The following is a 127,099-nucleotide window of genomic DNA, read 5'->3' as shown; positions in this document are numbered from 1 at the left end:
TGGAGGTCTGTGGTGTAGTGTGGAGGTCTGTGGTGTAGTGTGGAGGTCTGTGGTGTAGTGTGGAGGTCTGTGGTGTCAGTCTGGGAGGTCTGTGGTGTAGTGTGGAGGTCTGTGGTGTAGTGTGGAGGTCTGTGGTGTAGTGTGAAGGTCTGTGGTGGACTGTGGAGGTCTGTGGTGTAGTGTGGAGGTCTGTGGTGTAGTGTGGAGGTCTGTGGTGTAGTGTGGAGGTCTGTGGTGGACTGTGGAGGTCTGTGGATGGAGACACGATGAGGAGAGAGGGGGAGAGAGAAGGAAGAGGAGGAGAGAGGAGAGAGAAGTGACAGAAGGGTCTGTCCTTATGATATAGGTGAGGGGAGGAGAAGAGGAGGGAGTCCAGAGGAGAGGAGGAGGGAGGAGATTAGGTCTGTCTGGGGACTGGCGGGTCTGGCCCCGTGGGGGAGGAGGTTCAAATGAGGTCTGCTCTCTTTCTCCTTGTGATTTGGGTTTCCTTGTGGCCGGTTGGAGAATTGCAAAACCATGCAGCATAAAATCCTGTGTTATTTCCACGTTAGACGTACAGTAATCTAGCTACAGCAGTGGATCCTGCATTCCCTGCCTCTCCGCAAAATATCTATCTTCCCATCCGAGTGGTCTTACGCGGCAAGCACCCCCCCCCCCCCCCCCACCTCCTTAACAGTGTTATAGTGACTTAAACATCATCATGTTTGTAGTTAAAACTGCTTAAAACCATATTGGCTGTTGTATGTGAATCCAGCTTTACATAGGCTACTTGTAATATTTTCCTTTTTTTTCTTCAATAAATTCAGACTATTAATTAAAGCAAATTAAATATGCATGTTTGGTGAAGGGAATGTGTATTCTTTCTGCATAATGTCGCATGAGGACCTGCTTATAGTGTTCATTTTGTAAACATTGCGGTCTGGCCAGGAGAACTCACAGGATCACAACATATGCAGTAGGCTAATGTTCGGACATGCATTCACTTCACCAGCCACACTGATTTAATCTGGATAGATTGCTAATAGAAATATGAAGAAAAAAATATATTGTAGCATTTATTACATGAAGCTTACTGATAATCAGTACTGATGATCCATAACAATTCACTAATACAGTGCGTCGAGCCAAAGGAAATCCTTAGTTTGACAGGCCTTGTCCACTAGGTGGTATCAGAGGACAGAAGTTCCCCTGAAGTATAACAAACATGACAAAACCAAACCAATCCCATCGCTCCATGGATCTTGTATTGTTCTTTTCTAATGCTCCACTGAAGCCAATTCCATTAGATGCATACGGATCAGGTCAACGCGTTTCCCATTCATTCCCAATCATTTGATTCACTTACTTTCTTTGAATTCTTCCTTTCTTGGTTGGTGATTCCAGCTTGCTTCCGCGTGTCTGAGTGTGTGTTTGTGCCATGGATGTATCAATAGAACAGATAAGAGGTTTGCGCATGGGTTTGGTTGTGTGATGCGTGTGCGTGTTTGCGTCCAACCAAACATTACAAATTCAAATTATAACTTTCTAACTCCAAAACAAAAGAGTAAATAAATCAAAGCTCGGATAGTATAGGATACTGGTGACTAATAGTTCCCCGATGGCATCTACCATGACCAGCACACCTGTCTCAATGAGCCTACCTGGGGGGAAGCATGGGGGGGGGGCAGCCATGTGTCCATGCGGGGACTATATTTCCTGTCCTTGCTTTCACAGATGCCCACCGGGTGGCGTCATCAATAATAGTCTAAACAAATTATTTTATTTCCAAAATTGGCTCCAATAGATCTCACGATGTTCTACTCACCAGAACTCACAAGTGCATCACCTTTATAAACAAGTGACTAAGAGAGTAATCTAGTGCTGAAGCAAAGTGGAAGAGTGTGGAAGAGTAGCGAGGGTTTTAACTTTACTAGGCTAGGGTCTCAGACAGGGTAGGAATTTCATCATTTTAGGGACCATTTTGGTCTTCGGTGTCACTCAATTTTTAGGGCACAAAGGCCACATGCCAAGGCACAAAGGCCATTGAGTGAAATAGGAGGATTTGAAGCCTACAGTACGAATAAATGACTTTAACCCTAACCCTGCCATTATACTGTGGAAGTGACTGATGCAAGCTTCGGTTGTCTATACTCCCACACGGAATACACAGGGCATGTAGGCTAATCAAGGCTTTATAATCAGTTTGAGGACACAAAGCTGCATTTGTAACATGCTTTGAGAGCCTCTTTAGCCTATGTTAACTATTTTTTTGTCTGGCATATTCTATCACACTGATCACCAATATGTGTTTGAAAATGTGTGAAAGTGGCATAGTATTTCCGATTGCATGTGTGGCGTGGTGGCCAAGTGGCAAGGCGTCGGTCTCGTAAACCGAAGATCATGGGTTCAATTCCCATCCATGCCTTTAGACCTGACACGGATGCAGGAACAACATTCAGTTTAAATGACACAACTTGATATCTCATGTTCTGATTGTGTTTGCTCTTTCTGTTCTGGCGCTTTCTATGACATTGAGGACCGATATTACTATCATACTGTGCCAATCAGCAGACATGTCTGGCTTATTCATATCACACTGACCACCAAATGTGTTACGTGTTGAAAGAGTGTGTGCTAACCACTATTAATTATTAATTAATTATTAATTATATTAATACATCCATGGTGCTAACGCCCACTCTGAGGCGACAGCGTCACCAATTCTTTACTAAAAACGTAAATGTACAAAACCAGATATTTTTGGGTAATAACACTGTAGATTAATGTGTAACTGAAAATGTCCTCTAAACAATTCCGGTATTCAAATCCAACGGCGTTATGTTTTTTTGAACGCCCGCAGCTGCCCACTGAGCAAAGACACGTCTAAAGGACGTATTTTAGACGTCCCTTTTGTCTTTTTTTTTTACTTTCAGATATTGGATCCGTTTTGCACGTCCACAGACGTCTTAGAGGGGTCCAAGCCAGACGTGTGAATATTGACGGGTCCAGCAGACGAACACACGGGGTTCAGGACCCACGGACGTTATTAAGACATGATCTGAACGTCTCCCTGACGTTGCGTGTTTGCTGGGTAGCCTACCCCACTCAGAATAACGCTGGTTCAGTAATATGGAATTCTCTTACAAGCAATATTTTCAGGGCGACACTTCACAGAATTCCTAGTGATGATTTTGTGGTCGTTTTTATAGAACTAAACAACAACACGACAAGCTGAAAATATGAAGGTAGACTCTCTATGATGTGTTATTGTAGGCAGGGGCAGACTGGGGAAATAGCCTAATTCAGGGGCCGGGAAATGTAGCCTCAGTCAGGCCACTTTTTAAGCCGGATTAGACCAGTGATGTTTTGATATAGGCTACTGTACAGTATACAGTATATCTACATTATAGCCACCACGGTCCTTTCTCCACCAGTGCTTTTTTCAGCTATAGTATTGATTGAGATCGAGAGTATGCTGTAAGCAGACATTTACAAGCTGCTGTGTTGTGACCATGACAAGTAGGCTACAGTAGACATCAGCCTCGTTGTCCCACACCCGAGGAAATTGTACCAGAGCTCACCACCTGGGGGCACTCGCCACAATTCACTTTTCTTATTGCCAAAAGAAAGGTTTGGTGTCTCAGTAACAGTATAGTGTCACGTCCTTATTTGGGGGTGGTCCGGGATTCAGCCAGACGATGCAGCTGAAGCTGAGTGTGTCTAGGGACCAGACCCAGGAGCCTGAAACACACCCTACATGTGGCCTTGTGAGGAGAGGGACCAGACCCTACATGTGACCTTGTGAGGAGAAGGACCAGACCCTACATGTGACCTTGTGAGGAGAGGGACCAGACCCTACATGTGACCTTGTGAGGAGAGGGACCAGACCCTACATGTGACCTTGTGAGGAGAGGGCTCAGACCCTACATGTGACCTTGTGAGGAGAGGGCTCAGACCCTACATGTGACCTTGTGAGGAGAGGGACCCGACCCTACATGTGACCTTGTGAGGAGAGGGCTCAGACCCTACATGTGACCTTGTGAGGAGAGGGACCAGACCCTACATGTGACCTTGTGAGGAGAGGGACCAGACCCTACATGTGGCCTTGTGAGGAGAGGGCTCAGACCCTACATGTGACCTTGTGAGGAGAGGGACCCGACCCTACATGTGACCTTGTGAGGAGAGGGCTCAGACCCTACATGTGACCTTGTGAGGAGAGGGCTCAGACCCTACATGTGACCTTGTGAGGAGAGGGACCAGACCCTACATGTGACCTTGTGAGGAGAGGGACCAGACCCTACATGTGACCTTGTGAGGAGAGGGCTCATACCCTACATGTGACCTTGTGAGGAGAGGGACCAGACCCTACATGTGACCTTGTGAGGAGAGGGACCAGACCCTATGCAAAACCCTTTTGTAATTCACCACCTCCCTCAACCGTTCACATAGACGGGATGGCCTCCTGGAGGTCCACACACCTAGAAATGTCTACTCCAGAATAACCATCCTTTGTCCCTTTGTCTCCAAGAAATTGCCGCCTTTTCTCATGTAACATGTCTGTATTCTCGGCCACGCCTGCCATTTAATATGACGTCCAATGGGTTAGCCAATCACATCCTGGAAGCGCCTTACCTGTGTTTTGCTTGAATATAAGGCAGCGCAAGATCAGGAGGCTTCATTTCTTTCTGATGAACCACTCTGTGTTTTATCCTGAGGTCCTTTTGCAATCGTATTGTTTTCATAATAAATCTGACTGAACCTTTTTGTGCGAACCTTGGCAAATCCTTTTTTGTTACTTAAGATCAGAACTTCTTCAACAGGTATGCCAGTGGCTTTACATAGTACAGTTTCTGATTAGTTTAAAGGTTTAGTACTTACAGTGTTTTGATTATATTGATTGAATTATACAGTCCTTTAGTCAAATTGAAATTTAGTCATTGTAGCGTGAGCTGTTACACTCTCTCTCTCTCTCGTTATATACTGTAACTGAACTATTTTATTTGGAATGATTTCCAACAACACAAAGGTAACAAAGGCTAATCCAATACCGTTTTACACCAGCAAGTCTGTTTTACAATCAATAATGTATTCATGATGATTTGAGTGATATCTCTCTTAATATAATTGATTTATTCAAAGAAGTACAGTACATGGGAAGACAAGTGAAGATTTTGAAGGACAGGTTAATAAAACAGGACTGTTGTAAGTCATGTGGGTTAGTAGGATATCAGACATCTGTGCTTTGGGAACACTCACCATGAACGAACAGTTCGGCTGGGCCGGGTTTCCCGATAAAGAACCTTCTTAAGGAACCCTTCTTAAGCAACCATTTGTATGGGAGTTTAGAAGTACTTTGGAGTTAAGTGCTTCTTAACTCGTTCGGGAAACCCAGCCCAGGCCAGGAGAAGGTGCCAATGGACAACGAGGACCCTAACTCGGCACTAATGAACATACTGCTAAGACTCCCCCCCAAGAAGAGACATGTCACACTTTGTAGAGTAAAAACAGCAAAAGAAACACATTGAAATAGACAATAATCAAGAGTAACCAAAGGTAGCTTACTGTATGTAGAAAAAAAATACAGAGTATCATGGAGTGTTCATGGATTGTGTCACCCAGGGCCGGCGTCTCCTATAGGTGGAGGAGGGGAATGCCTCGGGCCTCACAAAACTTTTTTTACTCTCTTAAACATGTTAACGTTCTCATTGGATACAGGATGTGATACTCAGGTCATGTTCAAGTTGCTACTGCTGATAGCCATTACATGACGATGGGCTAACGTGCCTTAGTCTTTATTGCTTGATGGTGGGTGGGACTTCTCAAAAGGCCTTTGCCTAGGGCCTCCAAAAGTCTAGAGCCGGCCCTGGTGTCACCCATCTTGATGTCCATCACGTCAATCCAAAATATCAGGGTCACTAGCAAAACATTTTTCATGGACAGCAAAAGCCAAAACACAAAATGAACAGATGCATAGATACATGGAAACAAAATGGAGGTTACAGAAAGAAATAGTTCCAGTAACATACCTGAATAGAATACAAATAATATGGCAGCCATTATACCGTGTCTGGCTGGTCATACACAGACCTAAAAGAAAGGGCGACTGAGCAGGAACAAGACCAGCACAGAGCTAACGTTACTTCCACTGTGCTAGCTATCATACTAAGGACTTCCTGTAATCCACAAATTACTCCATTCACATAATAAAGAAAAATACTCTAAATCAGAAGATTGATTAGACGTATGAATGCCATTTTGACATTCGTCATTTACCAAAATGAGGCATCAAGCTATTTTCAACGATGCTTTATTTAGGGCCTACATCAATTCCACACTTTGATGAACTCTAACAACTTTTGCTCATGCTTACTTACGCTTTTTCTACTATGTAGGCCTAGCCGTCCAAAGTATCAATATATGCATAGGCCATGACAAGTTATTTACACCTTCTCAACAATAAAGCATTTCCATGACCTGTTCTTGCGTAGGCCGACTGATCTAGTGATTTTCACCATTTAAGGACTGTGATTAAAGCCTATGATTCACAGGATTAATTCACCTCATCCACGCACACATTGCTGGCATAGCCTGGTTTTGCACACAATTTCATAGTTTTACTATGAACAAAAACGTAAATTGAACTAATTTCAGGAGGTCTACATGAAAAAGATCCCACCTGTGTTCGAGAAAAGTAAATGACACCTGAAAATATGAAAACAGGGCGTCTCCCAGAGATAATTGGAGGATAGGAAAGTATGGCTATATAATACAATGCAATTATATATCTATGCAATTAAATGTGTTCACACAATGCATTACAATTTAAAATAACACAAGCATGCATTATAACTGAACAAGTAAGTGTACACTACAATATAATCCAAATTAATTAAAACATTTGTATTCCTCTGTGATGTCGTTGATGATACAGTCTGGGTGCTGGAGGGACCAAAGTTCCAGAGATGTTGTGATGTCAGGGAGTCGTTTCAGAGCTGGTTCTGAGGTCAGGGAGTCGTTTCAGACCTGGTTCTGAGGTCAGGGAGTCGTTTCAGAGCTGGTTCTGAGGTCAGGGAGTCGTTTCAGAGCTGGTTCTGAGGTCAGGGAGTCGTTTCAGACCTGGTTCTGAGGTCAGGGAGTCGTTTCAGAGCTGGTTCTGAGGTCAGGGAGTCGTTTCAGAGCTGGTTGTGAGGTCAGGGAGTCGTTTCAGACCTGGTTCTGAGGTCAGGGAGTCGTTTCAGAGCTGGTTCTGAGGTCAGGGAGTCGTTTCAGAGCTGGTTGTGAGGTCAGGGAGTCGTTTCAGACCTGGTTCTGAGGTCAGGGAGTCGTTTCAGAGCTGGTTCTGAGGTCAGGGAGTCGTTTCAGAGTTGGTTCTGAGGTCAGGGAGTCGTTTCAGACCTGGTTCTGAGGTCAGGGAGTCGTTTCAGAGCTGGTTCTGAGGTCAGGGAGTCGTTTCAGAGCTGGTTCTGAGGTCAGGGAGTCGTTTCAGAGTTGGTTCTGAGGTCAGGGAGTCGTATCAGAGCTGGTTCTGAGGTCAGGGAGTCGTTTCAGAGCTGGTTCTGAGGTCAGGGAGTCGTTTCAGAGTTGGTTCTGAGGTGAGGGAGTCGTATCAGAGCTGGTGTCTCCACTCACTGAGGAGACAAAAAAATCATCTCTTTAAGAAATCCATTACTTCAGCACAATAATTGCACAAAATTCAGTTGCCTAAATGTTAATTTGAGCAAACTTTTTAAATTGTAGATACTGTATCGCTGAATAACTGGTGAGGGAAGACTTTTCTCCCTGACTCGCCATCAGCCATGTACAGTATTCTCCATTCACTCAACAACAATAGCACCAACAGGAAAGTGGGGCTCTTATAGCCGCCAACAACAGTTCCCACCCAATAGTTCTGTCCACCACAATACAATGTGTTGTCCACCGCTTTGAGGGATAGAAACATTATGAGGTTATGAATGTATTGTTTTGATCAGGTGGGAGCTACATATTGGGAGGAAATCCATAATGAAAGATTTTCTAAGTCAGGATGACAGGGATGGTCTGTGTTACTTACTGGTTGGAGGTAACAACTTCATGCTCCCTGCGTGTTTCACTGGTGTCATCATCTTCATCATCTTCATCCTGTCTCTGACCTCTCTGGTTCCTGAGCTGCTCTCAGACTCAGCTATGGAACCCAGAGAACCGTATGCAGAACTCTGGGCTGAGGTTGTGGTTCTCTGAGATGCAGTGGATGTAAGTGACCGGCGGTCAAATCTGTCGTCTTCACTCACTGTAGTGAACAAACACAAACACAAGAAGATCGGATTCATAAATAATGCAGTGTTGAGGTTTACAACACTTCAACATCAGAGGTCACTTGGTGAAAAAGTTCACATGTCTGCTATAATCACACCTTATTACCAAATAAATAAAGGATGATCCATTATACAGATGAATACATACCAGTGAATTGCTTGCCATAATTATTTCACTCATTATAAGTTGTCTAAACATTTGAATTTGATCTGATGGAATCATTTTGTCCACCATTTTAAATGACAGAACCGTGTGGTAATCATTAATATCTTGTTTTTTAATGTCAAGGAGGGAGCTACATATTTTTTTCATCTTCATCCGCTTATCCAGGGTCGGGTCGCGGAGGCAGCAGCTCCAGCAGGGGGCCCCAGACATCCCTTTCTCTAGCAGCATCAACCAGCTCTGCCTGGGGAATCTTTAGCCGCTCACAGGCCAGTGCGGAGATGTAGTCCCGCCACCTAGTCCTGGGTCTACCCCGCGGCCTCCTCCCAGCTGGACACGCCTGGAACACCTCCCTAGGGAGGCGCCCAGGAGGCATCCTCACTAGATGCCCGAACCACCTCAACTGGCACCTTTCGACGCAAAGGAGCAGCGGCTCTACTCCGAGTCTCTCCCGGATGACTGAACTTCTCACCCGATCTCTCAGGGAGACCCCAGCCACCCTCCGGAGAAAACTCATTTCGGCCGCTTGTATCCGTGATCTCGTTCTTTCGGTCATGACCCATCCTTCATGACCATAGGTGAGGGTGGGGACGAAGATAGACCGGTAGATCGAGAGCTTTGCCTTTTGGCTCAGCTCTCTTTTCGTCACAACAGTGCGGTAAAGCGACTGCAGAACCGCACCAGCTGCTCCGATTCTCCGGCCAAACTCCCTCTCCATGGTTCCCTCACTCGTGAACAAGACCCCCAGATACTTGAACTCCTTCACTTGGGGTAAGGACTCATTTCCTACTCGGAGCGGACAGGCCACCGGTTTCCTGCTGAGAACCATGGCCTCAGATTTAGAAGTGCTTATTCTCATCCCAGCCGCTTCACACTCGGTTGCGAACCTATCCAGAGAGTGCTGGAGGTCGCAGGCAGCTGATGCCATCAGGACCACGTCATCTGCAAAAAGCAGTGACGTGATCCCCAGCTCACCGAACTGCAAACCCACCTCCCCCCGGCTACGCCTCGATATCCTGTCCATGAAAATCACAAACAGGATTGGTGACAAAGCGCAGCCCTGGCGGAGGCCAACACCCACCGGAAAGGAAGACGACTTACTGCCGAGGACCCGGACACAGCTCTCGCTCTGGGTGTACAGGGATTGGATGGCCCTAAGTAGGGACCCCCTCACCCCATACTCCCGCATAACCCTCCACAAGACCTCTCGGGGGACCCGGTCGTAAGCCTTCTCCAAGTCCACAAAACACATGTAGACAGGTTGGGCAAACTCCCAAGCCCCCTCCAAGATCCTTGCGAGAGTGAAGAGCTGGTCGGTAGTTCCACGACCAGGACGAAATCCGCATTGTTCCTCTTCGATCTGAGGTTCGACTATCGGCCGGACCCTCCTTTCCAGCACCTTGGAGTAAACTTTCCCTGGGAGGCTGAGTAATGTGATGCCTCTATAATTCGCACACACCCTCTGGTCCCCTTTTTTGAATATTGGGACCACCACCCCAGTCTGCCACTCCTTCGGCACTGACCCAGACTTCCACGCAATGTTACAGAGGCGTGTCAACCAAGACAGCCCCTCTACACCCAGCGCCTTCAGCATTTCTGGACGGATCTCATCAGTCCCTGGGGGCTACATATTGGTACTGGATAATGTAAGTCTGTTCCTCCCATCCCACGTCATCATTGTAATGTGAAAACTTTGAACATCTGGAAAAGCCTTATGATCCCCAAATTATAGACTGGGTTCTGAGTCAGGATGACAGGGATGGTCTGTGTTACTTACTGTATGGAGGTAACAACTCATAGCTCCCTGCGTGTTTCACTGGTGTCATCATCTTCATCATCTTCATCCTGTCTCTGTCATCTCTGGTTCCTGAGCTGCTCTCAGACTCAGCTATGGAACCCAGAGAACCGTATCCAGAACTCTGGGCTGAGGTTGTGGTTCTCTGAGATGCAGTGGATGTAAGTGACCAGCGGTCAGATCTGTCGTCTTCACTCACTGTAGTGAACAAACACAAACACAAGAATATGCACTGACAGTAATACAGTGTTGAGACTGACAACAAGGTTTATTGGCAGTAGCCTAATATTAAAGATAGATTAAGCAACGTGACGTCACTCCCAAGAACCGCAGGGTGACACTCGTCAATGATAATCAAACAATAAGCGCCTCAACCTCCTGTCGGAGGCTGCAGGTATAATGTGAGGGTTGATCTCCCTCCAGACACTGAGGCTGCGTTCCGAATCGCATACTTCTACTTCTTACTAACAGTACCTACTACAGCTGCCCTTAGAAAGTATGTACTTTGCAAGCAGTAGGCATCCAATTGGGACATACTACCTTGTCATAACATTGCGCCTTGAAATTTGCCCACATCCGTCGCTGTCCATAACGCGACATTCGTCTACAGCTGTCACGACTCGCACATGTGATGCACATTTCCGCTGCGCACAGGATTGTGGGTCAGAATAGCCAGAAAAGCCTGCTGGCTTGCATACTGCAAAATACGACCGGATGTAGTAGGACATCCTGGTATTTTTGACATACTGCATGTGGCATACTATGTATTGGGACATACTACATCCTGTTTTGGCATACTATATAGTAGGGTAGTATGTGATTCCGAACGCAGACTGAGAGGATGTCCTCCATATCTTCATCAGAGATCCAGTTCTGTCAGACTCAGCTATGGAACCCAGAGAACCGGATGCAGAACTCTGGGTAGCTCTGGAGGGACGGAATATATGATCTCACTATAATGAAACATAATTAAAGCCAGGGAGCCTAAATGTTATATTGGTAGATGGATTCTAATATAAGCCCAAGAATATATATTGGACATTGACTAACATCTATAGTTGGTCAGAAAATGTCTTACTGGTTGGAGGGAGGTAAGGATTGCTCTCTGCTCTCCTTACTGGTGGTGATTGTCCTCTTATTTTCTCCATGAGACCTGATAGCCAACCCTTTTTGTGATGCAGGATCTTCTCTGGAAACAAATGTCCTCTGTTTCCTGCCACCATCTCCTCCATCTTGTCCAGCAGCTCTGTGACCTGAGTGACATCACCCCTGTTCTTGTTGTTGAGGACATGATACCTGTTCCCACATTTCTCAACAAGCCACTGGAGGGCCGTCCCTTCTGTCTCAATGTGCTGCTCAATGCTTGTGTCTCCCAGACGGTCCCCACGGGTGAACAGCACTAGAGTGTGACTCCAGACTCTCTTACTGAGAAGCTGCAGGTGTCCCTCTACTGATCTTCTGTACTCCTCAGAGAATGATGAATCCCCCCTTATGACCAGGAGGAGAGTGTGGGGTCCTGGGGGACACAGAGACACACTGTGGACAATCTCCTGTTTAACCAGCTCAGGAGTGTTCTCTACAGAGAGATTCCTCCACCATCCTGGAGTGTCGACCACAGTGACCTGCCTCCCTGCTACTTCTCCCTGTCTCTTCACACACTGAGCAGCTGTCCTCAGGTCAAACTCCTCTCTGCCCAGGATGGTGTTTCCTGATGAACTCTTCCCTCCTACTCTCCCCCCCAACATCACAATCCTCAGCTCTGAGAGATGGAGGGAGTCACCTGTCAGAGAGAGAGAAACAGAAAGAAAGAAAGAAAGAAAGAAAGAAAGAAAGAAAGAAAGAGAGGGACAGTGGTAGAGAGACATGTTATAAACCTTAACCTTCCAAAGGAGTAATATAATTTGCTGTGTTCTAATTTAAAAACAGTGTTGCGTGTGTGTGTGTGTGTCTGTGTGTGCGTGTTTCTGTCTGTGTATGTGTTAGAGTTCGGTTTTGGGACCCAGGCGCAACGGGAAAGGAGGAGGCAAGGAACGGTGAAGCCCGGAGGGGCGATTTAATAAGATCACAAAGGGGGATGTGGTAGTCGTACAGCCGATGGTCAGGCAGGAGTGTGGTAGTCGTACAGGCGATGGTCAGGCAGGAGCGGGGTTGTCGTACAGGCGATGGTCAGGCAGGAGCGTGGTTGTCGTACAGGCGATGTTCAGGCAGGAGCGGGGTTGTCGTACAGGCGATGGTCAGGCAGGAGCGTTGTCGTACAGGCGATGGTCAGGCAGGAGCGGGGTTGTTGTACAGGCGATGGTCAGGCAGGAGCGTTGTCGTACAGGCGATGGTCAGGCAGGAGCGGGGTAATCGTACAGGCGTGGGTCAGGCAGGAACTGGAGAGATGAGGAGGGGAGGCAGGGTGAGTGAGAGTAATCACAAACGGGGAACGGGAAAAAACACTACAAAATACGGGTAAGGAGATTGTAGGCTAGGCTATACTTTACCACAAGAGTTTATGGTAAGATCTGGCGATGAGTGGAGTGTAGACCAGGTTCTTGTAGAGGTTGAAGGTGATTGCAGAACGAGGGACAGGTGTGGTGATGATAATTGGAAACCGGTGAGTAGAGCCGCGCCCGCGTCATCGTCGGAGACGAGCGCGCCGTTCTTGTCTTTGCGCACGGGCCGATGTGCTGGGCATGTCGGGATCCGACTCTTCGTCACCGGAGAGGGAGGAGACTGCCGAGTCCGCGGAGCTGGCCGGAGACGGGGAACGCCCGGCAGTGGGGGGAAACTCCGGAGAGTCAGAGCGTTGTATGCCCGGGCTGATGCGACGTGCGGTAGAGCGCGTAGGACGCCCCGAGCGCGCAGCGGGCCCAGAGGGGAGAGAGGGAGGCGGTTGTGGAGGCGAGGGCATGCGAGCCGTAACAGGACCCCCCCCCCGAGGGGAGCCACCTGGCGACCGACCGGGGGCATCAGGATGGGCCCGGTAGAAGTCCCGGAGGAGAGACGGGTCCATAATGAGCTGCCTGGAGATCCAGCTGCACTCCTCGGGGCCGTACCCCTCCCAATCCGCCAGGTATTGGAAACCCCGACCCCGGCGGCGTACCTTCAGCAGCCGCCGAACCGTCCACTGGGGATGCCCGTCGACCATCTGGGGAGGCGGAGGAGCCGGGGCAGAAGGCATGAGGGGACTCGAGGAGACAGGCTTGACCTTGGACACGTGGAACACAGGGTGTACCCGCATGGAAGCAGGGAGCTTAAGGCGTACCGCAGCCGGGTTCAGGACACGGTCGATCTCGAAGGGACCAACGAAGCGCGGAGCCAGCTTCCTGGAGGGGACCTGGAGCGGAAGATCAGCAGTGGAGAGGTAGACACGTTGACCGGGCCGATACGCCGGAGCAGGAGTGCGGCGGCGGTTGGCCCCGCGGCAGGAGCGCTCGTTGGAGCGGAGCAGGGCCCTGCGGACACGGCGACAGCGGCTGAGGTGGGCCTGGACAGAGGGGACGGAGGCCTCCGACTCCTGGAGAGAGAACAGCGGGGGCTGGTACCCGAGGGATGACTCGAAAGGAGACCTGCCAGTGGCAGCGCTGGTCAGGGCATTGAGGGAGTATTCGACCCAGGGTAGGTCCTTGCTCCAGGAGGTGGGGTGGAGAGCCGACACACAGCGGAGAGCGGACTCCAGGCTCTGGTTGGCCCGTTCGGCCTGGCCGTTGGTCTGCGGGTGGTAGCCAGAGGAGAGGCTGATGGTGGCGCCGATCTCCTTGCAGAAGGCCCTCCAGACCTGGGAGGTGAATTGAGGCCCACGGTCCGAGACAATGTCTCCGGGGAGACCGTGGAGCCGGTAGACATGCTGGACGAGGAGCTCAGCTGTCTCCGCAGAGGACGGGAGCTTGGGGAGCGCCACCAGATGGACCGCCTTGGAGAATCGGTCCACCACGGTGAGGATGACCGTGTTGCCCCTGGAGGGGGGAAGACCGGTGATGAAGTCCAGGGCGATGTGGGACCAGGGGCGGCTGGGGACCGGGAGAGGACGCAGGAGGCCAGCCGGGGGCTGGTGGGACGCCTTGCTGCGGGAGCAGACGGGACAGGCGACCACAAACTCCCGGACGTCGGACCTCATGGAGGGCCACCAGAACCGTCGGCTCAGGAAGGAGAAGGTGCGGTGAACCCCGGGATGGCACGCAAACCGGCTGGCATGGCCCCACTGGAGCACCCGGGACCGGACCGAGTCAGGCACGAAGAGCCGGCGAGGAGGAACGTTGGCCGGACTGGGTTGGACGCATTGGGCCTGCCTCACCACTGCCTCGATGTTCATGGTGACCACCCCGATGACACGCGAGACCGGCAGGATGGCCTCAGGCTCCGCGGGGGGCGCCTCGGGCGCGTGGAGGCGGGACAGCGCGTCGGCCTTGGCGTTGCGGGAGCCGGGCCGGAAGGTGAGGGTAAAATCAAACCTCCCGAGGAACTGGGACCACTGCGCCTGGCGGGAGTTGAGGCGCTTGGCCGCCCGGATGAAGGTCAGGTTCTTGTGGTCTGACCAGACGAGGGTGGTGTGTTCGGCGCCCTCAAGCCAGTGGCGCCACTCCTCCAAGGCCCCCACCACCGCCAACAACTCCCTGTTCCCGATGTCGTAATTCACCTCAGCTGGGGAGAACCGGCGGGAGAGGAAGGCACAGGGGTGCAACTTCTGGTCCTCCCCTGACCGCTGGGACAGAACAGCACCGATGCCTGTGTCTGATGCGTCCACCTCGACCACGAACTGCCTGGAGGGGTCAGGATGGAGAAGGACCGGGGCGGTGGTGAAGCACTTCTTGAGCGCGGAGAAGGCAGCGCTGGCAGCCGGTGTCCAGACGAACGGACGCAGGGATGAGGTGAGGTGGGTGAAGGGAGCTGCTACCCGGCTGTAGTCCCGTATGAAACGGCGGTAAAAGTTGGCGAAGCCAAGGAAGCTCTGAAGTTGCCTCCGGGTCGTGGGTTGAGGCCATTCGACCACGGTCTTGATCTTGCGGGGGTCGGGTCGCGTCAGGCCTCCCTCCACAATGAGCCCCAGGAACTCCACTGACGAGGAGTGAAAAGTGCACTTCTCCGCCTTGATATATAGGCGATTCTCCCGGAGACGCTGGATGACCATGCGGACATGCTGGACGTGCTCCTCAGCGCTCCTGGAGAATACCAGGATGTCGTCCAGGTAAAGGACCACAAAGACGTCCAGCATGTCCCTGAGCACGTCGTTCATCAGCGCCTGGAAGACGGCGGGGGCGTTGGTGAGGCCGAAGGGCATGACGAGGTACTCGTAGTGGCCACGGGAGGTCTTGAAGGCGGTCTTCCATTCGTCCCCCTCACGGATACGCACCAGGTGATAAGCGTTCCTGAGATCCAACTTGGTGAAGATGGTGGCACCGATGAGGGGTTCGAAGTTGGAGCTCATGAGGGGGAGTGGATATTTATTCTTAACCGTGATGTTATTGAGCAGCCTGTAGTCGATGCACGGCCTCAGATCTCCTCCCTTCTTCTTGACGAAGAAGAACCCCGCTGCCACCTGGGATCGAGATGGTCGGATGAGACCCTCGGCCAAGCACTCGGAGATGTAGGTGTCCATGGCTGCTTTCTCCGGGAGGGAGAGGTTGTAGAGACGACTGGCTGGGAGAGGAGCGTCAGGGTGGAGCTCGATGGCGCAGTCGTAGGGTCGATGAGGGGGGAGTGTGCGGGCGCGCTCCTTACTGAAGGCCTCTCCGAGGTCGTGGTACATCGAAGGGACCGTGGAGAGGTCCGGAGGAGCGGGACGGGGCCGGTCAACCCGAGTGGAGGTCTGAGCAGCTCGGAGGCAGCGGGCGTGGCAGGCGGTGCTCCAGCTGAGGATGTGCCCCGAGCTCCAGCAGACATGAGGGGTATGGAGTTCCAGCCAGGGCCTTCCTAGGATGAACGGAGCGTCGGGAGAGTGGATGACGAAGGGGCGGATGTCCTCCACGTGGTTTCCCGAGGCTGTGAGGGTGAGGGGCAGGGTCCGGTGAGTAATGGGACCCATGGGATGGCCATCCAGAGCGAAGGCCGAGAGGGGCCTCTCCAGAGGGGAGATGGGGAGCGCCGCTTTGTGGGCGAACTGGACGTCCACGAAGCTCTCGTCAGCACCGGAGTCGATGAGAGCAGGGACGGAGAGCGTGTGCCCCTGCCAGGCGAGGGTGACAGTGAACCTGGCGGCACTGGTCCGGGATTGGGGATGGATGAGCCGGCTTACTCGGTACCCCCTGGCGAGTGAGCCTACTCTTTTTGCCGCCCTGGGAGGTGCAGAGGAAAAGGAGTCGACGGCGTGCGCTGGGCTAGCGCAGTATATGCACAGTCCGTTCTGTTCCCGGTGCTCACGCTCTGCAGGGGTCAGTCGGGCCCAACCCAGTTGCATGGGTTCCTCTCCAGCGGTGTTTGGGGGGGCGAGGGAGGCCGGGGCAGGCCGAGAGAGTCCGGCAGAGGGAGGCGGAGACGGTCTGGGTGCGCTGTGATGTTGGTGCGCCCGCTCGCGCCTGCGTTCCCGGTGGCGCTCGTCTATGGCTATGGAGAGGGAGACGAGTTGGTTCAGGGTCGCTGGTCTGTCTCCTCCAGCCAGGCTGTCCTTCATGGCGTCCCCCAGGCCCCGTCGGAAGGCGCTGTACAGGGCAGACTCGTTCCAGGAGCAACGGGCAGCGAGGATGCGGAACTCCGTGGCGTAGTCCGCTACTGAGCTGGAACCCTGGGTGAGGGCGGAGAGAGCAGCGTCCGCGTCCTGTCCGTGGACGTCGTGGTCGAACACAGTCCTGAATTCTGCCACGAAGGCTGTGTAGTCCTGCATGTAGGCAGCTGCGCCTTCGCGACCCGCCATGACCCAGCGGCGAGCCCGTCCCGTGGTTAGGTTAGCGATGTAGGCTATGCGAGCTGACGCAGTGGAGTACATGCTTGGCTGGAGATCAAACACGTACTCACACTGCATGAGGAACTCCCGGCAGAGGGTGAATGTCCCGTCGTAGGGGGCCGGGGAGGCGAGATGGGGCTCCCGGTTTGGTGGAGCGGTGGGGTTCAGGAACGGAGCCAGGCGGGCACTGAGCGCGGTGACCTGGTCGGACAGGGTGCTGACCAGAGTAGCGAGTCCCCTCAGTCGCTCGTCCTGGGCTTGCTGTTGGCCGGATACCTGCGGCAGTTGCTCAGCTTGGGTCTGTTGGAGGGCTTGGAGTGGTCCGGGAGGTGCAGGTCTCTCCTCCATGTTGGCTGGGTCAAAACTGGCCAGATCTTACTGTTAGAGTTCGGTTTTGGGACCCAGGCGCAACGGGAAAGGAGGAGGCAAGGAACGGTAAAGCCCGGAGGGGCGATTTAATAAGATCACAAAGGGGGATGTGGTAGTCGTACAGCCGATGGTCAGGCAGGAGCGTGGTAGTCGTACAGGCGATGGTCAGGCAGGAGCGGGGTTGTCGTACAGGCGATGGTCAGGCAGGAGCGTGGTTGTCGTACAGGCGATGTTCAGGCAGGAGCGGGGTTGTCGTACAGGCGATGGTCAGGCAGGAGCGTTGTCGTACAGGCGATGGTCAGGCAGGAGCGGGGTTGTCGTACAGGCGATGGTCAGGCAGGAGCGTTGTCGTACAGGCGATGGTCAGGCAGGAGCGGGGTAATCGTACAGGCGTGGGTCAGGCAGGAACTGGAGAGATGAGGAGGGGAGGCAGGGTGAGTGAGAGTAATCACAAACGGGGAACGGGAAAAAACACTACAAAATACGGGTAAGGAGATTGTAGGCTAGGCTATACTTTACCACAAGAGTTTATGGTAAGATCTGGCGATGAGTGGAGTGTAGACCAGGTTCTTGTAGAGGTTGAAGGTGATTGCAGAACGAGGGACAGGTGTGGTGATGATAATTGGAAACCGGTGAGTAGAGCCGCGCCCGCGTCATCGTCGGAGACGAGCGCGCCGTTCTTGTCTTTGCGCACGGGCCGATGTGCTGGGCATGTCGGGATCCGACTCTTCGTCACCGGAGAGGGAGGAGACTGCCGAGTCCGCGGAGCTGGCCGGAGACGGGGAACGCCCGGCAGTGGGGGGAAACTCCGGAGAGTCAGAGCGTTGTATGCCCGGGCTGATGCGACGTGCGGTAGAGCGCGTAGGACGCCCCGAGCGCGCAGCGGGCCCAGAGGGGAGAGAGGGAGGAGGTTGTGGAGGCGAGGGCATGCGAGCCGTAACAGTATGTGTGCGTCTGTGCTGTGTGTGTATATACAGTATACAGTATGTGTGTGTGTGTACAGTACTGTATGCGTGTGTGTGTGTGTGTGTGTGTGTGTGTGTGTGTGTTTGTTTGTATCTGTGCCATATAATTAATGTCAAACTTTATTCAAGGTTTAAATGAACCTTAAAGATGTAACAAAACACAAAAGATCTATTTAGACCTTTGTCATGAACAGTGTCAACCATCATTAAAACCCTCTGATTGGTGAACAAATTAGCTACTGTAGCTGAAGTGACTGAACAGCACAAACTTGTCCACTGTAACTAGTGGAAGTAGAGACTGTATTAAACTCACCCATTAGTGATCTGAGGGTCTCTCTCTGTTCCTGCACCTTCACCAGTCTCTGTTTCCCTCTCTCTTCCTGCTGCCTCTTGTTCTCTTCTATCTTCTCTAGAATCTCTCTCTTCATCTCATAGTGGTCTCCTCTGTTTCCTGCCACCATCTCCTCCATCTTGTCCAGCAGCTCTGTGACCTGAGTGACATCACCCCTGTTCTTGTTGTTGAGGACATGATACCTGTTCCCACATTTCTCAACAAGCCACTGGAGGGCCGTCCCTTCTGTCTCAATGTGCTGCTCAATGCTTGTGTCTCCCAGACGGTCCCCCCAGGTGAACAGCACTAGAGTGTGACTCCAGACTCTCTTACTGAGAAGCTGCAGGTGTCCCTCTACTGATCTTCTGTACTCCTCAGAGAATGATGAATCCCCATCTATGACCAGGAGGAGAGTGTGGGGTCCTGGGGGACACAGAGACACACTGTGGACAATCTTCTGTTTAACCAGCTCAGGAGTGTCCTCTACAGAGAGATTCCTCCACCATCCTGGAGTGTCGACCACAGTGACCTGCCTCCCTGCTACTTCTCCCTGTCTCTTCACACACTGAGCAGCTGTCCTCAGGTCAAACTCCTCTCTGCCCAGGATGGTGTTTCCTGATGAACTCTTCCCTCCTACTCTCCACCCCAACATCACAATCCTCAGCTCTGAGAGATGGAGGGAGTCACCTGTCAGAGAGAGAGAAACAGAAAGAAAGAAAGAAAGAAAGAAAGAAAGAAAGAAAGAAAGAAAGAAAGAAAGAAAGAAAGAAAGAAAGAAAGAAAGAAAGAAAGAAAGAAAGAAAGAAAGAAAGAAAGAAAGAAAGAAAGAGGGACAGTGGTAGAGAGACATGTTATAAACCTTAACCTTCCAAAGGAGTAATATAATTTGCTGTGTTCTAATTTAAAAACAGTGTTGCGTGTGTGTGTGTCTGTGTGTGCGTGTTTCTGTCTGTGTATGTGTGCGTCTGTGCTGTGTGTGTATATACAGTATACAGTATGTGTGTGTGTGTGTGTGTGTTTGTATCTGTGCCATATAATTAATGTCAAACTTTATTCAAGATTTAAATGAACCTTAAAGATGTAACAAAACACAAAAGATCTATTTAGACCTTTGTCATGAACAGTGTCAACCATCATTAAAACCCTCTGATTGGTGAACAAATTAGCTACTGTAGCTGAAGTGACTGAACAGCACAAACTTGTCCACTGTAACTAGTGGAAGTAGAGACTGTATTAAACTCACCCATTAGTGATCTGAGGGTCTCTCTCTGTTCCTGCACCTTCACCAGTCTCTGTTTCCCTCTCTCTTCCTGCTGCCTCTTGTTCTCTTCTATCTTCTCTAGAATCTCTCTCTTCATCTCATAGTGGTCTCCTCTGTTTCCTGCCACCATCTCCTCCATCTTGTCCAGCAGCTCTGTGACCTGAGTGACATCACCCCTGTTCTTGTTGTTGAGGACATGATACCTGTTCCCACATTTCTCAACAAGCCACTGGAGGGCCGTCCCTTCTGTCTCAATGTGCTGCTCAATGCTTGTGTCTCCCAGACGGTCCCCACGGGTGAACAGCACTAGAGTGTGACTCCAGACTCTCTCACTGAGAAGCTGCAGGTGTCCCTCTACTGATCTTCTGTACTCCTCAGAGAATGATGAATCCCCCCTTATGACCAGGAGGAGAGTGTGGGGTCCTGGGGGACACAGAGACACACTGTGGACAATCTCCTGTTTAACCAGCTCAGGAGTGTTCTCTACAGAGAAATCCCTCCACCATCCTGGAGTGTCGACCACAGTGACCTGCCTCCCTGCTACTTCTCCCTGTCTCTTCACACACTGAGCAGCTGTCCTCAGGTCAAACTCCTCTCTGCCCAGGATGGTGTTTCCTGATGAACTCTTCCCTGCATCTCTCCACCCCAACATCACAATCCTCAGCTCTGAGAGATGGAGGGAGTCACCTGTCAGAGAGAGAGAAACAGAAAGAAAGAAAGAAAGAAAGAAAGAAAGAAAGAAAGAAAGAAAGAAAGAAAGAAAGAAAGAAAGAAAGAAAGAAAGAGGGACAGTGGTAGAGAGACATGTTATAAACCTTAACCTTCCAAAGGAGTAATATCATTTGCTGTGTTCTGTTGCGTGTGTGTGTCTCTGTGTGTGTGTCTCTGTGTGTGTGTCTCTGTGTGTGCGTGTGTCTGTCTGTGTGTGCGTGTGTCTGTCTGTGTGTGTATTAGGGCTGCACAAATAAGCGTGAATTAATCGAAATCGCGATTATGACCTCCACGATTAACTAATCGCAAAAGGCCGCAATTAATGTGATTAATAATTTTGCTTTTAATTGAGTGTGCTAGGGCTACACGGACGAATCACAGGCGCTTATGCTGTCTGACCAATCACATGCGTTCCCGCTGAGTGCGCTGTGCGCAGCAATTTCAGTACCCGCAGCTGTGAGTAGTGAAAAAATGAGTGAAAACGAGGTCAGTGAGTGAGTAGCAAGAAAGGGATCAACGTCTGTGATTTGGGAGCATTTTGGTTATTATATATTAATATTATATATTAAATATTAATCACAATTATTAATCGCAATTAGCATTTTGAAGCAAATAATCGCAATTATTATCTTTTGTCATAATCGTGCAGCCCTAGTGTGAGTGTGTGCTTGTATTATTATTGCAAGATAATTAATGTCAAACTTTATTCAAGGTTTAAATGTACCTTAAAGATGTAACAAAACACAAAAGATCTATTTAGACCTTTGTCATGAACAGTGTCAACCATCATTAAAACCCTCTGATTGGTGAACAAATTAGCTACTGTAGCTGAAGTGACTGAACAGCACAAACTTGTCCACTGTAACTAGTGGAAGTAGAGACTGTATTAAACTCACCCATTAGTGATCTGATGGTCTCTCTCTGTTCCTGCACCTTCACCAGTCTCTGTTTCCCTCTCTCTTCCTGCTGCCTCTTGTTCTCTTCTATCTTCTCTAGAATCTCTCTCTTCATCTCATAGTGGTCTCCTCTGTTTCCTGCCACCATCTCCTCCATCTTGTCCAGCAGCTCTGTGACCTGAGTGACATCACCCCTGTTCTCGTTGTTGAGGACATGATACCTGTTCCCACATTTCTCAACAAGCCACTGGAGGGCCGTCCCTTCTGTCTCAATGTGCTGCTCAATGCTTGTGTCTCCCAGACGGTCCCCCCAGGTGAACAGCACTAGAGTGTGACTCCAGACTCTCTCACTGAGAAGCTGCAGGTGTTCCTCTACTGATCTTCTGTACTCCTCAGAGAATGATGAATCCCCCCTTATGACCAGGAGGAGAGTGTGGGGTCCTGGGGGACACAGAGACACACTGTGGACAATCTCCTGTTTAACCAGCTCAGGAGTGTTCTCTACAGAGAAATCCCTCCACCATCCTGGAGTGTCGACCACAGTGACCTGCCTCCCTGCTACTTCTCCCTGTCTCTTCACACACTGAGCAGCTGTCCTCAGGTCAAACTCCTCTCTGCCCAGGATGGTGTTTCCTGATGAACTCTTCCCTGCATCTCTCCACCCCAACATCACAATTCTCAGCTCTGAGAGATGGAGGGAGTCACCTGTCAGAGTGAGAGAAACAGTAAGAAAGAAAGAAAGAAAGAAAGAAAGAAAGAAAGAAAGAAAGAAAGAAAGAGGGACAGTGGTAGAGAGACATGTTATAAACCTTAACCTTCCAAAGGAGTAATATAATTTGCTGTGTTCTGTTGCGTGTGTGTGTCTCTGTGTGTGCGTGTGTCTGTCTGTGTGTGCGTGTGTGTCTGTCTGTGTGTGTATTAGGGCTGCACAATTAATCGTGAATTAATCGAAATCGCGATTATGACCTCCGCGATTAACTAATCGCAAAAGGCCGCAATTAAAGTGATTAATAATTTTGCTTTGAATTGAGTGTGCTAGGACTACACGGACGAATCACAGGCGCTTATGCTGTCTGACCAATCACATGCGTTCCCGCTGAGTGCGCTGTGCGCAGCAATTTCAGTACCCGCAGCTGTGAGTAGTGAAAAAATGAGCGAAAACGAGGTCAGTGAGTTAGTACAGTAGCAAGAAAGGGATCAACGTCTGTGATTTGGGAGCATTTTGGTTATTATATATTAATATTATATATTAAATATTAATCGCAATTAGCATTTTGAAGCAAATAATCGCAATTATTATCTTTTGTCATAATCGTGCAGCCCTAGTGTGTATGTGTGTGTGTGCTGTGTGTGTGCATGTGTGTGTGTATATGTACAGTATGTGTGCCAATGATAACAATCATTCATTTATATACAGTTGGTTAAACACAGGGACTAACTGCTGTAATCAATCCAGCCTGCATTACATAAACACTAAAGTAATGTACATATCCACCCTATAGCATCTGAATAACGTTGTCCAGGAGTTGGACATGAGTTTACCTGTACTTGACTGTTCTCCTGTTGTGGCCATTCTTACTGATCTATGATCAGTTTCTTCCTCTCTTTGTCTTCCTGTTGCAGTAATGGGTGTCTCATGAACTCCTGCAGCAGATTGGAGAAAGATTCTCATTTTAGAAACGCTGTTCTGAGATCAGGTATGGAGACAGTTCCTTTTGTGTGTGTGTGTGTGTGTGTGTGTGTGTGTGTGTGTGTTTGTGTGTGTGTATATACAGTATACAGTATGTGTGTGTGTGTACAGTACTGTATGTGTGTGTGTGTTTGTTTGTATCTGTGCCATATAATTAATGTAAAACTTTATTCAAGGTTTAAATGAACCTTAAAGATGTAACAAAACACAAAAGATCTATTTAGACCTTTGTCATGAACAGTGTCAACCATCATTAAAACCCTTTGATTGGTGAACAAATTAGCTACTGTAGCTGAAGTGACTGAACAGCACAAACTTGTCCACTGTAACTAGTGGAAGTAGAGACTGTATTAAACTCACCCATCAGTGATCTTTTATAAAGAAAGAAAGAAAGAAAGAAAGAAAGAAAGAAAGAAAGAAAGAAAGAAAGAAAGAAAGAAAGAAAGAAAGAAAGAAAGAAAGAAAGAAAGAAAGAAAGAAAGAGGGACAGTGGTAGAGAGACATGTTATAAACCTTAACCTTCCAAAGGAGTAATATAATTTGCTGTGTTCTGTTGTGTGTGTGTCTCTGTGTGTGTGTCTCTGTGTGCGTGTCTCTGTGTGTGCGTGTGTCTGTCTGTGTGTGCGTGTGTGTCTGTCAACAACAATCCTCCCACCTAAGCACTTATTGTATTATATTATATTGCACTGTACTTTAGATTGTGATTCTTGCACTTTGCCTTCAGCACTAGATTATGCTCTTAGTCACTTGTTTTAGAAAGAAGATGCACTTGTGAGTTCTGGCAAGTAGTAGTACATTGGCTCTTCCTACGTTAAATGCAATTATTGTTAGTCGCTTTGGATAAAAGTGTCTGCTTAATGACTGTAATGTAAATGTAATGTCTGTGTGTGTATTAGGGCTGCACAATTAATCGTGAATTAATCGAAATCGCGATTATGACCTCCGCGATTAACTAATCGCAAAAGGCCGCAATTAATGTGATTAATAATTTTGCTTTGAATTGAGTGTGCTAGGACTACACAGACGAATCACAGGCGCTTATGCTGTCTGACCAATCACATGCGTTCCCGCTGAGTGCGCTGTGCGCAGCAATTTCAGTACCTGCAGCCGTGAGTAGTGAAAAAATGAGCGAAAACGAGGTCAATGAGTTAGTAGCAAGAAAGGGATCAACATCTGTGATTTGGGAGCATTTTGGTTATTATATATTAATATTATATATTAAATATTAATCGCAATTATTAATCGCAATTAGCATTTTGAAGCAAATAATCGCAATTATTATCTTTTGTCATAATCGTGCAGCCCTAGTGTGTATGTGTGTGTGTGCTGTGTGTGTGCATGTGTGTGTGTACATGTACAGTATGTGTGCCAATGATAACAATCATTCATTTATATACAGTTGGTTAAACACAGGGACTAACTGCTGTAATCAATCCAGCCTGCATTACATAAACACTAACGTAATGTACATATCCACCCTATAGCATCTGAATAACGTTGTCCAGGAGTTAGACATGAGTTTACCTGTACTTGACTGTTCTCCTGTTGTGGCCATTCTTACTGATCTATGATCAGTTTCTTCCTCTCTTTGTCTTCCTGTTGCAGTAATGGGTGTCTCACGAACTCCTGCAGCAGATTGGAGAAAGATTCTCATTTTAGAAACGCTGTTCTGAGATCAGGTATGGAGACAGTTCCTTTTGTGTGTGTGTGTGTGTGTGTGTGTGTGTGTGTGTGTGTGTGTGTGTGTGTGTGTTTTGCGTGCGTGTGTAAGTGTGTGCATGTTCAAGTTCAATTTCAATGTCAGTGTCCATGTTCTGAGGGATTGGGAGTCGTCCACTCAACCATATGTTATCCACAGAGCTACCCACATCTTTTAGATGATGCATGCTATAGCCTGCTATCAACACACAACTTTCTCTGCTGGCTCATATTTGACCCCAATTAACACCTTCGGAATTGACTAACATGGTGACAATTGGTTTTGTGTTAGCTGTTTTTGAGGATAGGCCAATCGTGAAGCATTGTTCCAATAATAATAATAATAATAATAATTAAAGCTGCTGCGCAGCGATGAGGCGGGGCCAGGCAATTTCCGACAAGTTTAGGAGCAATAAGCGAGCGAATAGGAGGACAACAAGAAAGTTGACATTCCAATGTTAATTTTGTACATTCGTATCGTATCGTAAAACATTTGTAAAACATTTTGATGCATTGTAAGCTCGATTTTGATAATTCAACAATCTGGTCAATGAGTTTGTGAATTACAGTCTGAACATCCAGTGGAGCAAGTTGTGTGGTGTTAATTGATTGAAAAATGTGGGATGAGATATGTTTATTAATTTTTACAGGTTTTGTTTGCTTTTCTTCATAATTGAACATTAACTTCAGCAGCTGTGTACTCAGTCAGTTGCCAATCAATCGTTTCAGTCATTGTAATCCTCGGCGGGGGCTGGGTAGGGTTGCAAAACAGCGATGTCTCCGGAGCTTGCGTTGGATTGTGGGTAACGTAGTTTTCTCTGTATGAAGTGTTGGTTTCAGAGGACAGAATTAAACATATTTTTAAATATTCAATTTTTTAGATAAAATTCTGAAATAAATCACACTACATCTTGGATATGTGGCCAATGTTGTCACTTTTTATGAGGATGATCAGACATTGATTTGGCGAGAATTAATAGGAACTGTATACAGACCTGTTAACAGTAAAACCTTTTGATGTGCTGTGGGCTCAATTTTTCATATTTCAAAAATCTGTGCGGATCATTTGGTAAGGACAGTCTGAAGATACAGTAGATCAATTTTGGTGTCAATTGACCAAAAAATGTGGGAGGAGATAGGTTTGATAGGTTTTACAGTTTATGAAAAAATCAGAGTGATGGACTTCAAAATTCCTGCAAGGTCAGAGTGTATAAAAGTTTTGTCTCACTTGGGACTACATTCACGTTGTGGTTTTACTGTGATGGCACCTATGGCTGATTTGTTATGATCTTTTAAAGTTTTAAACTTTAGACTGTTGCTGTAGCGCCACCTTCAGCTTTATTGACCTACAATACAGGTTGAGGACTTTGGGTATAGTACTGGAGCTATGTGCAAATTTTGGTGATTTTTTGTCCACAGGAAGTTAGACTTCAGTGGAAGATGGAGAATAATAATAATGAGTAAAACATTTTGATGCATTGTAAGATCAATTTTGATAATTCAATAATCTGGTCAATGAGTTTGTGAATGACAGTTTGAAGATCCAGTGTAGCAACTTTAGTGTTAATTGATTGAAAAATGTGGGTTACAGGTTTTGTTAGCTTTTTTTTCATAATTGAACATTAACTTCAGCAGCTGTGTACTCAGTCAGTTGCCAATCAATCGATTTAGTCATTGTAATCCTCGGCGGGGGTGGGGTAGGGTTGCCAACAGCGATGTCTCAGATTCGTGGAGCTTGCGTTGGATTGTGGGTAACGTAGTTTTCTCTGTATGAAGTGTTGGTTTCAGAGGACAGAATTAAACATATTTTAAAAAATTCAATTTTTGAGATAAAATTCTGAAAAAAGTCATACTACATCTTGGATATGTGGCCAATGTTGTCACTTTTTATGAGGATGATCAGACATTGATTTGGCGAGAATTAATAGGAACTGTATACAGAACTGTTAACAGTAAAACTTTTTGAAATGCTGTGGGCTCTATTTTTCATATTTCAAAAATCTGTGAGGATCCTTTGGTAAGGACAGTCTGAAGATACAGTAGATCAATTTTGGTGTCAATTGAACAAAAAATGTGGGAGGAGATAGGTTTGATAGGTTTTACAGTTTATGAAGAAATCAGAGTGATGGACTTCAAAATTCCTGCAAGGTCAAAGTGTATGAAAGTTTTGTCTCACTTGGGACTACATTCACGTGGTGGTTTTACAGTGATAGCACCTATGGCTGATTTGTTATGAGTTTTTTTTAAAGTTTTAAACTTTAGACTGTTGCTGTAGCGCCACCTTCAGCTTTATTGACCTACAATACAGGTTGAGGACTTTGGGTATAGTACTGGAGCTATGTGCACATTTTGGTGATTTTTTGTCCACAGGAAGTTAGACTTCAGTGGAAGATGGAGAATAATAATAATAAGTAAAACATTTTGATGCATTGTAAGATCAATTTTGATAATTCAATAATCTGGTCAATGAGTTTGTGAATGACAGTTTGAAGATCCAGTGTAGCAACTTTAGTGTTAATTGATTGAAAAATGTGGGTTACAGGTTTTGTTAGCTTTTTCTTCATAATTGAACATTAACTTCAGCAGCTGTGTACTCAGTCAGTTGCCAATCAATCGATTTAGTCATTGTAATCCTCGGTGGGGGTGGGGTAGGGTTGCCAACAGCGATGTCTCAGATTCGCGGAGCTTGCGTTGGATTGTGGGTAACGTAGTTTTCTCTGTATGAAGTGTTGGTTTCAGAGGACAGAATTAAACATATTTTTTAAAATTCAATTTTTGAGATAAAATTCTGAAAAAAATCATACTACATCTTGGATATGTGGCCAATGTTGTCACTTTTTATGAGGATGATCAGACATTGAATTGGCGAGAATTAATAGGAACTGTATACAGAACTGTTAACAGTGAAACTTTTTGATGTGCTGTGGGCTCAATTTTTCATATTTCAAAAATCTGTGAGGATCCTTTGGTAAGGACAGTCTGAAGATACAGTATATCAATGTTGGTGTCAATTGACCAAAAAATGTGGGAGGAGATAGGTTTGATAGGTTTTACAGTTTATGAAGAAATCAGAGTGATGGACTTCAAAATTCCTGCAAGGTCAAAGCGTATGAAAGTTTTGGCTCACTTGGGACTACATTCACGTGGTGGTTTTACAGTGATAGCACCTATGGCTGATTTGTTATGATTTTTTTAAGTTTTAAACTTTAGACTGTTGCTGTAGCGCCACCTTCAGCTTTATTGACCTACAATGCAGGTTGAGGACTTTGGGTATAGTACTGGAGCTATGTGCAAATTTTGGTGATTTTTTGTCCACGGGAAGTTAGACTTCAGTGGAAGATGGAGAATAATAATAATAATATAGGCAAATACAATAGGGTTCCGGCAGCTACGCTGCCTGGCCCCTAATAATAAACTAGATGGTATGTATAATTAAAATGGCCAGGCTGTGAGGGAGCAGACCAGTATGTTAAATGCCTACAGCATCAAAACCTGTATGGTCGGTTCTAGTGTAGCAACAACAAGCCAAGCAAACATACCACTCTCTGTTTAATTGAGATTGTATGTGAGATGTAAAAAACGTGTTGAGATATGTACAGTAATAGAGAAATTAAAATCTTGTGCCCTGGTGGCTCATGCTACGTGAAAATGCAAATGTAAATCACATGATTGCATTTGATTTTGAATATTGACTGAAATAATGCATGCCAAAGTGGAAAATGAAAATGCAGTCCCAATTTGCATTAACATTTGAATGAAGTCAACCATATGCTTCCATACCCTTCGAAGGGTAGAGCCCTACCATTACAGCCACTGGATTCATGTTCATTAAATCAGAACAAACTGAAAACTTCAGCAGTCACTTCTGAAAAGGCTGTTTGTAAATTATATTCTTTGAGCCAAACAACTTACCTGTCACGCAACCGAGATGACTGATGCCTTGAAACAGTCAAGGAAGTCAAAACGAAAGTTCATAGCTTGTGGCGCAGTTTATATAGAATAATCTGACTTCTCAATCTTCCTGGTGTGACGTGGTGTGGTGGTTCAGTAGCCACCCCCATCTCTCTCTCTCTCTCTCTCTCTCTCTCTCCACTCCGAGCCCATCTCTCTCTCTCTCTCTCTCTCTCTCTCCACTCCGAGCCCATCTCTCTCTCTCTCTCTCTCTCTCCACTCCGAGCCCATCTCTCTCTCTCTCTCTCTCTCCACTCCGAGCCCATCTCTCTCTCTCTCTCTCTCTCCACTCCGAGCCCATCCCTCTCTCTCTCTCTCTCTCTCTCTCCACTCCGAGCCCATCTCTCTCTCTCTCTCTCTCTCCACTCCAAGCCCATCTCTCTCTCTCTCTCTCTCTCTCTCTCTCCACTCCGAGCCCATCTCTCTCTCTCTCTCTCTCTCTCTCTCCACTCCAAGCCCATCTCTCTCTCTCTCTCTCTCTCTCTCTCTCCACTCCGAGCCCATCTCTCTCTCTCTCTCTCTCTCCACTCCGAGCCCATCTCTCTCTCTCTCTCTCTCTCTCTCTCTCTCTCTCTCCACTCCGAGCCCATCTCTCTCTCTCTCTCTCTCTCTCCACTCCGAGCCCATCTCTCTCTCTCTCTCTCGCTCACACACACAACTTATCAGTTGTCAAAAGGAAAAGCCAACATACTGGTTGTTATGCTGGCCAGCTAACGTGTTCCCAAATAAATGCTTATTTGACTGCCTGTAGCCACCCAGTCACGAAGGTCCCAGTGTTTTATAGCGTCAGATGAAGGAACCAGTTCACTCCCTGTTCTGGCAGCTTCTGGCCTAAACTGAGACAGATCGGGCCCAATAATAGCTGCTAGATTTGGCTAGGTTTTGGGTGTGTGGACGTGTGGAAAATTGGCACATTTTGCTTTTTAAATTAAATGTATTTATTGTTGGCTACTTTAAGTATCGTACAATCCGAATCTGGCGTTTCCCAGACACTGACGGGTTTACTGAGGGACCCACAATAACGCCATTGATCAGGAAGATGCTGATTTAGGTTCGGCAGATATGGGCCAGTGTATTTTTTGAACAAAAACTGAGGTCCACGCAGTTATTAAAAGTAGTGAGCTTTACTTAAGCAATAAACCACTCGAGGCCGTGTGTTATAGTGATTTTATAACAGCTAGGGGGCGTTGTTAGGCACGACGCGAAGTCTACGCTGTTCCTGTTTATAAGAGAGTAGCTGAGTGCTGTTCCTGTTTATAAGAGTAGCTGAGTGCTGTTCCTGTTTATAAGAGTAGCTGATTGCTGTTCCTGTTTATAAGAGTAGCTGAGTGCTGTTCCTGTTTATAAGAGTAGCTTAGTGCTGTTCCTGTTTATAAGAGAGTAGCTGAGTGCTGTTCCTGTTTATAAGAGAGTAGCTGAGTGTTGTTCCTGTTTATAAGAGAGTAGCTGAGTGCTGTTCCTGTTTATAAGAGAGTAGCTTAGTGCTGTTCCTGTTTATAAGAGTAGCTGAGTGCTGTTCCTGTTTATAAGAGAGTAGCTTAGTGCTGTTCCTTTTTATAAGAGAGTAGCTGAGTGCTGTTCCTGTTTATAAGAGAGTAGCTTAGTGCTGTTCCTGTTTATAAGAGAGTAGCTGAGTGCTGTTCCTGTTTATAAGAGAGTAGCTGAGTGCTGTTCCTGTTTATAAGAGAGTAGCTTAGTGCTGTTCCTTTTTATAAGAGAGTAGCTGAGTGCTGTTCCTGTTTATAAGAGAGTAGCTTAGTGCTGTTCCTGTTTATAAGAGTAGCTGAGTGCTGTTCCTGTTTATAAGAGAGAAGCTGAATGCTGTTCCTGTTTATAAGAGAGTAGCTTAGTGCTGTTCCTGTTCATAAGAGAGTAGCTGAGTGCTGTTCCTGTTTATAAGAGAGTAGCTGAGTGCTGTTCCTGTTCATAAGAGAGTAGCTGAGTGCTGTTCCTGTTTATAAGAGAGTAGCTGAGTGCTGTTCCTGTTTATAAGAGAGTAGCTTAGTGCTGTTCCTTGATGGTCCAGAGAAGTGAACTGACTAATTTATTGTATTTTAAGATCACACCAATGCAGACATGCTGTACTGTTTTGAAAAGATTAAAATTGAATACATCTCATCACTTGTATTGCATTATTTACATATTATGTTTGGTTATTCAAGAGGAAAATGTACAGTTCACATATATACCAGATTTTGTATATAATATGGGGAATGGACATGTCATTCACAAAAAAATCAGAAAAAGTTGTCAATCACGAATCACAAAAAGTTCATTCACTTCAAGATGGCATTATACACTCAGTCAGCAATATTATCAAGATGGCATTATGCCCTCAGTCAGGAACATTAACATCATCATTCATTCAAACTAATTAATTACTGACATAATGAGCCATAAGGGCTGTGTCTATATAAGAGTCAGTGGCTGTATGCAAGGACAATGGCTCTCCGATGACATTCCCTCCCTGTTGAGGTCAGGTGTCTTGTTTGTCCAATCACAATGTGAAGAGGAGAATTCGCAAAACCATTAGCAAACTGGGTAAAAGGGAAATAAGTGACATGATCAGCTCAACATTCATAATGGTTTAAGATTCAAAATATCTTGTAAACCCGAAGGGGTCAAATCTCTCAAATACAAAAACAAAACAAACAAAAACATAATTATGAAAACTGATTATCACCTTAAACCAGCCATGATGCCAGATGGCATTAACTTGCCAGATTTCTTATATCTCATTCCCATCACGAGTGCCAGAGATCCTGAGGCCACTGAAAGAATTAACACATGTTCAACAACACATCATACATGACGTGTCTCAACATGAGCGATAACACTTGGCTCATGTTTATGTTCATTGGCACACTGCTGTGCGACCCATGTTCCATACGGGACTGGGGGGGCGTTAGGCTATAAATGAACAGGCGCTATCGAGATATTGTCTATTGTATGTTTTGTGGATTGTCTGTTGTATTTAATGTTCATATGAACCCGCTGGTGAGTCTGAAATAAAGATTGAATTGAATTGATCTGTAGCCCACAAATATGATCTTGTTTTCTCGTGTTGTTTTTTATTAACAAGTAAGCTAATGTGAGTATTTCACTTTGGCCTTTGACTCTGTTCATTACGATACTTACATACATACTTACAGAGTACCACCATAGCCTACTTACGGAGGGAAACCTTTATGTCGCTTGGATCGTTTGATATTCGTAAGGCTCCATAGGCTGATAAGCTGCCAAAGACCAGCCCTGCGATCAGTGACATCAGGCTACCTGCACACACACAACAAATAGTGTAAATTGACACATGGATATACTAAGATCCAACTCAGGGGTAAATAGATCAAAAATAAACAAACACAAGAATGAGCAAATCAAGGTTGTTGGATTAACAGGGGTGGATAGCTAAGGGTGGGTCATGGTCGGATGTAAGTGCCACTAGTCTACAGGACAGCTGGTCTCATCATACCTCTTCTCTTGTAGCCCATGTAGCCTCCCAGAGCTATGGCTGCAGCATAGCCAAATCCAAGCCAGTCAATTGCCATTGCAGCACTGTGGGGCAGAGAGAAATGTTGCTCTAAAGAATGTGACAGCAAAGGATCAGCATGGATGGATCCATAGCTGGCAGGCAGATCGGACGCATGACGTCATGGCGCAGCGACAGCGTCACGGGCATGACAGGCACAGTGACGTCACCCATCATTCAATTATAATCATACGTATGTCAGCAGTTTTTTGTGACACCTATCGATAAGAAGACAGTCTATATGTAGCCAGGCGAATGTGAGCTAGGCTTTATTTTATAGTCTGTCTTCAGCTTCATTTATTTCAATGAGATGAACCTACGTACATGTTGACTCATTCGATGTCAGAACCCTAATAGGCTGTCCCCTTTCTGGAGCTGAAGGTGGTTGAACCAGGCTGAACCGTGGATTTATACTATAATAACTGGCTAAACGATAACAATCCGATCATAGATGCATTAATAGAACGAATCCGATCTAAATTCATTTCCGTGCTTGCGCAGAAAAGGCTTTGCGCAGAATAATTGCGCACCACCTGCAGGGACGGTGGCCGGGTAGTATTGGTCATTCGCGGTGCCAGACTTTCGTGATAGTTATTCATTAAATAAAACTCATCTGATGCGTACAAAACACAACCAAGGTAATTCTTAATTTAGTGCCGAGCACAGGATTAGGGAGATGTTTAATTTTTGTCTCATTATTTCTATTTTCACATTCTGTTGTGTTCTCTTTTGCTTCCTTGCCTTGCTGATTGTATTTAAAAGTGGTTCAAATGTGATCCATCTTAAGTCAAGGTCAAAGCAGAGGAACAGGTTAGACGCTGAGCATGATCTGAGAGTAGATGTCTATCATCATCCCAGACTTTGAAACTCTTATCAGGAGCAAAGCACATCCCCACCTATCTCATACCTCCCCCAAGTGCCTGTTAAGTGAAAACTGAGTTAAATAGGGCTATTCAGAGAGATTATTATGTGTAAACACAGGTAGGCCATTTAAATTCAAAGTACTTTATTTTCTGCTAGGAACCTCTTTTGTGGAGTGGAAGACATGCTATAACACAGACACAGAACAAACACAGAATATACATATCTAATTACATTTACAGATTAAAATATAACGCTCATAAATAAATAATTGTGCATACAGTGCGTAGTGCTTGTGTGTGTATGCAGTTAGATGTTCATTTTATTCATATTCATTTTATTCATATTCACTAGAACGCAGTTGTGTTCATACTCATCTATCAACCATTAGGATCAGGGTTGTTGTTTTAAAGATATGTTTTAATGGGACAGGACAGTTTGAGAGAGACAGGAAACGTGGGAGAGAGAGAGAGGGGAGGACATGGGGCACAGGACCCGAGCCGGGAATCGAACCCGGGTCCGCCGCGCGAAGGACTAGCCTTCATATGGGGGGTCTTACCCGGTGAGCTTTGATAGGGTCGTGGTCTCAACACCAGCAGAAGCGAGCATGCAAACATGATAGTTGATTTTCAGCTCGTGTAAACGGGTGTAATACATTTGTGTCCAAAGCAATTAAGGTTTCATTAACTAAGTGTAGGGGCGTTAACATTATGGGCCATCTACCACAGCGGCTATTACCGTAAGACATTAATAGACAGTAAACCTGTATTGGATATCAATATCAGCTTCAACAATACTTACTTCATCTCGGCTAACATGCAACAGCTGAATTGAAATACCCCAATAATGTGAATAAATGATGAGATCACATTCAAGAATCATGTCTGGATTTTGAATGGCATGTTTTTTTTTTTTTATTCTCAAAAAGCAAAACAAGTCATTGTACATTACAGGGTTTCCGATCAGGTTTGATGAAGACTACATTCAGACCAAGTCCAATTCTGTGCTTCACACCAGGTATGCTGGAGGAGTAGCCTACTGTATGGCTCTTTGGTTGCGCGGTAATGACAAGTATCCAAGGATGGGCATAAGTAGCACTCTATAATTAGCTTTCTTTGCAGTGCAATTTGTAGCCTAATGGTGAAGTGGTTTTTTGGTCTACCAGCACAACAATCAGTATGAAAACTTATGATTACTTGATATCCCTTGTCGAGTAAAATAGGTAGATATATTTAAGGCCATCTTTCAGTAAGGAGTTTGCTTTTGAAGTAAGTTGGGTTTATTCAGTATTATGACAAATAAACTGGACAGGGACATTGCATGTCATCAAATCAAGGATTCAAATTACTTTATTAATTTAATGGGGGGAAAACTAAAAACATATTACTTGCAAAAGGCTCATCTGCAATGAAAATCATTCATACAGTCTAGACGCAACCTTTTACACAAAATATGCCACCATAAATTCATGAGTTGTCAACGTTTGACCAAAATGCCGCGGTGCTGCAGTTCCAGTTCTGTCCACTAGAGGGGATGCCAGTACTATCAGAATATACAGTCCTCTGAATGAAGGTTGAGGATAGGCTCCCCCATTAAAAGGCACACACTTCTAGGAACAATTGGCACTTGAAAATTGTGTCTTCTTGATTATCTACAATCTGCTCTTGAAATCTATACAAGATATAACAAATATATGGATTAAAGTTAATATTGTCCATCAACATTATGGAGGAAGGATATGCAAGCCTATTTGAATGATGTAAAACAAACAGACAAACATCCCTATGGGCTAATCCATTCATATGGGGATGACTCCTTAAATAATTCAATAAGCTAAAGAGAATACGTAAAGTGACAGTAGAACAGTGGTAGTCATGTTTTCATTGTAAAAAATAAGAATGGACATACAGTGCATTTTTACAATAGAATAATGCATAATATACAATTGGCTGCCTTGGTATATAAACGAACAGGAATCCTATAATATTGTGAGACATACTCCAAGATGGCTTTGTCAGTATAGATACAGTAGCTAAATATCCCTTCTGTAATCTGTAACATGACGTTAAAAGCAGCATATACGTACAAAAATTTCTCTGGATAAAAAGCTCCCCCAACAACAGCATTAAGAGAAGAGAACCAGTTGTTCATGTATCATACTGGTGGTAACTGAGGTCCGTGACGAGATAACAGCGAACACGCCGCTGTTAACGTATTTAAACATCATGTATTGCTCCTCCTGAACATAACCTGAACAAACTCTCAGGACACCTGCAGTTACAGTTCAGAAAGTTTTGGCAACAATTTGCAAAACTTTTGCAGCAACTCAAGAAAGCAAAGTGCACAAACGCATAGCACAAACATCATGGGACTTGGCATCAAAAGAGATAATTTACTGTATAGCTTGTATATCACTGAGACCTAAACCCTTGGTTACCCATATGAACACAAACTGTTTGAGTAGTAGACATGGGATCTGTCCAATACTGTTTTAGACAGCCTTACTAACCCCTAGACCTCACCAACTAGTGTCAAACTAGGCTACATCATGTTGAAAACAGATGCTGAACATTCGGCATGCAAAAACAGACGGGATTTCATACAATTAATAATTTGGGGAAGTGTTGTGGTGCGGTTGCTCTTAATATATTGTTGAGGTAAAGGTAAAAAGTCCATGAAAAAAAGAGCCAACCACACTGTGAATGTTTTCTCTTGTACCTTTTGAGGCTGCAAGTTCGAACATTTACACAGAGCAGGGTACAAGAAGCGCCAGGAACAAAACATCTCTCTTCTCAAAGCATCAACTAACAGGTAGACAATCGGCCATACAGGTGAACACAAACTCTTTCAAGCTCCAATTCTTACCAGCTAGAACTGGTGTTTCAAAACCAGCCCTGTCTCACCTGGAGGGTGAGGAATAAGGTGTTTCCATGGCGTTAGAGGACGTCATGGTGGGACTCATCCTCCATCTCTCCTTAGGGACTAACATTGACCCACAGCCAGCCCAGCAGGGTCCCATACATCCAGGTGCGCATGTAGAGCTTCCTGCCAGACTCATTCGACAGCATGGACAGCGTTAGTCCTCCCAGAAACAGCAGAGATGGTAATGTTTTCGTAATGCTCAAGGGAGAAATCTTACTTTCCCCAGGGAACCTGCATTTAGCGTTTTGGTCTTCTGACTGGTAGAAAGTGGTCAGCAGCCTATGAGGGGTGAGACAGGTGACTCTCTTTAGTTTTACATAAACACAAATCCCTCATTAGGTCTTATCACAGATCCAGGGCAATATTATAGTCAATTCACTGTCTTCAACTGTGGGGATAGTCCTCATTCATTGATGTGCATCAAGACAATACAGATACAGTCTACAATACAGATACAGTCTACAATACAGATACAGTCTACAATACAGATACAGTCTGCAATACAGACCCGACATGCAGACTATTATACATGTTTTGGTCTGAATGGGGCAAACGGGTCTTTCAACTGATCCTTCTTGACCTAAATGGACTTGAGATTTGTTCATAGCAGGTGGTTATGGATGTAGGTATAAACAGACATGAACTAAATTGTTGGTACCCTTCCGTTTCAGCGACTGTATTGTGAACCACAATTCAAAAGCAATGGCAGATTTTCATTAGTTAATTTTCAGTATTTCTTTTTAATTTTTATTATTACTTTTGTCAGCTTCAAGTTATTACAGTGACCATTGTGGGTTTTTCTTCAACGGAAGGGTACCAACAATATTGTCCACGTCTGTATGTGTATGAGACAGAGAAAGATGATGCTTACTGGTCCTTGAGCTCAAATCTCTCATGCAGCCACCTGCGGAAAAACACTGGCTCTGGAGGAATTTCCTTCATGTCCACACGCTCAAAGTGGATGTGGACTCGGGGGCATTCCTTGCACAGGAACTCTGTCAAACAGAAAAAACATGAATGAGAGACTAAACAACGTGAGGAAAAGCCTATGAGCCAAAGGACACGCACTGTAGACTGAGCATGAGCAATTAAAGCCAAATGGGGGCGAAAACGTTCCCATGGCAGAGAAAGATATCAAACCCACAAACCGCTTGATCAGGTGATGAAAAGATATTAGCTTTTACGTCAGAAACCAAACTAGGCTAACAGAGGGACCCTGGACTTCAGCCAAGGAGAGTCAAAGACTCAAGAGGTCACTTGATAACCGGTTGCCTGTGAGTTCCCTACAGTCCAAAGCCAAACATTCCCAAAGTTTAATATTTGGCTTCACAATGTAGCTTAGCCAATGACAGCATGATGAAAAACAAGTCTTGTCAAAAAAGGTTAAAGTATGAATCCAAGATTGTATGCTGCTTTCTAACAATAATAACTGGCTGTTAGGAAAGTATGTTTGTTCGGTTCGGGGACATTATTTTTTGGGATGCACCAATTTATCAGCCATACAACTGTATCAGCTGATATTCGTCTTGCTGACTGCCATCGGCCTATCGGCAAAAAAATAGTATCATTGAATTTGTGCTCATTTAACGATAGTGTGATTAAGAGCTTAAAGACTTTGAAACAGTTCAGTTATTTTTTATAATGAAGATTTATTTGTTTTCCTGGCACAAAGGTGGGAATTAACATCAACAATAACAACCACAGCAACAACCACAACAACAAATAAACAGTATCAGCCACATTTTAAACACTGGTATCATCCCAGAATTTCATAATTGGTGCAACCCTAATTATTTTGGGATTTCAAACCCTTAGTCTAATCCTCCTTTAAAGGAGTAGTAAATGGAAATGCATGTTTAGCCCTGTTTTAAGGTTACTTGTGATCATATACAATGGTTCAGATCAAAACGTTGACAAAACTAGCACTTTTGAGAAAGTCTGAGAATTGCTCTACCACCGTTTTGGTCATACAATGGATGTGGGTGGGCACCTTGAAAAATCATTAAACATGTTAAACTCTCGATTTCAAAGACAAGAAGCTCACCGAGGGGGTAATTGGTGTCCGTTGGTGTTCTGACATGAAATTCGCCGCAAAGTATGAATCCTGTAGGGTTTTATTGATCATTTTATGAAATCCATTGACTTGTATTGACGCGACCGTTGTAGATGTGTAGATCAATCCGCAGAGGGGATTCAGGAAGCGGAACTACTTACGGTAGCTATTGTTATTGTTTATGTTGCTAGGCTAACTAGTTTGCGGAAGTTTACACACGTATGTGCTGCGACTAAATAGTTATATGCTAAATATTTAAAAAAGCCTTTCCAGATGAACTAGAATCTTACTCTATGGCGAATTATATGTCAGAACGCCAACTAACACCTCGGTGAGTTTCTTGTCTTTGAAATTGAGAGTATAACATGTTTTTTGAATGATTTTTCAAGGTGCCCACCCACATCCATTGTATGACCAAAACGGTGGTAGAGCAATTATCAGACTTTCTCAAAAGTGCTAGTTTTGTCAACGTTTTGATCTGAACCATTGTATATGATCATAAGTAACCTTAAAACAGGGCTAAACATGCATTTTCCCTTTACTACTCCTTTAAATAAATACAGTCGTCTCCATAACGTCAGGGTCTGGAAAATGTAGGGAGACGTTCAATGAATGAACAAATGAACAAGCACAAATTCTCAATAGTTGCGATCACGTACGCACGTCTGGACATTTTTGTGGACTGAGAAGCCGACAGAGTGAGCTATAGAGCTTCTGGTGGTTAAAAACATGCTTCCTTGTTTTGCCCCATTCTTTCAACTGGTGACACGCGAGTGTTTATTCCTGAAAGAAACAGGATGTTTTCAGGTTGCAATTGTGCTTTTTGAAATGGGTCTGGGAACAAGGGAGGAATTGAAGAATACAGCAAGCTGTTTACAGGAAACTGACACTTCCATCCGTTATTTTCCTCCGTTTTAATTAAGAGTATCACGTCATATCGTTGATATCTGATGACTAAACAACAACAGCATGACTTGTCACTTTATGGTTGGACGACACTACTGTCAGGATTTATGGTGTGTGTCCACCGAGAAGCTGTATGTAGCTGAACAGGCCAAGCTCACAGCTACTTAGAGCCCGCTAGGCCTGTGGCCTTGAACCCCTGTCTCAAGGGTGGGAGTCCAATGCTTTCACCGCTACTCTACTTGTGCAGTGAAGAATGGCAGGTTGATTTTGGTGTCCTTCTTCCAGTCCCTAGTGTGGGTTGGGGTTAGAATAAGGGTTGGGGTTGGGACAGGATCTGACCTATAAGGGAAGGAGTGTGGGTTGGGGTTAGAATAAGGGGGTTTGGACATGATCTGACCTATAAGGCAAGGGGTAAAGGTCGGAGTGAAAGGATGAACATGTGGAGGTTTGGGGTATAGTCCCATAAAATCCACCCCACCGGGGCCTTGAACCCCGATCTCCTGCGTGGGAGTCCATTGCTTTCACCACTACTCTACTTGTGCAGTGGAGATTGGCGTGTTGATTTTGGTGTCCTTTAATTTGGTGTGCTGGGACTACTGCCGCTTGTGGTGCCAACAGAAAAATGGAGGTCAACATTCAATGGAAGGAGGGAGTGATAACTGGACAAACGTTATCCTAGGTGCGCTGGCTTACAGCCACACACAAAAAGCCTAGCGCTCATGGCGCCGTAGCGCTAAAAAGCGCTTGGAAAACGTCTCTCGTCTCTATAGCGCCCTAGAGCTCATTACCCAGGAAACAATGAGAAAGTGCCAGCTCTAAAACACAGCTCACCGGTGGACACGCACCCTTACTTCCTGTATGGTAATATCCCACCTAAACCCGTCTGTTGTGAGACTCATTTCCTCCACTGCACAGACAACAGGAGAAAGCTGGAGTCACTATAGAGCTTGACATATGAATGAACGTCTATGAGGTGGACGTATTCAAACTACCTGGCATCGTTGGGGCTGGTCGTCTTTCGCCGTTGTGCCCCAGCGTTCCCTCGTACACGACTGTGACATCATACACAGCATCCAGGTGCTTCTTCATGGTTTCCACAGCGATGTGCGAGGCCTTCATTCTGGGGGTCAGGGTGTGCCTCAAAATAGCCAGTCCTGTAGGGGACAAAACAGCCATGTTTTAGACATCTGGACACAGAGCAGTGACCACCAGAAAACTGACCCTATACAGATAACGATGTAAGGTTGTTGTAATTAGAAAGATAATGAGATGGGCAATGATCTAAACCTCTATGTACATGCAGATACATAATTGTATGGGCCAACAACTGCTGCATACCCTATTTGTTATTGTCCTGTTGTTGATGAAAGAGAGGGTGGCACCATTCCTCCTCCTCTACTGCCCCAGCCTTACTGAGAGCAGATAATCTCTTTAGGAGAATTTGTAGGGGCAAGTGAAACTCATTGTTCTGTTTCAGAGATGCACCAGTTGCAGCTTGTTAAGTAGACAGGTTATTATAGGAACTTCCTGTGGACAAAATAATGTGCATAATACTGTATTGCATCACAGAGAGAGTTTATATGAATTATGATTTCTATCTAAAGTATAAGCTAATTTTCCTGTCAATTATCATCTGAAAATGTACACTACTGTGAACCATAAGTACTAAATCAGTCTGCTAGCATATTAGTCCCATATCTACGCTGTTTCATAAGTACCAGCTCTCCAACCATTCAAATTTGCTGTTGTGAATTAGGATTGGCGACATTATAAATCACTTATCAACCAGCGGTAACATACTTTGGTAATCACAAGAAAATCTTTTGGCTGATTTATAAGCTACAGTCTCTGGGAGATTGGATTCAAGCCGCTACCTAGCAGTGGCTGACAAGCTCTTGGCACTTTACCAACAAACAATCCACTGACGATGAGAGAAAATAGAAATCAGTCAAGCAGGTTTTCATTTTTTCTAAGGTTCCCCTATAATTCTGTCAACAAACATTTGGGTCATGAGATCTTAAACAGGGACAAGTTTGTTGGGGGTAAAATATCTTCCTTGTCGTTCTCATTCTGTGAATTAATTTCTCCTCAGACTCCCTGCCGAGGCAGCTACATTCCAAGCTATGCTTTGTGTCTATTGACACCCAAATACCAACAGATTAGAATAATGTAATAAGATTGCTACCATACTAGCATTTAATAACATAGCTACCGTATCTCCTCCCTGCAAGGGAGAATTGTTTTGGATAAATGAGGTTAAATGTGCCGTGATCAGCACCTTGCTTGGAGGCGAAATCCTGACTGTCACTGATCACATTCTTGAGCTCAGGGTTATACCGGGTTCCCTCAGGAAAGATGACAAGATACATCTGAAAAGAGACAAATAAAGCCTGTTATGACAAACTATTACAGCACATAGTTGTGATATCAAAATATGTTAGTGGTCAAACTCGGGGCTATGAGCCGATAGAGTACAGTCTACAATAGAGAGAGAGAGAGAAGTCCCCTGGCAGACAGATGTGAAGCTTTTCCATGGGAAACGTTTATTTGGCAAATGGCAATATTCTCTGGAGAGAAAAGTAAAGAAACCAATAAGTCATGTTGAAGTTTTGGGTGAACTGTCCCTTTAACTACTCACTGGTGTTCCCAATTCAGTCTGTGCAAGAAGTTTTTTTCTCATTGCCTCCTCATCAAACTTGGCACTTCTCTTCACGTAGACACCTCCGTGCTATAAAAAGATCAATAACAAAAAGCACAGTCAGATCTAGTCTTGTCAAACAAGAGACTGCTGAGCGTTCTTTCTCAACAAGATTCAATTAAAAACAAATAATAGGCCATCAGTCCAGTATAAAGTATTACAGTACACACTGACATCTCCCTTATTTAAGCAGTAAACCACGAGAGGCCGTGTGTTATAGTGATTTTATAACAGCTATGGGGCATCGTTAGGCACGACGCGAAGCGGAGTAAAACCCCCCTAGCTGTTATAAAATCACTATAACCCACGGCCTCGAGTGGTTTATTGCTTTTATACAACGGTTACTACAGCTATTAGTGTAAAATAGACACACAGCAATGTAAAATATTAACATTTATTCAAAACGAAGCATCATTCCCTCAATTCCGCCGAGCAAAATAGTTCCCCTAACAAAAGGGTTGCCAAGCAACAACAACTACAATGCATTGGATCAAATGGGAGGCGCGTTAATACTGAAAATGGAATGATATGCGGTTCCAGGTGTGTGTTACAAAGTATTTTAACACGGCTTCCAGCCAATCAGAATCAAGAACCAGAACTAACCGTTGTATAAATTCAAATACGCCGTTACCTGAGAGAAGTACCATCCATACAGCGGGAGCCACTTCAGGCCATCTTTAAGGACATATCGTATATGTCCAATAGCATTCTGCCTGATGGCCAACATATCAGCAATGATCCAGTCCACTGGGTGACAAGAAAAAATGTTTTCAGTCCAATTTTGGAATAGTATAATTTATTAAACAAAATTTGGAATACTAGATTTAGTCTGTCTCTCTTTCAACAACTGAATTAATGAATGTGGTTAGAATGAGTGTTCACAAGTGAATTTGTCCCACTTACCTGTGCATTGATGGTTGGAAAGGTAGACCACATTCTCTTTCTTCTTTGGTATATCCCCATAAATAACAATCTAAAGATAAAATGATGCAGGCAAGAGCACGTTTATATGAACCGAATAATGTTAGCCTAAATCTTACATAGGAGTTAAACAGAAACATGACTTACTTACAAATGTAGCTACGGATGCTATCGTAACACAAATATGACATACACAAAAATATAAAGAAATACTACAATTATACTTGGAATATGATAAGATACAGTACAGTATACAGCATTGTAACACCCCTACTACTACTACTAATAATAATAATAATAATAATGTATATAATTAATATTTATACTTGCACTTAGTTCTCTAGTAATCGTTGATGTCCCTTGAATGCCATGTCCCCTTGGGGACTCAAAGCCTAACCCTACCCATGTCCTCAATATGGTCAGCATATACAGTCCATCCAGAACGGATTCACACCCCATTCACACTTTTTATGTTATAGCCTTATTCCAAAATGGATTCACATTTTTTCCCCCTCACCAATCTACAGACAATACCCCATAATAAGAAAATGTAAAAAAATAATCATAATAATAATAAAAAATAAAAAAATATTTTTTTTAAAGAATTTTTTGCAAATGTATTAAATAAAATATTATAATATCACTTGTACATAAGTATTCACTCCCTTTGCTATGACACTCAAAATTGAGCTCAGGTGCATCCCGTTTCCTGAGATGATCCTTGAGATGTCTCTACAACTAGACTGGAATCCACCTGTAGTAAATTCAATTGATTGCACATGATTTTGAAAGGCACACTATATAAGGTATAAGGTCTTTATAAGGTCCCACAGTTGACAGTGCATTTCAGAGCACAAACCAAGACATGAAGTCAAAGGAACTATCTGTAGACCTCAGAGACAGGACTGTATCAAGGCACAGATCCGGGGAAGGGTACAAAAACATTTATGCAGCATGAAGGTCAGGAAGAGCACAGTGGTCTCCATCATTCATAAATGGAAGAAGTTTGGCACCACCTTTCTAGAGCTGGCCGCCCGGCCAAACTGAGCAATCAGGGGAGAAGGGCCTTGGTTCCTCGGTGGAGATGGGAGAACCTTCCAGAAGGACAGTCACCTCTGCAGCACTCCACCAATCAGGCCTTTATGGTAGAGTTGCCACGGAAGCCACTCCTCAGTAAAAGGCACATGACGGCCTGCTTGGATTTTGACAAAAGGCACCTAAAGGACTCTGACCATGAGAAAATAAATTCTCTGGTCTGATGAAACCAAGATGAACTCTGGCCTGAATTCCAAGCGTCACAGCTGGAGGAAACCAGGCACCATTCATCACCTGGCTAATACCATCCCTGCAGGGAAGCATGGTGGTATCATCACCTGGCCAGTACCATCCCCACAGTGAAGCATGGAGGTATCATCACCTGGCCAGTACCATCCCCACAGTGAAGCATGGAGGCATCATCACCTGGCCAGTACCATCCCTACAGTGAAGCATGGTGGTATCATCACCTGACTAATACCATCCCTACAGTGAAGCATGGTGGTATCATCACCAGGTTAATACCATCCCTACAGGGAAGCATGGTGGTATCATCACCTGGTTAATACCATCCCTACAGTGAAGCATGGTGGTATCATCACCAGGTTAATACCATCCCTACAGTGAAGCATGGTGGTATCATCACCAGGTTAATACCATCCCTACAGTGAAGCATGGTGGTATCATCACCTGACTAATACCATCCCTACAGTGAAGCATGGTGGTATCATCACCAGGTTAATACCATCCCTACAGTGAAGCATGGTGGTATCATCACCAGGTTAATACCATCCCTACAGTGAAGCATGGTGGTATCATCACCAGGTTAATACCATCCCTACAGTGAAGCATGGTGGTATCATCACCAGGTTAATACCATCCCTACAGTGAAGCATGGTGGTATCATCACCTGACTAATACCATCCCTACAGTGAAGCATGGTGGTATCATCACCAGGTTAATACCATCCCTACAGTGAAGCATGGTGGTATCATCACCAGGTTAATACCATCCCTACAGTGAAGCATGGTGGTATCATCACCAGGTTAATACCATCCCTACAGTGAAGCATGGTGGTATCATCACCAGGTTAATACCATCCCTACAGTGAAGCATGGTGGTATCATCACCAGGTTAATACCATCCCTACAGGGAAGCATGGTGGTATCATCACCTGGTTAATACCATCCCTACAGTGAAGCATGGTGGTGACAGCATCATGTTGTTGGGATGTTTTTCAGCAGCAGGAACTGGGCGACTAGTCCAGATAAAGATGAATGCAGTAGGGCTGGGTTAAAAAAAAATTGATTAAGCGAATGAATGATTCAGAATCGATTCATGAATCCCCAAATCTCTCTTTTATTTAATGAATGAATGAATAAATGAAGGAATTAATAGTTCATTTTTGGTAATCAGTATCGATACCCAGCCCTAGTATTGATGTGTTGCATAACTTGGCAGTCATGTAATTAAGGTCACAGCAAAAAAAACAGGTTTTAGTAACACTAACCGAATCGATATTGAGTCGTGATAATCGATTCTGAACCTGTGAATCGAATCGATTCTTGAAATGCGAATCGATACCCAGCCCTAGAATGCAGTAATGTACAGAGATCCTTGATGAAAACCTGCTCCAGAGCGCTCTGGAACTTAGACTGGGGCAAAGGTTTACCTCCCAACAGGACAACCACCTGAAGCACACAGCCAAGATAACAAAGGAGTGGCTTCGGGACAAGTCTGTGAATGTCCTTGAGTGGCCCAGCCAGAGCTCAATTGAACACGATTGAACATCTCTGGAAAGACCTGAAAATACCTGAGCAGTGACACTCCCAATCTAACCTGACAGAACTTGAGGATTTGCATAGAACAATGTGAAAAATACCCCAAATTCAGTTGTGCCAAGCTTGTAGCATCACACCCTAGAAGAATTAAATCAATCAATCAAAGCATTTGTATAGCGCATTTCATACCCAGAGGCAACACAATGCGCTTTACAGAGAACAAGGGAGGTGGGCATACGACCCACTCTCTACATATTCCAGAGGGAAGCAAAAAAACTGTAATCACCCGGGGGCATTGAGGGAATTGAGACTGTAATCGCTGCCAAAGGTGCCTCAACAAAGTACTGAATAATTGTGTGTGTTATGTTTCTTTCTGTCTTTTTAAATGTTTAATACATTTGCAAAAAATCCTTAAAAGGTTTGTTCACTTTGTCAATATGGGCTATCGTGTGTAGATCGATGAGGATAATATGAACTTAATCCATTTTGGAATAAGGTTGTAACATAAAATGTGGACAAAGTGAAGGGGTGTGAATATTTTCCGGATGCACTGTGAAACCGAAAGCCTAAATTAGAGAAATGTGTGGTTCTCAAAAATGACACGACATCCTCTACCAAAGATGGAAATGAGCCTTTAACCTGCATACTGATGGAGACATCCGTGTTCTTCATGGGCGGTAGGGGGGACAAAGCCCACCTTTTGATGCACTGGCATGAGATAAAGTGACACACATGGGAAACATCCCAACTCACCTCCACACCCGTATAGTTCTCAAAGAAAAAGAGGACCATGCTTTGGTAGATGGTGTAGATGTGGTCGTCCATCGTGTGGTAGAGCCTCGCTGGTAGGACGGTGGACAGCAGGCGCCAGACCCCCCATGACAGCACGTATGCAGGAGCTGTGCCCAGCATCACAGTGGCAGGAAACCAATACCTCAACGAGTATGTGTGCACAACCAATGACAGCAGCATTTCTCACTTCTTTATGTTAATATTTATGTTCTTTATGACAAACTAGAAGTTCACCGACTCGTAGTACAGCTCAAAAACACAGTCAACTCTACAGTTTGTTAGTTATGTCGTTGAATGTCTCGTCTACTCTGAAAAAAGCACAGATCTGAGGAGTTGCTCAACTGTGAAGTATTAGAACAAGGAAGCCAATCCAACTGGCAAGTCTCGCGAGACTAACGTGAATGAACGTGATAGCTAGCCTAGCCGAGCTGAAGTAGCAATATGCACTCCTCGTACGAAGAGATTTGGAAATATAAAGAGAGAATAACATTAAAAAAGTATACGTTATGCATCCATGTCACCTTAATATGACGACATGGCTTGCTGAAGATAAGCTAAGTAAGCAAAGGCAACTATGACAACCGCTAACGCTAGCTAGCTTAGTTAGCTAGCTACTATTACAAGATGAATATAGACTGCCTCTAACAAAACAATGACTACAAATAAAATAGTGAATCATAATCCATTATCCGTATGTAATATCTAAAGCCCTCTTGGTTGCCAGGTACGGGTTAGTTATTCCGAACTGCCAAAGTCACACACGCCTCCTCATGACTTCCGTATTGGAAATAGACGTCAACGCGTGACGTAAACGCGTGACGTAAACGCGTTCGGCGACGTCGTGAAACCTGATTGGTAGAATGAAAAGTAGAGGGGGAGAAGCTGTAGCCCATGGATGTATTCATTGAAGCTGGAGCCCATGGATGTATTCATTGAAGCTGGAGCCCATGGATGTATTCATTGAAGCTGTAGGCTGACAGAAACACGGCGTGGGCAATGAGTTCAACCCCCACGGTTCAATCATTAACTCTCATGATCAAACATTGATGATAAACAGTAAATAATAAAATATACGTAGTGACATGACCTCTCATAAATTGCTACAGAAATTATTTCAACTGTTCTAGTCTCTCTTCTAGTCTAAATATATCCGTTATAACATATCAAACGTCTTAAGGAATCCAAGTGGTGGAAAGTATTGAAAAGTACTGAAATCGGTGGTGCCACAATCTTGTTAAAAAAGTTGATGTATGCACATCTTGTTTTTATTATTTCACATTCCATGTATTTCTCAAAAAGCATTTAAATTTAAAATTTTAATTTACCTTTTATACTTTTCAAGAAATTGTAGTGTTTTACTACCCCCGAGTCAAAAATAACCTGCATGCATCATAGGAACCATCTAGAACCAAACTAGAAATGGTGCTTAGAGAATAGACATCCGCCCATGAATGCATGTCATGGCTCTGTGCACGCGCATGTGCGTGCAAGCAGGACTTGTTTGGTATTGCTGCATTCGTTAGGTCAAGAACTTTATGCCAGTCCAAACCATGTGTCTCTGTGACCTTCCTGCCAGTCCAAACCATGTGTCTCTGTGACCTTCCTGCCAGTCCAAACCATGTGTCTCTGTGACCTTCCTGCCAGTCCAAACCATGTGTCTCTGTGACCTTCCTGCCAGTCCAAACCATGTGTCTCTGTGACCTTCCTGCCAGTCCAAACCATGTGTCTCTGTGACCTTCCTGCCAGTCCAAACCATGTGTCTCTGTGACCTTCCTGCCAGTCCAAACCATGTGTCTCTGTGACCTTCCTGCCAGTCCAAACCATGTGTCTCTGTGACCTTCCTGCCAGTCCAAACCATGTGTCTCTGTGACCTTCCTGCCAGTCCAAACCATGTGTCTCTGTGACCTTCCTGCCAGTCCAAACCATGTGTCTCTGTGACCTTCCTGCCAGTCCAAACCATGTGTCTCTGTGACCTTCCTGCCAGTCCAAACCATGTGTCTCTGTGACCTTCCTGCCAGTCCAAACCATGTGTCTCTGTGACCTTACCATGTTGCAATATGGCCGTTTCATGATATTGATCTTTGACCACCAAAATCTAATCAGTTCATCCATGAGTGCAACTGGACACTCTGGACAAATGTGAACAAATTCCATCGAGCCGTTCTTGAGATATTGCGTTCACAAGAATGGGACGGACGGACAACCCGGGAACATAATGTCGTCTGGCCACGCCTGCACTAGGCGGACGCAGCGCAAACTGGATAGACATCACCAAGGCCTTCTATAGAAAAGCACTGAGCAGACTGGACAGACAACACCAAGGCCTTCTATAGAAAAGCACTGAACAGACTGGACAGACAACACCAAGGCCTTCTATAGAAAAGCACTGAGCAGACTGGACAGACAACACCAAGGCCTTCTATAGAAAAGCACTGAGCAGACTGGACAGACAACACCAAGGCCTTCTATAGAAAAGCACAGAGCAGACTGGACAGACAACACCAAGGCCTTCTATAGAAAAGCACTGAGCAGACTGGACAGACAACACCAAGGCCTTCTATAGAAAAGCACCGAGCAGACTGGACAGACAACACCAAGGCCTTCTATAGAAAAGCACCGAGCAGATTGGTCAGACAACACCAAGGCCTTCTATAGAAAAGCACTGAGCAGACTGGACAGACATCACCAAGGCCTTCTATAGAAAAGCACTGAGCAGACTGGACAGACATCACCAAGGCCTTCTATAGAAAAGCACTGAGCAGACTGGACAGACAACACCAAGGCCTTCTATAGAAAAGCACCGAGCAGACTGGACAGACAACACCAAGGCCTTCTATAGAAAAGCAACGAGCAGACTGGACAGACAACACCAAGGCCTTCTATAGAAAAGCACTGAGCAGACTGGTCTTTGTTAGGAAGCTCGGGTCCTGACTCCTGTGACGTACATAGTAGCAGGCTGCTGCGGACGTTCTAGCAGTTTGTTTGTGGTAGCCAGCACACGGTTCTTTGCCATGGCTAGCTGGGGAGGTAACATCAGGACTGGTGAGGGGGTGGTTGTGCACTCTGAGCGCTTTCAGGGCCGGTTTCATTTCTGCTCTGAACCAGCAAACACACAACGTCAGGGAGACGTTCAGATCATGTCTTAATAACGTCCGTCGGTCCAGAACCCCATTTGTACGTCTGCTGGACCCCTCAATATTCAAACGTCTGGCTTGGACCCCTCTAAGACGTCTGTGGACGTGCAGAACGGGTTCAATATCTGAACGACTAAAAAAAACTTTCATTCTGGCTCCTAATTGGATGTCTTTGGACGTCCTAAAAAGACTATCTAAAAGACGTGTCTTTGCTCAGTGGGCTGTGGCCCATATCGATATACCTTATCATGAAGTCGCGACCCAAATTTATTCCACAAAAATAGAAAAAGTCTGTGACACATAACACAACATTGGCACACGCTAAGGTTAGCCCACTTCCTGTCATGTCTCGTAAAATAAATTATTGAAATTATTGAACTGAATTGGTGTGTCCTGCAAAATAAAAACCCAACACTTCTCTATAAATATATATATTTTTTTAAATCCCTTAAAAAAGAAAAGAAAAGGGAAACCGCCCACGAGGCCGCGACCCAATCAAAACGGCTCCGCGACCCACCTTCGGGTCACGACCCACCAGTTGAGAAACGCTGATCTAAAGACATCTGGTGGGGGACAATCATTTATTATGCAATGATTGAGCCAAACAGCGTGTCTACAAACACGTTTTCACAGAAGAGCTTAATCACTAATCGCTCTCAATTGATCATATAGCACACACAAGCCATATAGCCATATTTAAATGTTTAAAATCTAACATGCTGCAGCTTTAATCATTCCATCAAGCAAAATACAAAATGTGTATTTGAAAAAGACTGCTTTCACAACCAGTCTCTCCAGAGATAAGTCTGGCTCAGATTAGTCTGACTAGTAACATTTAACCCAACGGAAATAAACCAGACATTCTGGAATAAATTTTGTAAGCAGTGCCTAGTTTTGGCTGTGCACCAGTACGAGTGACCCCAGATCAAATGAGTTGTAGTTAACTCACAGTTTAACTCGTAAATGTGTGGCCAAAAGACAAATTGATGAAACCAATGGTCGAGTAATTTTTCCATGATTCTGTAACAATTCTACCAAACTGAAGTTACAGGTAAGACAGCACATTGATTGATGGTTAAATTAGGAACTCTGTCGGTAAAAACAAAGACGTGTTTTATTGAGGCAGATACAGCAACACAATACATGGAATGCTATACTACAATACAATGGTAAAACAGATAAAACAACAGTAAAACAAATCACATTCATGGATAAATATGCTGTAAACAAACGCATCAGTAGGGTTCATTGTCCCTCGAGACAGCAGATAGTTGAGCGTCTTCAGATCTTGGGTGATAGAGACAGAAGTGTAGTTCTCGTCAGTGTTCAGTTCATGTCTTCATACTGTAGTTCATCACTCCAGCTCATAGTGCGCGTATGGAAGCTGCTTGAGATGTGTGATACAATCTGGAAGGACATCAGAGAATTCAGCCTGACAACAACAGTAAGGCAGTGCTGTTGTCTAAACATTTGAAACCAGTACCAAACCACAAATGTAAGTTCACCATAGAACACAGCTCACTTACAGCTCACTTATCTGGCCCCTGGGTGATACTGTTTTTTTGCTTCCCTCTGGAATATGTAGAGAGTGGGTCGTATGCCCACCTCCCTTGTTCTCTGTAAAGCGCATTGTGTTGCCTCTGGGTATGAAATGCGCTATACAAATAAAGCTTTGATTGATTGATTGATTGATTGATTGATAGAAGTACAATGAAGTACATGCATAAACTGCTGCATCTCTTCCCTGGTCATTAGCACAAAATGAGTCTGCCTGCTTAAATACAGTAAAAAATGAATAACTGGGACTACAATCATCACCAAACTCTTACCCAGAACCCACTGCTCTGAGAGGACCCTGCTCCCCTCGGGTCTCTTGCCCTTGTACTCCCCGATGAAGAGGCCTGCCTGCCGGGCCGTCCTGCAGACGCTGCCTCCACACAGCTGGATGAGCTCCAGCAGGCTCTGGGTGGGCGGCTGGGAGGAGCGGGACACCAGCATGGCCGGCAGGCCCAGGAACAGGTCCTGCTGGTGCTCCCCTGCTGACAGGTGCTGCTGCAGCCGGCAGATCTGGGGTGGGGAGATGGACACAGTCTGAACCAGAACCAGAACTAGAACCATCTCTACTGGTCTCAACCAGCTACATGGGGAGATGGACACAGTCTGAACCAGAACCAGAACTAGAACCATCTCTACTGGTCTCAACCAGCTACATGGGGAGATGGACACAGTCTGAACCAGAACCAGAACCAGAACCATCTCTACTGGTCTCAACCAGCTACATTGGGAGAGGGACACAGTCTGAACCAGAACCAGAACCAGAACCAGAACCATCTCTACTGGTCTCAACCAGCTACATGGGGAGATGGACACAGTCTGAACCAGAACCAGAACCATCTCTACTGGTCTCAACCAGCTACATGGAGAGAAGGACACAGTCTGAACCAGAACCAGAACCATCTCTACTGGACACAACCAGCTACATGGGGAGAGGGACACAGTCTGAACCAGAACTAGAACCATCTCTACTGGTCTCAACCAGCTACATGGGGAGATGGACACAGTCTGAACCAGAACCAGAACCATCTCTACTGGTCTCAACCAGCTACATGGGGAGACGGACACAGTCTGAACCAGAACCAGAACCAGAACCATCTCTACTGGTCTCAACCAGCTACATGGGGAGACGGACACAGTCTGAACCAGAACCAGAACCAGAACCATCTCTACTGGACACAACCAGCTACATGGGGAGAGGGACACAGTCTGAACCAGAACCATCTCTACTGGTCACCACCAGCTACATTTACATGTACCAATAATAATCAATATTAATAAGCAGTTGATATCCTGGAATGTCATTTGAGGAGGATGTAACGTTCGGGACTCGATTGTTAATAGACCGTGTATAATTGTCCTTGCTAATCCCCTCCTTTAAATCCGACGTAGGCCACTGCAGTATTCTCACCTCACAAGGAGAGGGCAGAAAATCACCTGTAATAAAGTGAACCTATCACCAATAATCCCTTTGATCTGAATGACAAGGTAAGCATTTGAAAAGATACTCAACAGCACCGATGATCCTCTTGCCCACCCAAGATGTGCAATTACAATCTGCTATGAGATCTATTAGTCACACAAATTAAACCTCACATTAAACCATATGAGCACTTTTAATTCTCCACATCTTCTGTTGGAAATAGGGGACTTACTGTAAGGAAATTATCATGGGCATTTTGACCAAGATGTTATGACACTTGTCTGAGATAGTTCCTTGTTTGCAGTTGCTCTGAGAGATAAGCTGCATCAAGGGTTGGACACGATGCCTATTCTCTGTGCTGAGCTTCACCATGACTGAATGAGAAGATGCATGAAGTTCTCTCTGACTCTGTCCTCCATCTCAGGACTCATGAGCCTGGAGAGCACGGGTCAGCTGCAAGCTTGAAAGGGCCAATCTGCTCTGTTCCCAATGAGCGCCAGGTAAATGGTAAATGGGCCGCACTTATATAGCGCTTTTCCACCTTAGCGGCACTCAAAGCGCTTTACAATGGCCTCTCATTCACCCATTCACACACACATTCACACACCAATGGCGGTAGCTGCCATGCAAGGTGCTAACCTGCTCATTGGGAGCAATTTGGGGTGAGGTGTCTTGCTCAAGGACACTTCGACATGTGGACAGTCGGAGCTGGGATTCGAACCACTGACCCTTCGATCACTGAGCGACCCGCTCTACCAACTGAGCTACAGCCGCCCCAGATAGCAGGCTGCCCTCGGGATGCACTACAGCTGTGGTCTTTTATTGTGTAGTAAAGGTTTGATAAATAAACTGAGATGTCTTCTTTTATATATTATTGTATATTATCTACCATCAATCTCAATTAATTGTATGAGACATTTTAAAAACTGCACTGTGATTGGCTGCAGGGAAAAAAGGCTGTTTCTCTGTGCTGATAAGAACAAATCAACATAGAGAATCATATTTGGAATTCTGTCATGCCCACTATTCTTACGGCGCCCCGTCTACGGCCAATCATGGGTTAACCCTAACCCTATTCTTAAGGCGCTGCATCTTGTTTTGGGAAATTCTGCTTTCAAAACCTAACCCCCCCTAACCCCCCCTAACCCAAACCCTAAACCTAACCCCCCCTAACCCTATCCATAACCCAAACCCCCCCTAACCCTATCCATAACCCAAACCCTAAACCTAACCCCCCCTAACCCTATCCATAACCCAAACCCTAAACCTAACCCCCCTAGCCCTATCCATAACCCAAACCCTAAACCTAACCCCCCTAGCCCTATCCATAACCCAAACCCTAAACCTAACCCCCCTAGCCCTATCCATAACCCAAACCCTAAACCTAACCCCCCCTAACCCTATCCATAACCCAAACCCTAACCCCCCTAACCCTATCCATAACCCAAACCCTAACCCCCCCTAACCCTATCCATAACCCAAACCCTAAACCTAACCCCCCTAGCCCTATCCATAACCCAAACCCTAAACCTAACCCCCCCTAGCCCTATCCATAACCCAAACCCTAAACCTAACCCCCCTAGCCCTATCCATAACCCAAACCCTAAACCCCCTAGCCCTATCCATAACCCAAACCCTAAACCTAACCCCCCTAGCCCTATCCATAACCCAAACCCTAAACCTAACCCCCCTAGCCCTATCCATAATCCAAATATAAGGTATTTATGGCTAAAATGCTTGAAATCTGTACTTCCGGCCGCCATAAGAATAGTCACAGCCTTCTTTCAAATAGTTTGTTCTTAAAACACCAATCTGTGGGGCGCCCCGGTAGCTCACCGGGTAAGGCGCGCACCATATGAAGGCTAGTCCTTCGCGTGGCGGACCCGGGTTCGATTCCCGGCTCGGGTCCTGTGCCGCATGTCCTCCCCTCTCTCTCCCACGTTTCCTGTCTCTCTACACTGTCCTATACCATTAAAGCTGAAAAGCCCTAGAAAAAATATCTTTAAAAAAACACCAATCTGTACCCTCTCTTCACGCCATTTCAATCTAAAGCAGCTGCCTGGCAAATATGGTGTTGTGCTGTTAAACTGGTGTATTAATCCTGATTTAATATACAGTACTTCATGAGAAGGGTTAGGGGTTAGCAACAATAAGGTGGATCATTGGGCCGCCCCACCTCAGGATATGAAACACACAGGCAAAACATCACAAGTTACACATTAATCAAATAAATAATCAAAAGTTGCACATTTATCAAATAAATAATCACAAGTTGCACATTAATCAAATAAATAGCTACGCACGTACACACAAGGCTGCTAAATTGTCTTTAGTGGCATCATAAAATTGTATGTCGTTATTACAAAAGCAAAACATTTAGGCAGTAGACAGATGTAACTGATTAATAACTTTATAGAAAACCAAGAGTTAATTATATTGCATTTACAACTCAAAACAGCTACTGTTGTCAATCAATATCCAAGTCAACAACCACGCAACTTGCAAAAACAAACGACAACTATACCCTACAGACCACAGTCACGTCCACAGAGGGACATGAAGTAGACTGAGTCAGTTCCGTCCAAACTAGGTCATTGTTTCCTTTCCTTCCTGCTGAGGCTCTTCCGCCAAACATGAAACACATGACAGAAACACCAACGCACGCCCACACAATCTACTACAGAGGGATGATTCAGCCACAACAACTGACAACTCCACATTAATGACACAGAACTTCCTCTTTGGTCATCTGCCTGAAATATGCTGCGTTTCCTTTGCGTTGTGTTACATCATCTCCCTTCCTACTTTTCCGTCTCCTGTGTTTGCTGGGGTGTCGTATTGTTTGAGTGGAGGATGAGAATAAACATGATGTTCAACACAAGACTTGAAATGTTGCTCTCTTGAAAATAGGATGCTTTTCCTGAGGATAGAATTGGCATTTGAAAGAGCTTCAGTGTTGAGAGAAACGGAGAATAAAGGCACTGGGGCCATAGGAAGATGACCGTTCTGGACACGCACCCCTCCCCTGGGGTTAAAGACAAAACATCCTCTGAGCCTGCTGACTTCCTGTGCAGCACACCTGCACTTCCTGTTGAGTAATGTTCAGCATTCTGATGGAGCTCACATCGAGGGAATGAGGAGGAGAGAAACCGTGTGCAAACAAGAAAGAAAAAACAACCACATACAGTATGCTGCAACCAAACTGTACTGAATTATGACAGCTTGGTAATCCTTACCGGTTTAGTGAAGCTCTTTGTAAACAATTTTGAAAGGCGATGTGTTAGGTATTACCATGGAGGTAGCACTAAACTAGCAGGCTAGCACGGACGCATAGCCACAGCTTTGTTAATGGATGACCTTGGAAAGCCACTACCCTAACTTGATCTCTCATCCATTCATGCCAGAGGTTCATGTAAACCAACCATGTCCTACAATGAGAACATAAAAGAGTAGTTCAAGATTGTAGATATGCAAGTAGATTAAGCTGATGATAAGACTCAAGACTGCAGGTCTGTTTGGTGCCGTGTATCTGCAGGTCTGTTTGGTGCCGTGTATCTGGTTCACACACACTCGGCTGTAGCTCAGTTGGTAGAGCGGGTCGTTCAGTGGTTCGAATCCCAGCTCCGACTGTCCACATGTCGAAGTGTCCTTGAGCAAGACACCTAACCCCAAATTGCTCCCAACGAGCAGGTTAGCACCTTGCATGGCAGCTACCGCCATTGGTGTGTGAATGTGTGTCTGAATGGGTGAATGAGAGGCCATTGTAAAGCGCTTTGAGTGCCGCTAAGGTGGAAAAGCGCTATATAAGTGCAGTCCATTTACCACTTACTAGGAATGTGACCAGGGTTAAGACATACTCTGTTGTAGACGACATAGGACACAGCGCAGGACAGGACAGTGCAAAGACATGACAGTGCAAAACAGTACAACAATAATTCCAGTATATGTAGTATAAACAGAATGGGGTGTGTGCAGAGTAGGGCTGGGTTTAAAAAATCGATTCATCAATTCTGAATCCCAAAATCGATCTTTTATTTAATGAATGAATGAATAAATGAAGGAATGAATAGTTCATTAATTCATTCAATGATTCATTCATTCATTTTTGGAAATCAGTATCAATACCCAGCCCTAGTATTGATGTGTTGCATAACTTGGCAGTCATGTAATTAAGGTTACAGCTAAAAAAAAAAAAAGGTTTTAGTAACACTAACCGAATCGATATTGAATCGAATCGAGATAATCAATTCCAATCCTTGTGAATCTGAATCGATTCTTGAAATTCGACTCGATGCCCAGCCCTAGTGCAGAGTGTAGTGTGTGTGAGACAGAAGCCATACAAAGCTGACAGCAGTTATTCTCATGCATAAGAAGGGTTAGTCCTACTGTGTTCAATTCAACACAGGACAGATGAGCAAAGTAGTTGCAAAATGATCCTCTAGTGATAACATGCAACAATTTACAGTATCAATGTCGGCCCAGACAGCGACACAGTAGTATGAAAAATCTGGCTCACAGCTGATCTACAGTTTGACTCAATAAGAACGATTCATTCATTCCCACGTGAAAAAATGCAAAGGCAAAGCTGCATTCTCTCCCCGATCGGCCACAGCCAGCAGGGCTGTGTTCAGCCAAGACCAGTCTATTTTTAAGTTGCATTAATGGAGATTTAGCATCTTGACATGAAGTGGGAAGGATGAACTGTATTAATGTTCTCCAGACATCCACCCAGATATTCTCCTGACCGTCTGTAAACACGGCATCTCAGCCTGAATACGTAACAAGGTCCAGATCCAGCCTCAGTCTGGGGGGCGAGTGACAGGAAATAGGGGCTAATGTCTCTTTGTACGAGAAGCAAACACTTCTGAATGGAATGAGTGACATTTCTAGGCCTCTTCTCAGATTTACTATGGGTTAGAGATGGACATGGCAAACGTAACTTTTTTGAAGCAGGCAGCTGGTTCCTGAATAAATATCCAGCCCAACGACTTGTAAGAAAACACAAATTAAGCATTGCCTCTTCCTATTCCTTTCTCTCATTCCCTCTCTCCCTTTCTTAGGTGTAAAGAACAAACATCGGTGGCCAGTGTTATTAGTTTATTTAGTTATTAATTAGTGCATCTGCTCCTGAGTGTGAGTGGATGTGTGGAGCGCTTCCTCTTGGCTCCTCTTAGACTCTGACTGACTCTCTGTAACTGGCCACAGGCAGGGCAGTGGGAGGAGCCTCTTCCTCTACTCCCACAGCTGTCCTATCGGAGGGCCAGCTACTCCACTAAGAGGCTGTGTGCTCGGTGAAGAGGGGATGCACTCGGTCTGGGTAACCTCCAGGAATGACACGCTGTCCGTAGCATATCAAAGAAGTTGAAGAACTGCCAGAGGATTGTGTCTGCACATGGACATACCACACACAGATTTATTCAAATCTAGATCTAAGTCTCAAGTGAATTTTTTTTTTTTTTTTTTTTTTTAGAAAAGAGAGTTGTTAAACTTTTTGGATTACTTTCTTAAAAAAATATTTTTCATTAACTTGTAACATGCAGATGTTTTACGTTGGCTTGCTTGTCCTGAGTGGCTGCTTTGTCCAGGGGGAAGGGTACAGGAAGTCCTCAGACACAGCCGGTAAGAGACAGTATCAGATCCAGAATGGCCCGTGTAGCTACACCTTCCTCTTGCCCGAGCAAGACAACTGCCGGAACCCCAGCAGCGCCTACTCCAACCTGGTTCAGAAGGACGACCCGGCGGACTACGATGACTCGGTCCAGAGGCTGGAGCAGCTAGAGAGCATCATGCAAAACAACACGCAGTGGCTTCTGAAGGTGAGGAGGTCTGTTTGGACCACATGCAACAGCTAACCCTAACGGGGAGGTTGTCTGTTTGGACCACATGCAACAGCTAACCCTAACGGTGAGGTCGTCTGTTTGGACCACATGCAACAGCTAACCCTTACCCTAAAGGTGAGGTCGTCTGTTTGGACCACATGTAACAGCTAACCCTAACCCTAACGGTGAGGTCGTCTGTTTGGACCACATGCAACAGCTTCTCAATAGGGAGGAAACTTGGGGTCTTGCCTCAGAGAACACTGTTGAGGTGCGTGATGACACAGTAGTCACCAGGACCTATATTGAATGAGTGTTTTAATTCAAGAGCAAACTTATTACCAAAAATTATATTTACGAGGTCACTCAACAGTGGCTTAATTATGTCGTTTAGAGGGCCGTTCACACAAGACCACGATGATTTGGGTGGACTGGTTTCACATCAATCTGCATCTAGGGACCTCTGTCCTTTTTGCTTTCAAAACATTCAAAACACTCCCCTTAGTTATGATGATGAGGGTATGTTAAAGTTGTTAGGAGTTAACTTGAGGTGCTCAGCAACAGATGCTTATTGGGGCGGCGGTATAGCTCAGTTGGTAGAGCGGGTCGTTCAGTGATCGTAGGGTCGGTGGTTCGAATCCCGGCTCCTCCTGACTACCTGTCGAAGTGTCCTTGGGCAAGACACTGAACCCCAAATTGCTCCCAATGAGCAGGCAAGCGCCTTGCATGGCAGCTGCCGCCATTGGTGTGTGAATGGCGCTCCGGGCCAGTGTAACAACTGGATGGGGAGCGCATTACAAATGCAGTACCTATACCTATTGTTTTTAATTAATCCACAACAGCCCACTACAAGTACAGACCAACTCCACAGCAGGTCTGCTGAGCTGAATCCTAGACTCGAATGGTCTGCCAGCTTTCACCCCCACATGTGGTCTGTAGCAGACCAATACAGATCTGTTTTTACCAGTGTGAGTGGCCCTTCAATCGATCTTGAAAAGGTCTCTAATGTAAACGTCAATAAAAGTGCATGGAGACTATCTTGTGAGCATGAGTATTCTTAACTTGAATACTAGAAACTGGTGTTTCTACAGCTATAATTAGCCATCCTTTCGGGATACACTTGTCAGGTGCTGTGAGCCTCTCGGAGATTAAGAAGTGAATAAAGAAAGGTACTACTTCCACTCTGACAATCTGCTCCTTCGAATGGAGCTGAGAAGGATAAGAGAAGCCGAGGAGGAATGATGCAAATGTTGACTACATCTTGTGAGGCGAAAATGTGATTTTATACGATTTAGTATAGCATTACAGGCTTTCTTAGTGTGGTTAAGAGACCTGAGATTTAGCCCTGTATCGTCACATCGTCAGATGAATGGTGACGTTGTTCTACTATGTCCCAAGGAGACATTTACTCTCCCCTCACTCATTCAGGAATGGAGGACAGAAGCAGAGGGAGCCTTTAAGAGTCTTTAAAGGAGAAATGTGCTTGAGAGACGGAGCTATGATGGCTCTGAGTGGGTGAGAGGGCCAGAGAGCGACAAAGACTCAACACAGGTGCCCAGATGAGAGATGTGTGGTTCCCTTTCAGAGTTGCCGAGGCGTCGCTTGTGTGAAAGGATGGAGGGCTCTGGCTCCCTCTGCTCTCGCTCTTTAGAGGTTGATTAATGACCAGGACTATGGAGCTCTGACAAGACAACTCACAGCCGGATCACACGACTCCCATCTCCTGAGCATAAAACAAACCCTGAATCGCTCCACAGATGAGGTCAGCGGGTGCTAAGCTTTGAGTTTCTTCATGCTTTGGTCAGAGCGGTATCAAAGTCTTCGAAAGGTGGCTGCAATGTACAAGGAATTCTGGGAATGACTTCAATGGCAGTGAATAACAGGGTTTGTGAGTGTAATTTCTCTGTTCAGGAAAGAAGCCCATCCAATTGAATTAAAATATGCAGGTCATATGCAAAGGCGAATATAGTCTCCTGGTAAAACTGAAGGTGATTGTATGCATCACTCTAAAGACTAATGATGATAATTTCAACATCACAAGATTCGTGAAAAAGACACGCAGCTGTCTGAAGATTATTTGCATTGAAGGACAAGTTGTTCCTCTTCCTCTAAATAGGCCCATGCAAGACCTTCCATAAAGAACAGAGGACATCTTAGTGTACTAACCAACCAGAAGTACTGCATAGTGTGAAGTAGCACCTCCAAACCCTTCTCTTGTGGGACACAGGAGGAAACCTGGCAGAAGACTCAAAAACAATGCGTCACACTGTCACGCGTCCGTGTGAACGGGAAGCACAAACAAGCGTTCCTCGTGGAATCCTTAGAGGAAGGAGGAGAGGAGTAAACAACTGATTAGATCACTGGCCATCGACGGAATGTCGTCCACACTCGCAGCTCTGATGACACACTTCCACCCTCCACGTGCCCCTCTGCGCCAGACCACGGGCACCACAGGTCAGTAGAGGAAGGCAAACTAAATTAGCGCTAATTGCAGCTGTGGAGGGCTTCGACATTCGTTAGCATGGGAAGAAAAATATATTAAAGGGTAACCTTGATGGTAAATCTGAAGTAAACTGAGCTACTGTGTATGCAAACATACAGTATATCAAAAAGACAGTGGAATGACGCTGTTTCCTGCACGCATTACAGCCGTGTTTTCATAGAGGATGCAACATGTCACTCATCACTGCCATCCTGTTTACCAGGCTTGGGACCTGATTGCCGCTCAGGAACTCAATGCAGGAAAGGACCTCATGATTGGATTTGCTCTAAATCTGGCAGTTCTGACAGGTAGATAAGAGACCACAGCCATGTTTAAAAGCCTGTGTTTATAAGAGGAAAGCAATATTGTCAGATGGTGAGTAGTAAATATATGAAAGTAATCTCCAACATTTTATATAAATATCAGTTTCGCTACTATCTGTTGCCAGTTGAGGTAGCATGATTCTAATGATTCAGCCTACACCCCAACAAGAGCGCCACATTACTGGCAATCCCAACTGATTTACACCCGACCAAATATTGGGGCCCAGGGGTTAAAAAGGGGATGTTATGTGTGTGTGTGGGGGGGGGAGGGCTGTGTTAGTGGGGTTGGCAGGGGTGCACATGGGTGCGGGGAGTGGCAGCAGTGATGGTGGTGCTTCATACTGCTTCATAAATATCAAGACTTTAATGATCTACCCATCTTTTACCTAAAACTAATTTAACTAGCTAAAATAATAACTTATTTCAGTCCTTAAGCATCTGTAAGTTTTCTCATTTTAACTCCACCCCATCTCATTTGTGTTTTAGCTTTTAAAATAATGTAATTTAAGAGATGAAAGGAAATCGTTTCTGCATTGCATTGAGTAGGAGTTCAGCATAGGATGATTTAGCCAACTTGCTAACGGTAAACTATACTGTTATATATGTAATGTAGCTAGCTAACGTGGCTGATGTGATGCCCTGATAGGCAGCTTGATTTAGATAATGTATATCTAGCTGGCTAACGTTAGCTAACTGGATAGCTTGCCAGTGATTCATGGCAGACTAAAATCTTGTTGTTGTTAGAGAAAACATTGTTTAAACGGAATATCATAACTCCCAAGGTGTACTCACTCAAAATAATCTGAGGGCTCCCTATCCCATGCCATGAGCTCACAGCACTTCTAATCTGACGACTGACTGACTGACTAGCGGAGCGAAAGTCAAGAGTACCCAGGGCCAGTGAAAGTGACGACATTTTAAACTTGGAAAAACAGTAACTAAAATGACTTGTGATTTATTTTAATGGTGAACATGAAATGGCTGCATTCTTTTAACAATAAAGACTGAGCAAAAATGTAAAAATAACTTAAATGTTGATGATAGATGTGCTGGGGTTGAGCTCCCGCTGATGACGTTTGGGAACCTATGTGCCCCCGCCCAATTTAACCCCTGGTCGGACCAATCACAACCTTTTATCTAATGGTGCAGGTTTACGATGACCATACCCATTTCGACAACTAACCCACGTTTTGTTGCTCTGACTGGTTGTAGGTCTATCCAAGTACATCCAGAGGCATTTTGGTCTGCGACCGTTGATAACGCCTCTTGGAAATCAAAAATAAATGGAGAATTTCCAGACCCTTCGCATTTCCGCAAATTGGGTCTGGCGAAGCCTGGCTACCATCTGTCCCCCCCAACTAAATATTTTCTGCAGGCGCCACCTCCATTCATGAAAGCCTTTCCATTAGCAGTTCTGAGAGCCTAGTGCCGGACTCTACAGCATATTTCCAGCAGAAATCCAAAATTGCGCACAGGTAGTGACACATTTACATCAAACAGCAGTGTTTGGTCCGCCAGAGAGGATAGATGGAGCTGATGCTTTGGCAGCCTCTTTTACTGCGTTGGCATTGCTGCTAGCTAGTCTAACATCAAGCAATCATGATTCTCCTAGAGGCAACATTCCCCCGAAAAACTTGTCTCCTGCACAAACAAAGGTGAACATTTTAAGTTGTGGTCTTCTATCAAGTTTGTGTAACAAGAGGTTGTGATAATCAAATTTTAAAGTTTACATTTACAGTCGATCAGTTGATGTGGATTTCGGAATGCTGGATGACAATGCAATTAGCTAGCCATGACTAAGTTTGTCTAACATAAGAATGAATATTTAGATCATTTTAGAACAATCATTTTTGATATAGTAATTAGTAATTCTTGTAATTGTAAGATGTAAGTCTTGCATCTAGGGCTGCCCTGTGGAAGTTGACGAGTCGAATCATCAGTCGGAGACCCTTAAGTCGACGGATTCTTGAAGTCAAGCAGTTGTTTTTTTTGCTCCACTGTCAAGATGTGCAGGTGGGCTGAGACCACTCACCTGCCTTGTGATTTATATTGGACAGGCCAATCATTAGTTTTAGACCTCGGCTATTACCGTAGCTATTTGTTGTGCAGTAAAAGGAAGAAGGCAAACCCTCTCTCCTCCGCTGTGCACTTAGCCTATTGTGTGCCAGCAATCACGTGCATTTCCCAAACGGAATATCACAACACAAAACTGCTTTCCTAGATCAATCGTCTTGTATATTAACTAAGATATCCGCTGGAAAAAATATTTTTTCCCATAGACAGATAAAGCTCTAACTTCTGCGAAAATGCTTTTGTGACGGCCAGAAGGGTTAGGGGTTAGCCAGGAGTGACACTTCTGTTTCGATGTGATTATTGGGAAATATGGTCCAAAACCACACCTGCAATTACCTTAGATGTCATCAAAATAACAAAACTGAAAAGTTTGAGATTACCTCTTTAAGATTATATATTTTTGACAAATCTTGCATACCCTCCAACACACCCTCCAACACATACATTTGACAAGACTGGAATAAAAAGGTGTAACAGCTCCAATGTGTAGATCATCACGTTCTTTCTGTAGGAGGGGATGTCGGGAATAAATTCCTCGTCCTCCATTTTTGACCCTATCTGACAAACAACAGAAGCAAACTAAACTTCCTGCCCCAAATTTTAGAGGCTTCAACATGTAATGTAAACACTTTTCAAACATGTCTGGCTGTCATTGGATAATTCAGTCCACTTGTACCTCCCCTGAGACTTCTGGGGGTTAGGGTCAAGGGGAGAGAGCTCGCCATGACAACAAAACTGCAATGCTTAAAAGGATTCCATGTCATAAGAAGTAGGGATGAGATGAGGGGGATGGGTGTATTCTCAACGGTAATGCTAGTAGAACTACTGTATTCTCAACAGCAATGCTAGTAGAACTACTGTATTCTCAATGGCAATGCTAGTAGAACTACTGTATTCTCAACAGCAATGCTAGTAGAACTACTTTTTGACAGAAACCAATATTATTTTACTATCCCAACTCCAGTTTAGGACTGAGGCATAATGAGGTAGCCTCGCCTGTAGGCCCAAATGTGTCACATTTCGTTAATGGAAATAATTTGAACATAAATTGTGGAGTAATTTAAAAATTGGCACTGTCCACAGTACACCAACAATCCCCCTAACTTATGAACTCAACTCCTCTTTCTCTGCCTCATGGTACTGACCATTACACAGTCTCGATGACCAAAACTCTCTCTCCTCTTCAAATGCAGCTGGAAAACTACATCCAGGACAGCATGAAGCAGGAGATGGTCCAAATGCAGCAGAGCGCCGTCCACAACCACTCGGCTGCCATGATCGAGATCGGAACCAACCTGCTGAGTCAAACTGCCGAACAAACGCGCAAACTCACCAACGTAGAAGCACAGGTGAGGACACTCATCCAACTGAACCACAGCACAACATTAAATATGGTGGTATAAACTAAATTAACGGTATATAACTGATGATACTGGGTTAAACGAAATAATTGTAAAAAGTCCAGTGCCGGTATTTTGCTCAATCGGAAGGTCACCGACCTTATGTGAACGAATCACACAGCATTTCCTGTTATTGACGCCGATTGTATTCCCACAGAAAGGGTCTATCAATTTGTCACAATCAGACATCCGTCTGTTCAACGCCATCAACACCAGCCCCACCGGTAGACACATAACTGAGATTCATGTAAACAACATATTGGCCCTGGTTTTTGCTGAATTCAGTTCCTGGGAAATCAACTGGGAAATTCCAACTGGGAAATCTGAGGCAAGGTTGTCGACCCTGGAGTTCAATACGGTCCGCCTGTGAAGCGACATTCAGTACATGATGGGGGCTGTTCATTCAGAAGCCCCTACCCCTACCTACATCCCTTGCCCCGCGCTTCCAACAGATCTGGGCTTTATTGGAATTTGATTGTTCTGTTTTTTCCTGTCATGAAACAGATTTTTCCAACCGGTTCTGGGTGCACTTCAGAATGTGAGGCGCACTGCAAACAGTGCTTACGCATGAAGAATAGTGAGTGAGGGTAGAAATTGGGTTTACACTTCAAACTGTGACTGAGTAAAGAGAAGCCCACTTGTAAACACAAGAGGCATACTTCATGGAAGAGAGGAGACTTCTCAGTGATATTTTTCAATGAGAAGAGAGAACCTTGACTGATTTTTCTATGGCAGGTTTGGATCACTGATCCAAACTAATGTCTGTGAACTGTGGAATTGTTTGCATAACAGATTACACACAAGAAAACAGATGTCAGAAACCATTACAGAATACGTATCTGAAGGGCAGATTTTGAAACTAAAAGTAACTGTTCTTGTGAGAAAACAAAAGCAAATCCCTCAAGATCTTTCTTCAGGCTCGGGCCAAGTATTTGACTTAAAGCAATTCATCGCGATATTTGGACCTTTACAAACATGTCTGGTGCCAATTCTCCAAGTAGATTTACTAAAAGTAAGCTGAATCGTCCAAACAGTCTACTCAGAAAGATAATACATTGACATTTATTACCTTTTAAAACTCGCGCCCCCGGGACGCAGCATTCAGTCGATGTGCGCATGCGCAACGTTGTGCTTAAACAACACAGTAGTAGCTAACTATTCCGGCGTCTATGGATATCATGCGTTTTTTAGCTCAATGTTATCATGGTGGAGGTGAGAAAACCGAAGCGAAACCGAAGCGAAACATCACTGAAGCCAGAAAAATAAAGACAATCTGCTAACGTTACGACAGTACGACAGTGCACTTTCTCGCAGAGCCTGTGGGGGCGCAGTTCCGAGAAAACCGGATAAGATAATTACTTAATTAAATCTTTAAGAGGCTCAGAGCAATTAAAAGCTACACTTCTCCGATGTTTTCTGTGTGAAATAATTGTCTCTTTCCTCTCTAGGTAATAAATCACACAACTCGACTAGAACGACAACTCCTTGTGAACTCCGTGTCCACTGAAAAGCTGGAGAAACAACTAATTGTCCAAACAAATGAAATAACCAAACTGAATGACAAAAACAGGTGAGATATCCCTATGGCTATGCATTTAATATCATACAGGCTTTCTCTTCTCTCTCTAAGCTGTACTCCGAGTCTGACATACTTCAAATAACCCCAGGCTACAACCGCAATCACAACCCTGTACTATGGGAATCACAACCCTGAACTATGGGAATCACAACCCTGTACTATGGGAATCACAACCCTGTACTATGGGAATCACACCCTGTACTATGGGAATCACAACCCTGTTTCTATGGGAATCACAACCCTGTACTATGGGAATCACAGCCCGGTTTCTATGGGAATCACACCCTGTACTATGGGAATCACAACCCTGTTACTATGGGAATCACAACCCGGTTTCTATGGGAATCACAGCCCTGTACTATGGGAATCACAACCCTGTACTATGGGAATCACAACCCTGTACTATGGGAATCACAGCCCTGTACTATGGGAATCACACCCTGAACTATGGGAATCACACCCTGAACTATGGGAATCACACCCTGTACTATGGGAATCACAACCCTGTACTATGGGAATCACACCCTGAACTATGGGAATCACAACCCTGAACTATGGGAATCACAACCCTGTACTATGGGAATCACAACCCTGTACTATGGGAATCACAACCCTGTACTATGGGAATCACAACCCTGTACTATGGGAATCACAACCCTGTACTATGGGAATCACAACCCTGTACTATGGGAATCACAACCCTGTACTATGGGAATCACAACCCGGTTTCTATGGGAATCACAGCCCTGTACTATGGGAATCACAACCCGGTTTCTATGGGAATCACAACCCGGTTTCTATGGGAATCACAACCCGGTTTCTACGGGAAATCCTGATTGTCCTCGTAGGGTCTGAACAGGCTCAATCATGGCTGTGGTTAGTTGTGAGCTGGTCCCTGGTGTGTGTGCAGCTTCCTGGAGAAGCGCGTGGGGGAGATGGAGGACCGGCGGCAGGCGGAGCTTAAGACCCAGCGGGAGGAGAAGGACCAGCTGACGGCGCTGATCCAGAGGCAGACGTCCGTCATCCAGGGCCTGGAGCAGCAGCTCCTCCACGCCTCCTCCAACAACTCCGCCCTGCAGCGGCAGCAGCAGGAGCTCCTGGAGACGGTGAACCACCTCATCTCCACCATCTCCACACCCCCTGGTGAGCTTCCACTGCAGTCATATAGCTTATATCAATCAATCAATCAATCAAGCAATCAATCAACCAATCAACCAATCAATCAATCAATCAATCAAAGCTTTATTTGTATAGCGCATTTCATACCCACCCATATATGGGGGGTATTACTTCAAAGCATTTGGTTTCAGTTTTAATAGAGAGTTTTGTTTTGTTTTATTAAAAGATGTCTATGTTTCTTGTGTCCCACTTGAAAATCAAGACTGGTGAAAGACTAGAGGGTGCACAAAGACCTGTAAAGTCAGTGTGTAATGGGGGGGGCTCAGTAGCATCTCATTGGCCCCAGTGACTCTGGCTGATCAAGTCAGGCGGACTGATAGAAGAGGCAGGTTTTCAGATTGGTCACCGTTGGTTCTGCAGAAGGAAGGATGTTCTAATGTTCTGTGTTCCACACTGGGGAGACCCGAGAAGACTGTTCACAGTGAGCAAACCCAAAACTTTTCCCCCCGTCTCTTTTCACAGTGAGCAAACCTACAATGATGCAGGACACCCCCTCCACGTACATGGACTGTGCTGCGGTCTATAAGTCCGGGAACACAGAGAGCGGAGTCTACGCCCTGACCCTGCCCAACACTACACAGGAGGTCAAGGTACAGCTTAGACCTCTCCCGCTGCTTTTACATTGGGTTTTATACAGCTATACATACCCTATAATGAATTAAGTCAATCAATCAAGTTGGATTTATATAGCGCCCTTCATGATACTCAGAGCGCTTTACAGAGTCCAGTATTCATTCAGACACAGTCATGGTGGTGGTCAGCTTCATCTGTAGCCACAGCTGCCCTGGGGCAGACTGACAGACGCGTGGCTGCCAATCAGCGCCTACGGCCCCTCCGACCACCACCAACATTCATTCACACGTTGCATGTCTTTATGATGGTGGGGGAAGCTGGAGTACCCGGAGGGAACCCACGCAGGCACGGGGAGAACATGCAAACTCTACACAGAAAGGACCTGGAACGAGCGGGATTCGAACCCAGGACCTTCTTGCTGTGAGGCGACAGTGCTAACCACTGAGCCACCGTGCTGCCCAGTAACAGTAACCTAGCATGATGATCAACTGATAAAATATTTACAGTCTCCGGCACCCACAGCTGACACATTGTGCTTCCATAGAAATAAGGCACACAAAAATCTAGTGATGGTAGAACTTCCTTTGGGTTGCTACACGCATTGAGCAAATCAAAATGTTCTTAGCCTCTGGCTGCTTTTGTGCATGCCTGAGCTTGAAGAGGGATCTCCTTAGATACTTTTCAACAATTTAAGCTGGACTCTGCCGATCCCACTTTGCCCAGAAACTTGACGGTCATTTGAACCGAAATGAAACAAGGCTGCCTTTTTGTTAAGTTCTCAGTCAAAGTCTAGACTCCTTACATGTGAAAACAACCTGCGCCTAATATCAGCAACATCCATTAAAGCAACTCCTTTATGCTGTCCAAAGGCTTACTGCGACATGGAGACCGAGGGGGGCGGATGGACGGTGCTGCAAAAACGTTTTGACGGTCGTGTTGACTTTCACCGTACGTGGAAGGAGTACAAAATGGTGAGTTGTAAAGTGAAACTTGACTGATCATGATGACTGGTATAATGTGTGTAGGCTAATTCTGTTTCATGTCCCGGCACAGGGGTTTGGAGAACCTTCTGGAGAATACTGGCTGGGGAACGAGTTTGCCTCCACACTGACCAATCAGCAGCAATATACCTTGAGAATACAGCTCCGAGACTGGGAAGACAACTCTGCCTTCTCACAATTTGACCAGTTTTCTCTCAGCAATGAGGCACAAAACTACAGGTTTGTATTACTGATCATGAAATGTTTGGAAAAATCTGTCAGCCAATGAGTACCGAATGACAGCCACATGGTACCATTGTTGAAAAATGCCAAATCCAGTCCATTATTATGGTTTACTGCAACAAACTGCTACTTTCTCTGTCTCTGATGTCTATTGATTGTTGGAGAAACTGGAGATTATTGGAGAAACAATGTTAAATGTTTGAATGACAAGCAAATTCGTTTTTACTTTGACTGATAAACAATTTTGTTTTAGGAGAGGGGGTCTTAAAACTTGTCAGAAGTCCAAAACAAATATTTTGTCATCTGGAAATTATTAGGACCTGTGAAACTTGGAAATGGGAGACAAAAATGCCTCAAATACCTTAACATTAAATCTGCACCCTCGGACAATACCACTGACCTCCATTTTCTTTGCTGAACATAAGCTGATTTCAAAGAGAGAACCCATATGTCCTTTCAATTTGAGCACAGACCTTGAAAACTCAAACACTCGCTTGTTCAGTCTGTTAAGTCTCAGGGCATGACTAATCTAATTCAGACCAGATCAATTATTCCAAATCAATGTTTTACAAAACAATTGAGAGACAGGGTGACACGTTATAAATTGCATTCATACCTTGCACTTGCATAATAGAGGATAAATGAGGAAACAGGGCTAACATATTTAAGTCATGAAAACCTTACTTTCTTGGATCAGTACATTTACAAAGACCAGTGTGTTGTTGGCTTTCCATAGAGCACAATGCCATTATTAGGGCACAGCCACACAGAGAAAGGCGCAGGCTAGGCTAAGAGTGCAGTCACACAGAGAAAGGCTAAGGCTAGGCTAAGAGTGCAGTCACACAGAGAAAGGCTAAGGCTAGGCTAAGAGCACAACATGGAGGAATTCACATATGAGGCTGTTAGCGTCGGGTCCTCTGGTGTTCTGAGCGAGTGAACCATGGCTACAGTACAGAACCTCCATTACCTAAGCCTTGTCTTTTGAGGAACAGCAATCATGGACTTCCTCCTCACATTGTATTTCTCCCCTTGTCGTTCTACAGGATACACCTTAAAGGCTACGCGGGAACGGCAGGCAAAATCAGCAGCCTTGGTCAGCCAGGAAGTGATTTTAGCACGAAGGATGCAGACAACGACAAATGTGTTTGCAAATGCTCACAACTAACCACGGGAGGTAAGCAACAGGTTTATGTGGAGGGAAAAATAAATTCACCTGTTTTCACAGCTGTCTCGCTCCTATCAAGACAATCCTAGCCTTCACCAAAGGTTTCACTTAAAACTGCTTTGCTCAGCCTTGAACCCCCCCCACCCCCCAACTCTACCCCTCCCCACTATACCGCCCCCCCACCCCCCAACTCTACCCCTCCCCACTATACCGCCCCCCCACCCCCCATCTCTACCCCTCCCCACTATACCGCCCCCCCACCCCCCAACTCTACCCCTCCCCACTATACCCCTCCCCAACTCTACCCCTCCCCACTATACCGCCCCCCCACCCCCCAACTCTACCCCTCCCCACTATACCCCACCCCCCAACTCTACCCCTCCCCACTATACCGCCCCCCCACCCCCCAACTCTACCCCTCCCCACTATACCCCACCCCCCAACTCTACCCCTCCCCACTATACCCCACCCCCCAACTCTACCCCTCCCCACTATACCCCTCCCCAACTCTACCCCTCCCCACTATACCGCCCCCCCACCCCCCAACTCTACCCCTCCCCACTATACCGCCCCCCCACCCCCCAACTCTACCCCTCCCCACTATACCGCCCCCCCACCCCCCACCCCCCAACTCTACCCCTCCCCACTATACCCAGAAGCTTTGGCACTTCCCCCAGAAATCCGCATGAAAGTTAAACGGCGCCTTGTGTTTTTTATGACGGGGTCAAGGCTCTCAAGCAAAATTAGCTCTGAGTTAATCACTGATCAGCTCATTTGGGAATTTGGCCCCTGCGACGGCTGACATTAATAGTCTGGGAACTTACAGTTTTTTTCTCTCTCTCCTTTCTCTTGGAGCTTAGAATAAAGGTCCTCCCTCTCCTCCTCCTCTCCTCCTCCTCTCCTCCTCCTCTCCTCGGCCTCTAGAGCCGACTGCTCTCTGAGGCTAGAGCTCCAGAGTCGGAACTCCTTCCGCTTGGGGGTCTCCGGGGTCAGTGTGGAGGCTAAGCTCCTCTCTCAGAGGGGTCTCTCTCTCAGAGGGGTCTCTCTCTCTCATGGAGGAATCCCTCCACCTCAACGACTTGTTGGGGATATCCAGCTGCATAATAACAGCATTATTCCCCGGTCCCAAGAGATGGGTTGAGCTTTCTGGACTAGCTTACAACCCACACAATAGCAACCCCGGACTAGCTTACAACCCACACAATAGCAACCCCGGACTAGCTTACAACCCACACAATAGCAACCCCGGACTAGCTTACAACCCACACAATAGCAACCCCGGACTAGCTTACAACCCACACAATAGCAACCCCAGACCCCGGTCAATTAACAGGAGAGCGACAGGCCAATTCTGTCCTCGTGATGTGATACAAATCATCTATGTTTTAAGGTAGAAAGCTGTTTCCCAATTCCCTGTAGACACTTAAATCTAAACAATTACTTTACATTACAGTCATTTAGCTGACGCTTTTATCGAAGGCGACTTAGAATAATTGCATTTAACGTAGGAAAAGCCTACGACTTGCCAGAACTCTCAAGTGCATCTCCTTTCTAAAACAAGTGACTAAGAGCATGAGGCAAAGTGCAAGAATAACAAACTTAAGACAACAATGCAACCAGCCTCACACCCTCTGCGTTTTACTTTTCTAGGTTGGTGGTTCGACGCCTGCGGACCTTCAAACTTGAACGGAATATATTTCCAACAGGGTCAGAACTCCAACCGCTTCAACGGAATCAAATGGTATTACTGGAAAGGCTCTGGCTACTCACTCAGGTCTACCACGATGATGATCCGACCCGTGGACTTTTGAGACTGATCTAGAACCAGGAGCTGCAGAGTTTTCTTCTACAATCCTGCTTCTCACAGACATGAGGACCACATTGAGCAAAGAGCACTGACTGTGCTTTTTTTACAGAAAAACACAAGACAGACTTGAGTCCTGGACAAAGGCACAGTGATGTGGATAGAGGAACTCCATGACAGCAATTGTTCTTACAAGCTCTTCATGTGGAAAGGAACCATTTGCATTGCTGCTCTGAGTCTGCTAAACTGTTTACTGATTTTGTACCTAATGGTTGAAGAGAAAAATACTGCCCAACCAACCAGGACCAATAGGTTAAAGGTCGTCAAAGGACTCAATTGGTCTGTAAAGAAATGTGGTATCTGGAGATGGAACTGTGACAGAGATGCAACGTGTCTTCTCCTCATGTAGATCCAGGTCTAGGTCCATTAACATGTTACATGTTGGGATTTATCAGTGTGCAACACATTGTGAGGTTGACAAAGTCAATTTCCAATACCCATCCCAGTATTTTGTATGTTTTGCATCAGAAAAACTAGATTGTTACACTTTAAGCAAAGGAACTATGGTACAACAGGGAATATTTCATACCAACTACCTGATTTAATAATGTACTACAGCACTGGTTCCACGGAGAAAACAACTATTATTTCTTAAAGAGGATGTAAATACTTAAGTAATTTAATTTAAATGTATAGATGGGTCATCAACCATGTTGAATATTACTCCCAGGGATACCGAGGTTCATATCAATTGATACTATCAAACACTATTCAAAATATTGTTCAAACATTCAGATGTGCCCCATCATCTCTTGCAAACACCTGCTTGAAATGTTTATCTGTGTTTTAAGATGATGTCCACTTTTTTACTCTTTCGTGATCTTTTAATGAAAATGACTAGGCCAGTGTCAATAAATAGAGTTCAATGTGTCATAACAATAACAATGAGATAGATGGTCTAATAACTTATTAATGCTAACAATATGAACCATGTTCATCTGTGGGACCAGGAAACTGCCCACAGACTTCATTCAAACCACTGTCTGCTACACCGTACTTCTGCTTTTGTATAAAACATTAAATATGTCTTTCAGAGTTTTGCTGTCACCTAGCTCGGGATAATTGACAACTTCTGGTGTTTTGAAAATCCTTTTCGGCTTTCAGTTAATTGGTTTCTCAGTGGACGTCAGACTCTGCAAAAAGTCACTGAACTCAGGTCAGCACTAGCCACCGCTGCACCGGACAGAACCAATCAGCATGATCCACCTTTGTGACAAGACAAAAACGCTGCGCTTCCCCTTTAAATCAAACAGGCTGCCTCGTCAGGGGCCTGGGGGACAGTGGAGAGGACTGTTTTTGTCGACCGTACAACCCTAACCCCCACCTCACCTCCCTAACCCTCTCCCCCTCACACTCACCCCCCTAACCCCAACCCTCTCCCCCTCACACTCACCCCCTAACCCCCACCTCACCTCCAGAACCCTCTCCCCCTCACACTCACCCCCTAACCCCAACCCTCTACCCCTCACACTCACCCTCCTAACCCCAACCCTCTCCCCCTCACACTCACCCCCTAACCCCAACCCTCTACCCCTCACACTCACCCTCCTAACCCCAACCCTCTCCCCCTCACACTCACCCCCTAACCCCAACCCTCTACCCCTCACACTCACCCTCCTAACCCCAACCCTCTCCCCCTCACACTCACCCCCCTAACCCCAACCCTCTACCCCTCACACTCACCCCCTAACCCCAACCCTCTACCCCTCACACTCACCCCCCTAACCCCAACCCTCTACCCCTCACACTCACCCCCCTAACCCCAACCCTCTACCCCTCACACTCACCCCCCTAACCCCAACCCTCTCCCCCTCACACTCACCCCCCTAACCCCAACCCTCTACCCCTCACACTCACCCCCCTAACCCCAACCCTCTCCCCCTCACACTCACCCCCCTAACCCCAACCCTCTACCCCTCACACTCACCCCCTAACCCCAACCCTCTACCCCTCACACTCACCCCCCTAACCCCAACCCTCTACCCCTCACACTCACCCCCCTAACCCCAACCCTCTACCCCTCACACTCACCCCCCTAACCCCAACCCTCTACCCCTCACACTCACCCCCCTAACCCCAACCCTCTCCCCCTCACCCCCCTAACCCCAACCCTCTACCCCTCACACTCACCCCCCTAACCCCAACCCTCTACCCCTCACCCCCCTAAGCCCAACCTTCTGCCCCTCACACACACAGGACAGGACAAGGATTCATGAATGAAGAGGGCAGGAAGGAGACAGGACGCAGAGGAAAAAACAACCTCCATGAAAATTAATGAATGACGATCAAATGAACAGGTTTGCGACCCGCTTCCTCCTGCTCTGACACTTTAGACAGCTACAGCTGGATGGTTGGTGAAATATGTTTTAACAGCCTTTAAAACTCTAGTTTGTAAAGTTAAGTGGGGGATGTAAGAGAGATCTATAGGTGCTTTATTGAACCCTGACGGGAAACTGTGGTGTTACACCAGTAAGGACAACAAGGCGGCACAATCAGGGACAAAAGGCACAATCAGAGACTATACACAGAATACACATCTTAAAAAATATATACAACAAAGTCTATACACTGAAGCTGTATAAGAGTGTAATACCTACACTGTCAGTCAAGTTCAGGGGTTTGGACAAGGACAACCCTAACCCAATCAGAGACTATACACAGAATACACATCTTAAAAAATATATACAACAAAGTCTATACACTGAAGCTGTATAAGAGTGTAATACCTACACTGTCAGTCAAGTTAAGGGGTTTGGACAAGGACAAAGGACAGATACTCACAGGCGCAGCAGGGAAATGGTCTGATAGTTCGTACGGCTCCTCAGGTATCCAGTGTCTTTGCTCCAAACACCACAGAATCTGTGAGGGGAAGCTCTGTCAGTCTACTGAGGGACAAACCACTGGGAAGGTTCCACAAAAAGGGAATTTATACCCGGACACACGTTAGTAGTAGTAGGTAGTTTTCATGTTAGTCCTCAAATCAAAATGCATAATCTACATAATGTGTCTCTATATTATTGAGAGATTTGGTGTCATTAAAGTACATCAGTACAATATTATTATCCCTCCTCTATGCTAGAAAGGTATAGTGGAACAATTTCTGACACAAATGGCATTAAGACAATTCTCTGACCTAAATCGTTCAGTGGAGACTGTCCATGAAGATGTATACTTCAAGGACAATGCACGTTGATCCACTTTACTGTAAATGGTCCAGATATAGCCAGTCTGTCTAGGATTAGTCTTATGTAGTTCCAGCAAATCTGGCCTTTGGTAAATAACCTTGGCCACTGTTACAGTACGGCACATGCACCAATGATCAGACACGGCTCAGAAGTCCACAATGAGCTCACACAGTGTGGATTAGATTAAAGGTACCCAATGTAGTTTTTGACCACTAGTATGCGCTCTAGAGCAAATTTGAGAAGGTGGTCCCCGAAAATCGCATCCTACGTCATTGCGTCAATCCGCGGAGCACATAATAGTGACGTTTCACACATCTTTGTTGTTTTCAAAACATTAGCTAAATATCATTTTGCAAAGATATTACAAGGTAGGAAAGACATTCAAGTGATTGAACATGTTTATTAGACTACAAGGAACCATATAATCGAGGAATTTCGAACATAAACAAAGAACGGATTGTTTTGATTCACGTTTGGTTGGGTACTTTTAATTCATGATTTTGCAACATGTAACCTACATGTGCTGATTTTGCAACCACAAAATAACGTTTTTTTTTAACGATTTTGCAACACGTCTAACCTGTGTTGCTAAATCATAAATTAATCTAAAGCACACCATGTACAAGGGCATTGAAAACCTCAGTCCACTATTTTTATCAACTCATTCTTACTACAAAACACACTAACAAAACCTATGGGATATTACAAAACGGGTAGGTCAAATCACGTAATCTGATTGGTTGAGAGACGTTCAAAGCCAGGCTATATAGTATAATATAGCACACCTATGACACTACCTCTGTTTACCTGGATGTGTTTTGATATCACTGCGCAGCGCAAAATATCGTTTTTTTCCAATAATTTGTTAGCCTACAATTTATCAGTCGATATTTAGCCTTGCTAGCTAGCAAACACAGATGCTCCGTGGAAACGTTGATCTTTTCGGAGGCATGATCTCTGACGAGTGCTAAACTGACAACGTTAATTAAAATATTTTTTACTGAAAGTATGCCCTTGACCTCATTAGGGCCCGAGCACTGGCGGTGCGAGGCCCTATTGTATTTCGAAGGATTATTATTAGGGCCCGAGCACTGGCTGTGCGAGGCCCTATTGAAACTCGAAGGATTATTATTATTCTTCTCCTTCTCCTTCTCCTTCTCCTTCTCCTTTACTCCAAACAAATGCCTTTTAGGCGGCCTGAACATCGATGAAAACGGATGAAACTTTGCAGATACGTCAGTCCCGGTGAAAAATTTGATAATTCATGGGTGACGGAAATGGGCGTGGCAAAACGGCTCAAGAGCGCCCCCTGGAAAATCTAAAATGGCGAGCCCCACCTTTCAGTTTGATGTAGGCGAATGAAATTCGGAGGGCATATGTAGTTCATCGAGACGCACTAAAATGTCTCTTGGAGCTATACCCAACATGCAACAGTAAGGCCGCCATTTTGCTTTTAATGTGCCATTTTGTCCTTGTTTTGACCATTTCCATGCCTCGTACTTCGACAAACTCCTCCTACAGATTTCATCCGATCAACTTCATATCGGGTCAGCTTCATCTTAAGGCCTTTGTGATCAAAAGTTATCAAAAAAATTGAGTTTTCACCAAACACCCTTGCCGTGGCGCCCCGCCAAAGTTTGACATTTCGCCATAAAACACGAAGTCCTCATAACTCCTCCATACATTATCCAATTTGTCCGATATATCTCACTCTTCATGACGGTTCTGTCCTGAACACATCTATGTGTCAGTATTGCGTCATACTTATAGCGCCACCTATTGGTGAAACAGGAAGTCCTCATAACTCCTCCATACATTATCCAATTTGTCCGATATATCTCACGCTTCATGACGGTTCTGTCCTGAACACATCTATGTGTCAGTATTGCGTCATACTTATAGCGCCACCTATTGGTGAAACAGGAAGTCCTCATAACTCATCCATACATTATCCAATTTGTCCGATATATCTCACGCTTCATGACGGTTCTGTCCTGAACACATCTATGTGTCAGTATTGCATCATACTTATAGCGCCACCTATTGGTGAAACAGGAAGTCCTCATAACTCATCCATACATTATCCAATTTGTCCGATATATCTCACGCTTCATGACGGTTCTGTCCTGAACACATCTATGTGTCAGTATTGCGTCATACTTATAGCGCCACCTATTGGTGAAACAGGAAGTCCTCATAACTCCTCCATACATTATCCAATTTGTCCGATATATCTCACGCTTCATGACGGTTCTGTCCTGAACACATCTATGTTTCAGTATTGCGTCATACTTATAGCGCCACCTATTGGTGAAACAGGAAGTCCTCATAACTCCTCCATACATTATCCAATTCGTCCGATATATCTCACGCTTCATGAAGGTTCTGTCCTGAACACATCTATGTGTCAGTTTTGCGTCATACTTATAGCGCCACCTATTGGTGAAACAGGAAGTCCTCATAACTCCTACATACATTATCCAATTCGTCCGATATATCTCACGCTTCATGAAGGTTCTGTCCTGAACACATCTATGTGTCAGTATTGCGTCATACTTATAGCGCCACCTATTGGTGAAACAGGAAGTCCTCATAACTCCTCCATACATTATCCGATTTGTCCGATATATCTCACGCTTCATGACGGTTCTGTCCTGAACACATCTATGTGTCAGTATTGCGTCATACTTATAGCGCCACCTATTGGTGAAACAGGAAGTCCTCATAACTCCTCCATACATTATCCGATTTGTCCGATATATCTCACGCTTCATGACGGTTCTGTCCTGAACACATCTATGTGTCAGTATTGCGTCATACTTATAGCGCCACCTATTGGTGAAACAGGAAGTCCTCATAACTCCTCCATAAATTATCCGATTTGTCCGATTTATCTCACGCTTCATGACGGTTCTGTCCTGAACACATCTATGTGTCAGTATTGCGTCATACTTATAGCGCCACCTATTGGTGAAACAGGAAGTCCTCATAACTCCTGCATACATCATCCGATTTGCACCAAATTGCTGACGCTTCATGAAGGTCACCTTCTGAACACATCTATGCGTCGGTATTGAGTTACACTTACAGCGCCACCTACTGGTGAAACAGGAAGAACTCATAACTCCTACATACATTATCCGATTTACTCCAAATTGCTCATGCTTGATGAAGGTCGCATCTTGAACACATCTGTAGGTCAGTATTGCGTCATACCTACAGCGCCACCTACTGCTTACAGGAAGTCCTCATAACTCCTACATACTTTGTCCGATTTACACAACATTTCTCACGCTTCATCAAGGTACTGTCCTGAACACATCTATGCGTCGGTATTGAGTCACGCTTAGAGCGCCACCTACTGGTGACAGGAAGTTTCTGTCAGTACTGGACACCGAAATAGCACACCCTTTAACGGCGCCACACCCCGACCCGCGTGGGGTGCGAGGGCCCGCTCACTGCTGCTCGCAGCACTAGTTCTTCTTTTACCTTCTTCTTTTCCCCAAACAAATGCCTTTTTGACGGCCTAAACATCGATGAAAACGGATGAAACTTTGCAGATACGTCAGTCCCGGTGAAAAATTTGATAATTCATGGGTGACAGAAATGGGTGTGGCAAAACGGCTCAAGAGCGCCCCCTGGAAAATCTAAAATGGCGAGCCCCACCTTTCAGTTTGATGTAGGCGAACAAAATTCGGTGGGCATATGTAGTTCATCGAGACGCACTAAAATGTCTCTTGGAGCTATACCCAACATGCAACAGGAAGGCCGCCATTTTGATTTTAATGTGCCATTTTGTCCTTGTTTTGACCATTTCCATGCCTCGTACTTCGACGAACTCCTCTTACAGATTTCATCCGATCAACTTCATATCGGGTCAGCTTCATCTTAAGACCTTTGTGATCAAAAGTTATCAAAAAAATTGAGTTTTCACCAAACACCCTTGCCGTGGCGCCCCGCCAAAGTTTGACATTTCGCCATAAAACACGAAGTCCTCATAACTCCTCCATACATTATCCAATTTGTCCAATATATCTCACGCTTCATGACGGTTCTGTCCTGAACACATCTATGTGTCAGTATTGCATCATACTTATAGCGCCACCTATTGGTGAAACAGGAAGTCCTCATAACTCCTCCATACATTGTCCGATTTGTCCGATATATCTCACGCTTCATGACGGTTCTGTCCTGAACACATCTATGTGTCAGTATTGCATCATACTTATAGCGCCACCTATTGGTGAAACAGGAAGTCCTCATAACTCCTCCATACATTATCCAATTTGTCCGATATATCTCACGCTTCATGACGGTTCTGTCCTGAACACATCTTTGTGTCAGTATTGCATCATACTTATAGCGCCACCTGTTGGTAATACAGGAAGTACTCATAACTCCTCCATACATTATCCGATTTGTCCGATATTTCTCACGCTTCATGACGGTTCTGTCCTGAACACATCTATGTGTCAGTATTGCGTCATACTTATAGCGCCACCTATTGGTGAAACAGGAAGTCCCCATAACTCCTCCATACATTATCCGATTTGTCCGATATATCTCACGCTTCATGACGGTTCTGTCCTGAACACATCTATGTGTCAGTATTGCGTCATACTTATAGCGCCACCTATTGGTGAAACAGGAAGTCCTCATAACTCCTACATACATTATCGGATTTGTCCGATATATCTCACGCTTCATGACGGTTCTGTCCTGAACACATCTATGTGTCATTATTGCGTCATACTTATAGCGCCACCTATTGGTGAAACAGGAAGTCCTCATAACTCCTACATACATTATCCAATTCATCCGATATATCTCACGCTTCATGACGGTTCTGTCCTGAACACATCTATGTGTCAGTATTGCATCATACTTATAGCGCCACCTATTGGTGAAACAGGAAGTCCTCATAACTACTACATACATTATCCAATTCATCCCATATATCTCACGCTTCATGACGGTTCTGTCCTGAACACATCTATGTGTCAGTATTGCATCATACTTATAGCGCCACCTATTGGTGAAACAGGAAGTCCTCATAACTCCTCCATACATTATCCAATTTGTCCGATATATCTCACGCTTCATGACGGTTCTGTCCTGAACACATCTATGTGTCAGTATTGCATCATACTTATAGCGCCACCTATTGGTGAAACAGGAAGTCCTCATAACTCCTACATACATTATCCAATTCGTCCGATATATCTCACGCTTCATGAAGGTTCTGTCCTGAACACATCTAAGTGTCAGTATTGCATCATACTTATAGCGCCACCTATTGGTGAAACAGGAAGTCCTCATAACTCCTCCATACATTATCCGATTCGTCCGATATATCTCACGCTTCATGAAGGTTCTGTCCTGAACACATCTATGTGTCAGTATTGCGTCATACTTATAGCGCCACCTATTGGTGAAACAGGAAGTCCTCATAACTCCTCCATACATTATCCGATTTGTCCGATTTATCTCACGCTTCATGACGGTTCTGTCCTGAACACATCTATGTGTCAGTATTGCGTCATACTTATAGCGCCACCTATTGGTGAAACAGGAAGTCCTCATAACTCCTGCATACATCATCCGATTTGCACCAAATTGCTGACGCTTCATGAAGGTCACCTTCTGAAAACATCTATGCTTCGGTATTGAGTTACACTTACAGCGCCACCTACTGGTGAAACAGGAAGTACTCATAACTCCTACATACATTATCCGATTTACTCCAAATTGCTCATGCTTGATGAAGGTCGCATCTTGAACACATCTGTAGGTCAGTATTGCGTCATTGCTACAGCGCCACCTACTGCTTACAGGAAGTCCTCATAACGCCTACATACTTTGTCCGATTTACACAACATTTCTCACGCTTCATCAAGGTACTGTCCTGAACACATCTATGCGTCGGTATTGAGTCACACTTAGAGCGCCACCTACTGGTGACAGGAAGTTTCTGTCAGTACTGGACACCGAAATAGCACACCCTTTAACGGCGCCACACCCCGACCCGCGTGGGGTGCGAGGGCCCGCTCACTGCTGCTCGCAGCACTAGTTTATTATTTATAATTTCATTGGCAACTGTTTTATAAATTATTATTATTATTATTAATACATTTTATTTGTAAATGCACTTTACATCGAATGAACAATCTCAAAGTGCTACAGAACGTAAAAAACATTTAGAAAAAAGAACGCTTCATAGGCTAGTCTAGTATACACACCCATACAGTCAAGTATACACACCCATACAGTCAAGTATACACACCCATACAGTCAAGTATACACACCCATACAGTCTAGTATACACACCCATACAGTCAAGTATACACACCCATACAGTCAAGTATACACACCCATACAGTCAAGTATACACACCCATACAGTCAAGTATACACACCCATACAGTCTAGTATACACACCCATACAGTCAAGTATACACACCCATACAGTCAAGTATACACACCCATACAGTCAAGCATACACACCCATACAGTCTAGTATACACACCCATACAGTCAAGTATACACACCCATACAGTCAAGTATACACACCCATACAGTCAAGTATACACACCCATACAGTCAAGTATACACACCCATTCAAAAGAGAGGACCCAGCAGCCCCGGGCGATGCCCAGCAGGATGTTGATTGTGCGTCTGTGGCCTCCAGACACCACATGAGTGGTGCTCTCACACACGCGGTCGACCACGACGAACCCGCCCAGAGCGCTAACCACCTGGACCACGGTGTGCTGCTTCCTGGGGAGGACCACGAGGAAGAAGAGAAGAAGAAAACCATAGAAGATGGCGGCGGAGGAGAACGAGAGGAAGAGGAAGAAGAGGAGGGAGAAAAGTGGTCAGTGACGTCACAACAACATAGAAATTGGAAAAGGTCAAAGTATGACGTCACAACAACATAAAAACTGTATAAGGTCAAAGCATGACGTCACAACAATATAAAAACTGTATAAGGTCAAAGTATGACGTCACAACAACATAAAAACTGTATATGGTCAAAGCATGACATCACAACAACATAAAAACTGTATAAGGTCAAAGTATGACGTCACAACAACATAAAAACTGTATATGGTCAAAGCATGACGTCACAACAACATAGAAATTGGATAAGGTTTTGTTAGAATGTAAAGTACTCACTCAGTGGGCATGCTCGTCATGACTAGGGTTCTCGTGGTCTGAAATAGATTGAGCACACATACGTTACACTAACACAAACCTACACATAATGAGTGCAGATAGAGGATTGTTAGTTTGAAAAACAGCCAGAATATCTAGATTGGTTTATATCTAGGGGCGAGCAGAATCGTAGACAGCTAAGGGCCAGCACTGAATAGGAATTGGGAGTTACAACTCAACCAATCAACTGTGCCCTTCTGCAACACAACAACACATGCCGGATATCTGTGTATTTGTTGAGCTGAGGAGGAAATGCAAGCCCAAGGCAGAGAGTTGCGAAAAACAGATTGGAAACCATATTGACTTGTGGTTTCTGGTGGTTCTGAGAAAGCCCATCAGCCCGTATGGACTGAAGCTTGGCATCCATACGGCCGGCTGTTGTGAGCATGACAAACGCCTAAGCAGCAGTTAGAACACAGAGACAGGGCCACCAGGCTACTTCCTGTCAGGAACTACTCCACTGCCCCCCAAACAGGAAGTCAGGGGTGAAGGCCTTCTGAATACAGGGCTGCCAAAACACCCAAACAGACTACCCCTCGATCCACTGCATACAACTATGTACAGGCCGGCTGTACACACAGGGCAGGGAGGCAGGTAGTGACATCAATATGAAGTCAGGTGTCACGGCCTGCGTAATGTGGGCTCTCAATGAGAGATTGGAAAGAGTTTTAGTAGAAGATGATAGGGGGGGAAAGAGCACACAAATATGTGGACGGAAGACGGCGTGTTTCCATGGCAGGATGAACACCACAGGTGTGATCCTGGGAGCAGGAAACCTCTCTTCTTACTTACTTTCTCAGATTGGATTCTCAATAGATTAGCCCTGAATGACTAAAGCACTAATCTCCTTAAGACCAACGTATAATAATAACCAAAATATCTTTCGTATGAATGCAAATGAAAAGGATTCTTAGATGGGAAAAAAAATCACTATAATTTGATGTCATCAATAGTCATTTACAGACTGAAATGATGTTTTCAGCCAGACTGCCTTAAAGGAGGCTAGTCGTGGTATAGGACATCAGTCATCACAAGGGATAGCGCTTCACTCAGTCCATTCTTAAACAGCCTTATTGATCTTTCCCTCAGATATCATCCATCATCACCTCAGATATCATCCATCATCACCTCAGATATCATCCATCATCACCTCAGATATCATCCATCATCACCTCAGATATCATCCATCATCACCATGGAACTGATTCAAGTGAGAAGGAAAAGACTGCAGCTGTTTGCTAATACCAAAGAAATGAGTTAATAATGAAAAACAACAATGCTTTCAGTGGCGAGCCAGAGTAGTTACTCAGCCAGAAAGGCCAAGCCCCACCCACTAGAAAGGCCAAGCCCCACCCACTGCTGGCACGGATCTGGGAATGCTTTTCAGACTTCAAACGAGACCAGGGGGTCTTGCTCCTTGAAGGGACAACTGAGAAGCAATGGCAAGTCTCAATTTTAACTCCTACACTATAGAGGCACATCACCAAGAATTTCAACAGCTATTTTGCAGGTTCCTCAAAGGGGATTTCTTTCTTTGACGGGGGGAGGGGGGGCTTATCTTGTGCAGTGAACATGTTCTGGCAGTCGAATACGAGGGGAGGCATTGAAGAATGAGAGTCCACACACAAAATGAAGCCAGGACAAAGAGGTTGGTGTGTACTGTAGCACTGCCCCCATTTCAATGCTCGCAGTACAAATGAAGGAAATTCTTCAGAGTATGACGAGGTCCCCCTTGATGGCCGGGCTATGCTCACTCAAATGACCCAGGCCCTATTCATACAGTGAAAGAGAAGCTGACATACCAAGCCCCTGCTTAGTTTGGGGTCAGGAGGGGGCTGTGATGGCCAATTACTATCCAAAAGCACCCCTGATGGTACAAAGATCAGATTACCACTTGTCACAATGGAACAGTGACTTAATTTGCAAGAGCTATGAAAAACTATGTTAAAATGGGCTAGGCAACACCCCATGAACAGACTGAGCTTTCCAGACAATAAAGTTGCACTGAAATATCTGTAATTTATCTAAACAAAGATCTCTGAATACAGTCATGACAACATCATGCGTCCTGCTCTAAATGAAGAGTATCTACTTCAAGAGAGTATACATAAAGGATAACTTTGCACGGCTAAGAGCACAAAGCTACCATCAGATGGCATGCTTCATCAACCCACACCACTCTGAACAAATCTGTTTCTTTTGAAGAGGCTTTTAGCGAGTTTCTTAATGCTATATGCTCTGGTGGATTTGTAAACTACAATCTCATCTAAGGCATTATCATAATTATCCAATCTAGACAAACGGGGAGAGTAATGGTGGTTAGCACAAGTAATGTTGTGGCCCACTTGCACATGACTTCATTTATTCCACCCTGGGTGAGACAGCCTTTGTCCAGATGCAGAGAGGGATAATCCAAACAGCCAGCGCCCTCCCTAACCTCCCTAATGAGTGCTGGGGATGACATGTCAGGGGAGATTGTGATGCTGAACTCAAAACACTGCACCAAGTGCAGATAGGTTACCCGCACATCTTGGTGGTCAGGAAATGTAGGGTATTCTGTGAACTCTAAGGGTTTCCGAACTCTGTGACCTGACTGACGAAGTGTCAGTTTACAATCACCTAACCTCTAGGTAGAACAGCCTAAAATATCACATCTCACCCAACTTAGGCCAAGTGAATATACCAGAACGCTCTTTGATACAGGTCACAAGGGAACAAACTCAAATAGGATTCCTGAGAAAGAGAAAGATGAAAGCAGGTTTTTCAACAATCTTTTGAGAGCTGAAGTTTTGTCAGGCTTGACAGAACACCCAGACAGAGCCAGGTGCGCGTCACGTCAGGGTGAGCGATCTTGCGCTCTACCAACATGGAGGTAAAACACAGGAAACCCTGGAGACGACACAGGGCCTCTATGGCAGGCAGCTGCCTCAGAGTTTCTCTCCTGACAGGCAGCTCCTGAGAGGACTGAAAGAGTGAGTGAACCTTTTCCGAGCACCTGTGTTCAGACGAAATGAAAAAGAAATAAAAGAGTTGTTCGTTCTTGTTTGTTTCCACTGAGGGATTTAACATAACTCTTTAAAGATGACAGATTACATTTCTAAGATCTCTCCAGGACATCTATTCAGGCAACTTATTTACCATTATTTACCAATAATTACCATTATTTACCAATAATTATTTATTCATACACTGCACTGTAACTTTTATTCCTGTATTTTATTTTTCCTGCATTTTGTTTTAAATGTCTTTTTTTTTTGCATTTTGTTTTATATGACCTTTTATGTGTTGCTTTTAATGTCTCATGTAAAGCACTTTGAATTGCCTTGTTGCTGAAATGTGCTCTACAAATAAACTTGCCTTGCCATTGAGAAAGTGAGAATTGAGTGGGTCAACTGCCTGTCTGCAGACATCATCAGAGATCTTGAGGTAGGCTCAATATAAACATATACACTTAGTCTGTTTTTATCATGATACATTATACAATAAAGGGCAAATTATTATTCAAACATTTGTTACCTTAGTTTCTTTGTCCATGCTCTTGGCCACTTCATTGACTTGGCTTTTCTGTTTGCATATCTCAGAAATTGTAGCGTTGTCATCCGCTGCTGCATCACACTCAGTTCCTCTGCCTACAGCTGAAAACGGCACAAAACAAACAAAAATATCATCCAATCAATCTCACAACAGGTGCACCTGCTGAACCATCTGAGCTCATATTCCCTTGTGCTGGCTTGTGGGTGTGCTTTGAGGTAGCAAAATGAGACTAAATTACAAATGTATAACGAGAAATACAATATTAAAGCAATACATAGCGTTTTCTCCGGTTTTCTTGCGCCCCCACAGGCTCTGCGAGTAAGTGCACTGTCGTACTGTCGTAACTAGGGATGTGCACGGTTAACCGATTTCTCGAGTACCCGAGTAGGCAATCTGCTAGTCGGAAAATAAATACTACTCGGTTAATCTAAAGGCTATACAATATGGCATGTTTGGCCGTGAAAGCGCGCATTTCTGAGCGCCTGTGCCCTTTTTCAATTGTTACCAAAGAGGATAGAGCGTTGGCGGCTGCCTGGAGAAAAGCGCTGTACTGGATATGGAGTCTTTTTAAGAGCGCTCCGGCACAGGCCCATGCGCGTATAGCCTACTCGTTTTCCAGCCTATAAAGAAATATTGAATGAATAGGCCTGTTGTTCAATAAATCTATTTAGTTTTGCATGGACATTTCTCTAATGAAGGCTTGACGCCGAAACATCCATTATTGTCCAATAAATTGGAAATAGGCAGTGAGTGCCGCGGTGCTTTTTAGATAACGCTAAAAATTAATTCACTTGTTATCCGGCATCGGCAGTAAAGGCTTGGTTTAATACTTAATTTATATTAGTAAATTAGAGGTCTGGTTGCATATTGTAGGCTTAGAGTTTTCAGAGTAGCCTAACGATAGGCTTAATAGGCTATGAGCTGGGCAGTGCATCCAAATTAAAAGGCTGCGTTTTTCGATTCCGATAGCTTCATGAAAACCTGTGGGTTATTCAATCTGATGATAAGTAATGCATCCAACCACACATCAGCTTTTAAATATGTTTATTTGCAAGGGCATGGACGAGACATGAAAGCACCGCCACGGTAATAACGGCAGAAAAAAACGTTTTCCCCTCCGAGGGGGCCGGGGTTCAATGCGCTCTGTCTGGACGGTATCTTTTTTTGAGTAATCTTTTTTTTGAGTAATCGGTTACTCGAGTAGGATCAGGTTAGGTTACTCGGTTTTAAAATTAGTCGAAATTCCCATCCCTAGTCGTAACGTTATCAGATTGTCTTTTTCTGGCTTCCTCCGTGATGTTTTGCTTCGGTTTTCTCACCTCCGCCATGATATCATTGAGCTAAAAAACGCATGATATCCATAGACGCCAGAATAGTTAGCTACTACTGTGTTGTTTAAGCACAACGTCGTGAAATTGAGAGTTTAACATGTTTTTTGAATGATTTTTCAAGGTGCCCATCCACATCCATTGTATGACCAAAACGGTGGTAGAGCAATTATCAGACTTTCTCAAAACTGCTAGTTTTGTCAACGTTTTGATCTGAACCATTGTACATGATCATAAGTAACCTTAAAACAGGGCTAAACATGCATTTTCCCTTTACTACTCCTTTAATGTGCCATTTTCCCCTTGTTTTTACCATTTCTGTGCCTTGTACTTTAATGAACTCCTACAGATTTCATCCAATCAACTTCATATTCTGTCAGCTTCATCTTAAGACCTTTGTGATCAAAAGTTATCAAAAAAAGTTATCAAAAAAAAGTTTTCACCAAACACCCTTGCCGCGGCGCCCCGCCAAATTTTGACATTTCGCCATAAAACAGATAGTCCTCATAACCCCTCCATACATTATCCGATTTGTCTGATATTTCTCACGCTTCATGACGGTTCTGTCCTGAACACATCTATGTGTCAGTATTGCGTCATACTTATAGCGCCACCTATTGGTGAAACAGGAAGTCCTCAAAACTCCTACATACATTATCCGATTTGCACAAAATTGCTGACGCTTCATGAAGGTGGCATTCTAAACACATCTATGCGTCGGTATTGAGTCACACTTACAGCGCCACCTACTGGTGAAACAGGAAGTCCTCATAACTCCTACATACGTTATCCGATTTACTCCAAATTGCTCATGCTTGATGAAGGTCGCATCTTGAACACATCTGTAAGTCAGTATTGCGTCATACCTACAGCGCCACCTACTGGTGAAACAGGAAGTCCTCATAACACCTACATACGTTATCCGATTTACTCCAAATTGCTCAGGGTTGATGAAGGTCGCATCCTGAACACATCTGTGCGTCGGCATTGAGTCACGCTTAGAGCGCCACCTACTGGTGACAGGAAGCTTCTCTCTGTACTGGACACCGAAATAGCACACTTTAACGGTGCCGCACCCCAACACGCATGGGGTGCGAGGGCCCGCTCACTGCTGCTCGCAGCCCTAGTGATGTATTTATTTTTAACAAAAATAGGTCAGTTATTAAAGGAGAGAAACTTTACAAAATAACCTATAGGGCCTATAATGTGACAGGGAAATAAAGGTAAAAGGGTGATCTATTGAGTGCCAAGTTCATTATGATGACACAGCCAATGTCAACATTTAGGACACAATGTGTGTTCTTCAGTCACTGCAGTCTTTCAGCCTGAGGTAGGCGACTCAGGCCCTCCTCATCAAACCTGCACGGTAACAGCGCTTCCTAGCTGGCCAATTAAGAGCCTTCATCTGACATCTTGCTACACCAGATGCTAACCGAAAGAACCGATTGGGCTACAACCGATTAGGCTACATCTGATAAGGCTGGCGCAGGCTTGCCATCTGGCTATTTCAAAGCAATATCTTTTTGCCGTTAACAGATTGATGAAGTGCTAATTGAAAGAATGTGGATTACAGCAGAAGCTTGTCATTGGACCATCTCAAAGACATATTCATCGAAAGGCCTTTAATAGTTTGACGAAGTGATAATTGTGAAAATGAAAAGTTTGAAAAATAAAAATAAAAAAAATGAAAATTTGAAAGCAGGAAATACTCATTGAGATGCAGTATCTGCAAGTAAAATAATTATCTATTTTAAAATAAATAAAAACATGTAATTCCTAATATTTAAACTAATAATATTCTCAATTTTATAAAACAAAAAACACACATAAAAAAACATTTAAACAACCATAAAGTCGCCATTTTAGATAAACTGTTAGTCGATGTTCTGTAGTGGTCTCTGGAGACATCCAGTAGAGGGCATAGACTATAGAGATTTTGTTGGGGTTCACAGACATTACGATTTTTAAAATCCCAGTCTATGCCCAGCTTAACATCAGGGTCACCAGTGTCCTGAGTGGAAGCCACAACTTCTCTCTTGATCACGTGTCATTTATTTAGCCAACATCTCCACAACCGGAAGAACAAAACAAGCCAGGAGGGCAAGCACACACAGCTCCAACCAGAGAGCTAGAGCCCTCTACACCATTAACAAATTGAACCAAGTGTCTGGTGTGGTGAAGTTTAGGGCTTTTTGAAGCAGTGTATCTGTTACAAATTTTGTACAAATTGCAGTTCTGCTAATGTGAATGCAGAACGATGGAATCCGCTGCACAAGGTCTGCTCGTTACAGGGTTTGGCATGCTACTGGGCGGACAGTACACGGGACAGAATGGGGTTTTGTTTACTGATCGAATTGAATGCAATAATAATCCTGCACAATATGAGAACTTGGGTTTAGGACTCACATACTTTCCACATGTGAGCTACTTCCCTCCTCTGTGTCTTTGTGGCCAGGTGGATCTGGACTCGGCTCGTCTTCACCAGTAGCGGTCGTACCAGGTTTCGAAGAAGGTGTGTTTGATCCTCTCTTCTTAGGAGCTGATTCTTTAACCATCGTCAACGACAATATGCTCTGCCTAGTTCGTCTTTTAGATAGAGCAAATATACTGTCCACAATGGATGGAGGTCCCTTGACATCCTGTTTAAGAGGCTGTTGGTAATCTAAGACAGTGTCGGCAGCCACAGCCCGTGGTTGGGCAGACCAAGTACTTTCACTCTTACTCCTCTTTCTCTTCCCAGGGTTAGACTCCATCTCAAAGGGGGTCTGAGCCTTGGTCTCTGAGGACAAGCAGTGCCTAGGGGATGCTGCTCGTCGCCCCCATTGTTGATTAGCTTGAGAGAAGTAGTCATCAAACTCCTTGTCATCCTCAGCACATGGGGTAATACTCATTGGATAGTCAGACGCAGATGAGGGGCGTGCTATGGCAGAGGGAGCGGGCCAGCGTTTGGCCTGTTTACTCCCTTTCAGTGACAGTGTGGAAATGTCTGATATTTTTTGAGATGGTGCATTGTCTAATATGACTGTGGATGTTGGGCAACCAGGAATGCCCCCAACTTTTAGGTCCGTCTTGGTCTTAGATTCATGTATGGCCTGTATTGTTCTCCTACTGTTTGATGGTGTGCCTTTCACTGTCTTAGATGTGCTCGATGACCGTCTACGTTTTCCGACGGGAAAACTGTCGGATTCTACTAATGACTGTCCTCTCTCACTCTTGCTCTCCTTAGGGAGCCAGAGTGGAAAAGTAGGAAGAGGAGAGCAAACGGATGATTTGCGTGTCGGGGGCATGTCTCTACATGGTGACAGCCAGGGTTCTTCCGAGTCTTTCTTTGCCAGAGATTTCTCCAGACTATGGCCAGCCGTGTCTTCATGCTGCTTCCCTGCATGCTTTTTGTCTGATCGCTGAACACCTGAAGGCAGGTTGAAATCATCATCTGATTCATCACCTGCCGGGAGGAACATAACATAGAGAAAATAATGAGACCACAGAAGCAAATAATTCCGAACTAGAAATTCTGCTCGGAGAGCACAGACCTCCACCCCCCCGTTTCGTGGATCTGTGCGCGCCAAAATTGAATGGGTTCTAAATTGGACCATGTCACACCCCTCCACCGAGTTTCATGAAAATCAGTCTGCTAGTTTTCGGGTAAAACTGGTCTAAAAAAATGAATGGCGGTGAATGGCCGGCCGTGTTTGGGCGGCTCGTGGCCTCGACCCGTGATTCGGATCCGCTCCTAAATGTAATGGGTTCTAAGCTGGACCATGCTACACCTTTCCACTGAGTTCATGAAAATCGGTGCAGTTATTTTTGCGTAATCCTGCTGAAAACATTACCTCTCGCCCTGCGCTGTCGCTGGGGCAGAGGTAAAAATACACATATTCTACCTAGAAGCTGTCCTTACCAAATAAAGTCCTCGATGGACTACTACCAAGGCAAGGCTTCCTCTCTGGTGATAATCGCGACTCAGTCTGTGAAGCTGAGAGAAACCACCAATCAACATTACAACATCTTGAAACACATGACATCCAAGCCGAAAACACAGAACCATAATGCTTAAAATGTGTCTTTATGCACCTGATGAAACAGTGAGATTGTTTTTTTGGGATTAATTATCAAAAGTGTTTGATGATGCTGTATACCTCATAATTGATATGAATAGTGTCTAGGGCCTCAATAAAACTGAATTCAATTGAGTCTCTCAAGACAGTGACACCAGAAGGGGTCACTGTAGAGCGGTGGACACTCGTGAATAAATTAAACCAACCCCCCCTCGGGACTCGTGAGCGGCGGCCCATATGCCACCCCCCCGGAATCTGGCGAGATCAGGGTGCGAACCCCGGTGGCCCCCGGTGGGCAGCTGCACCAGAGGCTGATGCTCAGACCGCTACACCACCCCTAGGGCTGGGTATCGAGTCGAATTTCAAGAATCGATTCGATTCCGATTCACAAGGTTCAGAATCGATTATCACGATTCAATTCGATTCGATTTGATTCGATTCAATATTGATTCGGTTAGTGTTACTAAAACCTGTTTTTTTTAGCTGTAACCTTAATTACATGACTGCCAAGTTATGCAACACATCAATACTAGGGCTGGGTATCGATACTGATTTCCAAAAATGAATCAATGAATCAATCATTGAATGAATGAATTAACTATTCATTCCTTCATTTATTCATTCATTCATTAAATAAAAGATCGATTTTGGGATTCATGAATCGATTCTGAATCATTTGATTCAATCTGGACAAACATTCAGCCAGGCATCATCATGCAGTTGGGTACTCAGGTAAAGCACACCTGTGGGCGAGAGGTTTTCCCTCTTCTCTCTCATTTCTTTCAGACGCTGTGCCATGGAGTCCGAGCGCTTCAGCGACGGGCTGTAGACGATCCCGCTCTCTTCGTCAATGATGAAGGGAGACACATCCGTAACTATGGACAGAGACATTGTGAAATAAAGCCAAATAAATGTTAACTAACACTAATCTGGAATAGGCTCTGTGCACCAGCTCCACTACTTCCTGAAAGTCACTTGGCACTGCCGCACACCTGATTAATCACTTAATCCAATCATATAGGACAGGAAATAAAGATGCCAAGTGACTTTCAGGAAGTAGTGGAGCTGGTGCACAGAGCCTATAATGTCCTAATCGGGTATATCTTACTAAGGGGCGGAATAGGTGCCATGTCTTTCATCATCTTGTCCAGTTTCCTCTTCATGCGCCGGTCGCTCTCAGGTGTGTTCTCACGAGTGTCTCTGGGCTGCATGCAACGATGCTGGAAAAAGAATAAAGCAATGTTGCAGCATAACGTTATTAAATAGACTTAATCTTACATTTGAGATTAGTTTTAAAGAGAAATTCCCATCAACATAACTTCATACATTTAGTTTGAATAGGAAGCACGGCCCTGAACAATAATATCAACAGAAAAATATGGTCAATCATAATAATAATCCGATGTCTTTTTAAGGTTTGAATGCAACTTAGTTCCACTTACTGCTCTTTTCTTGAGTGCAGGATTGACTTCATCATTTAGAGCCGGGTACAACTCTTCATCCACATGCTCACATTCATCTTTACACCTGAGCATCAATCACCAGGATTAGAGTGGAGAAACTATCAAGGGGCAGACTGTGTTGTAAGATTTGACTGTCAGTGACATCTTGTGGCCAACATGTGAACTGAAATCTATTTTGAGAGTTCCATGCAACAGATACCTTACTAAGGTGCAGCCAAACACCCAACAACATTTTAGTTTATTTTGTGAATTTTTAGTTTATGCTTTGTTTGGATATCTATATTTATGTTAATATGTTTGTATTTAGTTTTGTTTATAATGTCTTTTTATTGTTGTTTTATTTTTTTATTGATAGTTTACAATGCCAATATTATATTTGTTGTTTTATATGCGTTTGTATATTGTTTTGCTTATAATGGTTTTATTGATATCTGGTTTTTGTGCGTGGCTGTAAGCCAGCGCAGCATGGAGAGCAAATGTCGGGTTGTCCCTCTCTCCCTTCCCAATTAATCCATCCCTGTGTGTTCCCTTGTTGACCTGCAGTTCTAAAAGCCCCGGTGGCCTAGTGGTCAAGGAGCTCGTCTTCCATACTGAACGTTGTGAGTTCAAAACTCGTGGTGTGGACATATAGCAACATGTAGCATTTTGTCACTGGATGCTATAGAAGCTATGTAAAAATCAACTTTTTTCAACTACAAAAAAAGCCTAGAGCTCACAGCGCTAAAAAGCGCTTGGAACACAGCTCTCGTCCCGAAAGCGCCCTAGAGCTCATTACTGATTGTAAACTACGAGAAAACAGCGCCAGCTCTAAAATACAGCTTGTCGGTGGACACGCTGTACACATTGATCATGTTGGAAATGTGTGTGAATTTGCTGCTATGTGACAGATAAGCATTGGAACTGATAAAATAATCCAGGGCCTAACCTAAGGTATTGAGGCCTATATCAACATATGTATATATGATATTTAGCATATCAACATAGTTGCAACCATTAGTATAGTCTGAGCATCTATAGATCATTCCTAATCTGAATGAGAGGCTTACCTAGCAACCCAGAGAACAGACACAAGCTTCACACCAGTTTTCTTGGCTTTGTTCCAAGTGGCTTGATGGCCGTTCTTAAAAACCACGAGTGACTTGTTTGTTGAATGTTTTCGATACCTGTCGTCAGAACAGAAGAAACCCGTGTAAAAAGGACATATGACGTGTAAACTCCTAAAAATCAATCATGAAAATGGCGAATAGGAAATGGTCTTTTTAAGCGTCTGCTGTGAGTGAGTGGGTCTCACCTCTGCACCCATCTCCTGCAGGTTCTGGATAAACGGTTTGGAGTAGTTGTCTGTTTTACTGGATGACCACACGTCAACATAGGCGACCACATCTGCATACGACACACACACACACACGCGCACACACACACACACACACACACACACACACACACACACACACACACACACACACACACACACACACACACACACACACACACACAGAGAGTCCAGACTTTTTACACAACATTTACAGTGATGTCACCATTATTAATATAACAGGTTGGTCTCTAGTGATTCTTGACTGGGCCTGAACCCATACCATACTTGTTTTTAGCACGACAACTATAAGCCTAGATCACTCATACTAATGCAGGCTGAGTTAAGATAGTTGAAGAAACGTTTCTTACCCTTGAGGACGGCAGCAGGGTTACTGTCCACGTTAGTAGTCATCCTCGGCTCCTTTTCTCCTTTAATAACTCACCTACAGTAAACATTCCCTGTACAATCTCTCTGTTCAGCAGAAGGCAAGGCAAGGCAAGTTTATTTATAGAGCACATTTCAGCCACAGGGCAATTCAAGGTGCTTTACATGAGACATTAAAAGCATTAAAACAAAAAGCAAGACATTATAGACGTTTAAAACAAAAGGCAGGTGGCAGAAGGTCCCATGCCCACTGGTTATCCACACATGCAAACTCAAAAACAAAAACCATTTTCAGTCAGTATGAATGACTGCGTTTCATATTTAGCACTAGATAACATAGCTGGATATCACTATAACGTGTATCAACTCAAGCCAGCTATCTAACGTTAGGTATAACTGTGACATTCAAATACATAGCTAGACTAGTGGCTAGCTAATAATCTGCCTTGACTACCTAATAATCTGCCTTGACTACCTAATAATCTGCCTTGACTACCTAATAATCTGCCTTGACTACCTAATAATCTGCCTTGACTACCTAATAATCTGCCTTGACTACCTAATAATCTGCCTTGACTACCTAATAATCTGCCTTGACTACCTAATAATCTGCCTCGACTACCTAATAATCTGCCTCGACTACCTAATAATCTGCCTCGACTACCTAATAATCTGCCTTGACTACCTAATAATCTGCCTCGACTACCTAATAATCTGCCTCGACTACCTAATAATCTGCCTCGACTACCTAATAATCTGCCTTGACTACCTAATAATCTGCCTTGACTACCTAATAATCTGCCTTGACTACCTAATAATCTGCCTTGACTACCTAATAATCTGCCTTGACTACCTAATAATCTGCCTCGACTACCTTTTAACAAACACCATGTGTCTGCCATCCTTTTAGTTTGACCGAGTTAGTGCAAATCCAAAGGGGTCAGACGAAAGTGAGCACTAGTTAGCTAGACTAGCTAGCCAGTACATGTAAAGACAAGTTGTGGTGTTAACTAGCTAGTGCTAGCGTTAATAGCGTAGTGGAAGTTAATAGCGTAGTGAGAGTTAGACTTGCTTGGTAGTGCTAGCGTTAATAGCGTAGTGAAAGTTAATAGCGTAGTGACAGTTAGCACTAGTTAGCTAGACTGCGTTAATAGCGTAGTGAAAGTTAATAGCGTAGTGACAGTTAGCACTAGTTGGCTAGACTGCGTTAATAGCGTAGTGAAAGACTTGCTTGGTAGTGCTAGCGTTAATAGCGTAGTGCTTGCGTTAATAGCGTAGTGAGAGTTAGACTTGCTTGGTAGTGCTTGCGTTAATAGCGTAGTGGAAGTTAGCTTGGTAGTGCTAGCTAACGGTAGCTACCTCGAGCTAGCTATCAAAACAGTGTAAACGTGTAAATAGGTGACAACTTCTGCTACTTTTGAAATTCAAAAATTACAATAAAAACCTTGAAATATGTCCCAACATAAATGCCGCCTGAAACTTTAGCTATAAGAATGTACTAACGTTAGCCTAGCTATGTAGCTAGCTATGAGTAGCTAAGCCATGTAGCCTAGTGAGAAACGTTAGCACTTTAGGCTAGCTTTCCTGAGCACTAGCTAGCCTAGCAGCTACCGTTAGCACTAGCTAGCTAACCCGTTTAGGCTAGCTTTCCTTAGCACTAGCTAGCCTAGCAGCTAACGTTAGCTAGCTAGCACTCTATAACTTAGTGAGTGAGGATGGTGAGTGACATTTAGCAAAGCTCGTCGCTGACAACTATCCACCCGTAACCGTGTTAAGCTGACAGAAATGCAGGTAAGTGAGGTAATTGGTAAATAAAACGTAGTTTAAAACTTACTGTTTTAGACACTCAAATCTTTTCGCGCTCGTAGTGTCATATGACGAAGCAGAGGGCTCGCGCACAATGCATTCTGGGAGATGTCTTTACTTATTTACTAGATTATAAATCTCATCTTAAAGGAGTAGTAAAGGGAAAATGCATGTTTAGCCCTGTTTTAAGGTTACTTATGATCATATACAATGGTTCAGATCAAAACGTTGACAAAACTAGCACTTTTGAGAAAGTCTGATAATTGCTCTACCACCGTTTTGGTCATACAATGGATGTGGGTGGGCACCGTGAAAAATCATTCAAAAAACATGTTAAACTCTCGATTTCAAAGACAAGAAACTCACCGAGGTGTTAGTTGGCGTTCTGACATATAATTCGCCATAAAGTAAGATTCTAGTTCATCTGTAAAGGCTTTTTTAAATATTTAGCATAGAACTATTTAGTCGCAGCACATACGTGTGTAAACTTCCGCAAACTAGGTATCCTAGCAACATAAACAATAACAATAGCTACCGTAAGTAGTTCCGCTTCCTGAATCCCGTCTGCGGATTGATCTACACATCTACAACGGTTGCTTCAATACAAGTCAATGGATTTCATAAAATGATCAATAAAACCCTACAGGATTCATACTTTGCAGCGAATTTGATGTCAGAACACCAACGGACACCAATTACCCCCTCGGTGAGTTTCTTGTCTTTGAAATCGAGGGTTTAACATGTTTTTTGAATGATTTTTCAAGATGCCCACCCACATCCATTGTATGACCTACACGGTGGTAGAGCAATTCTCAGACTTTCTCAAAAGTTAGTTTTGTCAACGTTTTGATCTGAACCAGTGTATATGATCATAAGTAACCTTAAAACAGGGCTAAACATGCATTTCAATTTACTACTCCTTTAAAGGAGCATATGATTAGACTAAGGGTTTGAAATCCCCAAATAATTAGGGTTGCACCAATTATGAAATTCTGGGATGATACCAGTGTTTAAAATTTGGCTGATACTGTTTATTTGTTGTTGTGGTTGTTGCTGTGGTTGTTATTGTTGTTATTAATACCCACTTTTGTGCCAGGGAAACAAATAAATCTTCATTATAAAAATAACTGAACTGTTTCAAAGTCTTTAAGCTCTTAATCACACTATCGTTAAATGAGCACAAATTCAATGATACTATTTTTTTGCCGATAGGCCGATGGCAGTCAGCAAGACGAATATCAGCTGATACAGTTGTATGGCTGATAAATTGGTGCATCCCTAAAAATAATGTCCCCGAACCAAACAAACATACTTTCCTAACAGCCAGTTATTATTGTTAGAAAGCAGCATACAATCTTGGATTCATACTTTAACCTTTTTTGACAAGACTTGTTTTTCATCATGCTGTCACCTACATTGTGAAGCCAAATATTAAACTTTGGGAATGTTTGGCTTTGGACTGTAGGGAACTCACAGGCAACCGGTTATCAAGTGACCTCTTGAGTCTTTGACTCTCCTTGGCTGAAGTCCAGGGTCCCTCTGTTAGCCTAGTTTGGTTTCTGACGTAAAAGCTAATATCTTTTCATCACCTGATCAAGCGGTTTGTGGGTTTGATATCTTTCTCTGCCATGGGAACGTTTTCGCCCCCATTTGGCTTTAATTGCTCATGCTCAGTCTACAGTGCGTGTCCTTTGGCTCATAGGCTTTTCCTCACGTTGTTTAGTCTCTCATTCATGTTTTTTCTGTTTGACAGAGTTCCTGTGCAAGGAATGCCCCCGAGTCCACATCCACTTTGAGCGTGTGGACATGAAGGAAATTCCTCCAGAGCCAGTGTTTTTCCGCAGGTGGCTGCATGAGAGATTTGAGCTCAAGGACCAGTAAGCATCATCTTTCTCTGTCTCATACACATACAGACGTGGACAAAATTGTTGGTACCCTTCCGTTGAAGAAAAACCCACAATGGTCACTGAAATAAATTGAAGCTGACAAAAGTAATAATAAAAATTAAAAAAAATACTGAAAATTAACTAATGAAAATCTGCCATTGCTTTTGAATTGTGGTTCACAATACAGTCGCTGAAACGGAAGGGTACCAACAATTTAGTTCATGTCTGTTTATACCTACATCCATAACCACCTGCTATGAACAAATCTCAAGTCCATGTAGGTCAAGAAGGATCAATTGAAAGACCCGTTTGCCCCATTCAGACCAAAACATGTATAATAGTCTGCATGCCGGGTCTGTATTGCAGACTGTAGTCTGCATGTCGGGTCTGTATTGCAGACTGTATCTGTATTGCAGACTGTATCTGTATTGTAGACTGTATCTGTATTGTAGACTGTATCTGTATTGTAGACTGTATCTGTATTGTCTTGATGCACGTCAATGAATGAAGACTATCCCCACAGTTGAAGACAGTGAATTTACTATAATATTGCCCTGGATCTATGATAAGACCTAATGAGGGATTTGTGTTTATGTAAAACTAAAGAGAGTCACCTGTCTCACCCCTCATAGGCTGCTGACCACTTTCTACCAGTCAGAAGACCAAAACGCTAAATGCAGGTTCCCTGGGGAAAGTAAGATTTCTCCCTTGAGCATTACGAAAACATTACCATCTCTGCTGTTTCTGGGAGGACTAACGCTGTCCATGCTGTCGAATGAGTCTGGCAGGAAGCTCTACATGCGCACCTGGATGTATGGGACCCTGCTGGGCTGGCTGTGGGTCAATGTTAGTCCCTAAGGAGAGATGGAGGATGAGTCCCACCATGACGTCCTCTAACGCCATGGAAACACCTTATTCCTCACCCTCCAGGTGAGACAGGGCTGGTTTTGAAACACCACTAGCTGGTAAGAATTGGAGCTTGAAAGAGTTTGTGTTCACCTGTATGGCCGATTGTCTACCTGTTAGCTGATGCTTTGAGAAGAGAGATGTTTTGTTCCTGGCGCTTCTTGTACCCTGCTCTGTGTAAATGTTCGAACTTGCAGCCTCAAAAGGTACAAGAGAAAACATTCACAGTGTGGTTGGCTCTTTTTTTCATTGACTTTTTACCTTTACCTCAACAATATATTAAGAGCAACCGCACCACAACACTTCCCCAAATTATTAATTGTATCCCGTCTGTTTTTGCATGCCGAATGTTCAGCATCTGGTTTCAACATGATGTAGCCTAGTTTGACACTAGTTGGTGAGGTCTAGGGGTTAGTAAGGCTGTCTAAAACAGTATTGGACAGATCCCATGTCTACTACTCAAACAGTTTGTGTTCATATGGGTAACCAAGGGTTTAGGTCTCAGTGATATACAAGCTATACAGTAAATTATCTCTTTTGATGCCAAGTCCCATGATGTTTGTGCTATGCGTTTGTGCACTTTGCTTTCTTGAGTTGCTGCAAAAGTTTTGCAAATTGTTGCCAAAACTTTCTGAACTGTAACTGCAGGTGTCCTGAGAGTTTGTTCAGGTTATGTTCAGGAGGAGCAATACATGATGTTTAAATATGTTAACAGCGGCGTGTTCGCTGTTATCTCGTCACGGACCTCCGTTACCACCAGTATGATACATGTACAACTGGTTCTCTTCTCTTAATGCTGTTGTTGGGGGAGCTTTTTATCCAGAGAAATTTTTGTACGTATATGCTGCTTTTAACGTCATGTTACAGATTACAGAAGGGATATTTAGCTACTGTATGACAAAGCCATCTTTGAGTATGTCTCACAATATTATAGGATTCCTGTTCATTTATATACCAAGGCAGCCAATTGTATATTATGCAGTATTCTATTGTAAAAATGCACTCTATGTCCATTCTTATTTTTTACAATGAAAACATGACTACCACTGTTCTACTGTCACTTTACGTATTCTTATCTTTAGCTTATTGAATTATTTAAGGAGTCATCCCCATATGAATGGATTAGCCCATAGGGATGTTTGTCTGTTTGTTTTACATCATTCAAATAGGCTTGCATATCCTTCCTCCATAATGTTGATGGACAATATTAACTTAAATCCATATATTTGTTATATCTTGTATAGATTTCAAGAGCAGATTGTAGATAATCAAGAAGACACAATTTTCAAGTGCCAATTGTTCCTAGAATTGTGTGCCTTTTAATGGGGGAGCCTATCCTCAACCTTCATTCAGAGGACTGTATATTCTGATAGTACTGGCATCCCCTCTAGTGGACAGAACTGGAACTGCAGCACCGCGGCATTTTGGTCAAACGTTGACAACTCATGAATTTATGGTGGCATATTTTGTGTAAAAGGTTGCGTCTAGACTGTATGAATGATTTTCATTGCAGATGAGCCTTTTGCAAGTAATATGTTTTTAGTTTTCCCCCCATTAAATTAATAAAGTAATTTGACTCCTTGATTTGATGACATGCAATGTCCCTGTCCAGTTTATTTGTCATAATACTGAATAAACCCAACTTACTTCAAAAGCAAACTCCTTACTGAAAGATGGCCTTAAATATATCTACCTATTTTACTCAACAAGGGATATCAAGTAATCATAAGTTTTCATACTGATTGATGTGCTGGTAGACCAAAAAACCACTTCACCATTAGGCTACAAATTGCACTGCAAAGAAAGCTAATTATAGAGTGCTACTTATGCCTATCCTTGGATACTTGTCATTACCGCGCAACCAAAGAGCCATACAGTAGGCTACTCCTCCAGCATACCTGGTGTGAAGCACAGAATTGGACTTGGTCTGAATGTAGTCTTCATCAAACCTGATCGGAAACCCTGTAATGTACAATGACTTGTTTTGCTTTTTGAGAATAAAAAAAACAAAACATGCCATTCAAAATCCAGACATGATTCTTGAATGTGATCTCATCATTAATTTATTCACATTATTGGGGTATTTCAATTCAGCTGTTGCATGGTAGCCGAGATGAAGTAAGTATTGTTGAAGCTGATATTGATATCCAATACAGGTTTACTGTCTATTAATGTCTTACGGTAATAGCCGCTGTGGTAGATATGGCCCATAATGTTAACGCCCCTACACTTAGTTAATGAAACCTTAATTGCTTTGGACACAAATGTATTACACCCGTTTACACGAGCTGAAAATCAACTATCATGTTTGTTGCATGCTCGCTTCTGCTGGTGTTGAGACCACGACCCTATCAAAGCTCACCGGGTAAGGTGCGCCCCATATGAAGGCTAGTCCGTCGCGCGGCGGACCCGGGTTCGATTCCCGGCTCGGGTCCTGTGCCCCATGTCCTCCCCTCTCTCTCTCCCACGTTTCCTGTCTCTCTCAAACTGTCCTGTCCCATTAAAAAATATCTTTAAAACAACAACCCTGATCCTAATGGTTGATAGATGAGTATGAACACAACTGCTAGTGAATATGAAATAAAATGAATATGAATAAAATGAACATCTAACTGCATACACACACAAGCACTACGCACTGTATGCACAATTATTTATTTATGAGCGTTATATTTTAATCTGTAAATGTAATTAGATATGTATATTCTGTGTTTGTTCTGTGTCTGTGTTATAGCATGTCTTCCACTCCACAAAAGAGGTTCCTAGCAGAAAATAAAGTACTTTGAATTTAAATGGCCTACCTGTGTTTACACATAATAATCTCTCTGAATAGCCCTATTTAACTGTCAGTTTTCACTTAACAGGCACTTGGGGGAGGTATGAGATAGGTGGGGATGTGCTTTGCTCCTGATAAGAGTTTCAAAGTCTGGGATGACAAATTTGAACCACTTTTAAATACAATCAGCAAGGCAAGGAAGCAAAACAGAACACAACAGAATGTGAAAATAGAAATAATGAGACAAAAATTAAACATCTCTCTAATCCTGTGCTCGGCACTAAATTAAGAATTACCTTGGTTGTGTTTTGTACGCATCAGATGAGTTTTATTTAATGAATAACTATCATGAAAGTCTGGCACCGCGAATGACCAATACTACCCGGCCACCGTCCCTGCAGGTGGTGCGCTATTATTCTGCGCAAAGCCTTTTCTGCGCAAGCACGGAAATGAATTTAGATCGGATCCTATTAATGCATCTATGATCGGATTGTTATCGTTTAGCCAGTTATTATAGTATACATCCACGGTTCAGCCTGGTTCAGCCACCTTCAGCTCCAGAAAGGGGACAGCCTATTAGGGTTCTGACATCGAATGAGTAAACATGTACGTAGGTTCATCTCATTGAAATAAATGAAGCTGAAGACAGACTATAAAATAAAGCCTAGCTCACATTCGCCTGGCTACATATAGACTGTCTTCTTATCGATAGGTGTAAAAAAAAAAACTGCTGACGTATGTATGATTATAATTGAATGATGGGTGACGTCACTGTGCCTGTCATGCCCATGACGCTGTCGCTGCGCCATGACGTCATGCATCCGATCTGCCTGCCAGCTATGGATCCATCCATGCTGATCCTTTGCTGTCACATTCTTTAGAGCAACATTTCTCTCTGCCCCACAGTGCTGCAATGGCAATTGACTGGCTTGGATTTGGCTATGCTGCAGCCATAGCTCTGGGAGGCTACATGGGCTACAAGAGAAGAGGTATGATCAATCAATCAATCAAAGCTTTATTTGTTTATTTATTTATGATGAGACCAGCTGTCCTGTAGACTAGTGGCACATTCATCTGACCATGACCCAACCACCCTTAGCTATCCACCCCTGTTAATCCAACAACCTTGATTTGCTCATTCTTGTGTTTGTTTATTTTTAATCTATTTACCCCTGAGTTGGATCTTAGTATATCCATGTGTCAATTTGCACTATTTGTTGTGTGTGCAGGTAGCCTGATGTCACTGATCGCAGGGCTGGTCTTTGGCAGCTTATCAGCCTATGGAGCCTTACGAATATCAAACGATCCAAGCGACATAAAGGTTTCCCTCCGTAAGTAGGCTATGGTGGTACTCTGTAAGTATGTATGTAAGTATCGTAATGAACAGAGTCAAAGGCCAGAGTGAAATACTCACATTAGCTTACTTGTTATTAAAAAACAACACGAGAAAACAAGATCATATTTGTGGGCTACAGATCAATTCAATTCAATCTTTATTTCAGACTCACCAGCGGGTTCATATGAACATTAAATACAACAGACAATCCACAAAACATACAATAGACAATATCTCGATAGCGCCTGTTCATTTATAGCCTAACGCCCCCCCAGTCCCGTATGGAACATGGGTCAGACAGCAGTGTGCCAATGAACATAAACATGAGCCACGTGTTATCGCTCATGTTGAGACACGTCATGTATGATGTGTTGTTGAACATGTGTTAATTCTTTCAGTGGCCTCAGGATCTCTGGCAGTCGTGATGGGAATGAGATATAAGAAATCTGGCAAGTTCATGCCATCTGGCATCATGGCTGGTTTAAGGTGATAATCAGTTTTCATAATTATGTTTTTGTTTGTTTTGTTTTTGTATTTGAGAGATTTGACCCCTTCGGGTTTACAAGATATTTTGAATCTTAAACCATTATGAATGTTGAGCTGATCATGTCACTTATTTCCCTTTTACCCAGTTTGCTAATGGTTTTGCGAATTCTCCTCTTCACATTGTGATTGGACAAACAAGACACCTGACCTCAACAAGGAGGGAATGTCATCGGAGAGCCATTGTCCTTGCATACAGCCACTGACTCTTATATAGACACAGCCCTTATGGCTCATTATGTCAGTAATTAATTAGTTTGAATGAATGATGATGTTAATGTTCCTGACTGAGGGCATAATGCCATCTTGATAATATTGCTGACTGAGTGTATAATGCCATTTTGAAGTGAATGAACTTTTTCTGATTCGTGATTGACAACTTTTTCTGATTTTTTTGTGAATGACATGTCCATTCCCCATATTAGATACAAAATCTGGTATATATGTGAACTGTACATTTTCCTCTTGAATAACCAAACATAATATGTAAATAATGCAATGCAAGTGATGAGATGTATTAAATTTTAATATTTTCAAAACAGTACAGCATGTCTGCATTGGTGTGATCTTAAAATACAATAAATTAGTCAGTTCACTTCTCTGGACCTATCAAGGAACAGCACTCAGCTACTCTTATAAACAGGAACAGCACTCAGCTACTCTCTTATAAACAGGAACAGCACTAAGCTACTCTTATGAACAGGAACAGCACTAAGCTACTCTCTTATGAACAGGAACAGCACTCAGCTACTCTTATAAACAGGAACAGCACTCAGCTACTCTCTTATGAACAGGAACAGCACTAAGCTACTCTCTTATAAACAGGAACAGCACTAAGCTACTCTCTTATAAACAGGAACAGCACTAAGCTACTCTCTTATAAACAGGAACAGCACTAAGCTACTCTCTTATAAACAGGAACAGCACTAAGCTACTCTCTTATGAACAGGAACAGCACTAAGCTACTCTCTTATAAACAGGAACAGCACTAAGCTACTCTCTTATAAACAGGAACAGCATTCAGCTACTCTCTTATAAACAGGAACAGCATTCAGCTACTCTCTTATAAACAGGAACAGCACTAAGCTACTCTCTTATAAACAGGAACAGCACTAAGCTACCCTCTTATAAACAGGAACAGCACTAAGCTACTCTCTTATAAACAGGAACAGCACTAAGCTACTCTCTTATAAACAGGAACAGCACTAAGCTACTCTCTTATAAACAGGAACAACACTCAGCTACTCTCTTATAAACAGGAACAGCACTAAGCTACTCTTATAAACAGGAACAGCACTAAGCTACTCTCTTATAAACAGGAACAGCACTCAGCTACTCTCTTATAAACAGGAACAGCACTAAGCTACTCTCTTATAAACAGGAACAGCACTAAGCTACTCTCTAATAAACAGGAACAGCACTAAGCTACTCTCTTATAAACAGGAACAGCACTAAGCTACTCTCTTATAAACAGGAACAGCACTCAGCTACTCTTATAAACAGGAACAGCACTAAGCTACTCTCTTATAAACAGGAACAGCACTCAGCTACTCTCTTATAAACAGGAACAGCACTAAGCTACTCTCTTATAAACAGGAACAGCACTAAGCTACTCTCTAATAAACAGGAACAGCACTAAGCTACTCTTATAAACAGGAACAGCACTAAGCTACTCTCTTATAAACAGGAACAGCACTAAGCTACTCTCTTATAAACAGGAACAGCACTCAGCTACTCTCTTATAAACAGGAACAGCATTCAGCTACTCTCTTATAAACAGGAACAGCACTAAGCTACTCTCTTATAAACAGGAACAGCACTCAGCTACTCTCTTATGAACAGGAACAGCATTCAGCTACTCTCTTATAAACAGGAACAGCACTAAGCTACTCTCTTATAAACAGGAACAGCACTCAGCTACTCTCTTATAAACAGGAACAGCACTCAGCTACTCTCTTATGAACAGGAACAGCATTCAGCTACTCTCTTATAAACAGGAACAGCACTAAGCTACTCTCTTATAAACAGGAACAGCACTAAGCTACTCTCTTATAAACAGGAACAGCACTCAGCTACTCTCTTATAAACAGGAACAGCATTCAGCTACTCTCTTATAAACAGGAACAGCACTAAGCTACTCTCTTATAAACAGGAACAGCACTCAGCTACTCTCTTATGAACAGGAACAGCATTCAGCTACTCTCTTATAAACAGGAACAGCACTAAGCTACTCTCTTATAAACAGGAACAGCACTCAGCTACTCTCTTATAAACAGGAACAGCATTCAGCTACTCTCTTATAAACAGGAACAGCACTAAGCTACTCTCTTATAAACAGGAACAGCACTAAGCTACTCTCTTATAAACAGGAACAGCACTCAGCTACTCTCTTATAAACAGGAACAGCACTCAGCTACTCTCTTATGAACAGGAACAGCACTCAGCTACTCTCTTATAAACAGGAACAGCATTCAGCTACTCTCTTATAAACAGGAACAGCACTAAGCTACTCTCTTATAAACAGGAACAGCACTAAGCTACTCTCTTATAAACAGGAACAGCATTCAGCTACTCTCTTATAAACAGGAACAGCACTAAGCTACTCTCTTATGAACAGGAACAGCACTCAGCTACTCTCTTATAAACAGGAACAGCACTCAGCTACTCTTATAAACAGGAACAGCACTAAGCTACTCTCTTATAAACAGGAACAGAACTCAGCTACTCTCTTATGAACAGGAACAGCACTCAGCTACTCTCTTATAAACAGGAACAGCACTAAGCTACTCTCTTATAAACAGGAACAGAACTAAGCTACTCTTATAAACAGGAACAGCACTCAGCTACTCTTATAAACAGGAACAGCACTCAGCTACTCTCTTATAAACAGGAACAGCACTCAGATACTCTCTTATAAACAGGAACAGCACTCAGCTACTCTCTTATAAACAGGAACAGCACTCAGCTACTCTCTTATAAACAGGAACAGCACTCAGCTACTCTCTTATAAACAGGAACAGCACTCAGCTACTCTCTTATAAACAGGAACAGCACTCAGCTACTCTCTTATGAACAGGAACAGCACTAAGCTTCTCTCTTATAAACAGGAACAGCACTAAGCTACTCTCTTATAAACAGGAACAGCACTAAGCTACTCTCTTATAAACAGGAACAGCATTCAGCTACTCTCTTATAAACAGGAACAGCACTCAGCTACTCTCTTATAAACAGGAACAGCACTAAGCTACTCTCTTATAAACAGGAACAGCACTCAGCTACTCTCTTATGAACAGGAACAGCACTCAGCTACTCTTATAAACAGGAACAGCACTCAGCTACTCTCTTATAAACAGGAACAGCACTCAGCTACTCTCTTATGAACAGGAACAGCACTCAGCTACTCTTATAAACAGGAACAGCACTCAGCTACTCTTATAAACAGGAACAGCACTAAGCTACTCTCTTATGAACAGGAACAGCACTCAGCTACTCTCTTATAAACAGGAACAGCACTAAGCTACTCTCTTATAAACAGGAACAGCACTAAGCTACTCTCTTATAAACAGGAACAGCACTCAGCTACTCTTATAAACAGGAACAGCACTCAGCTACTCTCTTATAAACAGGAACAGCACTCAGCTACTCTCTTATAAACAGGAACAGCACTCAGCTACTCTCTTATAAACAGGAATAGCACTCAGCTACTCTCTTATGAACAGGAACAGCACTAAGCTACTCTCTTATAAACAGGAACAGCACTCAGCTACTCTCTTATAAACAGGAACAGCACTAAGCTACTCTCTTATAAACAGGAACAGCACTAAGCTACTCTCTTATAAACAGGAACAGCACTCAGCTACTCTTATAAACAGGAACAGCACTCAGCTACTCTCTTATAAACAGGAACAGCACTCAGCTACTCTCTTATAAACAGGAACAGCACTAAGCTACTCTCTTATAAACAGGAACAGCACTAAGCTACTCTCTTATAAACAGGAACAGCACTCAGCTACTCTTATAAACAGGAACAGCACTCAGCTACTCTCTTATAAACAGGAACAGCACTCAGCTACTCTCTTATGAACAGGAACAGCACTAAGCTACTCTCTTATAAACAGGAACAGCACTCAGCTACTCTCTTATAAACAGGAACAGCACTCAGCTACTCTTATAAACAGGAACAGCACTCAGCTACTCTCTTATAAACAGGAACAGCACTCAGCTACTCTCTTATAAACAGGAACAGCACTAAGCTACTCTTATAAACAGGAACAGCACTAAGCTACTCTCTTATAAACAGGAACAGCACTAAGCTACTCTCTTATAAACAGGAACAGCACTCAGCTACTCTCTTATAAACAGGAACAGCATTCAGCTACTCTCTTATAAACAGGAACAGCACTAAGCTACTCTCTTATAAACAGGAACAGCACTCAGCTACTCTCTTATGAACAGGAACAGCATTCAGCTACTCTCTTATAAACAGGAACAGCACTAAGCTACTCTCTTATAAACAGGAACAGCACTCAGCTACTCTCTTATAAACAGGAACAGCACTCAGCTACTCTCTTATGAACAGGAACAGCATTCAGCTACTCTCTTATAAACAGGAACAGCACTAAGCTACTCTCTTATAAACAGGAACAGCACTAAGCTACTCTCTTATAAACAGGAACAGCACTCAGCTACTCTCTTATAAACAGGAACAGCATTCAGCTACTCTCTTATAAACAGGAACAGCACTAAGCTACTCTCTTATAAACAGGAACAGCACTCAGCTACTCTCTTATGAACAGGAACAGCATTCAGCTACTCTCTTATAAACAGGAACAGCACTAAGCTACTCTCTTATAAACAGGAACAGCACTCAGCTACTCTCTTATAAACAGGAACAGCATTCAGCTACTCTCTTATAAACAGGAACAGCACTAAGCTACTCTCTTATAAACAGGAACAGCACTAAGCTACTCTCTTATAAACAGGAACAGCACTCAGCTACTCTCTTATAAACAGGAACAGCACTCAGCTACTCTCTTATGAACAGGAACAGCACTCAGCTACTCTCTTATAAACAGGAACAGCATTCAGCTACTCTCTTATAAACAGGAACAGCACTAAGCTACTCTCTTATAAACAGGAACAGCACTAAGCTACTCTCTTATAAACAGGAACAGCATTCAGCTACTCTCTTATAAACAGGAACAGCACTAAGCTACTCTCTTATGAACAGGAACAGCACTCAGCTACTCTCTTATAAACAGGAACAGCACTCAGCTACTCTCTTATAAACAGGAACAGCACTCAGCTACTCTTATAAACAGGAACAGCACTAAGCTACTCTCTTATAAACAGGAACAGAACTCAGCTACTCTCTTATGAACAGGAACAGCACTCAGCTACTCTCTTATAAACAGGAACAGCACTAAGCTACTCTCTTATAAACAGGAACAGAACTAAGCTACTCTTATAAACAGGAACAGCACTCAGCTACTCTTATAAACAGGAACAGCACTCAGCTACTCTCTTATAAACAGGAACAGCACTCAGATACTCTCTTATAAACAGGAACAGCACTCAGCTACTCTCTTATAAACAGGAACAGCACTCAGCTACTCTCTTATAAACAGGAACAGCACTCAGCTACTCTCTTATAAACAGGAACAGCACTCAGCTACTCTCTTATAAACAGGAACAGCACTCAGCTACTCTCTTATGAACAGGAACAGCACTAAGCTTCTCTCTTATAAACAGGAACAGCACTAAGCTACTCTCTTATAAACAGGAACAGCACTAAGCTACTCTCTTATAAACAGGAACAGCATTCAGCTACTCTCTTATAAACAGGAACAGCACTCAGCTACTCTCTTATAAACAGGAACAGCACTAAGCTACTCTCTTATAAACAGGAACAGCACTCAGCTACTCTCTTATGAACAGGAACAGCACTCAGCTACTCTTATAAACAGGAACAGCACTCAGCTACTCTCTTATAAACAGGAACAGCACTCAGCTACTCTCTTATGAACAGGAACAGCACTCAGCTACTCTTATAAACAGGAACAGCACTCAGCTACTCTTATAAACAGGAACAGCACTAAGCTACTCTCTTATGAACAGGAACAGCACTCAGCTACTCTCTTATAAACAGGAACAGCACTAAGCTACTCTCTTATAAACAGGAACAGCACTCAGCTACTCTCTTATGAACAGGAACAGCACTAAGCTACTCTCTTATAAACAGGAACAGCACTCAGCTACTCTCTTATAAACAGGAACAGCACTAAGCTACTCTCTTATAAACAGGAACAGCACTAAGCTACTCTCTTATAAACAGGAACAGCACTCAGCTACTCTTATAAACAGGAACAGCACTCAGCTACTCTCTTATAAACAGGAACAGCACTCAGCTACTCTCTTATAAACAGGAACAGCACTAAGCTACTCTCTTATAAACAGGAACAGCACTAAGCTACTCTCTTATAAACAGGAACAGCACTCAGCTACTCTTATAAACAGGAACAGCACTCAGCTACTCTCTTATAAACAGGAACAGCACTCAGCTACTCTCTTATAAACAGGAACAGCACTAAGCTACTCTCTTATAAACAGGAACAGCACTAAGCTACTCTCTTATAAACAGGAACAGCACTCAGCTACTCTTATAAACAGGAACAGCACTCAGCTACTCTCTTATAAACAGGAACAGCACTCAGCTACTCTCTTATGAACAGGAACAGCACTAAGCTACTCTCTTATAAACAGGAACAGCACTCAGCTACTCTCTTATAAACAGGAACAGCACTCAGCTACTCTTATAAACAGGAACAGCACTCAGCTACTCTCTTATAAACAGGAACAGCACTCAGCTACTCTCTAATAAACAGGAACAGCACTAAGCTACTCTTATAAACAGGAACAGCACTAAGCTACTCTCTTATAAACAGGAACAGCACTAAGCTACTCTCTTATAAACAGGAACAGCACTCAGCTACTCTCTTATAAACAGGAACAGCATTCAGCTACTCTCTTATAAACAGGAACAGCACTAAGCTACTCTCTTATAAACAGGAACAGCACTCAGCTACTCTCTTATGAACAGGAACAGCATTCAGCTACTCTCTTATAAACAGGAACAGCACTAAGCTACTCTCTTATAAACAGGAACAGCACTCAGCTACTCTCTTATAAACAGGAACAGCACTCAGCTACTCTCTTATGAACAGGAACAGCATTCAGCTACTCTCTTATAAACAGGAACAGCACTAAGCTACTCTCTTATAAACAGGAACAGCACTAAGCTACTCTCTTATAAACAGGAACAGCACTCAGCTACTCTCTTATAAACAGGAACAGCATTCAGCTACTCTCTTATAAACAGGAACAGCACTAAGCTACTCTCTTATAAACAGGAACAGCACTCAGCTACTCTCTTATGAACAGGAACAGCATTCAGCTACTCTCTTATAAACAGGAACAGCACTAAGCTACTCTCTTATAAACAGGAACAGCACTCAGCTACTCTCTTATAAACAGGAACAGCATTCAGCTACTCTCTTATAAACAGGAACAGCACTAAGCTACTCTCTTATAAACAGGAACAGCACTAAGCTACTCTCTTATAAACAGGAACAGCACTCAGCTACTCTCTTATAAACAGGAACAGCACTCAGCTACTCTCTTATGAACAGGAACAGCACTCAGCTACTCTCTTATAAACAGGAACAGCATTCAGCTACTCTCTTATAAACAGGAACAGCACTAAGCTACTCTCTTATAAACAGGAACAGCACTAAGCTACTCTCTTATAAACAGGAACAGCATTCAGCTACTCTCTTATAAACAGGAACAGCACTAAGCTACTCTCTTATGAACAGGAACAGCACTCAGCTACTCTCTTATAAACAGGAACAGCACTCAGCTACTCTTATAAACAGGAACAGCACTAAGCTACTCTCTTATAAACAGGAACAGAACTCAGCTACTCTCTTATGAACAGGAACAGCACTCAGCTACTCTCTTATAAACAGGAACAGCACTAAGCTACTCTCTTATAAACAGGAACAGAACTAAGCTACTCTTATAAACAGGAACAGCACTCAGCTACTCTTATAAACAGGAACAGCACTCAGCTACTCTCTTATAAACAGGAACAGCACTCAGATACTCTCTTATAAACAGGAACAGCACTCAGCTACTCTCTTATAAACAGGAACAGCACTCAGCTACTCTCTTATAAACAGGAACAGCACTCAGCTACTCTCTTATAAACAGGAACAGCACTCAGCTACTCTCTTATAAACAGGAACAGCACTCAGCTACTCTCTTATGAACAGGAACAGCACTAAGCTTCTCTCTTATAAACAGGAACAGCACTAAGCTACTCTCTTATAAACAGGAACAGCACTAAGCTACTCTCTTATAAACAGGAACAGCATTCAGCTACTCTCTTATAAACAGGAACAGCACTCAGCTACTCTCTTATAAACAGGAACAGCACTAAGCTACTCTCTTATAAACAGGAACAGCACTCAGCTACTCTCTTATGAACAGGAACAGCACTCAGCTACTCTTATAAACAGGAACAGCACTCAGCTACTCTCTTATAAACAGGAACAGCACTCAGCTACTCTCTTATGAACAGGAACAGCACTCAGCTACTCTTATAAACAGGAACAGCACTCAGCTACTCTTATAAACAGGAACAGCACTAAGCTACTCTCTTATGAACAGGAACAGCACTCAGCTACTCTCTTATAAACAGGAACAGCACTAAGCTACTCTCTTATAAACAGGAACAGCACTCAGCTACTCTCTTATGAACAGGAACAGCACTAAGCTACTCTCTTATAAACAGGAACAGCACTCAGCTACTCTCTTATAAACAGGAACAGCACTAAGCTACTCTCTTATAAACAGGAACAGCACTCAGCTACTCTTATAAACAGGAACAGCACTCAGCTACTCTCTTATAAACAGGAACAGCACTCAGCTACTCTCTTATAAACAGGAACAGCACTAAGCTACTCTCTTATAAACAGGAACAGCACTAAGCTACTCTCTTATAAACAGGAACAGCACTCAGCTACTCTTATAAACAGGAACAGCACTCAGCTACTCTCTTATAAACAGGAACAGCACTCAGCTACTCTCTTATAAACAGGAACAGCACTCAGCTACTCTCTTATAAACAGGAATAGCACTCAGCTACTCTCTTATGAACAGGAACAGCACTAAGCTACTCTCTTATAAACAGGAACAGCACTCAGCTACTCTCTTATAAACAGGAACAGCACTAAGCTACTCTCTTATAAACAGGAACAGCACTAAGCTACTCTCTTATAAACAGGAACAGCACTCAGCTACTCTTATAAACAGGAACAGCACTCAGCTACTCTCTTATAAACAGGAACAGCACTCAGCTACTCTCTTATAAACAGGAACAGCACTCAGCTACTCTCTTATAAACAGGAATAGCACTCAGCTACTCTCTTATGAACAGGAACAGCACTAAGCTACTCTCTTATAAACAGGAACAGCACTCAGCTACTCTCTTATAAACAGGAACAGCACTAAGCTACTCTCTTATAAACAGGAACAGCACTAAGCTACTCTCTTATAAACAGGAACAGCACTCAGCTACTCTTATAAACAGGAACAGCACTCAGCTACTCTCTTATAAACAGGAACAGCACTCAGCTACTCTCTTATAAACAGGAACAGCACTAAGCTACTCTCTTATAAACAGGAACAGCACTCAGCTACTCTCTTATAAACAGGAACAGCACTCAGCTACTCTTATAAACAGGAACAGCACTCAGCTACTCTCTTATAAACAGGAACAGCACTCAGCTACTCTCTTATAAACAGGAACAGCACTAAGCTACTCTCTTATAAACAGGAACAGCACTAAGCTACTCTCTTATAAACAGGAACAGCACTCAGCTACTCTTATAAACAGGAACAGCACTCAGCTACTCTCTTATAAACAGGAACAGCACTCAGCTACTCTCTTATAAACAGGAACAGCACTAAGCTACTCTCTTATAAACAGGAACAGCACTAAGCTACTCTCTTATAAACAGGAACAGCACTCAGCTACTCTTATAAACAGGAACAGCACTCAGCTACTCTCTTATAAACAGGAACAGCACTCAGCTACTCTCTTATAAACAGGAACAGCACTCAGCTACTCTCTTATAAACAGGAATAGCACTCAGCTACTCTCTTATGAACAGGAACAGCACTAAGCTACTCTCTTATAAACAGGAACAGCACTCAGCTACTCTCTTATAAACAGGAACAGCACTAAGCTACTCTCTTATAAACAGGAACAGCACTAAGCTACTCTCTTATAAACAGGAACAGCACTCAGCTACTCTTATAAACAGGAACAGCACTCAGCTACTCTCTTATAAACAGGAACAGCACTCAGCTACTCTCTTATAAACAGGAACAGCACTAAGCTACTCTCTTATAAACAGGAACAGCACTAAGCTACTCTCTTATAAACAGGAACAGCACTCAGCTACTCTTATAAACAGGAACAGCACTCAGCTACTCTCTTATAAACAGGAACAGCACTCAGCTACTCTCTTATGAACAGGAACAGCACTAAGCTACTCTCTTATAAACAGGAACAGCACTCAGCTACTCTCTTATAAACAGGAACAGCACTCAGCTACTCTTATAAACAGGAACAGCACTCAGCTACTCTCTTATAAACAGGAACAGCACTAAGCTACTCTTATAAACAGGAACAGCACTAAGCTACTCTCTTATAAACAGGAACAGCACTAAGCTACTCTCTTATAAACAGGAACAGCACTAAGCTACTCTCTTATAAACAGGAACAGCACTAAGCTACTCTCTTATGAACAGGAACAGCACTCAGCTACTCTTATAAACAGGAACAGCACTAAGCTACTCTCTTATGAACAGGAACAGCACTCAGCTACTCTCTTATAAACAGGAATAGCACTCAGCTACTCTCTTATGAACAGGAACAGCACTCAGCTACTCTTATAAACAGGAACAGCACTCAGCTACTCTCTTATGAACAGGAACAGCACTAAGCTACTCTCTTATAAAAAGGAACAGCACTCAGCTACTCTTATAAACAGGAACAGCACTCAGCTACTCTCTTATAAACAGGAACAGCACTCAGCTACTCTTCTAAACAGGAACAGCACTCAGCTACTCTCTTATAAACAGGAACAGCACTCAGCTACTCTCTTATGAACAGGAACAGCACTAAGCTACTCTCTTATAAACAGGAACAGCACTCAGCTACTCTCTTATAAACAGGAACAGCACTCAGCTACTCTCTTATAAACAGGAACAGCACTCAGCTACTCTCTTATAAACAGGAACAGCACTCAGCTACTCTCTTATAAACAGGAATAGCACTCAGCTACTCTCTTATGAACAGGAACAGCACTAAGCTACTCTCTTATAAACAGGAACAGCACTCAGCTACTCTCTTATAAACAGGAACAGCACTAAGCTACTCTCTTATAAACAGGAACAGCACTAAGCTACTCTCTTATAAACAGGAACAGCACTCAGCTACTCTTATAAACAGGAACAGCACTCAGCTACTCTCTTATAAACAGGAACAGCACTCAGCTACTCTCTTATAAACAGGAACAGCACTCAGCTACTCTCTTATAAACAGGAATAGCACTCAGCTACTCTCTTATGAACAGGAACAGCACTAAGCTACTCTCTTATAAACAGGAACAGCACTCAGCTACTCTCTTATAAACAGGAACAGCACTAAGCTACTCTCTTATAAACAGGAACAGCACTAAGCTACTCTCTTATAAACAGGAACAGCACTCAGCTACTCTTATAAACAGGAACAGCACTCAGCTACTCTCTTATAAACAGGAACAGCACTCAGCTACTCTCTTATAAACAGGAACAGCACTAAGCTACTCTCTTATAAACAGGAACAGCACTCAGCTACTCTCTTATAAACAGGAACAGCACTCAGCTACTCTTATAAACAGGAACAGCACTCAGCTACTCTCTTATAAACAGGAACAGCACTCAGCTACTCTCTTATAAACAGGAACAGCACTAAGCTACTCTCTTATAAACAGGAACAGCACTAAGCTACTCTCTTATAAACAGGAACAGCACTCAGCTACTCTTATAAACAGGAACAGCACTCAGCTACTCTCTTATAAACAGGAACAGCACTCAGCTACTCTCTTATAAACAGGAACAGCACTCAGCTACTCTCTTATAAACAGGAACAGCACTAAGCTACTCTCTTATAAACAGGAACAGCACTAAGCTACTCTCTTATAAACAGGAACAGCACTCAGCTACTCTTATAAACAGGAACAGCACTCAGCTACTCTCTTATAAACAGGAACAGCACTCAGCTACTCTCTTATAAACAGGAACAGCACTCAGCTACTCTCTTATAAACAGGAATAGCACTCAGCTACTCTCTTATGAACAGGAACAGCACTAAGCTACTCTCTTATAAACAGGAACAGCACTCAGCTACTCTCTTATAAACAGGAACAGCACTAAGCTACTCTCTTATAAACAGGAACAGCACTAAGCTACTCTCTTATAAACAGGAACAGCACTCAGCTACTCTTATAAACAGGAACAGCACTCAGCTACTCTCTTATAAACAGGAACAGCACTCAGCTACTCTCTTATAAACAGGAACAGCACTAAGCTACTCTCTTATAAACAGGAACAGCACTAAGCTACTCTCTTATAAACAGGAACAGCACTCAGCTACTCTTATAAACAGGAACAGCACTCAGCTACTCTCTTATAAACAGGAACAGCACTCAGCTACTCTCTTATGAACAGGAACAGCACTAAGCTACTCTCTTATAAACAGGAACAGCACTCAGCTACTCTCTTATAAACAGGAACAGCACTCAGCTACTCTTATAAACAGGAACAGCACTCAGCTACTCTCTTATAAACAGGAACAGCACTCAGCTACTCTCTTATAAACAGGAACAGCACTAAGCTACTCTCTTATAAACAGGAACAGCACTAAGCTACTCTCTTATAAACAGGAACAGCACTAAGCTACTCTCTTATAAACAGGAACAGCACTAAGCTACTCTCTTATGAACAGGAACAGCACTCAGCTACTCTTATAAACAGGAACAGCACTAAGCTACTCTCTTATGAACAGGAACAGCACTCAGCTACTCTCTTATAAACAGGAATAGCACTCAGCTACTCTCTTATGAACAGGAACAGCACTCAGCTACTCTTATAAACAGGAACAGCACTCAGCTACTCTCTTATGAACAGGAACAGCACTAAGCTACTCTCTTATAAACAGGAACAGCACTCAGCTACTCTTATAAACAGGAACAGCACTCAGCTACTCTCTTATAAACAGGAACAGCACTCAGCTACTCTTCTAAACAGGAACAGCACTCAGCTACTCTCTTATAAACAGGAACAGCACTCAGCTACTCTCTTATGAACAGGAACAGCACTAAGCTACTCTCTTATAAACAGGAACAGCACTCAGCTACTCTCTTATAAACAGGAACAGCACTCAGCTACTCTTATAAACAGGAACAGCACTCAGCTACTCTCTTATAAACAGGAACAGCACTAAGCTACTCTCTTATAAACAGGAACAGCACCAAGCTACTCTCTTATGAACAGGAACAGCACTAAGCTACTCTCTTATAAACAGGAACAGCACTAAGCTTCTCTCTTATGAACAGGAACAGCACTAAGCTACTCTCTTATAAACAGGAACAGCACTCAGCTACTCTCTTATAAACAGGAACAGCACTAAGCTACTCTCTTATAAACAGGAACAGCACTAAGCTACTCTCTTATGAACAGGAACAGCACTAAGCTACTATCTTATAAACAGGAACAGCACTAAGCTACTCTCTTATAAACAGGAACAGCACTAAGCTACTCTTATAAACAGGAACAGCACTCAGCTACTCTTATAAACAGGAACAGCACTCAGCTACTCTCTTATAAACAGGAACAGCACTCAGCTACTCTCTTATGAACAGGAACAACACTCAGCTACTCTCTTATAAACAGGAACAGCACTAAGCTACTCTCTTATAAACAGGAACAGCACTCAGCTACTCTCTTATGAACAGGAACAGCACTCAGCTACTCTCTTATAAACAGGAACAGCACTAAGCTACTCTCTTATAAACAGGAACAGCACTCAGCTACTCTCTTATGAACAGGAACAGCACTCAGCTACTCTTATAAACAGGAACAGCACTCAGCTACTCTCTTATAAACAGGAACAGCACTCAGCTACTCTCTTATGAACAGGAACAGCACTCAGCTACTCTTATAAACAGGAACAGCACTCAGCTACTCTTATAAACAGGAACAGCACTAAGCTACTCTCTTATGAACAGGAACAGCACTCAGCTACTCTCTTATAAACAGGAACAGCACTAAGCTACTCTCTTATAAACAGGAACAGCACTCAGCTACTCTCTTATGAACAGGAACAGCACTAAGCTACTCTCTTATAAACAGGAACAGCACTCAGCTACTCTCTTATAAACAGGAACAGCACTAAGCTACTCTCTTATAAACAGGAACAGCACTAAGCTACTCTCTTATAAACAGGAACAGCACTCAGCTACTCTTATAAACAGGAACAGCACTCAGCTACTCTCTTATAAACAGGAACAGCACTCAGCTACTCTCTTATAAACAGGAACAGCACTAAGCTACTCTCTTATAAACAGGAACAGCACTAAGCTACTCTCTTATAAACAGGAACAGCACTCAGCTACTCTTATAAACAGGAACAGCACTCAGCTACTCTCTTATAAACAGGAACAGCACTCAGCTACTCTCTTATAAACAGGAACAGCACTCAGCTACTCTCTTATAAACAGGAATAGCACTCAGCTACTCTCTTATAAACAGGAACAGCACTCAGTTACTCTCTTATAAACAGGAACAGCACTCAGCTACTCTCTTATAAACAGGAACAGCACTAAACTACTCTCTTATAAACAGGAACAGCACTCAGCTACTCTTATAAACAGGAACAGCACTAAACTACTCTCTTATGAACAGGAACAGCACTAAGCTACTCTTATAAACAGGAACAGCGCTAAGCTACTCTCTTATAAACAGGAACAGCACTAAGCTACTCTCTTATAAACAGGAACAGCGTAGACTTCGTGTCGTGCCTAACAACGCCCCCTAGCTGTTATAAAATCACTATAACACACGGCCTCGAGTGGTTTATTGCTTAAGTAAAGCTCACTATTTTTAATAACTGCGTGGACCTCAGTTTTTGATTAAAAAATACACTGGCCCATATCTGCCGAACCTAAATCAGCATCTTCCTGATCAATGGCGTTATTGTGGGTCCCTCAGTAAACCCGTCAGTGTCTGGGAAACGCCAGATTCGGATTGTACGATACTTTAAGTAGCCAACAATAAATACGTTTAATTTAAAAAGCAAAATGTGCCAATTTTCCACACGTCCACACACCCAAAACCTAGCCAAATCTAGCAGCTATTATTGGGCCCGATCTGTCTCAGTTTAGGCCAGAAGCTGCCAGAACAGGGAGTGAACTGGTTCCTTCATCTGAAGCTATAAAACACTGGGACCTTCGTGACTGGGTGGCTACAGGCAGTCAAATAAGCATTTATTTGGGAACACGTTAGCTGGCCAGCATAACAACCAGTATGTTGGCTTTTCCTTTTGACAACTGATAAGTTGTGTGTGTGAGTGAGAGAGAGAGAGATGGGCTCGGAGTGGAGAGAGAGAGAGAGAGAGATGGGCTCGGAGTGGAGAGAGAGAGAGAGAGAGAGAGAGATGGGCTCGGAGTGGAGAGAGAGAGAGAGAGAGAGAGAGAGAGAGAGAGAGATGGGCTCGGAGTGGAGAGAGAGAGAGAGAGAGAGATGGGCTCGGAGTGGAGAGAGAGAGAGAGAGAGAGAGAGAGAGAGAGAGAGAGAGAGAGATGGGCTCGGAGTGGAGAGAGAGAGAGAGAAAGAGAGAGAGAGAGAGATGGGCTCGGAGTGGAGAGAGGGAGAGAGATGGGCTCGGAGTGGAGAGAGAGAGAGAGAGAGAGAGAGAGAGAGATGGGCTCGGAGTGGAGAGAGAGAGAGAGAGAGAGAGAGAGAGAGAGAGAGAGATGGGCTCGGAGTGGAGAGAGGGAGAGAGAGAGAGAGAGAGAGAGAGAGAGAGAGAGAGAGATGGGCTCGGAGTGGAGAGAGAGAGAGAGAGAGAGAGAGAGACACTTGTCCGGGCCTGCAGAGATACCCTTCTCGAGTGGAGACGTGGAGTGCGTGACAATGCGCTGTGTCTAGGATAGCCTACTTCCCGAAGGAAATGTATGTATTTCGTCTGTATTATAGCTCAATTAATCTGGCCCAATGTCTGATTAGCAATACCATTGAGAGGGAAAAGATCGTTTTTTGAATTGAAGGTGGAAGAAAAATGTGCGTCTCATTTGTAGCACTGCTAGTGCCACAATTGCGTATCCAACATACACAGCAGACAGAGAGAAGGCTTTGCCGTTATCAGAGCCATGTCATGAGGTGGAGAACATGTGTTATCAAAGCCATGTCATGAGGTGGAGTACATGTGTTATCAAAGCCATGTCATGAGGTGGAGTACATGTGTTATCAAAGCCATGTCATGAGGTGGAGTACATGTGTTATCAAAGCCATGTCATGAGGTGGAGTACATGTGTTATCAAAGCCATGTCATGAGGTGGAGTACATGTGTTAGGCTACTGAACCACCACACCACGTCACACCAGGAAGATTGAGGAAGTCAGATTATTGTACATAAACTGCGCCACAAGCTATGAACTTTCGTTTTTACTTCCTTGACTGTTTCAAAGCCAGTCAGTCATCTCGGTTGCGTGACAGGTAAGTTGTTTGGCTCAAAGAATATAATTTACAAACAGCCTTTTCAGAAGTGACTGCTGAAGTTTTCAGTTTGTTCTGATTTAATGAACATGAATCCAGTGGCTGTAATGGAAGGGCTCTACCCTTCGAAGGGTATGGAAGCATATGGTTGACTTCATTCAAATGTTAATGCAAATTGGGATTGCATTTTCATTTTCCACTTTGGCATGCATTATTTCAGTCAATATTCAAAATCAAATGCAATCATGTGATTTACATTTGCATTTTCACGTAGCATGAGCCACCAGGGCGCCCCGGTGTTAGTTCATATTTTACTTAAGAATGACAGGAAATTAGTTTTCAAATGTTTCTTTTTTTCCGGGTGGAGAGGGGGGCAGATTTGGTCCCCCCAATGTTGACTCCATGGTTACGGCCTGGCCGAGCAGAGAATGGGTGTATCTGTAAAAATGTTCTTGTAGCTTGAAGTTCTGTTCTCACAAACCCACATCCACCCTGGTTCCGCTGGTGTCAGACATGAAATAACGAAGATAACATTTTAATTTCTCTATTACTGTACATATCTCAAAACGTGTTTTACATCTCACATACAATCTCAATTAAACAGAGAGTGGTATGTTTGCTTGGCTTGTTGTTGCTACACTAGAACCGACCATACAGGTTTTGATGCTGTAGGCATTTAACATACTGGTCTGCTCCCTCATAGCCTGGCCATTTTAATTATACATACCATCTAGTTTATTATTATTATAATTATAATTATTATTATTATAATTATTATTATTATTATTATTGGAACAATGCTTCTACGATTGGCCTATCCTCAAAAACACAAAACCAATTGTCACCATTTTAGTCAATTCCGAAGGTGTTTTGGGGTCAAATATGAGCCAGCAGAGAAAGTTGTGTGTTGATAGCAGGCTATAGCATGCATCATCTAAAAGATGTGGGTAGCTCTGTGGATAACATATGGTTGAGTGGACGACTCCCAATCCCTCAGAACACGGACACTGACATTGAAATTGAACTTGAACATGCACGCACAAACACATACACACACACACACACACACACACACACACACACACACACACACACACACACACACACACACACACACACACACACAAAAGGAACTGTCTCCATACCTGATCTCAGAACAGCGTTTCTAAAATGAGAATCTTTCTCCAATCTGCTGCAGGAGTTCATGAGACACCCATTACTGCAACAGGAAGACAAAGAGAGGAAGAAACTGATCATAGATCAGTAAGAATGGCCACAACAGGAGAACAGTCAAGTACAGGTAAACTCATGTCTAACTCCTGGACAACATTATTCAGATGCTATAGGGTGGATATGTACATTACGTTAGTGTTTATGTAATGCAGGCTGGATTGATTACAGCAGTTAGTCCCTGTGTTTAACCAACTGTATATAAATGAATGATTGTTATCATTGGCACACATACTGTACATATACACACACACATGCACACACACAGCACACACACACATACACACTAGGGCTGCACGATTATGACAAAAGATAATAATTGCGATTATTTGCTTCAAAATGCTAATTGCGATTAATAATTGCGATTAATATTTAATATATAATATTAATATATAATAACCAAAATGCTCCCAAATCACAGATGTTGATCCCTTTCTTGCTACTCACTCACTGACCTCGTTTTCGTTCATTTTTTCACTACTCACGGCTGCGGGTACTGAAATTGCTGCGCACAGCGCACTCAGCGGGAACGCATGTGATTGGTCAGACAGCATAAGCGCCTGTGATTCGTCCGTGTAGCCCTAGCACACTCAATTCAAAGCAAAATTATTAATCACATTAATTGCGGCCTTTTGCGATTAGTTAATCGCGGAGGTCATAATCGCGATTTCGATTAATTCACGATTAATTGTGCAGCCCTAATACACACACAGACATTACATTTACATTACAGTCATTAAGCAGACACTTTTATCCAAAGCGACTAACAATAATTGCATTTAACGTAGGAAGAGCCAATGTACTACTACTTGCCAGAACTCACAAGTGCATCTTCTTTCTAAAACAAGTGACTAAGAGCATAATCTAGTGCTGAAGGCAAAGTGCAAGAATCACAATCTAAAGTACAGTGCAATATAATATAATAGGCCTACAATAAGTGCTTAGGTGGGAGGATTGTTGTTGACAGACACACACGCACACACAGACAGACACACGCACACACAGAGACACACACACAGAGACACACACACAGAGACACACACACACAACAGAACACAGCAAATTATATTACTCCTTTGGAAGGTTAAGGTTTATAACATGTCTCTCTACCACTGTCCCTCTTTATTTCTTTATTTCTTTATTTCTTTATTTCTTTATTTCTTTATTTCTTTATTTCTTTATTTCTTTATAACAATTCACTGATGGGTGAGTTTAATACAGTCTCTACTTCCACTAGTTACAGTGGACAAGTTTGTGCTGTTCAGTCACTTCAGCTACAGTAGCTAATTTGTTCACCAATCAGAGGGTTTTAATGATGGTTGACACTGTTCATGACAAAGGTCTAAATAGATCTTTTGTGTTTTGTTACATCTTTAAGGTTAATTTAAACCTTGAATAAAGATTTACATTAATTATATGGCACAGATACAAACAAACACACACACACATACAGTACTGTACACACACACACACACACACACATACTGTATACTGTATATACACACACACACACACACACACACAAAAGGAACTGTCTCCATACCTGATCTCAGAACAGAGTTTCTAAAATGAGAATCTTTCTCCAATCTGCTGCAGGAGTTCGTGAGACACCCATTACTGCAACAGGAAGACAAAGAGAGGAAGAAACTGATCATAGATCAGTAAGAATGGCCACAACAGGAGAACAGTCAAGTACAGGTAAACTCATGTCTAACTCCTGGACAACGTTATTCAGATGCTATAGGGTGGATATGTACATTACGTGAGTGTTTACGTAATGCAGGCTGGATTGATTACAGCAGTTAGTCCCTGTGTTTAACCAACTGTATATAAATGAATGATTGTTATCATTGGCACACATACTGTACATATACACACACACATGCACACACACAGCACACACACACATACACACTAGGGCTGCACGATTATGACAAAAGCTAATAATTGCGATTATTTGCTTCAAAATGCTAATTGCGATTAATAATTGCGATTAATATTTAATATATAATATTAATATATAATAACCAAAATGCTCCCAAATCACAGATGTTGATCCCTTTCTTGCTACTCACTCACTGACCTCGTTTTCGCTCATTTTTTCACTACTCACGGCTGCGGGTACTGAAATTGCTGCGCACAGCGCACTCAGCGGGAACGCATGTGATTGGTCAGACAGCATAAGCGCCTGTGATTCGTCCGTGTAGCCCTAGCACACTCAATTCAAAGCAAAATTATTAATCACATTAATTGCGGCCTTTTGCGATTAGTTAATCGCGGAGGTCATAATCGCGATTTCGATTAATTCACGATTAATTGTGCAGCCCTAATACACACACAGACATTACATTTACATTACAGTCATTAAGCAGACACTTTTATCCAAAGCGACTAACAATAATTGCATTTAACGTAGGAAGAGCCAATGTACTACTACTTGCCATAACTCACAAGTGTATCTTCTTTCTAAAACAAGTGACTAAGAGCATAATCTAGTGCTGAAGGCAAAGTGCAAGAATCACAATCTAAAGTACAGTGCAATATAATATAATACAATAAGTGCTTAGGTGGGAGGATTGTTGTTGACAGACACACACGCACACACAGACAGACACACGCACACACAGAGACACACACACAGAGACACACACACAGAGACACACACACACAACAGAACACAGCAAATTATATTACTCCTTTGGAAGGTTAAGGTTTATAACATGTCTCTCTACCACTGTCCCTCTTTATTTCTTTATTTCTTTATTTCTTTATTTCTTTATTTCTTTATTTCTTTATTTCTTTATTTCTTTATAACAATTCACTGATGGGTGAGTTTAATACAGTCTCTACTTCCACTAGTTACAGTGGACAAGTTTGTGCTGTTCAGTCACTTCAGCTACAGTTGCTAATTTGTTCACCAATCAGAGGGTTTTAATGATGGTTGACACTGTTCATGACAAAGGTCTAAATAGATCTTTTGTGTTTTGTTACATCTTTAAGGTTCATTTAAACCTTGAATAAAGTTTTACATTAATTATATGGCACAGATACAAACAAACACACACACACATACAGTACTGTACACACACACACATACTGTATACTGTATATACACACACACACACACACACACACACACACACACACACACACACACACACACACACACACACAAAAGGAACTGTCTCCATACCTGATCTCAGAACAGAGTTTCTAAAATGAGAATCTTTCTCCAATCTGCTGCAGGAGTTCATGAGACACCCATTACTGCAACAGGAAGACAAAGAGAGGAAGAAACTGATCATAGATCAGTAAGAATGGCCCCAACAGGAGAACAGTCAAGTACAGGTAAACTCATGTCTAACTCCTGGACAACGTTATTCAGATGCTATAGGGTGGATATGTACATTACGTTAGTGCTTATGTAATGCAGGCTGGATTGATTACAGCAGTTAGTCCCTGTGTTTAACCAACTGTATATAAATGAATGATTGTTATCATTGGCACACATACTGTACATATACACACACACATGCACACACACAGCACACACACACACTAGGGCTGCACGATTATGACAAAAGATAATAATTGCGATTATTTGCTTCAAAATGCTAATTGCGATTAATAATTGCGATTAATATTTAATATATAATATTAATATATAATAACCAAAATGCTCCCAAATCACAGACGTTGATCCCTTTCTTGCTACTCACTCATTGACCTCGTTTTCGCTCATTTTTTCACTACTCACGGCTGCAGGTACTGAAATGGCTGCGCACAGCGCACTCAGCGGGAACGCATGTGATTGGTCAGACAGCATAAGCGCCTGTGATTCGTCCGTGTAGTCCTAGCACACTCAATTCAAAGCAAAATTATTAATCACATTAATTGCGGCCTTTTGCGATTAGTTAATCGCGGAGGTCATAATCGCGATTTCGATTAATTCACGCTTATTTGTGCAGCCCTAATACACACACAGACATTACATTTACATTACAGTCATTAAGCAGACACTTTTATCCAAAGCGACTAACAATAATTGCATTTAACGTAGGAAAAGCCAATGTACTACTACTTGCCAGAACTCACAAGTGTATCTTCTTTCTAAAACAAGTGACTAAGAGCATAATCTAGTGCTGAAGGCAAAGTGCAAGAATCACAATCTAAAGTACAGTGCAATATAATATAATACAATAAGTGCTTAGGTGGGAGGATTGTTGTTGACAGACACACACGCACACACAGACAGACACACGCACACACAGAGACACACACACAGAGACACACACACAGAGACACACACACACAACAGAACACAGCAAATTATATTACTCCTTTGGAAGGTTAAGGTTTATAACATGTCTCTCTACCACTGTCCCTCTTTATTTCTTTATTTCTTTATTTCTTTATTTCTTTATTTCTTTATTTCTTTATTTCTTTATTTCTTTATTTCTTTATAACAGATCACTAATGGGTGAGTTTAATACAGTCTCTACTTCCACTAGTTACAGTGGACAAGTTTGTGCTGTTCAGTCACTTCAGCTACAGTTGCTAATTTGTTCACCAATCAGAGGGTTTTAATGATGGTTGACACTGTTCATGACAAAGGTCTAAATAGATCTTTTGTGTTTTGTTACATCTTTAAGGTTCATTTAAACCTTGAATAAAGTTTGACATTAATTATATGGCACAGATACAAACAAACACACACACACACATACAGTACTGTACACACACACACATACTGTATACTGTATATACACACACACACACACACACACACACACACACACACAACACACACACACACACACACACACACAAAAGGAACTGTCTCCATACATGATCTCAGAACAGCGTTTCTAAAATGAGAATCTTTCTCCAATCTGCTGCAGGAGTTCATGAGACACCCATTACTGCAACAGGAAGACAAAGAGAGGAAGAAACTGATCATAGATCAGTAAGAATGGCCACAACAGGAAGACAAAGAGAGG

At 43.7% G+C, this 127,099-nt stretch overlaps 7 protein-coding genes across 7 annotated transcripts in view; 3 read left to right on the top strand and 4 right to left on the bottom strand.

Moving 5' to 3' along the window:
• Nucleotides 1-11,110: 11,110 nt before the first annotated feature.
• LOC311329187 (GTPase IMAP family member 8-like) lies at nucleotides 11,111-23,196 on the bottom strand (the record flags this gene model as incomplete). The annotated part of the gene is made up of 6 exons (XM_084461364.1): nucleotides 11,111-11,155; nucleotides 11,347-12,008; nucleotides 18,738-19,442; nucleotides 19,999-20,703; nucleotides 21,624-22,328; nucleotides 23,166-23,196. The coding sequence occupies 6 exons, from the start codon at nucleotides 23,194-23,196 to the stop codon at nucleotides 11,111-11,113; spliced, it is 2,853 nt and encodes a 950-aa protein (XP_084317490.1).
• A 7,921-nt stretch (nucleotides 23,197-31,117) lies between these two features.
• On the bottom strand, nucleotides 31,118-32,965 carry LOC311319119 (transmembrane protein 14A-like). Its single transcript, XM_084450577.1, has 5 exons — nucleotides 32,816-32,965; nucleotides 32,435-32,517; nucleotides 32,137-32,238; nucleotides 31,646-31,733; nucleotides 31,118-31,499 (listed from the first exon to the last, which is right to left on the bottom strand). Exons 2-5 carry the CDS (start codon nucleotides 32,508-32,510, stop codon nucleotides 31,460-31,462), a joined length of 306 nt encoding a protein of 101 aa, XP_084306703.1. The 5' UTR covers nucleotides 32,511-32,517; nucleotides 32,816-32,965; the 3' UTR covers nucleotides 31,118-31,459.
• Nucleotides 32,966-34,404: 1,439 nt separating this feature from the next.
• On the bottom strand, nucleotides 34,405-46,948 carry agpat5 (1-acylglycerol-3-phosphate O-acyltransferase 5 (lysophosphatidic acid acyltransferase, epsilon)). Its single transcript, XM_084450566.1, has 8 exons — nucleotides 46,422-46,948; nucleotides 42,835-42,904; nucleotides 42,563-42,678; nucleotides 41,872-41,961; nucleotides 41,512-41,602; nucleotides 40,226-40,387; nucleotides 37,146-37,269; nucleotides 34,405-36,553 (listed from the first exon to the last, which is right to left on the bottom strand). The coding sequence occupies exons 1-8, from the start codon at nucleotides 46,638-46,640 to the stop codon at nucleotides 36,328-36,330; spliced, it is 1,098 nt and encodes a 365-aa protein (XP_084306692.1). The 5' UTR covers nucleotides 46,641-46,948; the 3' UTR covers nucleotides 34,405-36,327.
• Nucleotides 46,949-50,806: 3,858 nt separating this feature from the next.
• Nucleotides 50,807-94,837, bottom strand: mcph1 (microcephalin 1). The gene is given in 15 exon segments (XM_084461363.1): nucleotides 50,807-51,001; nucleotides 51,424-51,661; nucleotides 75,030-75,107; nucleotides 82,047-82,209; nucleotides 82,609-82,646; nucleotides 86,164-86,282; nucleotides 89,920-90,954; nucleotides 91,411-91,485; nucleotides 92,311-92,442; nucleotides 92,676-92,787; nucleotides 93,010-93,094; nucleotides 94,077-94,163; nucleotides 94,165-94,193; nucleotides 94,322-94,413; nucleotides 94,714-94,837. Coding segments are annotated over 15 exon segments (2,379 nt in total). The 5' UTR covers nucleotides 94,757-94,837; the 3' UTR covers nucleotides 50,807-50,948.
• angpt2a (angiopoietin 2a) lies at nucleotides 58,112-72,195 on the top strand (the record flags this gene model as incomplete). Its single annotated transcript, XM_084461469.1, has 9 exons — nucleotides 58,112-58,387; nucleotides 64,459-64,614; nucleotides 66,114-66,235; nucleotides 67,155-67,387; nucleotides 67,886-68,013; nucleotides 68,866-68,967; nucleotides 69,050-69,216; nucleotides 70,263-70,393; nucleotides 72,035-72,195. The coding sequence occupies 9 exons, from the start codon at nucleotides 58,112-58,114 to the stop codon at nucleotides 72,193-72,195; spliced, it is 1,476 nt and encodes a 491-aa protein (XP_084317595.1).
• Nucleotides 94,838-102,571: 7,734 nt separating the features above from the next.
• On the top strand, nucleotides 102,572-104,489 carry LOC311321006 (transmembrane protein 14A-like). Its single transcript, XM_084452873.1, has 5 exons — nucleotides 102,572-102,709; nucleotides 103,010-103,092; nucleotides 103,333-103,434; nucleotides 103,838-103,925; nucleotides 104,072-104,489. The coding sequence occupies exons 2-5, from the start codon at nucleotides 103,017-103,019 to the stop codon at nucleotides 104,109-104,111; spliced, it is 306 nt and encodes a 101-aa protein (XP_084308999.1). The 5' UTR covers nucleotides 102,572-102,709; nucleotides 103,010-103,016; the 3' UTR covers nucleotides 104,112-104,489.
• A 20,859-nt stretch (nucleotides 104,490-125,348) lies between these two features.
• The window catches only part of LOC311329677 (GTPase IMAP family member 8-like), an 11,683-nt gene continuing 9,932 nt past the window's right edge, over nucleotides 125,349-127,099 (top strand). The window contains exon 1 of the mRNA XM_084461572.1: nucleotides 125,349-125,447. Coding sequence (XP_084317698.1) covers nucleotides 125,417-125,447 — 31 coding nt within the window. The 5' untranslated portion in view covers nucleotides 125,349-125,416. The remainder of the gene's footprint in view (nucleotides 125,448-127,099) is intronic.

Source organism: Borostomias antarcticus, assembly GCF_949987555.1.
Source record: "Borostomias antarcticus genome assembly, chromosome: 2".
Lineage (NCBI taxonomy): Eukaryota > Metazoa > Chordata > Actinopteri > Stomiiformes > Stomiidae > Borostomias > Borostomias antarcticus.
Note: the sequence above shows the minus strand (reverse complement) of the source record. Positions and strands in the feature narration are given on the sequence as shown.

What these genes read in the sequence shown, in the direction of transcription:
- LOC311321006 (XM_084452873.1), top strand. Translation starts at nt 103,017, where the DNA reads ATGGCAATTGACTGGCTTGGATTTGGCTATGCTGCAGCCATAGCTCTG. An exon ending in CGACATAAAGGTTTCCCTCC is followed by an intron (nt 103,435 to 103,837) that starts GTAAGTAGGCTA and finishes TAATTCTTTCAG; the next exon opens with TGGCCTCAGGATCTCTGGCA. An exon ending in GGCATCATGGCTGGTTTAAG is followed by an intron (nt 103,926 to 104,071) that starts GTGATAATCAGT and finishes CCTTTTACCCAG; the next exon opens with TTTGCTAATGGTTTTGCGAA.
- LOC311319119 (XM_084450577.1), bottom strand. Translation starts at nt 32,510, where the DNA reads ATGGCAATTGACTGGCTTGGATTTGGCTATGCTGCAGCCATAGCTCTG. An exon ending in CATGGGCTACAAGAGAAGAG is followed by an intron (nt 32,239 to 32,434) that starts GTATGATGAGAC and finishes GTGTGTGTGCAG; the next exon opens with GTAGCCTGATGTCACTGATC. An exon ending in GGCATCATGGCTGGTTTAAG is followed by an intron (nt 31,500 to 31,645) that starts GTGATAATCAGT and finishes CCTTTTACCCAG; the next exon opens with TTTGCTAATGGTTTTGCGAA.
- agpat5 (XM_084450566.1), bottom strand. Translation starts at nt 46,640, where the DNA reads ATGCTGCTGTCATTGGTTGTGCACACATACTCGTTGAGGTATTGGTTT. An exon ending in TTCCAACCATCAATGCACAG is followed by an intron (nt 42,679 to 42,834) that starts GTAAGTGGGACA and finishes CTTGTCACCCAG; the next exon opens with TGGACTGGATCATTGCTGAT. An exon ending in AGATTTGAGCTCAAGGACCA is followed by an intron (nt 36,554 to 37,145) that starts GTAAGCATCATC and finishes CACCCCTCATAG; the next exon opens with GCTGCTGACCACTTTCTACC.